The sequence below is a fragment of the Ruditapes philippinarum genome, unplaced genomic scaffold (assembly GCF_026571515.1).
Source record: "Ruditapes philippinarum isolate M1 unplaced genomic scaffold, ASM2657151v2 ctg5249_1_1_1_1, whole genome shotgun sequence".
In the NCBI taxonomy this organism is placed as follows: Eukaryota; Metazoa; Mollusca; class Bivalvia; order Venerida; family Veneridae; genus Ruditapes; species Ruditapes philippinarum.
Window position 1 is genome coordinate 57,765 of NW_026866095.1, and position 105,455 is coordinate 163,219.

The 105,455-nt window shown below is 32.2% G+C and overlaps 4 protein-coding genes across 5 annotated transcripts; 3 read left to right on the forward strand and 1 right to left on the reverse strand.

Annotated features, from left to right (window-relative positions):
- The first annotated feature begins 952 nt into the window (after positions 1-952).
- On the forward strand, positions 953-34,459 carry LOC132731298 (fas-binding factor 1-like). Its single transcript, XM_060717452.1, is given in 26 exon segments — positions 953-1,088; positions 4,150-4,183; positions 4,615-4,668; positions 5,444-5,516; positions 6,914-7,019; positions 7,554-7,959; positions 8,559-8,651; positions 9,205-9,372; positions 9,909-10,031; positions 10,210-10,458; positions 12,415-12,511; positions 13,846-14,170; positions 14,532-14,689; positions 21,658-21,767; positions 22,124-22,761; positions 22,979-23,062; positions 25,045-25,145; positions 25,564-25,611; positions 26,219-26,377; positions 28,069-28,208; positions 28,546-28,664; positions 29,026-29,148; positions 29,484-29,698; positions 30,306-30,471; positions 30,798-30,935; positions 32,473-34,459. Coding segments are annotated over 26 exon segments (4,014 nt in total). The 5' UTR covers positions 953-1,079; the 3' UTR covers positions 32,551-34,459.
- A 6,902-nt stretch (positions 34,460-41,361) lies between these two features.
- LOC132731291 (uncharacterized) lies at positions 41,362-42,096 on the forward strand. Its single transcript, XM_060717445.1, has 3 exons — positions 41,362-41,465; positions 41,496-41,872; positions 41,987-42,096. The coding sequence occupies exons 1-3, from the start codon at positions 41,365-41,367 to the stop codon at positions 42,076-42,078; spliced, it is 570 nt and encodes a 189-aa protein (XP_060573428.1). The 5' UTR covers positions 41,362-41,364; the 3' UTR covers positions 42,079-42,096.
- Positions 42,097-44,209: 2,113 nt separating this feature from the next.
- On the reverse strand, positions 44,210-74,533 carry LOC132731289 (sphingosine kinase 1-like). Of its 2 annotated transcripts, XM_060717443.1 has the most exons (7): positions 74,061-74,533; positions 62,050-62,088; positions 54,618-54,767; positions 53,926-54,020; positions 52,473-52,588; positions 49,327-49,547; positions 44,210-48,094 (listed from the first exon to the last, which is right to left on the reverse strand). In XM_060717443.1, the coding sequence occupies exons 1-7, from the start codon at positions 74,500-74,502 to the stop codon at positions 47,220-47,222; spliced, it is 1,938 nt and encodes a 645-aa protein (XP_060573426.1). In that variant the 5' UTR covers positions 74,503-74,533; the 3' UTR covers positions 44,210-47,219. The 2 variants fall into 2 exon arrangements, with proteins under 2 accessions (XP_060573426.1, XP_060573427.1); XM_060717444.1 differs by lacking the exon at positions 62,050-62,088.
- A 3,522-nt stretch (positions 74,534-78,055) lies between these two features.
- On the forward strand, positions 78,056-97,210 carry LOC132731292 (large ribosomal subunit protein eL18-like). The gene is made up of 6 exons (XM_060717446.1): positions 78,056-78,214; positions 83,790-83,897; positions 84,981-85,079; positions 89,211-89,334; positions 96,366-96,435; positions 97,089-97,210. The coding sequence occupies exons 2-6, from the start codon at positions 83,856-83,858 to the stop codon at positions 97,162-97,164; spliced, it is 411 nt and encodes a 136-aa protein (XP_060573429.1). The 5' UTR covers positions 78,056-78,214; positions 83,790-83,855; the 3' UTR covers positions 97,165-97,210.
- Positions 97,211-105,455: the final 8,245 nt, after the last annotated feature.

A 105,455-nucleotide genomic window follows, 5' to 3' on the forward strand; every position in this document is an offset into this window, starting at 1 on the left:
TAAAAGTAATGAGCGGATTTGAAGAACTTGTGAGGTTAAAATGTCTTTGTTTGATTTGTATGAACATTTAAAACGGATATATACTCTATAAACACATTATACCTCAGAAGTAAATAGATTCTTCCCTTCTTTAGAAAGGTCAATCATCAGTTTTACGACATTTTAGAAATTGTTTTAGAGTTTGTTAGATGTTTATCACCAGGAGAAAGTATAGCGCTGATTGTAGAATAACTTGTCATAAAAGTAGCAAGATGTAAAATAAGTAGTATAAAAATACTGATTAAACCGCTATTACCTGTACTTTACAAATGCAAAAAAGAAACGGAAGCAAAGATGTTTCGGGTAATTGGCCAATGAGTAACTATTTTTGAAATCATAACAGGACACCAAAAATACAAAGCTTTTGGGAAATAAAATCAAAACCATTTCTTGAGCATTATGGGCCAATTAATAATAATATGGCAAGTATATATTTATGTGTTTTATCATGTACCTTGAAGATGTGTAACATGGATTATACACTTATTTATAAAAATAATTTCTTCTGCAACTAACGTATTTGGACTTTACCTTATGACCAATTAACTGGGCCAAAAATTGTTCAAAGAAAAGTTGCCGGAATTGTCAAAAAATAACATTTGCAAAAAATGATAACATAATGAATTTTGAATGGTTATCTGGCCACCAAAGTGGAGGATTTGATAGCTCAGATATGTAAAAGTAGGCCTATTCTTTGCTTCACCATCACCATTCGCACAACGTCAAAATAAAAGCGACATATAAAACTATTTTTCAACACTTTGACTGATAAGTATCTGCCAAAGCAATTTTTTTTTTCCTCTTCAGACGCAAGTTGAAACACGCAAAGAAGCAAAAAGTAAAGAGAACAAACATCAAAGAGCAAAAAGCAATTACGCTTGGTCACGCTGGGAACCAGCCTAACATAGATTTCTCGATAAAATCCAAGTACTTCCGAATCTAATTAAAAATGGCTGCTTAACTTGGAAATCGAAATTTATTCGAAATATTTTTATAGGTTCTGTATTCTGTCCTCAATACTGACTTAATTTTCCTTTGAAATGGATACAGTAAGTTATAGATAATGTTTTTTTGTTCTAACATACAAGTTATTTTCCTTCATTTGTGTAGTAAACATCTAAATATCTGCAAATTATTCATGTTTGCACAGGATTTTTTGTCTCAAAGAATATTTTTTTTACATTTTGACTGGTCAATATTTATGATACGGATGAGAGGTGGGTGCAGAAATGTGACTGTATTGATGATGTTGTCCATCAATGGATTTTACATTTATAACAATACAGATAAACCATGGTTTCTGTCAAATTAAAAAATTATTTTTGCAATGTTCTAATGTTATTGTAGCGTAATCAATTCGGCGTGAACGGTTTGACCCATGCAGTTTACAGACTTTTGTTTTCTTACTGTCAAACCATTGGAAAAAGACAGCCCACGTCCATAATTATCCCGGTGTCTTTGACAAGTCTAATTAGTTGGACTAGGGTTATTCACTTATTGTTGTCCCCAGTATACTCTATGAATCTATGATTCTATCTATCTTTTGTTAATGTCAAACCCCTTGCAGGGACGTAGACATGTGATATAGTTCAACTAATTTTTCTACGGAACAAGATATTGTGCTATTTTGTGTCTAGGCAATATCTCGCCTCTAAAAGTGAGATTTTGACCCAGAACGAAAATATCTAACTTTGGCATGTAATATATTTTGACTAACATATCATACTGCTTCAGAATCATTTTTTTGTTTTGTTTTTTTACGATTACACTAAGCAGGTAATCATTGTATACATTGCATTGAGAGACAGCTCTAAGTCTAACTCTAACTGTATTATCTGAGCAACTCTATTACCGACGTACTCTCAGTATTTTGTCATATGCAGTCATATATACAGCAGGGGTTTTTTTTACTAACAAATTGACACCGATAGTCGGCGTCTTCCCCTCGGTAAATAGCCAAGTTTTTTCCCCCAAAAAATTCTATTTTCCTTTAAACTGGATCAGATTTAATAATCACATGGTTTAAAATATTATTTTTCTTCATTTTATGCAGGATAAACCACCAATTGATGTTCAAAATAACCAAAAACATTGCAGGAAACTGCAAGTACTGTCTCAACATGGAGGCAGCCATTTTTTTTTTCTTGGCTATATCCCGTACTGAACGGTACTATTTCTGGAAATCAGTTGCAATCAAAATATTGTCATTTTTTTGGTTATTTTTAGTAAAGTAATATATTTTGTACTTTTTATTATGAAAATGACTTATATGGAGCTAAAGTGTGTCACAGATACACTATTATACCTATACTGTATTAACTTTCATACAAAAATAGAAGTATAAAAACCATTCACCACCATACATATTAAGAAAATATGTTATACTGCAAAGAATATTTTGCATGATGATAAAGTTTTTAAGGGGAAAAAGATATAGTTGTAACTCTCTACTATGTAGTTAAGTATATAGTATAAATAACGTCATAATAAAGTTTCCCCAAATTGACTTTTTTCGTATATTTTTTCCCCTCCCTACCAGCGTCCAGCGTCTTCCCCTTTTCCTAAAAAAAAACCCTGTACAGTGAAGTTAAAAATATTTGATCACATTCAATAAAAAATGTATTGATTAAGTTAATTTGTTCTGTTTCACACAAGATATTTATTATGAAAAACATCAATTAAATTCAATACAGACATACAGAAAACGTTAAGTACGCTAATAATACGGAGTCACATGCTACTACTTTAGGGCCTTACATAATCTTTAAGTCTGCTAGGCAGTACCCATATATTTGAATGGTAAAATAATAATAAAGAAATAGAAATATCACAATACTAATAGCTCTGTCCACTTCATTAGGTGCAATTCACCAGAGCTAAATCCTTAACATACTGGAAAACAGAGTTAAGTTATGTTTTTGAAAATTTAATCTAGCATTTACTGAAAGAAAGGGGGCATAGATCTATATCACATTAGCTTTCTTAAAAAAGGAAGGATGAACGGCATAATGTGATGGACCAGGTATGTAGCATGCAACAGATGTTCCAGTTTGGTGAAGGGGAACATTTAAATCTACAGGCTGAAAATATAAACCAATTTTAACAGCATTTCATCTGATAATATGGATCTGTTAATAATGAAAACCCAGTTTTGTTACTAAAATGTTCATGTTTTTCTGACACAATAATCAGTTATTACACTTATGCATACCATTCTGTTTCTATTTAATGCCCACTGAAACTTGGCTTTTTAAGCTCGACTATTCAATAAGAATAAGTAGAGCTATTGTAGTCACCCGAGCATCGGTGTCGGCGTAACCACTTATGTTAAAGTTTTTGTAATACCTCAAATATTTTCAAAGTCCAGTGACATATGGCTTTGAAACTTTGCACACCATCATAACCCCAACCTGTAGACAGGAGGGGGTAACTGTATCAAGCATTTTGACAGAATTATGCCCTTTTTTCGACTTAGAATTTACATTCAAGTTTGCATACCACCTCAGATATTTTCATATTCTATTGACATCTGGCTTTGAAACAAGTTGAAATTTTATACTCTTCTTTGAGAGCATAATAAGACTCTCTCCAAGGCCTATAACTGTAACATGAATTTAAGAAAAAAATTGCCCTTTTGTAAACTAAGAAAATTTTACATTATCAAGGCTCTTTTACTATCAAGCACTAAGAATAGTCGAGCATTGCTCTCCTTCTGACAGCTCTTGTTTCAAAACGGTGATGCTAATAAGAGCTATAATTTTTTGCTGTAAAATATGTTATACATATTTTAATTTCAATTATTTTTTTGTTTATTACATATTAGCTAAAAAAACAACAACAAAAACATTTTATTGATAGTCACTGTCAATAAAATGTTGTTTTTTTTGTTGATTGGGACTTTTAATTAAAATTAAATTTACTGTGAGTAACCGATAAGGTAAGATTTTTTCTGCAAAATGTGGTAGGGGGTGCTTATTAGAAGGGGCATTACTTGGTTACAATGCTATAGATATTATTATTATTATAAAGCTAATATTTATTCATATGATCACTATATAAAAATCATTATAGATTTATATCTTTTTGTAAATAAATAATTTATATTTGCAGGGATGGACACCAGGTGGTCACCGCAGTAAACAAAGTAAGGTTGTTTTTTTCATACTGGTGAAAATTTCCTTTTAGACAGATAAATTATAATTTTTTGTACTTTACATGTAGTTAAAACATATTTTATATTAGTTTCATTGTCTCTGAAAAGTACTGTAACAGTCACAGTGAGTAATAAAAGTAAATTATAAAAAAATTTCTGTATTATAATGGTCTTTTTATTTTCTAGGAATGTTTGTGTGTCACAAAGTGATAATTGTAATAATAAAAGATTAATGTCTTTGATAACTTTTGGATTGCTAGATCAGGAGGACATACAGTTTTAAGTTTGTCTGTTTGTCACAAAACTTTATGTCTGGTTATAATCTTGATGTCCTTCCACCTTCATATACAGCCTCCAAACTTCACAAACATACATGGCGCTTGTGTCTGCTTTTTGCACATGTACACTTTATTATTTTCTAGGATCTGCTGCTAAAGACCCATTAGATGATTTACTTGGAGATCTTCTAGATGATGGTAGGTATCTAATCTTGCCACATTGAGAATTTTGGATAGTATAACAATCAGTACTTGGTAAAATTGAGCATATATAGTTCTTCCTCTATTAACCTACTTTGTTAAAGAGAAAAGTTAGGCATTAATACATTTGTTTTACTCTTATTCATAACTTGTGATATTAATAAGACCAATAATTTCCATGATGTAGGACCATCCATGGCCGAGTGGGCTAGGTCGCTGCATTCAAACCACTTGCCCCTTACCGTCATGGGCTCTAATCCTGCCAGGGACATTGGATTCTTTTATGTGAGGAAGCTATCCAGCTAGCTTATTGAAAGTCAGTAGTTTTACTGAAGTCTTCCTCCGTTTTCCATATGATCTCTTGGTGCGACCCAACATTGCTCATTGGATTTGTCCAACATTTAAATTTGGAACTGTCTTATTTTAAAATTTAGAGAATGTAAAATAAAATCAAGTAAGATGAGCAAGCAACATTAATAACATTGCTGAACAGAAAGTATATATCCTTTGCCACCATTATAGAGCAGTCTGATCAGGCGCTAGAATGGTAGTAGCTAATTTTTCTTATTTTAATAATGAAGTTCCTTAAACTTTAGAGCTGTAGCTGATATATGGATTACACTGTTCCAAATTAAAAGCTTGGCAAATCCATTACACAAATTCAACAGTTTAGGTTTACCTGGCTGTATTCTGGTTACATTGACAAATCTTAATCATAATGCTACTTTGATTAATTACTCATTTCAAATTTATCATATTCTTTTCTCTCCAGATACAGGAAGCCCACCAAAAAAGCCTTCAAATGGCAATGCTGGCAGACAACAATTTCCTGCAAAGAAACAAAGGTATGTTCACATGTACGAGGGGTTATCCAAAAATTCGTGGACTTTTAAATATCTCTTGAACGTCAACGTGTATTGTAATGAAAATTTATCAGCATACATTGTAGAATATTAGCAACACATTTTGAAAGGAACAGTTAATTGTGTCAATAAATAATTATTTTCTATTGCTTTTAAATAAGTACATACACGGCACCCGGCGCACGGTAGAAAAGTGCAGTAAGTCATCGTATATTTCTTGCTAAAGAACTAAAAAATTAACGTAGAAAACCCGCTGAACATCGCATGTTTCTTTTATGATGTCATTTAAGTAATTCTTTAAAATAATGGACGTCCTTGATTGCATAACGTTGAAGCACAAGTTGTACGTTAATATTATGACGTTGACGTCAATAATTTTTTGGAGTGCGCCGCTGTCACCGACATGTGTTTATGTAAAATTAAATATTGTTGTAATAAAAGTAGCTACTCACATGAATTTTTCGGTGTTTATTTGTTATTAATTCTTCTAAGCAGTGTAAGAATTTCAAATTAATATCTCAAATAAATTTTACGCAACAAAGAAAGTCCAAGAATTTTTGGATAACCCCTCGTATATGTCCGAGAAAAGAATTTTAAATGAATATAATTTCAAAAATGACACTAGATTACATGTAGATCTGACAAAGGGCGTTAAGTTCAACAAAGTTTGAAGAACAAAGTGTAAATATGTTGAGAAAATAGATGAAAAATGCAATAGTTCAAAAGTGGAAAGTTATTTAAATTGAGCATCTTAATCAAAAGTGTAAGGAAAACATTTTATTTTGATAATAGACTATAGTTTTATAAAGTTATTTGATTAGTTCTTAGTAATGTGAAAGTATACAACTAAAGAGATTTATCCCTATTCAAGAAGCATTTAAATGACATTCCTCCAGTTAATTTATATAAGTTACCTAGTGTTCACTTACTCCACTGACGTTTTTACATGATTGGACTGAAAATACTGTTTTTCAAGATTTGTGTGTCATCTGATGTAGATCTAAACCAATAACTAATATGCAAAATTTCAGGTCATTAGCTCATTTTATCTTTCCAGAATTATTGTTTTTATTGTGTAAAATGTCTTAGATAAAAAGTGTCACACAACTGATTTAAGAACTGCACAGAATATGAATTTTGATTAAAATCTTAGTGTATTCCTTCAATATCTTTTACAATTTTTCCTTTTAATTGCCCCAGTTAATCTAGGTAAGAATAAGAATTTTTACCTCATATTTATAAGGCTTGTAGAGCTGCCTTGTACATGTACTATAAACTAGTCAGACAGCACATTTACATATTGGTGGAATAGGTTTTTGACTATATCAGCTATAGTCTCTGAAAGTTAATGTAATAAAATTTTACTGTTTTTCTCATAGCTCTAAAGATGAAGATTTCTATAGTAGCCTGGCTCAGGCAGCAGAAGATGCTGAATTATCAGATGTTTCTGAAGCAGATGTTAATAAAATGGCTAAAAGCATAGCAGTAAGTGATTTATCTTAATACATAATGTATATATTGTAGTTGGTACATTTTATACTACAGTTGGAAAAGAATTATTGCAAAACTTGAATTTTCAAGATATGTTTTGAAAAACTTGTTGGAACTGAAAGTGATAGAGTATTGCCTTGCCAGCCTGAACATCTGTGTAACTTACTCAAAATTTTCATTTTGACATACCTAAAAATTGTTATTGGACAATACAAAAATGGAAGCTGGTCAAATCTTAGAATGAAATTCAGGTTACAACTAGTCTGAAATTCAGGTTAAAAATTCTTTTTATTGTTTATTTTAGCTGTCTTAAACAATTTTCAGCTAAAGAATGATTTGTTGACATTTTATTTAATCAACACAATAAGATTTTGAAAATATAAATAAACAACTATTTGTAAACTTTATAAAACTCTGTACTATCCAGTTTATGTTTGAAAAGGTCTCTACTTTATGCGACAAATAATTTATTGAGAACTTGTGAAGGCTGATAGATCTGAATGAAAATTTATTTATGTCATTCTTTAGGATCTTGATGACTTGGATGCTGATCTGTTTCAAGCAGCAGGTGGTAGCACTAAAACACCTAAGCGTGGAAGTCTTAAGGATAAAACTGGCAAGAGCGGGACCCCTCGAAGATCTGGTACACCAAGGTCAAGAAGTGGGACACCTAGAGCTTCCTCTCCTCCACTGAGGATGACCTCACCTGGTAACAGAGTAATCTCCCCTTCACATCAGAGAGTTACTTCCCCTCAAGGACGGGGCACTCCTACAAGCACTGGCAGGGACACTCCTGGAAGTCAACACTCGGGAATCGATTCAAATAGACCAGGCAGTGGGTCTAAAAAACCTTCATCTCTCAGAAGATCAAAATCCCCAACAACTGAACCAACTGTAGAGTACAGGCCTACCACTGCTCCTGGCAAAATGACTGGTAAGTTAAGGACGTTTTCGGGAGTTTTCATATAGACATAAAAGTAAAATTAAAACTGTTCAATAGAATTTCTTTAAACTTGGCATGTTGTTAGAATATGATAACAGAAACATTTTAAGTGAAAAAAAATATTGGGGTCACCGTTTTTGAGTTATCTGCCCCTAAAACGTCTTTAAGTGAATTGTTTTTATACATTTACTTATCTCTTAACCTGCCTTATATGTGTAACTGATTTACCCAGCTTTGAGTATAGAACAGTCCATTCATAGTGAAAGGGTTTTCAAAATTGGAATACAAAAAATGAGTATCAACAATATATGGTCTGGTCAGACTGAAGAGATATGCAGACTGGCCTTGGTCTATACTGGTGGTAAAAGGTGATCACTTGATTCCAGACGGGTAAATGTTTATCTTTTGCTGCCTTTTATTATTCACTTACAAGTAAAAATCATTAGTTTAGAATAATTATTTTGAACTATACCTTAACTTTTCAACTGTTTTTTTTTAATTTTCAAAATTTAAATTTTATTATATAGTTTAAAAGTGTTTGCTTGATGTAAGAATACTACTCAATTATTTTTGCATATTTATTTCTATAGATTTGAATGAAAGGGCAAGTGTTGGACTCAAGCCTGGCCAGGAGCAAGAAAGACCAAGGACAGTACCTAAAGCAAAGTCAATTGACTTTGGAGGTCAGTTCTGTAATGACTAATGTTACCTTGAGCTACTAACAGATTTTAAGCTGTACATAATTTAAGCTTATCTATATTTCATTCTTCAGTTCACATAGATTTAAAAAAGTGAAAAGTTTGTTTTTCAACCATGTGCTTTTATGGATCGATTTGGAGGGATTCAAAACTGAATTTGGCAAAAGACAACTTTCCAACATCAATAATGATTGATTGACCTAGTAACCTCCCTGTGAATTATCATGTGAAAAGTCAACTGTGTAAAACGATGGACCTTCCATAAGCTTGTGTGAAAGCTTCTTTACATGCAAGAATTCAATTGCCTCAAGGCAGTGATTTGAAGTTGATTACCTTAACAACTTTGCTACAGGGTTTTAACCAATTACATTGAGATTATCATTACAATATATCAAACATATTTCTAAGAAGCTGGGACAGAGTTTCAATTTGTGACCAAGAGATTATTTTAAAAGAAGAATTATAACTTATTTTCCACAGAAATATGTTATATTTTCCACACAAATATATATTAAATATAAATATTTTATTTTCACAGATTTTGATGCAGACGACCCTCTGGCTGGTATTCCTCTATCTGATGATGAGGAAGATTTCGGGATACCAGCAAAAAAAGCAGCACCTAAACAACAGGTGACAAGACAAAAATCCAGTGAAAATATTTCACCAAGAGCTGCTGCAGCTGTTACCATCGACACTAAACTAGGTAAGAACACCTTGAATTCTTAAAAAACTGTGCAACCTGTACTGAGTGGCCCTCTGAAAACCATTATTCTCTTAACAACATTGTTATCATTTTGTTTCAAAATCTAAAATTCACAATGAATTAAACTTCTTTAGAGCAATGTCTCTTGGTAACAACCAATATTTTTTCCCAAGGAGTGTTACTCTGCAGGGGTTACACTGTATGTGTAATAAATGCTAGAACATAATATTATTAAAAAGAATTACTTGTTTGATAGATGTTAGTGCAGCATTCCTTAGGCTTTACTAATGTTCAGAACATGACCTTAAAGTAAGGAAGTCTGATAAATAAGTTTTGTTTTTCAAAGTATTCATTTAATAGATAAGGCAATTTTGGCTGTTTTGAAAACTGTAAATTTTGTTTTGATAAAAAATTGGTTAATGATATATATGTAACTTTTCAAAAATAAAAAAAGTAATGGTAGTCCTTGTTGACTAAATGATATGTTAAGATTGTTTTTTAAATTGACATAAAATGTTTTGTTTTATTTGATGTAGAATCCCCTCGACAGAGGACTTTGTTTGACAGACCTCCCACTAGGAGTGGAAGTACAAAGACCGAAACACCAGACAAAGATCAGGAACCAGCCCCAGTACAGAAACAAAGTACACCTAAACCTGGTATGACCTATATGTCCTTTGTAAAATGTAGACATTTAATATAAAAGAGATATAAACACAACTAAAGCAAAAAGTTTTTTCTCTTGTGCATGCATCATTCCTTTTAAAATAAACATGCAATATCATTTATGTTTCACAGTGATTAGTGCTATTGTTGAAAGAAATTTAATTTTTTCAGCTCTAACTAAGAAGAAGTCAGAAGACGCCTTATTCAGTGATGATGATGACTTCCTTGGAGGCCTTGGAATAGAAGAGAAAGGTGCCGCCCCTAAACCCAAAGCTAAACTACCGGATGATGATGAAGACAGTAGGCCAGCTAAGTCAGCAATGGATAAACTTCTCGGGAAAAGTTCCGTGGCAAAACATCTGGAACCAACTAAAGAAAGAAGAGAATTTGTCCTTGATGCAAAATACACACAGCCACAAGGTAAAATAAGGTGATTTTATGTAACATACATGTATATTGTGATATTTATATAAATGTATATTGTAGGCCTGGTGTAATTGTTTATTATGGGATCAATATAATTGTGTTTGTGGAATAGTTATAAATTATTGTACCTTGAAGAATTTATATACATGTATGTTGTGGGATTTTGCCTGCAAGTTAGCATCTTCATAGCTACATAAGGGAATAGATTGAAACTTCACACACTTATTTGAGAGAATAACAGGAGCTCACTATCCCAGGTCCATAACTCTAACATGGATTTTTACAGAATTATGGCCCTTTTTGAACATAGAAAATTCTACATTATCCCTTCGCTTGTTTACTATCAATCACTGTGAAAAGTCGAGCCCGCTATTCTACAAAGAGCTTTGTTTGTTTGTTTTTTGTTTGGTTTCGACTCTCCTTACTTAATGACATTTAGCTCGACTATTCGAAGAATATGAGAGCTATTGTAGTCGCCCCGGCGTCGGCGTCCGCGTCCGCGTCGGCGTCTGCGTTGGTTAAAGTTTTTTGTAAAGTCAAATATCTCAATTATTACTTGAGATATTCAATTGAAACTTACAATACTTATTTATAGTAACAAGGTACATCAGATTGACAAGTTGGATAACTCTGCCTACAATATTGACAGAATTATGCCCCTTTTTAACTTAGAAATTTTGGTTAAAGTTTTTTGTAAAGTCAAATATCTCAATTATTGCTTGAGATATTCAATTGAAACTTACAATACTTATTTATAGTAACAAGGTACATCAGATTGACAAGTTGGATAACTCTGCCTACAATATTGACAGAATAATGCCCCTTTTTAACTTAGAAATTTCGGTTAAAGTTTTTTGTAAAGTCAAATATCTCAATTATTGTTTGAGATATTCAATTGAAACTTACAATACTTATTTATAGTAACAATGTACATCAGATTGACAAGTTGGATAACTCTGCCTACCATATTGACAGAATTATGCCCCTTTGGAACTTAGAAATTTTGGTTAAAGTTTTTTGTAAAGTCAAATATCTCAATTATTGCTTGAGATAATCAATTGAAATTTAAAATACTTATTTATAGTAACAATGTACATCAGTTTGCAAAATTGCATAACTCTATCTGCAATATTTGCAGAATTATTTACCCCTTTGAAACTTAGAAATTTTGGTTAAAGGTTAACGGTCTTCAAAGATATTTACTTGAAACTTTACACATGCACTTAGGGTCATAATTGGAGGGTCATAATTGTATGTCACTGACCAAGTTCCATAACTCTATCTTGCATTAAGGCTGATTCATATCCCCTTTTCTACTTAGTCTCTTGGTTAATGTTTACATGCAAGTTTTACATATCTCAATAACTATTAAAGATATTTATTTAAAACTTCACATTATGCATTTAGGGTCATAATTGTAGGTCACTGACAAAGATCCATAATTCTATCTTGCATTTAGGCTGATTTTTCTCCCCTTTTTCAACTTAGAAATTCATGATAAAGTTTTGCTTGTAAGCTGTTATCTCAATAACTACTGAAGGGTTTGTGCCTTTTTTTGGACAATTTTATGCATTCATAATAATAAAGTAGTGATTTACTTGATAAAACATCTTAATAACAAGCCTTTGTACCTTTTCTGTCAAATTAATGTATTCATAGGTAATTAGTATTATTATACTCAATAAAAAACCCTTGTGACATTACCTTCCGAATAGTCAACCCAATTCTGTATAATTAGACTCTCTCTAAGGCCTATAACATGAATTTATAAAAAAAAATTAGCCCTTTTGTGAACTTAAAAAATTTAACAATATCAAGGCTCTTTTACTATCAAGCACTTAGAATAGTCGAGCATGCTGTCCTACAGACAGCTCTTGTTATTTGGGTAATCAAAAGATTATGATAATATTGAATACATTGAATTACTAAAAGTATATTAACATTTTTCAGGTGGTCAGGAGGCAGAGGATGACTTCTTGTTTGGGAGTTACATGCCTTCAGCGGTGGGCTCTAACAGTTCAAGACCAACGTCTCGTAGATCTGTTAGGTATGTCAATTTTATTTCTTTCTTCTGAAGGGGCGTCTTTTGTTGATTTTTTACGGTCATTCTTGGATCTTGGTTCTTGGATTCTTTTTTGTTAGGAAGCTGTCAGTGATGTAACAGAATGTCAGTGGTTCTACTCAAGGACCTGCTTGTGCCTAAAATAATGCAAAGAAGGGCATCTGAGATCTTTCTTTACCAGTAATGCTGGAAAGTTCCCATATGACCATTACAGTGTCGTAAAAACTCAACTATAACAACTTTCATGTAAAAGTGGATAACTTGATTAAGATTTCCATGTTATTTCAAAAGTCAGGCAAATAAAACTTATTGTATGATTTATTTAATCGAATACTAGTACTTAATTGAGTAATTTCTATGTGATCATTGCCAGTCATAGTTACCACAAACTTGCAAAATTTTGTACAAACTGAGTTTTGAAACTAGTATAATAATACAGTAAAAACTCTGAAAACCGGAATCCTCTGAAAACCGGACCATTTCAAAAGTCCCGTAAATTCTCCTTATAATGTTCATTGAAAAAAAATCCTCTGAATACCGGAACCTCTGAATTCCGAAAACTGGACGATTTTCTATGGTTTCTAATGCTAAACATGCATAAAAAATCCTCTGAAAACCGGACAGCAGTTTTAAGTGTCAACTTTCTGTGTATTTTAATGTAGATTAAAACATAATCTCAACTGGTGACGTGTTCAATTAACAATTAATGATTACCCTTTTTTTTTATCTATGCAGGGGTGAAAACACTTTTCAGTGTGTGTTAATTTCTTATTGGCAATTAAATTGAAGCTCTTCCATCATAATTGTGTCTTTCCCTGTATAGGCATGGTTTTTCAAAATGTTGTAAATTTGTTGTGTGATTTTTTTTAATATAAAATGTCTAGCAGAATTGAGAAACTTTTGCTGTTTTGCTTAAAATTTTGACCTTGAAGTTATCCTTGTTTGGATATTAATTAGACTCTATATATGCAAAATATTAATACTAAATTCCATATACATTGAACATGGATTTGCATAATAAAATTACTTAAGACATTTATTGCAAAAAGAAATTAAAACATGACTAAGAAAAAAGTGTTGAAAAGTAAATACAAAATGATTGAACAAAGATATTGTTCAAACACATCATAATAATCAATAATGTATAAAACCTCTGAAAACCAGAATCCTCTTAAAACCGGACTTTTGGTCAAGTCCGGACAGGGTGCGGTTTTCAGAGTTTTTACTGTACTATGATTTAATTATCACTTAAGCCAAACACATTTTTTTAACAGGAATGCATCATAATTTTCAGATATTTTTTATATGATTATGAACAGGTTTCAAGATGATGATGATATATTTGGCTTGAACGATGATCCGCCTAAATCTAGTATGACAAAGAAACCAGTTGAGGATGACAGTATGGACTGGTTAGAGATGGCCACTGGAGGGAAAACTCCAGATAAAACTTCAGATAAAACTCCAGCCAAACAGGTGGAGCCTCCTGTACAGAAAAAGGTAGAGGCTAAACCAGTGACTCCGCCTAGCAAGTCAACAAAGGCAGCTGATTGGCTAGGACTAAAGAGTGATGATGAAGAGGAGGAATATGATTTCCTGAAAGCATCCTCATTCTCTGCTCCTGCCAGACAAGGGCAACCATTGGTAAACATATTAATAATGATTATTTATGCTTTAAATAAGATTTTCAATGACTATTTCTTGTGTAAATGTATATTGTATGGCTGGTGTAATTGTTTATTATGGGATCAATATAATTGTTTTTGTGGAATTGATGTAAGTTATTGTACAGTAAGGATTTTCTATAAATGTATGTTGTGGAATTTTTGCCTGCATATAAATAATATATCAGTAGTTCAGAAATGAATGCAAATATTTGAGAAACATTAAAAGACCTTTAAACAAGTTTAAAGAATATTAACAGTCAAATCTTTGATTGGTAAAAAACCAAGCAACTGTTTTTTGTTTTACCTCTAAAACTTATTCAGTGATATACATATTTTAGTTACAGTCTCAACCTAAGCCAGCTCAACAACCTAAACCTCAAGCTGTTTCTAGCCCAGCACCAGCCAAGCAACCAGAACCTAAACTGTCTCAGTCTGGTGGGAAAAAAGATGATTACCTTGGTCTTGGCGATGAAATAGACCCAAGTAAACTACTGAGGTACAGATTGACTTTGTTAATGTAGTGTATAATTACAGACAAGTTACTTAAAAATGGCAACAATTGAACAATGCAACACCTTTAACCCATTTCTGCATGAGCATTTTGTGAAAAAATGGCTGTTTTCATTGAAAAGTCTCCTGTTACAAGTTCAAATTGCTATGAAACTATAAAAGATGCTTCAATATTCATCAAACTTGGCACAAATGTTGACTGGACCATAGCTTTTGTCAGGGCATGCTCAATCTTAAATTTTCAATTACCATGGCAACAAGGGGACATCTCAAAATTGCCAAAAATTACTATTTTTCATTGTTTTTTTCCATCAAAACTGATTTCAAAGTGCTGCAATATCTCAATGGATAGAGATAGTCAAAAGTTTTTCAGCTTTGGTTACAATTTACCTTCTGATCGACCTAAGGCCAATTTTAGCCTCTCACAAGTCAAAAATCTTTTTGGGGATGAGGCCCTCCCCTCAAACCCCTACTCAGAAGGGGGCACATCCCCCCTCTGGGCCCCCCCCTCCCTGATGTATTTATTTTATAGGGGTCGCGCTGAAAAAGTGATAACTTTTTTTTACAACATTTCTCAAATGAAAACAAGTGTTTGGGGTCTTAGATAGGACATTTTTTTTCACCATTTGAGGCCTCAAAAAAATGGGGGGAGGGGAAAGAGGTCTATATGAAGTAATGGATTAAGCATCGAATTGATTTATGTTAAGAGTAAATTTTTTTTAGTTTCTTTTCTTTAGAAAAGTGAGCATTGCATGGCCAATATGTAATAATTTATGCCAGTTTAAAGTGATTTGGCTGTATTTACAGTTTCATACCTATTGGAATGTTTGCTTATAATGTATCTATTAATTCCTTAAGATCTATCAATATATCAACTTCTTTAGAATACTGTTTTTGTAAGATAAATGATACTTTTTCACATGAGTGTTAAAGCATTTTGATTAGCAAAAATAATAATAAAATAATCATTAAAATTAATCCATTAAACGTTGATCAACAGTTTGGTGCATTTCCCTTTGCCACTAAAGACAATTTCTGATATTGTAAAACTGGATAGAAAGTAATGACAGATATATGTGCTTACACTTTTGATGACTTTGACAAAAAAAATCCAGGCAGGATTTTACAAGTTTGATAAATAAAAATTAAAAAGAAAAAATTGTATCCACCTTTTAGACATGCCTGATGAGTAATATGAGGGTTTTCTATATGCTAAAATCCAAGCTATTAATGAATGTTCTAACATTCCTGTTTTCCTAAGAAGATTTCAATAATTTTCAACTATATTTCTGTCAATCTGTTTTCCCTAATATTCTCTATACATAATCTAGTTTGTATCCTTAGTATTTAAATACTTTTTTCCATATAATTTTACTATTTGGTGAAGGACCTTGTATACCTATAGATGAGATTATTTAAACATGTTTACAGTTAACTACAGTCAAACTGGAATTGAAGGCCAGATTTGCATTGATTTCAAAGCTATAAATTTACATAAAGTACAGATAAAAATTAATTTCAAAACTATAAATTCACTTCAACTACAGATTTGAAACAGCTTCAGGCCAATGAATTTACACCAACAATAGGTTTGAAATAATGTCAGATCTATAAATTCTCTACAGAATTGAATCACAAACCTGTTTCATTTAGGTTAGAGTAATATGAAACAACATTTTTTCTATTACTGCTTAGTGAACATTGATTCTGATGTCTCTAATCATACAAACTGAGGCTTTCTTACTGCCTGCCTCTATAATTTTACCTTTACAATGTATATATGTTCATTACACATTTTTAAACAGAACCTTTTCTTGCATTTTAGAATTAATCGGATGTTCTTTATGAACCATTTAATTTTATAAATACAGTTTTAGCAATGGACCTTTCCATTGTTTACATTTTTATGCAAATTTGATGACTGCCTATCAGTTGTTAAACTGGAATAAGACATAATCACTGGATGATCTTGTTTACACAAAAGAACACATAGTTTCATTACTTGTACTGTTTGTAAGCAATTTACCTGGCATTAAACAGAAAAAGCGGGGCTAATTTTTTCACTGCTAAACCTGTAAAGGTCTTCTTGGTTAGGTAAAAAAAATAATACTCTATCTTTAAAACATTGTTCTTTTTATTTTACATTTATTGGTCTTCAATTCAAGGTTTGACTGTAAATAAACATGTAAATATTCTTGTACAATAGAAAAAAAATAACCCTATTTTATACATAAAAAACCCCTTTTCAGAGGGAAAAAAACCTCCTAAAATTTAGTGCAAATTTGTCCCGATTGAATTTCTGAAGGGGGACGACTATTTTTGTCTCCGCGCCAGAGTGCGGGAACCAAACCTCCAGTAGAAAAAGCGGACCCAAAGTAGGTTTACGTGTGATGTTGTCAGTGTGATATTTTTAATATCTTCATTGAAATCATCTTGACGTCATGAAATCATTCACTTATGAACAAAATTTTAGCTTTAGATCTAATAAAAAAGTTTCATTATAAGTCCTCAAGATTACCAAAAATATGCAAAGAAAATAGAACTTAAGATTATTTATTGATTATAATAGTTATTGATTATTAGTAATTTCATTAACATTTTATTTATGTAAATGCAAAATTGGGGAATCATACGTGATGACAAGTTTTAAACTTGATTTTCAAGTTTAAGTCCCAAGTATTTGAGTTTACAGGCATACTCAAATATGTGTGATATGGCCCAGTATTTGGTTTTTAAGCTTTATTTTTTTACTTGAGTAATTGACTTTAAGTTATTTTTACACTATGCTACTTAGCAGCTTTCCATATTGATCAATGTCTGCAAATAACATTTTCATATGATTGAAAATTTTTGCTTATATGTATTTCAATTTTTATAGCAGTGCATGCATAGTGCAATATTTGAATCTTTTACCTGTGAGATAATTAATTAAATTTACATTTTTTAGTTAGATTGATATTGATTTAAAGAGTCCATCCTATCCAATTTAAACTTATATATTATGTTTCAATTCATAAATAAACCTTTTTATGAAAGGTTTTGTTTTTAAGTGAAGATTAGTTAACTGAAGCTACTTAAATGGATCTTGATGATTTTAACTGTCAGAGTTAAAAAAAAACAACAGCTATAACATTTTAGCTACATCATTAGATAGTTAGTTATAATAGAATAGACTTGACTAAATTTGCTGGTAAAAGGATAACTCACTGATACCAGACGGAAACATCTGAATTTATTGAATATGTGCATAAATAAGGTAATATTTAATTAGACAAATTTAGCAAGAGTTATCTTGTTTGAAACCATAGAAAATAATGTATAATATTTAGATACAATTACTGTGTGCTCTCAATGCATGTCTGTCAAAACTTAACCCTTAATCTGCTGCAAGAGATCAGCCTTTGTCACTAGTATAGAGCCAGGCCTGTCTGTATATCCATTTAGTCTAAACAGGCTCTATACTATTGCTTGCTTAATTTTGGTATTTTTATACTGAAATCTTCAAATGAACAGTTCCAAATTCAAAGCAGTGTAAATCCATTATACAGATTCAGCAGAATAGGGGTAAACTATTGAGTGTTATCAAATAACGACATTTTATGCTCTGTTTTTTTTAGTAGGTCTTGAGCTAACACGGGGGCCTGCCCAGGCTCTTTCTGTTGGCTTCTTATTTTATTTTGGTAAGTCATATCTTTTGCTGCATGTGGACTTTTAAAGTAAAAGCAAAAAATTTCATTAATAAAACAGCAATAAGGACAGAAATCAAAAAAATCATTTAAAAAACCCTTGATATATGTATAATATATATTATTATTTTTTTAATTTTGTTTTTTAAAGAGATCAGGGATGTTTCAGATGTTTGGGGTACATATGTCATATCATTTTGTTATAATCCACCAGTCAGTTGTTACCATGGTCCCCTACACCAGGCAGGAACGGAGATTATGAGCCAAGTTTTTACCTGCAGCCGATTTGTTTTGGGTAGAATGTGATATTGCCAAATCCCAGTGCAGGGGCATTTAGTTATGAGCTTGGGTTTTACTGGGGTTTAAATAATCCAATAGCCAAAGTTTCTACAATTCTGTAGGTGTTTGGGGGCCGTGATAAATATTGACTGGTGCATAACAGAACAGGAGCGGTTCTAGGTCACATGTTTCAATTCAGATATAAATATATTTGACTGTTTCAAAGTGTATTTTGTAAGAAAGCTTAATTTCACACCTTAAACAGAGATTTATTTTATGTCAAAATTGGAACTGGATTACTGCTAATTATAGCATTTATTTACAGTCAAGTTTTCTTTTTATTTTAGTTGTATTTGATAAAAAAAATTCATTGTAAATGTTGTTGTGCCAAGATATGATTTTATCAGTTTGAAAAAGTGGCGAGTGTCTTTAGCTCAAATAATGTTAACAGGTAAAATGCCTATAGTAGGGAGCCAGGGCCGATATGCCATTCTGGCGAGGCTTTTCATGGTTAACTGCCAAGTTTTATTATTTTGATATTTGAGATTCAAACTAAAACACAACCTCAGTGCAGACTATTTAATATTTTGGATTATAAAGTATGAAAAGTCACATTCAATAAGATATACATATAAAATATCTTTTAAAGAAAGCATGCTTGACTGTAAATATATATGCTCAAGAAAGAGCTTTGAATTATAATCAGACTCCAGATTATTGTATTTTTTACACAAACTTTATTTTTGTTTAATTCAGACATTTTGCTTTCTGTGTTGTGTTTTATGTTTATTGTGGATGTTTAAATGTTGTCACATTATGTGGATGTTTAAATGTTGTCACATTATCATTTAATTTAAAGGTCACATTATCATGGTCATTTAACTGTAGGGTCACATGATCATTTAACTATATGGTCACATGATCATTTAACTATATGGTCACATGATCATTTAACTATAAGATCACACGATCAGTTAGCATAATGTCAGATGATCATTTAATTGTAGGGTCACATGATCATTTAACTATATGGTCACATGATCATTTAACTATATGGTCACATGATCATTGAGCTATAAGGTCATGTGATCATTGAACTATAAGGTCACATGATCAGTTAGAATAATGTCACATGATCTTTTAACTGTAGGGTCACATGATCATTTAACAGTTAGGTCACATGATTGTTTAACTTGATGGTCTCATGATCATTTAACTATAAGATCCCATGATCAGTTAGCATAATGTCACATGATCATTTAACCATACATGATAAGGTCTCACTTCTAAACTTGCCTCCACATTGTGGTAAAGAAACAGCTTTAAAATGGATGACTTTAGTAATTAGGTAATTTTGAAGGTAAACATTTAACAATTGTATCATTGCATAATATTAATTTCATCTTTTATAATCTAAATCATCATGGTCTGTAATAATTCTAATATATTTCTTTTTAGCTCGACTATTCGAAGAATATGAGAGCTATTGTAGTCGGCGTCAGCGTCCGCGTCGGCGTCTGCGTTGGTTAAAGTTTTTTGTAAATTCAAATATCTCAATTATTACTTGAGATATTAAATTGAAACTTACAATACTTATTTATAGTAACAAGGTACATCAGATTGACAAGTTGGATAACTCTGCCTACAATATTGACAGAATTATGCCCCTTTGGAACTTAGAAATTTTGGTTAAAGTTTTTTTGTAAAGTCAAATATCTCAATTATTGCTTGAGATATTCAATTGAAATTTAAAATACTTTTTTATAGTAACAATGTACATCAGTTTGCAAAATTGCATAACTCTGCCTGCAATATTTGCAGAATTATTTGCCCCTTTGAAACTTAGAAATTTTGGTTAAAGGTCTTCAAAGATATTTACTTGAAACTTTACACATGCACTTAGGGTCATAATTGGAGGGTCATAATTGTATGTCACTGACCAAGTTCCATAACTCTGTCTTGCATTAAGGCTGATTCATATCCCCTTTTCTACTTAGTGTCTTGGTTAATGTTTACATGCAAGTTTTACATATCTCAATAACTATTAAAGATATTTATTTAAAACTTCACATATGCATTTAGGGTCATAATTGTAGGTCACTGACAAAGATCCATAATTCTATCTTGCATTTAGGCTGATTTTTCTCCCCTTTTTCAACTTAGAAATTCATGGTAAAGTTTTGCTTGTAAGCTGTTATCTCAATAACTACTGAAGGGTTTGTGCCTTTTTTGGGACAATTTTATGCATTCATAATAATAAAGCAGTGATTTACTTGATAAAACATCTTAATAACAAGCCTTTGTACCTTTTCTGTCAAATTTATGTATTCATAGGTAATTAGTATTATTATACTCAATAAAACACCGTTGTGACATTACCTTCCAAATAGTCAAGCCAATACTGTATAATTAGACTCTCTTTAAGGCCTATAACATGAATTTATAAAAAAAAATTAGCCCTTTTGTGAACTTAAAAAATTTAACAGTATCAAGGCTCTTTACTATCAAGCACTTAGAATAGTCGAGCGTGCTGTCCTACCGACAGCTCTTGTTATTATGATGTAGTTACTTGTTTTAAAAATAAACACTTTTAAGAGGAATCATTTATAAACAAAGCATTTTATAGTAGTTTTGTAAAAACTGCAAGTGAAAGACAAAAATTAGTTCGTGTTACCTTAAAATAAATACCTGAAATCCAACTTTTCCTTTCTCTGCTATATCAACAAAGATATATACATGTACCTATTTTGAAGGACGGCTTCTCTGTCTAATTTTTGTAAAAAATTGAAGCTTCCAAAAGTTTGAACATTAATTATTATCGTCATGAATATGTGCAAAATAATTCATACAAAAAAATATTGTTTTTAGACTTATCTTTATATTATAATTCTTTAGTGTACATGTTTAAGTACATTAGCTTTATAAGCAATGGAAGGGTATTTTACCTTAGTGACATTAATATATGGGTAAATATTTATCTTTATTTCAGTAGTAAGAAACCATTGTTTGAGTCAGCAGTAAGGAGAAATCAGATGAATATGTCTCCAAGATTCAAGAAAGAAGGTCAGAGAAAAAGCCCTAGAAGCCCTGAAAGGAAACGTAAATAAGTTTGATTCATTAAATAAACATTTGAAGCATTCCCTTAAATGATGAATAAAACTTGTATAGAATTTCTGTCAATGTAGAGCCATCATTTTGGTATCAGATTTTTTCAATGTTGGTGCAAAATGACCTTTACCATTTGAGAAAGACCACTTTACAACAGAGACCTATTGTCATTCCCCTGGTCTTAATAGACAAGTTAACTTTTGAATATTTAGGATTATAGCTTACATTGTCATAATGTAAGACAAATGAATAATAATGCATTTATCTGTGACTAACAATCATAACATTTATGTATGTCTACTTTTATATATATTACTATGTATAAATATTGTTTATACATCTATTAGTTTTAGAGACAAGTCCCCGTTCCAAGTCTTTATTGGAGCAACTGAAAACACTTCCATCAGCACAACCACCTGAACAACAACAACAGCCAGTATCTGGTATGCAGCAGTCAGCAATACAAACATCTCCAGTACCAAACTCAAGTCAACAACAGCAGCAGCCAGAAACTGAGCAAGCTGAAGATGAATTAAACTCATCAACAGATTTCTTTAGTTTTAAGAGGAAGGACACAAGCAGGGACCAGTCTGCTGATTTACAGACTGGTTTACAACAGACAGGTTCGACTCAAACCAGTCTACCACAAAGTCTACCACAGACTAGTTCCTTGCAGATGGGAATGCAACCAGACTTTACAGTTCAAGCCAGTATCCAGTCTACTCAGAATATGGGATTCCCATCTAGCTCCCAGCAGTATCAGACTGGTATTCCAAGTATGCCAGATATGATGACTGGTTCTCAGATGTCTGGTACCCAGCAGTTACAACAACAACAGCAACTTCTGCAGCGTCAGCAGCAAATAAAACAGCAACAGATAATGAAACAGGTACAGCGACAGCAACAAATGTTGCAGAGACAGCAACAGCAATTTCAACAGCAATTACAGCAACAACTTCAGCAACCACTTGTCCCAGAAGCACAGGTATATTGTTTAAATGTGTACAGTTTTGGGCTGATTGAGTTTATACTGTTTCTATATTTCTATGTTGCTTTTATAGTTGAAATAAAAAAAAAGATATGTAAGAAGTAACAACAATAATAATTTCAATAATTTTGAAAGGGTTTTCAATGCTTGTTGTGCATAACATCAGCCAAATATTTTTAAATATTATTTATTTTTTCATATATTGACATTTCAGTTATTCAGCACAGGAAGTTCAATGTTTATGGATGACATGAGTTTTGGTCTGGCAGGCCAGGTGGATCTTGATGCTCAGTCCAAGGTTTGAGCCTTTTGTGACTTAAACATAACCAGGCTAAAATTTTTGAAAAAAAAATACCAGTGATTTTCTGCATAGACATTTAGAAAAGTAGCTTATTATCCCCCGCCGAAAAGGCGGCGGGGAAAAAAAAAAATAGTCTCCGTCCGTCTGTCCGTCCGACCTTCCGTCCGTCCGTCCGTCCTTCCGTCCGACATTTTTGTCCAGAGCATATCTCTAAAAGTATTTGAGTTATCAACTTGAAACTTCATAGGCTGATAGACCTCATTGAGGAGGAGTGCAGTGCACAAGAATGATAACTCTACCCTGCATAATTTTTGAGTTATTGCCCTTTGTTATTTTTCAAAATTGATTTTTGTCCAGATCATAACTCCAAAAGCCTATGAGATATCAACATGAAACTTCATAGGTGCATATATCTCACTCAGGAGGTGTGCAGTGCACAAGAATGATAACTCTACCTTTCATAATTTTTGAGATATTGCCCTTTGTTATTTTTCATACTTAATTTTTCACCTGAGTGGAGCAAAACTCAAAAGTGTTTGAGATATCAACATGAAATGTCATAGTTGGATAGATCTTATTGAGGAGGAATGTTGTGCGCAAGAATGATAACTCTTCCCTATACAATTTTTGAGTTATTGCCCTTTGTTCTTTTTCATGCTATTTTGTCCAGAGCTTATCTCAAAAAGTATTTGAGGTATCAACTTGAAACTTCATAGGTGGATGGATCTTATTGAGGAGGAGTGCATTGCACAAGAATGATAACTCTACCCTGCATTATTTTTGAGTTATTGCCCTTTGTTATTTTTCAAAATTTATTTTTGTCCAGAGCATAACTAAAAAAGCCTTTGAGATATCAAAATGAAACTTCATAGGTGCATAGATCTCACTCAGGAGGTGTGCAGTGCACAAGAATGATAACTCTACCTTTCATAATTTTTGAGTTATTGCCCTTTGTTATTTTTCATACCTAATTTTTCACCCGAGTGGAGCATAACTCAAAAAGTGTTTGAGATGTCAACATGAAATGTCATATGTGGATAGATTTTAATGAGGAGGAATGCTGTGCACAAGAATGATAACTCTTCCCTGTACAATTTTTGAGTTCTTGCCCTTTGTTCTTTTTCATACTATTTTGTCCGGAGCTTATCTCAAAAAGTATTTGAGGTATCAACTTGAAACTTCATAGGTGGATGAATCTCATTGAGGCAGAGTGCAGTGCACAAGAACGATAACTCTACCCTGCATAATTGTTTTAGTTATTGCCCTTTTTTATTTTTCAAAATTAATTTTTGTCCAGAGCATAACTCAAAAGGCCTTTGAGATATCATTATGAAACTTCATAGGTGCATAGATCTCACTCAGGAGTTGTGCAGTGCACAAGAATGATAACTCTACCATTTATAATTTTTGAGTTATTGCCCTTTGTTATTTTTCATACTTAATTTTTCAATTCAATTTTTTTCTCAAAAAGTATTTGAGGTACCAACTTGAAACTTCATAGGTGGATAGATTTTACTGAGGAGGGATGCAGCACACAAGAATGATAACCTACCCTGCATTATTTTTCAGTTATTGCCCTTTGTTATTTTCAGCCATCAGTATTCACATAGGTTTCAAATCTGTAATCACTATAGCCATCAGTTTTCATTACCAAAAGACCTCTTAAAATGGAATTATTCTGCTCTACTACATAATTATACATTCTTCCAATGAGCAAACACATTCGGCGGGGGATGGCCATGTTGACATGGCTCTTGTTTGATTTTTGAAATACAATTAATCAAAATATAAGATTAAAAAACAAAATGTGTTTCACTAAAAAAATCTGTTAAAAAACAAAATGTGTTGCACTTAAAAAATCTGTTTTTGAATAATGTCCAACAGTTAGAGCACTAACAAAAACTTTTTGTGAAAATAAGAAGAACTGATGGGTAATTACAAAGGTAGTACAATTTCTGACAAACTAATCTGTTTTACAGATCCGACGTTTAGAGGTTGAGCTACAGTATGCTAAAGATATCTTGGCCAGTACTAAACTGAGGTACGAGGAAGAAATTGCAGCCATAGAAACATCATTCAAGTAAGTCAAACTTTATATAATACATAGAGGGGAGATGTGACCTAGTGGTTCCAGTGTCTGCCAGTCTAGCCAGGGATTGCAGGTGTCATGAAATTGTTACCTTATACATGTATCTCACAAGAGAGCTTCCCAAGATGCTACAAGTTTTTTCACAAACTGTAAAAGATAATATATAAACAAAGTTGTTACTTCAAGCTTTAAGTAATGTGAAAAAAAGACACAAAATGTTCTTTTCTAAACTAAAAAGGCAAAAAATTGTTGCAATGTTTGATGTAAAAGAGCATGAACTCCTCAGAGAAGTATAATGTTACATATTTTATAAAGAATGAAATGATGTATCTAATTTGTATAGTCATAATTTTAAATATGTATAATTGTGTTTACTGTCATTGTTTTATTTATTATGTTCATTTTGCAGGAACAGAATTGCTCTCCAAGAGGAAACTCACACTAAAAGAGAGCAAAGGTAAGTGTTTAAGAAATAACCTTAGATATAAGTGTATAGAATATAAATGAACACAACAGAATCGAACAGAAGTTCATTTCATAACTTACACAATACAATTATAGTTGATATCAGAGTTTAATACTAGAGGAAATATTCTGTGCAACATGTTTCGGGTCACCTAGCGATTTTTGGTAAATTCATTCACATTCTTATATATACTCTCCTACATTAAAGCTGCATGCCTCCAGATGAACCAAAACATTTCAAGAAAATCAATTTTGACTTTAAGAAAAGTAAAAATATTCACAATTCAAGTAATGATTTACTTGTTATATGCAATTGCAGTATTTATCATAAAATTTCTCCTGTATGACTAATGCAGTATAAACTATTTTTGCATATTTTGACCTTTATTTGGTAATTTACCTGAATTGAATGTGCTGTTTGCAACGTGAAAATTACTTTTGTTGTTCACATGACAATATTTTATTTCTTAAAACATTTTCAAAATTTTCTTGAAAATAAGCATGAATCTGGAGGTGTGCTGTTTTAAAGAATAATACCTGCCCTTGTTAAAGTATAATGAAACACTTGCATGTTATGATATTTTCTATATAATTATAAGATGGAGGGCAGAGAATGAAGCATTATTAAATCAACAATTATCAAAGATGAAACAGATGGAGGATCAGAAGTCAGATATATTATCTAACATGTACAAAAAACTGGAGGAAAGTGAGAAAGATAAAGCTCAAGAAATAGAAAAACTCAAAGAAATACAAAGGTACAAAGGATTGTCAAATAGTAACTCTGAATACATTTGTCAATTAAATGTTCATATTTAATACCATCTTTATTTGGAATTTCCCTATAAGCCTTATTTTGAAGGCATTCCATTTCATTTACAATTTGTATGAGTATGGGCTGTTCTATCTTGTAAAAAGGAATTGACTTTGAAGGAACTTTACTTAGGTCCAAAAACCTAAATAAAAACATAAAACTTGAATTATTACATAGATCAACTGGAGCCTTTAAAAAGAATGATTTGCAAAGGACAAAGAAATAATACTCTTGAATTTTTGCTCATTTATCACAATTAGTAGATTATTCTGGAAAACTGAGTGATCTAATGATCTAAAATGTTGTACACAAGTTACAAGTCTACCCTAAGTCAAATGGAACATTAATCTTGAAAAATTATTTCTAGTCCCTTCATGTCAAAAACCTTTGTGGAGTCCCTTTAAGTTTTCCTTCTGTGTGTTTCAAGTATTTGTAATTAAATGTTTATTATTGTAATGAAGGTTTGGTTTACTTTGCAATAAAGAAATTTCTTTTTTAACTCATTAAAGCAATGAGCATTATTATTTTTTAAGTGCAACTAGGAATGGCTGAAATTTTACAGGCTATAGGAATAAGATATAACTTCATTTCTTTTTATGGGAAGAAAGATTTAAAGATTTTTAAGTAGCATTCAACATCTGAAGTTAAAATCAAAAAGAGGCAAGGAAATGTTTTTTTGAAATTTTGGGCTTAAAAATGTTTTGTTCAAAAGGATTTCAAAAAATTGGGTTTTTAACTTTGGGCTGAAATTTTTGGAAAAAACCATGGCTTCCCTTTGACTGTTTTAAAAATTATAGAAATAATTTCAAGACAAGCTTTTAAAGGGGAAAAATAAAGAAGGAACGAAGGAGACCGGAAAAAGTTTTAGGGAACGTTCTAAAAAATTAAGCGATGATGCAAGCTGCGCTAGTAAAATTGATACTTTTAAGGAAATTTTGTAGTCCCTTTTGTTTTTTTAAAAGAAAAAAAACCCTTAAAATTTTTAAAACAAAAACAAAAAAATATTCCCAAATTTTGTTTAAAAAAGAGTTGTTTTTAAAATTTTTTGGGGAAAAATTTTTAAAACCTTTTGACTTTGTACGAATTATTGTTGTCCTTACAGAAAATGTGGGGGAATGAGGTCGGTTGTTGCTTTTGTTTTAAAATTTTAATATTCAGCAGCCATACATATAAAATCTGGTCAGACTGTGTCCACTAAATTAACATTGTACTAAACTAGTGGCATTGCTGATTGTATTCAAAGATTTAAGAATCTATATAAGTAAGCATTGTTTATGGATAGGATTTATTCCTCTAAATTAGACAAAAACTTGGTACATGTAATTTGTTTTCAGGTTCTCTAATTATTGAGTTTATTATTGTTATCTCTTGGCTAATAATTCTTCTCTTTATCTGTTAAAATTATAATAATAATAATACATGTATATATACTGTAAATGATGCCAGGTCAGAGTTTCCTGAGAAGTTTCATCATTTAGTCACACTTGGACTTTAATGTTAATTGGGGAAATATTTTTTATTTGATGTTTTATATAAAATTTTGGAATATAAGATACATACATTAGCATTTTTCAGTAGTATTGATTTAAATTTTATTTGCTATGGATTTATTTTGTTAAATAACTATTTTTTCAGGTCGTTAATAGCAGCTGTTGAACTAATCAATAATAATGCCAAAGATTTAGGAGATTTACAGCATAAGGTGCAAAACTGGCATGCTCAAGGTCTAGATGACAGAGAGATAACTCTTAGAGCTAAAGATGAACAACTTAAAAGTAAGTTAGATATCAGTTATGATATAATTATGTTGTCAAATGCATTCAATAATTTTACCCTATTTTTGGACACACAAGACCTGTTATTGTTCCACTGTCAGTCTCTGAGAATAATCTAGTGTACTGCTGTAGGAAAAGCTCCTATAACCAATAGCTACTACCTATTATTCCCTCTTTAAGTATAATAGGATTGCAGAAGTTTTAATGATTCTTGATATCAACATATTTGATATGCAAAATTTCAGCAATGTTACTCTATTATTTAACAATTCCTACTTGACCATCATTGACTATAGGGTGTTAACTGTCGATAATGAAAATACAATGGATATTTCAGTGTTACAAGATCGTCTAAACAAGCAGCAGGAAGACAATGATCAGGAACGTCAGAGACTTCAGGAGCTTGTAGCGCGTCTAGAGACACAGATTAGAGAACAAACACGCATGCTCGAGGAGGTATATAAATTAACAGTGTTTTGCTTCTGCAAATAATCTTTTAATGGATATTTTAAGACTTTTATCAAAACTGAAATACATAAAAATATATACAAATCTGATTACTGCAGTATATTTATTTAGAGGAAAGATATAATATTTTTATTATATGAAAAATATTTTATGTTGTTTATATGGAGGATCTGTTATTTAATTCTAGGAAGAATGTTTTGAAATGATAGGAAAAATGTTTTTTGTTATACAAGTAGTAAAATATTTTAAGAAATATATTGTATTTGATTATAGGATAATAAGAAAGATAATGTGTTTCAAATATAGGAAAGTTACTTAATTATAGGAAAGATATTGTATTTAATTACAGGAAAGATGGAAGGTAAAACAAGAGCAGTCTAGATTACAAGGGTTACAGACGGCATTAGAGGATGAGAGGAGAGCCTGGAGTGATCATCAAGCTAGAGAAAGAACTAACATGGAAAAAAGTAGAGTATGTATACCAAAATACATAGACCTATTTATATAAATGTGATTCTTTTGTCTGAGATACAGTCACCACTGTGGGCTAAAATCCCATAAAGATCTTTTGAATCTTTCATGTGAGAAGCTATCTAGCTAGCTTTCAAAAGGGAGATGGTTCCTCGATCAGTAAAGATGGAAAGTTACCATATCAGTTTTGTGTCTAAAAATACCCACATTACCCACAAAAAAAATATGATAAGCAGCAAAGTATGAAATAGGTTTATTGTTGTGGTTTTTTATAAAAATGTAAAATGGATTTCATTTAAAGCATCAATAGGCATGTCTTAAATTAATTGCAGGAAGGCATTATTGGAGGTAGACAAAGATCAAACACTTTTGGGCACAGTATATCATAAGGAAACCCAAAACAGGGCGGGGCCCTAGCAGAGGAACCCCAAGTCAGTTTTGCCATGAAAAGAAATGGCGAAGGAAGAAGGTGGCCAGTATCAGATCAAGTCAGCACAAGCTAAAGCTGAATTTGAGGCCCTCACAAAGGCTATAGCTGAGGCCCGGGACAGGTCTGTTTTTATGGATATTTTTATATACAAAAAAGACAAAAAAGAAAAATTTAAAGAATATTTCAGAATATTAGTCATTTATAGAATATTTTGTAAGTATAAGAACCCCTTGACAAATAAGAAAAATGAAAGCTAGCATGTTCTTTAAGACACAGTGTTTTGTTCCATTTTTATTGCATATAAAGGACTAAATAAAATGTTATTGCCAATGTTGATGGAGGAAAATGAATTGAATATTAACTAAGGATGTGGCTATAAGATCAAGTTAACACCAATAGTCTATAAGTGTAAAAATCTGACTAATGATGGATTTATTTGACCACTGAAATAGATAATCAACAGTGTCTGTAATAACAGGAAAAGTTGTTTTTTAACTTTGTATTTTTTGTAACAGATGGATATACAGTAAGATTATAAAAAGAATTTGTGTTTAGGTAGTTAAGATAGTCTTGAAAGTTTATGAAAATGAAGATGCTTGTTTCCCCCTCCCCTACCTAGGGATGTTGCCCTAGACTCACCATAGTAACCTGGCCCCAAACAGAATCTGAGATTTTTAGAAATTTTAACATTCACATAGAATAATGTATAGAATACTATATTGATACAGGTATGAATCTATGAAGGAAACAAACAGAAATGAGGAGGATCGTCTACAAGAGGAGAGGAGAAGAATGGAGAAAGAGAGAAATAAGATGGAAAATAAGGAAGCTGAGCTGATGGAAGCCGCTAACATGATACAAGAAAAATCTCGCGAAATAGAAGATACATATACTGTAAGCCACAGAGATATGTTACTTTGTAATAAAGTGGTCTCTAAAATGAAAGTCAGAGTTCTTGGATAATTGGGTACTGTATGTTTGAACCCCACCAGACACTATGAATTTTTTACAAGCGGCCGATGATTCTACTCATATGCAAGCTCATGACTGATAAAATGCAAAGAATGGCAGGCTATAAATTTGGAAACTGGCAATATTATCTTGATATTGTAACTTTAAACACAATGAAAAATAGATAAATAAGGGAAATATTTTCCCCATTGTTATATACATGAATTATGTATATAAGAATATACTATAATGAATATATATATTTACAGGAAGGACAGAGAAAGTTTGAGGAAGGAATGGTGGCTCTAGCAGAAGCACAGAGAATTGAGAGTGAGGAAGGAAAGAGAATTGATACAATCAATCATCAGCTTAATCTACTTAAAATGAAGGAGAAAGAAATGGCAGATGTAAGATTATTGTTGTTTTCATTGCCAAAAAATTCAACTTTCTGTTTATTTTCAGAACAATTTTCCATATGTTTGTAACATTGCTTTTCTTAGGATGATCATAAAGTTTTAATTGTCCAGAAACTGCAATTTTTTAATTTTGATTTCTTAACAAAAGCATTTGACAATAAGTTTTTAAAATGTGGGTTTTCTGTGTTACATTTTTAAATTTGTGGAAAAATGGTTTTTTACGATATTTAGCTTTTTTTAAAAAAATTTTAAAACATTTGCAATATCAAAAAAAATTTGACAAAAAAAATTAAAAAATTTAATTTTTTTTCATATTTAACCAAAATTTTCTAAATTTCAAAATTTTTCTTGTTTTGAAAATTGATTTAAATTTTTGAAAAAACATTTACTAATAAAAAGTTTTTTTTTGTTTTTACTAGGAATTGAGGGTTATTTGAAAGGGGAAAAAAGAGATCATGAGAAAATTCACGGGAAAAAAAAACTTGGTTTGTCCTTTAACCCTAAAACATTTAAAAACTAGAACTGTAAATAACCCCACAACAATAACAATACTTCCCCTTTTAAAGGTAAACCCCAATCTAACAGGTTTTTCCAAAAACAGATATAACCTCAGGGTTAAAAACTTTTTTAAAGACTTGGCCTTTTTTTTAAATTTTTAACTGGGCCATTTTTTATTTATTTTTTAAAAAATTTTAAAACATCAAAATTATTTGGAAATTTTTGTCAAGGCCCAAAGCCATTGTGGAATTTTAAAATTTTTTAAAATTGTTTTTATAAAGGGATTAGAAAAAAAATTTTTGTATGTTTTTTAAGGTCATCATTGGAGTTTTATTATTTTGTATATTTGTAGGGTTTTTTAGGGAAAAAGGGACCAAAACTCCAGTTATCCAACAAAGGTTTCCCCAAAAAATTGGCATGTCATCCCAAAGGTTATATGGTACTTTAAGGAGTAACCACCTGCCCTTTAAAACCCGGCCCCCTTAAAATTTAACTCCCGTGAACAAAGTTTTGCTTTTCACAGAGGCTATTTAAAACTGAAAAAGGGTTTTTAAAATTCTGGAAAATTTTTTGGAAATTTAAAAAGGGAAGAAGGGTTTTGAGTAGAATTAAAGTTTAAATCATGAATTTATTTTTTTCATACTGTGTAACATCTCAAAGATTCTTCATGAATGCAAAAATAGTTGATTCGTTTTACAATACTAGACAAAGTTATACTAAATTGTAAAAATGTTTTTGTAGATGTCACAGAATCCTCTTATCAGATGTGTTTCAAAATGTCTTCTAGTAAAAATTCAGATGCAATTCAAAAATGCTAGTCATAAATTTTCCATTTAAAAGACAGTTTGATTATGGCCATTTTTGCCAAAGAATATTTTTTCTGCCATTGTTTATTCAAAATGAGTAAATGAGTTTTTAATTCAAGATATTTGAGGGTTTTTTTTTTAATTTTTACATAATTACATACTGTCATAGGTGTTAAATTTATATAAAACAAAGTATTTATGTATTAATATTAATTTTTCCACAGGACCAGAAGTACTTGGAAGAGCAGAGTTTATACCTACAGACATTGAAATATATGCCACATTCCTCTCCCAAAAGCTGAATCTCATCATTACTGCAGTTTATAATGTGTACTTTCAATGTAATATAATTTCCAGATATGAACATTACAAAAACATTTAACATTTTTACACTGTAGAAAGATATTGCCAACTAGAAACAAATTCTGAACCATTGCAGCAATATGACCTACCTATGCAACCATTATAAAGTCAGACCATCTTACAATCTAGTTACACTATACATGTATATTGTTTGCTGCTCAAATTTTGTGTTTTGATGTTGAAATCCCTTTGACTTACTAATAGACTGATCCATGCTTCAAGCAAGTCAAAGTGGTCAGATTTTCATGCTTTCATATTTTATTTTTCGATTTGAAAGCTTGTGAATTGAAATCATCAGTTTTGACTTTGTGATAAGTGTGCATAGATTTTATAGGAATGTTTTTGGACAAGTTGTAATATGTATGGAATTACTAGTAGGATTTAGTATCCATAATGTATTCAACACCAAATAATTATTTTATAGTTTGTATATTTGGACTTCATCTTCTTAAAAGTTAATGATTATGAGTATTTGATTATTCAGGTGTAACAAAAATTTTGGAATTATCCACAGAATAAAAAGTATTCAGCTACTATCTTGTAGTAATTAACTGTAGTTTAACTGTTATATAACTTAACTAGAATGTAATTTTTGTTGATTGGCAGATAAATCTTTGTGTGGATAATCTATAGCACATTAAATTGTTGAAAAGTTTATTTATAGCTCATAACAGTGTAGAAAATCTATTTATAGTGAATACTGTTTGCAGAAAATCTGTTTATATTGTATATTGACATAGAAAATCTATTTTTAGGTCTTGGAGATAGTATAATTAGATCTAGCAAATATGTGTCTTAAGGTCGTATAAAATGAGCTCAGTGCCATTTAATATCTGTAGTATTTATCAAAGTTGCAGCTATGTTTTTTGGTCTGACATTTTGCATTATTTTGATTTATTTTTCGTGTTGGACATTTTACATTATTTTGGCACATTTTACATTATTTTAGTGCCAAACCTCCATTTGTTTCCATTTCTTGTGCCTTACCTAGATCTGTAGAGCATGTTAAATGCCTTATTATCCTTCAAAAACATGTTTTTCCCCACAGCATTTTACAGAGTTGTATTCTCATTGTCCTGTGATACAAGTCAGCAATAAAACTTTGTACACTTACATATAAACATAAAGGGAAAAATGAAGCAATTTCATGATTGGAAATTTCATGAGGTTATTAATAACATTGACTTTTCATATACATGTATATATAAAAATTATATATAAATCAATGGGAAAGGTTACCCATGGTACATATAAAAATATTTTTTAATTTTTATAAGGTTTGTGAAGATTGCAGAAAAATTGGTAATGTGATAAAAATGATTTGATGGTATTTGTTTGTTTTTGTTTTTTTTAAACTGAATTACAAAGCATTAAATGCTCATCAGATTCTTGCATTTTTATTTAAATTGTTTGATAAATTCATTCAAGATCCTCGTGTTGTATTCTTATTTATTATATTGTAAGTTTTCTGATGAATATAAAGTGTATCAACTCAAGATATATATACATAAGCGATAGTTGTCTGTAACCCATGCTCGATATTTGCTCGAGTTGGGATGTCAAGAATGTGCGCTGATTTTATGTTTACATACACCTAAGAAAAATTGTTCCTTTAGTTTTGTCCAGATTTTCTGTATGTATTTTTACATAAGGTGTATAATTAAAGGAGAATTATACAAGTTTTGGTATTCTGTTGGATTGCATCACACATTGTGTAAAGTTGTATATGTTCACACTAGCATGTACACACTCAAAAAATTGTGTAAAGTTGTATATGTTCACACTAGCATGTACACACTCAAAAAATTGTGTAAAGTTGTATATGTACACACAAGCATGTACACACTCGCCCAGGTGGCTGGGGTGATAATCAATATGGATCATACAACCCATGAAAATATCACATTCATGCAATATTTCCTTGTAATGCATATAGTTATATTTGAAAAAACTATCTTATTTGTTGGGTCCATACCCTAAAGGGCGGATGGACCCTCATTAAGCATAGAATACACACAAAGCCTTATTTGTTTTTGTACAAGAAGTAAAGACACTGGTAATGAATATTTTTACCATTATTTTGTATACAAGAAATAAAGATTTATAAATGTTGTGTCAGTGTAGACTATATTACATGTAAACAATCTTATAATAACAAACCAAGCTGTGATATGTTTTAATTTGTTTATTTTATGTTTTTATATGCCCGAAAGAATTTCGGGCATATTATGTTATACCCCCTGGTGTCCGTCTGTCCGTCCGTCCGTACGTCTGTTAGCAATTTGGTTTCCGGAGCATAACTTAAGTTCCATTTGGCCCACAGTATTCAAACTTCATAGGATGATTGCCCATATTGGATAGAAGACCCCTATTGATTTTGGGGTCACAAGGTCAAAGTCACTATTAGCTAAATACTGAAAATGGTTTCCGGAGCATAACTTAAGTTCCATTTGACCCACAGTATTTAAACTTCATAGGATGATTGCCCATATTGGGTAGAAGACTCCTATTGATTTTGGGGTCACAAGGTCAAAGGTCAAGGTCACTATTAGCTTAATACTGAAAATGGTTTCCGGACCATAACTTAAGTTCCATTTGACCCACAGTATTCAAACTTCATAGGGTGATTGCCTATATTAAGTAGAAGACCCCTATTGATTTTGGGGTCACAAGGTCAAAGGTCAAGGTCACTATTAGCTTAATACTGAAAATGATTTCCGGAGCATAACTTAAGTTCCATTTGGCCCACAGTATTCAAACTTCATAGGGTGATTGCCCATATTGGGTAGAAGACCCCTATTGATTTTGGGGTCACAAGGTTAAAGGTCAAGGTCACTATTAGCTAAATACTGAAAATGGTTTCTGGAGCATAACTTTAGTTCCATTTGACCCACAGTATTCAAACTTCATAGGATGATTGTCCATATGTGGTAGAAGACCCCTATTGATTTTGGCGTCACAAGGTTAAAGGTCAAGGTCACTTTTAGCTAAATACGTAAAATGGTTTCCGAAGCATAACTTAAGTTCCATTTGACCCACAGTATTCAAACTTCATAGGATGATTGTCCATATGTGGAAGAAGACCCCTATTGATTTTGGGGTCACAAAATCAAAGGTCAAGGTCACTATTAGCTTAATACTGAAAATAGTTTCTGGAGCATAACCTAAGTTCCATTTGGCCCACAGTATTCAAACTTCATAGGATGATTGTTCATATTGGGTAGAAGACCGCTATTGATTTTGGGGTCACAAGGTCAAAGATCAAGGGATTACTATCACCTTTAAACTGGAAACAGTTTTCGCTCAATATCTCAAGTATTAATCGAACTACAGCTGTAAAATTATATAGGATTAACAGCTTTATACCCCTGACGTCTTGGTGTCCATCCGTTGTAGCATTTTTACTTACAAGATAACAAGTTGATGGTGGTGCTTTGAAAACAGCAACTGTATATATACATGAATGTTCTTCAGCTATAAAGGAGGATTGCTTTTGGAAGGAGGTAATACTGTATTTAATTCCCATGTCTTCCTCACTAAAAGAAAGAGTACTTTCGGGCATATAATGCTCCACCTAGCGGTGCTCTTGTTTAAGCATTTTATAGTCCTGTGCTACATGTCAAAGTTTAAGTTCAAAGTTTTAGTTTGTATGTTATTTATTAGTAATAAACATTAGTCAGGTTGTTCTATTTACATATATGTCCATGTTTTTACATATCATGTGTACTTTTTATAAGACTTTTTGGAATAAAGTGGAAAAAAGAAGATGTATTTTAAATCTTTGCTCTTGTCATCCTATGTTAAAATCTCTTCAGTTATATCTTTTGCAGGTTCTAACTTCAAAAATGGTGAGATACATGTATTTTGATATTAATGAACAAGAAACGCCGCAATGCGACGAAAACCAGGTTTTCAACGACCAAGTTTTGATGTGACAGCAATCAATAGGTCAAAGTGCACTGAAGTTATGGAGTAGAAGCTGAAAATTCTATTGTAAGCAAATGACCTTGAACTTGCTCCCAGATATCTAAGTGGCAATCCAAAGCTGCCACTCAGCAAGTTTGGTGTCAAAAGGTCAAAGCAAACTCAAGTTATAACATGAAATCTAAATACATTGACCTTGATCACAGAAACCTGGATAGCAATCCCAAGCTGCCTCTTGATATAAGCTACCCATTTATCAAGTTTGGTGTCAATAGGCCAAAGCAAACTCAAGCTATTGAGCAGAAACTGAATTTCTATTTTTAGTAACAGTGACCTTGACCTTGATCAAAGACACCTGGGTAGCAATCCCAAGCAGCCTCTTGATATAAGCTATCCATACACCAAATTTGGTGTCAATAAGCCAAAGCAAACTCAAGTTATTAAGCGGAAACTGAATTTCTATTTTTAGTAACAGTGACCTTGATCACAGACACCTGGGTAGCAATCCCAAGCTGCTTCTTAATATAAGCTATCCATACACCTTGTTTGGTGTCAATAGGCCAAAGCAAACTCAAGTTATTGAGCGGAAACTGAATTTCTATTTTTAGTAACAGTGACCTTGACCTTGATCACAGACATCTGGGTAGCAATCCTAAGCTGCCTCTTGATATAAGCTATCCATATACCAAGTTTGGTGTCAATAGGCCAAAGCAAAGTCAAGTTATTGAGCAGAAACTGAATTTCTATTTTTAGTAACAGTGACCTTGACCTTGATCACAGACATCTGGGTAGCAATCCCAAGCTGCCTCTTGATATAAGCTATCCATACACCAAGTTTAGTGTCAATAGGTCAAAGCAAACTCAAGTTATTGAGCAGAAACTGAATTTCTATTTTTAGTAACAGTGACCTTGACCTTGATCACAGACATCCGAGTAGCAATCCCAAGCTGCCTCTTGATATAAGCTACCTACACACCAAGTTTGGTGTCAATAGGCCAAAGCAAACTAAAGTTATTGAGCGGAAACCAAAAGATGACGCCCGGCCGCCGACTTCGGCATTACAATTACCCGGCTTTCGTTGAAAACCTGGTTAAAAAATAGTTACCAAATAAATTCACTTATTTTGTTTGGGAAAGGACTGAAACACCATGTCATAACAAATCTACGATAACTATGTCAACATTTGAGACAGTAATTACTTGCCTTTCAATCTAGCCAGGTCAGTCTGAACTTCAGCATTGTTTGAATTGGATTTATCCTGTTGTAAGACTTTTATGTTGAAAATCGTTTAAATTAACAATGGAACAAGCTTGCACCAGAGTCGAACGTCAACCTTCTGTAAGCTAGCCAAATAGTACTCTCTCATGGAAGAGTTTAATTTTGGGATTTGAACCCTAAACAGTGATTTTAGACAAAGATTATAGCTAAATTTACATATGGTCTATAGAAACACAGAGGCAAGTAACATTTCAGGTGATGGAAGTTTTTAAATGTCTTTGTGCATTAATTTCAATCTGAAATATTTGTCATAAATGGCCCATTTCAATCATAACCACATCATGACATGTGTTTTGATATCAAGACATGTATCTGCATGACTGCAAATAATAAAATGTTTCAAAATGAAACATGAAAGCCTAATTTCCATACATTTCCCTTTATAAAAAGGGCTTTCTACTAGCTGTAACTTTTCGGTCCTTTCGATCAGTCTTCGGATAAGGAGCTTAAACACAATAGAAAGAATACACACTTTTACTAAGCAGGTAAATTCATAGTTATACAAGTTATACATTATATTTTAATCATTATATTTTTAGAAACCAAAAGTACAATCTGTATACCTATTGAGGATATTCCAGATTTGGTTATAATTAGGTGACAATGGGCATTCCATTGATTGATTTTGTTTGTCAGACAAATTTTTCAATCATAAATTTACTAACATTGACTTTTATTTTCTGTTGGATGTCAGTAAATACTTTTGATACTCATGATACAAAGATTTCACCCTTTGTTTATGTTGACATCTGAGCTTCTTTCAAACCATATTATTATGAGTAATCGTCAAGGTGTTCCTTATGGGCGACTTTTTTTTAAAAGTCATACTAATTACAAATCCAATCCTGTCTCAAAAGTTGTGCAAAAACAAATCATCTATGGACTATACTTTGGAAAAGTAAAAAAACGTTTGCCATGCTTGTTCGCCATGCTTTGTATGTAAACCTTCCTTAACTACTGTACTATGGTTGACACGATCATTTTCATTTGGTAGACAACAAATACTTGGTGGTAAAAGTCATGTGTCACTGAAGGGATGTTCTGACCGAGTGGTTAAGGTGTCTACCTAGTGATCGTGGATTTGAGCCCTACTTGGGTCACAATTATGTTATGTTGTATGACATCATACTGGTTCCACCAAGCGGACTTGAAAATGATAAATATAAGTTGCCAGAACTTGTTTTACAATCAAGCTTAAATAATTTCTCACTGAAGACAAACCTGGCTATTATCTACAGAAAGGGGGGGGGGGGGAGGTTAGGGGTGAAATAAAAATCAACACTTTACTCCATTTTATATTGTGTATTAAATTGTCTTATGTAAAAAGCACAAATTGTTTCCCTTTAATGCTCTTTTTTCTGATGAAGAAAAAGAAGAAAAAACAACAACATAAAAACTCAACTAATTGCAACATCAACAGAATAAGTATAGAGCACATTTTTTTTCTCTCAAATTGCCAGCTGTAAAATTTAATATGTATAAAAGAAGGTATTAATAGACATGTTACACTGTTCATTACCTCTCATGTACATACTCCATTAAACCCAGTGTAATTTTAATAAGGTCTGACTTTGTGTTATTCTGATTTTGTACTTGGAACTACTGACATTAGAAATGAATAGGTCGTAACTTGAAAAAAAAAACCACTATACAAACTCAGTGAAGAAAAGTACAATAAAATGACATGAAATAAAAAAATAACCAGACTGACCACTGTCATCATCATAAATTTACTTATCATAATAGAGGTGACAGAGAATCCCAAAACAATAAAAAACTAATTTCAGTAATTATGAAAAAAGTGCCTTTTAAAACATCTCCATCATATTCATGGGTAACACTTGCTTTATGCCAAAGTTTGCATATAAAATTTCAGTTACCTTGCATATTATATAGAAGTATATAACACTTTTGATAAAGCTTTGACAAGCCAGATTTTGTCCTGAAAAAAAATGTCTACAAAAATAAATTTATTTTTCTATAAATAGTAACACTGTTAGAAATCTGTCAAATCACACGAAAAAGCAATAATTTTATACTATAATTGTAAACAATTGAATTAAGCAGAAGGTAGGAGGTATGAGAAGTTAAACTATTCATTACCTCTCATGAACAAAATCAATTTAACCTAGTGCAATTTTAACCTGTTTTTTTTTTTCTGTTTTCAAATTCGGCACAAGTCTGACATGATTTTCTGTGTCCTATATAGTTATAAAAGCATTACAACAAAAAGTGCTCATCATCCCACTGCCTTCTAAATAAATATCTTGATTTAGATTTTTTACAGCTATTGCTTTATGGAAAACTTTATAATTAAATGCCTTGTTCATTAATTGCCAGGAAATGTTACACTGATTACTGTCATACAATAAATAACAATATCGCAAATTATATCTGATATCTGATCACTACATATATATGTGTGTGTGTATATAAAAAAATAAAGCACAACTCTTCATATAAAAAACTTTTGAAAGAAAATAAAGCAACAACAAAAATGAGCTAACAAAAACAACAATAACTTGAGAAGAATACAACTTTCTCACTTACAGCAGGACAATGTTCTACAACATCATACAAATATAAACATGTGTTTCAGTAAATGTATAATGTACATGTTTATATATACATACATGTAAAGATATAGGAAAAAGCTACAGCCTTTGTATGTTATTCAAAACATTTCTCTATTAAAATTGTCTGGCCATTCATTTTAAACCAGTGAAAAATCCAAAAAAATAAAACATAAATATAACCACCCCCTAAATTTCAGCATTATTCCCATTTGATTATTCTGACAATTTGGTAATTTTAATCAAATTATTTACCAAAAGTTAATTAAAATAAATCAAGCAGATACACCCGTAACTTTATTACTTTTCTTAAACCCTTAACCTGCTGAATTTTTGTAATGGATTTGCCCTGGGTTGAAACTAAAAGTTTAAAGGGAATTTTAATTTTAAAAATTTAAAAACACAAAAATTTGAAGCACCCCAGTATAGAAAACTTGAGGGCTGGTCGGAATGCATGAAAATGCAACCCCAAACCTGGGTCTGACGGTGACAAAAAGCTAAACAGTTTTATTTTCCCAGGGGGAAAACTGGTTTTAAAGGGTATTACTTTATTTTTTATAAGGGAAAGTTTATTTTCAGCTGTAAATTTAAAAATCCAAAACTGCCCCAAATTTCAAAGCAAAATGGGAATTTAAAAAAAATGAGTTTAAAAAAATTACAAAGTATCGCATTTTAAATCAAAAAAGTTTTATTAGAAAATGTTATCTTGTCATTTACCTGGGTGTTTCAATAAATTTTAATATATATTCCCAAATAACAAAAGCTGAGAAAATAATCTATACAGCAGAAATTATTCTGACTCAACAGTTGTTATGTCTATCTAAAGCATGTTTGAAATAAAGTTTTCATAAATTACTACACTGTATAAGGATGATAACTTGGTTTTAATGTTCTTTGAAGAGTCCAATAAATGTCCAATATTATCCCAAATAAGAAGCCAATACCTGAAATCTTTCTTATCATTTATTTGTTACAATAATGATATCTTTGTTATGCAACCAAAATGTTGAGTTATCACTAGAGCATGATATTGTTTACAAAGTAGGTCATACAACACAGATTGTCCACAGATCTGACAGGTCATATGACACTCAATGTACACAAATCAGGTCATATGACACTCAATGTACACAAATCTGGTTATATGATACATACCATAAAGGTCATATGACAAAAAGTGTACACAAATCAGGTCATATGACACTCAATGTACACAAATCTGGTTATATGATACATACCACAAATAAAGGTCATATGACAACAAAAAGTGTACACAAATCAGGTCATATGACACTCAATGTACATAAATCAGGTTATATGATACATACCACAAATAAAGGTCATATGACAAAAAGTGTACACAAATCAGGTCATATGACACTCAATGTACACAAATCAGGTTATATGATACATACCATAAATAAAGGTCATATGACAAAAAGTGTACACAAATCAGGTCATATGACACTCAATGTACACAAATCAGGTTATATGATACATACCACAAATAAAGGTCATATGACAAAAAGTGTACACAAATCAGGTTATATGATACATACCATAAATAAAGGTCATATGACAAAAAGTGTACACAAATCAGGTCATATGATACATACCATAAATAAACCAGGTCATATCACAAAAAGTGTACACAGAGCAGATTGTTTGACAGACTGTACATACACAAATTAGGTCATTTTGCACACAGACCTTACACAAAAAAGGTCATATGACACAGAATGCACACAAAATTTATTAAATTTGGAATTTTGGTCAGTTTTTACATTATTTATCTAAGCAATACACATACTATCTACTTATATGATGAATGCCAAATAAGTACTTGCAAATAATTGTCTATTAATAGCCAATTAATATACCAAATACCTTAGAACATGTAAAGTCTAAACTACCATAAATATTAAAACATATATTGGCATGACAAAAGCCACACTAATTTTCTGGTAAATATATTAAATAATTTTCACTACATCATAAACTATAGCACTTCTTTAAAATAGCATTGCACAAAAATATAAGTAGAACATGAATTGAGACAGAAAAAACCAGGGGACATAAATTTTCCTTTTTATAAAACCATACCATTTAAATAGCTTTAAATTTGGTTATATTTTCATAATTATGTCATTTACAGTGTATTAAATACAGAGTTAGAGTATATGGCATACATGTGAACTTTTTTTGATAATCAAGTGGGCGATTTTTCTTCAAAAAGAGGGAGATTTTAGAATTTGCAATAAACAAAGAAGAAAGTTCTGGCATCAAAAAGAGGGAGATTTCATTAATTTGTGAAAATACCCCTTATTTTAAGAAAAACCTTTGAAGATATGGCTGCAGAAAGTGGGGGTCTCCGGCTAAGGTGGGAGAGTTCACATGTATGATACGGCCTTAATTGAAAATCTCTCTAAATTAGTTTTGATTTTTGTATCTTAAACATTTAGATAAATTAACCGGTATGTAATCTATATATCACAGTACAAGAAAAATTCTAATTGAACCCCATTCAATAATCTTTCTATATAATCTTCAAATTATTAGATTTCAAGAAAAAAAAAATATAATTAACTGTCAAAGATTTCAAGGCAGTTTTAAACATTAGATAAAATACCAGCTTATACCAGCTTTGAATAAAAGTCTCATTCTCAAATAAATTAGAAAAAAAATTACATAATGCTGAAGAAATTTGATTTTAGTTTAATCCCAAACCTGCAGAATTTGTGTAATGGATTTGCCCAGCTTTAAATTTTTTAATTTAAAACAGTCAATTCCAACTTAAATGGATTTCAGTATTAAAATACAAAATTTGAGTGACCAACAGTATAAAGTCTGGTTAGACTGTATTGATGGGCCCACTGGACTGGCTTTATACTGGTGGCAAAGGCCAATTTATTTCAGTTCCAGCAGGTAAAGGGTTAAAGCCCATTTTCATTTGGTTAGATTATTCTAATTGTAAAACTGTACACATCAAGTCTACCCTATCATCTACAATCAATAAACAACTTCTTCTCATGTATCCATTTTTAAACGATAAAAACAATGTGACTGACCCTTTCCTAACTATATGTAATCACAACAAAAATAGACAATTTTCTTATAGTCTATGTTTCTAAGCATTTATGAGTAAAATCATTCAGAAATATTACAATACAAAGATGTTTATGATTATACTTCCCGAGCAAACTACAGAGGTGGACAACAAATACAAAATTAACTTATTATTAGACATTGTTTGATATACATGTACAATGTAATTACAATACAATAAACGCATTGTAGATAGTATGCAACATTTCAGAAACCTAATTTATTCCAAGTTTTTTATTATCTTTGAAAAACAGTTGATCATTTTGCTAAAAGATTTTTCTAAAATTGTTTACAAGTTCAATTTCAATAATCATCTTGGTTCAGTCAAGTACTTATGTATCAAATATGGAAATACATTTTATGATTAGTATTCATTAAAGCAGTGCTTTGTATTTTTAACTCTAAGCTTGCTGATGGTAAATAATCTTATTTACATGACCATTGAAGACCAAGATCAGTCGAAATATCTATGCTATCTGATCATGGTCTGCACTGTTTGGTTTTCAGGGAGTACATATTTTGAAATTTTTCTGCAAAATGACAAACAGTCCATTTTGAAAGGTGAAAAAGTCCATTTGTGATATTAATTGTGGTAAAGGTTAAAAAATACATGATATGTCTACATGACTTGCATTTTCATATTACAATCACATTACATAAGAAAAGAAAATAGAACAATAGAAGCCTACTGTTACAGTGTAACTAACTGTTTGACACAACAAACATGCATACAAAACATTAAACTATAATCACTCAACAAGCAACTGGCTTATTTGCTATCGCAAAAAAAAAGTTTATAGCTTTACCATACAAGTGTACAATTTTGAGTTTCAAATATAAAAAATATCACAGTCATTTTTTCAATCAATTATATATTTATCAATTCAAAGGAAATATATTAATTTTTTCTTTTCGAAATTTCTGGCAATTACCCTATACAGAAGCTCTCACTAAAATCTTTATAAAAAAGACCAAAATTACAAAAGAATGAATGAATGAGTAAAAACAACAAGATATGTACGGTATATAACAAGGTAAATGTGTATAACCCCTAAGTAAGCATTTGAAAACTCAGGAATTGTGCAGTGATATTGCCTATCTCACCTATCTGTGGCTGTATTTGAACTTTTTTAATGAGGTTTAAAATATAATGCCTTAGCACCCTATCCTCAAATTCATTTCTTTCAATTTGGTTTATACCATAAATTAAATTGGTCAGTTTACTTTAAATGTTGCTCTGCTGGACATAAATTACACAGATTTAACAATACAATTTCACAATTCCTGCATTATTTTCACATTCCTGTTTTTAGGTTATACACAGTGAAGTTTAATACTAAAGATTTGTTTAAAGTTCAAGCTGATGAGATGAATAAAGTAACATATAGTTTGGTATATTAAACTGTGTCACTAGGCATCATTCTTTCCTTAATTGACATAAAACAATCAATATATACTCTTTGAATGAAGCCCCCATTAATGACTTACCTAAGTCATCAGTACACAGCCCGGCCTGTCTGCATGTATATGTAGTCTGATCAGGTTCAATCAAGCATACTACCTTTAGACTGACTGGACTCTATACTATAGTGTACTTAATCTTAGTTTCTTTTTTACCAAACCATCTTATTTTGACAATTGAAAGTTCAAAAATTTAAAAGAGGACAAGTCCATTATATAAATTTAGCAATGTACAGGTTAATACATTTACACACTGAGGATGATGCCAACAATTACAGGTACAAGAATTCACTCAATGCCATCATAACTTTCAGTACACTCAGTCATAACCATGTTGCGTTTAAATTGTGACGTCTGATATGACCTGCACAACTGGAAGCTGATCTGCGGTTTGGTATACACACATTCATAACACAGCATAAATTAACAACACAAAAAAAGCTCTTTGTAAATGGCAGTGATATTTCTCTTCACCTAATTTGATATATATAAATTACAACTCATTATCTACATAAATTACTATAAACATGTATATACATCAATTTTATTCTATTGGAACAAAACAAAAATATTAAGAACTCAAACTACTCCACAATAAATGATGCAAAATGAAAAAAAAACAAAAACTTTATGACATAAGTTTTTCAAACAAGCTAAAATTGACCTAAATAAATGAAAGCAGATTCAGAGTGAATCATCTGATTGATTGGTTAGAATTAAAAAAATATCTGAATTCAAAAATACTTTCCATCTTTTCGATACTGTTGGACCCAAAAGCAAAGTAAATTATACATGTATATAAAAAAGATGCAAATGTCCGAAAATTAATTAATGTTGCATGTTTAGGGAAATATAATGTTATATGATCTCAAATATGCTAGATTTTCTTTGCATAAATTAAAATCTAAAACAAGAGGGCCATAATGGCCCTGAGGTCGCTCACCTGTCAAGTGGCCCCTCAGTGGGGCCAGTTTAAACCCTAAGGCTTTTATTTGAACAAACTTGGAAGACACCCATTAGAAGATGTTTCATGTTGTTTAGTTTTTACTACACACATATAATGATGTTGTTTAGTTTTTACTACACACATATAATGAAAAACAATGACCTGCCCCCCCCCTCTGGCAGGGCCAATTTCAACCCAAGGGCTTTTATTTGAACAAACTTGGTAGACACCCATAAGAAGATGTTTCATGCTAAATATCTAAGCTCTAGCTCATTGGGTTTTTTAAAAGAAGAAATTTTATGTTTTTACTATACAAATATATCTAAAAACAATGACACCCCAAGGGCGGGGTCAGTTTTGACCCCAGGGCTTTTATTTTGAACAAACTTTGTAGACACTTACTAGAAGATGTTTCATGCTTAATATCTAAACTCTAGCTATTTGGGTTTTTTCAAAGAAGATTTTTAAGTTTTTGCTATATACACATATAAGGAAAATTAATGACACCCGGGACGGGGCCAATTTTGACCCCAGGGCTTTTTATTTGAACAAACTTTGTAGACACTCACTAGAAGATGTTTCATGCTTAATATCTAAACTCTAGCTATTTTGGTTTTTTCATAGAAGATTTTTGAAGTTTTTACTATACACATATAAGGAAAATCAATGACCCCCGGGGCGGTGCCAATTTTGACCCCAGGGCTTTTATTTGAACAAACTTGGTAGACACCCATTAGAACATGTTTAATGCTAAATATGTTAGCTCTAGCTCTTTGAGTTCTTTAAAAGAAGATTGTTTAAGTTTTTACTATATGCATATAGGGAAAATCAATGACCCCCGGGGCGGGGCCAATTTTGACCCCAGGGCTTTTATTTGAACAAACTTGGTAGACACTTATTAGAACATGTTTCATGCTAAATATCTTAGCTCTAACTCTTTTGGTTTTTTAAAAGAAGATATTTAAAGTTTTTTCTTTCGGTTGCCATGGCAACCAGAGTTCTGCATGGAATTAAATTCTTTGAACAATTTTTAAAGGTGACCACCAAAGGAACATTCCTGTGAAGTTTGGATGAAATTGGCTTAGTGGTTTATGAGGAGATGTCATTTAAAGTAAAAGTTTACGGACGGCCGGACGCCGGACGAAAAGCGATCACAAAAGCTTACCCTGTCACTTTGTGACAGGTGAGCTAAAAACTCAACAAATATTTGGCACATTAGAACTTGTATCATTGTAACCACTACAAAATTCAAGCTTATCATTAACATTTCATGTAGATGTTTATAAAAAAGCATCTGCGGTTCTACAAAATAATTATTTGTTTACTGTATTGCCATCAAATTTGCAAGTCCTGGGAGCACCTGAGCTTGTAATGAATCAGAGTCGACCTTTTCCCCATCAACCATTATAATTCCTTCTCTACCCTGAGGTTCCAGACGAAATGCCAGAACTTTAACTAATTCAATATGTGGCGAGGGATGATCAATATGCGTTCCTTTCTCCAACATCCCCATCAACTGAATTAATTCCCCTTTCTGAATCCCAGCCCTAACTATGCATAGATGAATAATACCATCACTAAAACGAGCATCAGGGGCCATAATTACATCACTTCCTAAATGTGTCTGATATGTTCCACAAATAGTAACAAAGTCATCTTCAATAGTGACCCAGTTATCTGGCACAGGTTCATTGAGCGGAGGTAGAATGCATGGCACTTTTTGTCCAGGGACATTCGACAGTTTCAACACTTCCTGAATGCTGTTTATACTGTTTGATTCTTTCATAGGTTTATCCGGTGGAGAAGACGACGTATCCATTTCTTCTGTAGAAAGAGAAAACTTGATCTCTTCATTTCCTTGATCCTCTTCATTTCCGTCTGCTTCAAAAACTTCTTCACTAAATTCTCGTGATATATATGATCCACGAATATCAGTTAATTGTTCACCATTTTCAGCATCATCCATGATCTCATCAGGATCAGATTTACCTCGAAATAATTTTGTCGGCACCGATTTCGAACGAATTCTGAAATCATCACCGCCACCCTGTTCAGCTACATTATCAAGGCTCTGAAAAGAAACTCTCCGGTTTTTCCCCTCCATGTTGATATTTTTAGTGTTGTTATTTATAGAAGCTTTTGGAATGTATTCAGATACAGGAAGGAAAGAAAGCTTGCATTTGTACTTCCGTAAGGCTGAAATAAAAACAAAAAATTCAAGGCTAAAAAAAATAAGGAAAAGTTATAAAGCTAATGCCTACAAATGTACTTTTTTCCACATATGCCTTACAAATAATTTATTTCCAAAACAAGAATAACAGACCATGGAGACTGTTAAATCAAGTGTCACAGGGAGTTGGCCAATTCTGGCATCAGGTTGAAAAAATCTGATAGAAGTCCATTACAAAATATCTAAGCTACAAAACAGAAGAAAATTTTAAAATGTGTTCCTATATGAGCTTACATAGATCTATATCATTTTCAAGAGCCCGAGTAGAAAGGGTAACATAATTAATCAGAGCTAGCATTTAACCATAATTTAAATTGTGCGGACATAAAAATCGTACAACATTCAAGACTGTTTAGTTTTGCTGCCTGATATATAAAGAATAAACAGTTTGATTTTCATAATCTAAGGTTGCTGTGTTTGTGATGTAAAAACTTACCCACTTTTGGATTATTATTTTTATTTTATATTCAATACAAAACTATATTGTACAGAATATAAAAACTGTAGACCTAATATGATATGCAAAGAGCTGTTGACAAAAAGCATGGATGACATTAGTTTCTCTTGAAATAACCTTGACAATAAGTGCATTTGCTGACATTTATAGGGTTTGTGTCTGATCATCTAAAGTGAGCTGAGGTATCAGTGATTGATTAAAACTTCTTGCTTGTCTCTTTAATTTGGCTTTAAAAATGCAGTAACCTGTATTGAAAATTCCTACAGTAGGAAATCCTAAGATTAACACATTCCAAAATAAATCAGAATTATACTGAGTTCCCAAAATGCTGGTCAAAAATCTTTATGGGAATTTTCATCAAAGTGAAAATGAAAAAAGAATTTGCAAATACATGTACTGTACATGGTCCAGTCATCTTCTTGGATATAAAAAATAGCTCTTTCTAAAAAGGGTTAATTACTCCTCATAAATGACAAGGATATGATACCTGTACCTGTGTGTTACCATTTTATATCACACATATAACTTATTTTGATTCTTATCAGTTTTAATTTTGAAAATTTAATTTTAGTTTAAAATAACATGAAATAACATGAACTGTCACAAAAACAGTGATAGTGGCATTTTAACATCTGAAGTTAATAATAAAATGAACTGCACCATAAACCTTAACCAAGATGTCTATTAATGGCATATTCTTCAAACATTTGAGATAAAATCTGAAATTTTACAAGTACTTACAAAATATTCTCCTTATAGCTTGGAGAGTGAACCTGGCCTCTCCAATGGCACGGAACTGTTCACTCTCATAGTCGATGTCAGCAAGAAGGCCCCAGGCAAGAGATAGGAAGGAATATATCTGCTGTCTAGGTTGTTGTATCAGAACAAGGTCCATAGGAATGACACGATGTTTGATGAGAATAAATGTGGAATGTAACACAGCTTCAATCTGTACAGATTCACTGAAATGTATAAATTGTATGAATTAATTTTTGTATTGACATACTTAAAAAAGCACTATGTTCAAATGAAAGCCAGGCCCCAAAAGGGTGACCTCATCTTTAACCCTGTGACCTCTAAGAGGGTGTGGCAGGGATAGCTCATCAAGGTGTATGCATCTGTGCTGTTTGGAGGCTTTGGGCTTTCGTGGTCGAGGTAAAAATTTTCACAAGCAGAAAAACACAAAACATTGTCTAAAGATACAGGAGCAGAAACGTATTTACTTAATAAAAAAAAGCCATTATAACTAATTTGAACACTTTTTTAAAATTCAAATTAACATTAAAACAAATCTGGAGATACTTTAAACATTGATAATACATTATGTGAAAACTCAGGTACTGACGGACTTTAATTTGCAGAATACCAAGCTCACAGTGTATTTGGCAGAAGAAAAAAATTTAGCAGCATTTGCCCTGTTTGAAATCAATCAGTACAGGGTAAAAACAACCAAATTTCAGACAAAAGCCAGCTGGTGCTCAAATAATGAGATTCCATAGTGCTTTGGTTTATTTAATTTTACATTTTGGCATTACAGAATATTGAAGAATATATTGTTTTAAACATTGATACATCACTTATTGTGTTTTAAATAGAAGATATGGAGTTCATCATGAATATTATAAGACCTGTGGTATACCAAAATCAATCAATCAATCAATCAATCAATCAATCAACCCTTTTTCCTGAACAACAATATTCCTACTTAGAGAAACAATAACTAATTTATGAGACTTAAACAGAAATAACTAAAATGTTTATTGTCTTATAAAGACAGGGTCATCAAAAAAAGACAAGTTAAACATGTACACAATATTGTAGCTTCCTATACATATTGGTGACTTCTTACAAGAAATATATATATTATACATATGCACTTACTACAGGGAAGTTTTCCCTGAACATGTATTTGATAAATAAAACTCCCTCAATACCCTTGAAACCTAGCAATGAATACACTCAATGCCATTTACAAGTACAGCAATATTAAAAACAAATTCTTTTGTTGTTCTTTTTTTTTCAATCCTACAGTATAGCCAGCAATATTCAAGCTGAAAATATTTTTTTTGAATTTATGAAAAGTATAATATAAATGTATTAAAACTATGTCAAATCTGATAAACAAACAATAAACTACTTGTAAGGCCTGAGAGCTTGACATTTTAAGTCATCCTGTACATATCCCCCACTATAGACATCTAATGACAGTTTTAAATCTTCACTTCCTACTCAAATCACTTCCAGATTTGACCCCCTTAAACCTGACATTTCATAACTTCATATATCTATACTGGCCTTTTTCCTTTCATATCTTTCATATAATATATATTTATATTTATACTATAGGTCATGGTTTCTAGCTGTCCCGGTGAGTCACTGTTTTATTAAAATATCAGGCCATAAATATAGTGACACAACACTGAATGCAACAGTCCTAGAACTATCATCCCCCGTAACTTGCTGAGCAACACTGGAATAGTTGGTGACAAATGGGAGATTTAAATTTCATTGTTAAATATTTTCATAATGGTTAGTTATAGATAAAGCCAACAACCTTACATATGTGAGGCCATCACTTGGAAATGTTTCAAGGTAACAATGACCAGTTCTACATGAAAACATTGTAAATCAATTACACAGATAATAGTATATCAAGATTAACTTGTTTAATGTTACACCTCAAACACATTTTTGACCATTTATTTTGACACTGGACATTGGGTTTAAGCTCTTCTGCAAATTTTCAAATTCTTCTTCAAAGCAAACAGAAAAGGAAGAAAAACAAACATCCCTGTAATTCACACCAAATTGAAACTGGTTAAATTTCTTTTACATTTAACATATATAAATATGGTATACAACTCTTTGTTTAAAACCAAGAAGTTTATTGCAATTATTTCCTTAAAACATTCCCTATCAAAGTGCATGCATCTTTGTCAAGTAGCAGGAATTTGCCTGTTAACATAGCCCTTAGCCTTTAGTCAGAAACTGTATTTATCTATATGAACACTTCCTTGCCATCTGATCATGGTCTGCACTACTATTCACTCTGTATTCATTTTAAATTTTCCCTATATATGATGGACAGTCTTGTTCAAATTGAATGATGGACAAGTCCATTGAAGATATTTAGTATCTTAAGGGTTAAACAGTTAAAAGTCTAGTATCAGTTCAAACTACATGGAAGTTTATTCTTATGAGAAGAAGTGTCACTTGTGTTTATTTCAACAAATTTAATATGAAATGTGCCCTTGCTAATTTAATGAAGAAGAGCTTTATGACTGTTTGTTCGATATAAAAAACTTAACTATTGTCACATTAGAAGAGGTCTTGACATTAATGATCCATGCAATTTGATCAATCAACTCACTGACAATGGCTCAATTTCATTATATTGGGCCTTGAATGACCTATAATCATTATCATGAAGACATGTGTGAAATTCTAAGAGAATACCTTCTTTGGGTATGGAGAACTTGTATGCCAAACCATGAAATTTAAGTTAAATCTGCTGAAAGTCTATTACAGAATTGTGTCTAAAAAAGTGGCCAAAATATCTGATCCCATAGACATGTGTGATGTTTCAAATTAATACTTTCAGTGCCTGACATTAAACGTGATGTTCATTAACAAAGGGGTATAATCCATTCAAAAACCCATTATCCATATTATGGATATTGTATTCTCAACTAAATATGTTATATGGTAAATGCTACAAGCAAAACTTCAACTAAGTTTACATTGTGTCAGAGTGAGTAGGTTAACCCCACTGTTCTTCATATCTACTGTTCTTCAAACAGTCAAGCTAAAAACGTGCAATAAAATGCACACAAGACAAGTCTATTATATAACAATGGTGATGACAGAATTAACATTAAATAAATTACCCAGCTGAGTAGTTTATTGAGCAAGCTAGAGCATTTCCTGATCCCCCTGGTATACAACCAATTGGTGTCTTTATGGCATCTTGCCAATCGTCACGGTTCATTAAACCATTTATCACCTGTAGAAAAAAATATCAAAATCATTTTGACATATGTAAATTGATTATCTGTATCATTGTGAACATTGATTAATATCAATGAAATCATATTTAATGAACACATCTTGTGGATACAGCAATGTTTTTGTACTAAAATCATTACCTTTATTCATTACTAGCAACACTGATAGTCATTTAGTACTAGTAATTAATAATAGCATTATTCACTGATGATAAATATCATTGTAACTTCTTCCATTCAGCCAATTTAATCTAAAGTTGACGGAATTTGATCTCCAACCAAATTAACACAAAAAAAATCCAACATTTCTAAGATGAAAAGTCCTAATGCATTTCCCACTGAGCTTATAATTTCTTGTGGACATCTGATTTTTATATAAAATGTAAACCATGGAATAAGTGTTGTTATATGAAAGTTCCACACTGTGTATTAATATGTATTATCTAAGGAGGAAACTATACAGTGGACATGATATATTTTATAACAATTTATTCTTTTTATGAACAGTATTCATAAGCATTTAACATTACAACTCTTTCTGTAATTGACCATTACACTTTAGAAACAACATAATTGGACAATTTATAAATTTTATAAAAAAAACATTAGATATAGATTTATACCCTTTTTGGCAAAACCTTGTATTTAGAGAGTACATATATTGGTGGTAAACCAAATTCTGCCAATATATATCTTACAAACAAATAATACCCTGACAAGTCCAATTTGGTCATGATTTTATCAAACTCTTAGCATGATCATTATATTTCTCTGTTTATTGTCAGGAAATCTGGAGCTCCTAGATATTAACGAGTCTACCAATTCTAACCATATCAATCTAAATCAATAGTAGTTCTGAATGTTATTTCTTTCTTTTAACTGCAAATTGGCACAACGAAATGAACATTACTCTTCTGTTCCAACAACCCACTCCTATACTGTGCAGCATTATTTAAACTAATGTCTTTTTAGGAGATAAATATGCACATAATCATTTATAACATAAATTTACTTTTGTAGGCTTTGAAAGGAATTTAGACATTTATGTGGCACTGTCAAAAACAATTTCTTTATGAAGGTTAATTCAAAGACATTGACCTTACCTCATAGATAAGACATTAACCATACCTCATAGATGAGACCTTACCTCACAGATAAGTCATTGACCTTGCCTCATAGATAAGACATTGACCTTGCCTCATAGATAAGACATTGACCATACCTCATAGATAAGACATTGACCTTGCCTCATAGATGAGACCTTGCCTCATAGATAAGACATTGACCTTGCCTCATAGATATCAACCTTGCCTCATAGATAAGACATTGACCTTACCTCGTAAATAAGACCGTCTCCTGACACTATAACCACTCCATCATAATCTTTCCTATTCATTGATTTCATTAGTTCTGTGCCATGTCCTGCATGCTCTGTAATCATATATAACCAAAATTTTATTACTCATTCCTGGTAAGACTAAATAAGAGATTTTTGCCAATACTGGCAAATTACTATATATAATATCATTTTATTGTCTCTCTCTCACTCTCTCTGAGAAACATCTAAAATTGATATTGACACTAAGGAGGTCACTGGGCAATAAATATGCATTGTTGGTGTAAATTTCACAAAAGTTTGGTAACTTTCCAGTTCCAAAGGTTTTCAATATCATCCTACAACAGATTTCATACAGTTATATTATTATCCTTTTTCAAGTATAGATCAACATACATGTAGTTTTAAAATCTTGCTATTTTGTATATTTAGCTTTTATTTATCAATATTCTTTGCATTAATTTTCTTCAGTTTTTTTGCTTGTATACTGAAATATTGTATGGTTCAAATAATTGTTTACTAACTTCAATGTGAGATGATTCAAAATGATTGTCTTGGTAATATTTGTCATGTGGGGATCAACTAAGAAATATAGTTAACTTCCAATATAAACAGAAATTTTAAAAACATACAGAAATTAAAACCTTGACTTGAAGGTTAAGAATATTAAAATATTGGAACATATCAATTACCAGTTTCTATAAGTTTGACATGGACATCAGCCTCATCCAGCATTGGGGCCACTTGTTTCTGATAAATCTGCATAGCTTTACCTGGACCACTATGTGGGTTCACTAGCACCAAAAATTTTACTTTAGGAGGCACAGGACAATTGTCTACATCTGTAATGGGGAAAAAACAACATATTGTTACTATAAATAAATAGACAATCAATGAATAGGGAACGTCTCAATCCATGTGACAAACTTTGATTGCAACAACACATCGACACAACAATATGCCCCTTTTTTATTCCTTTTAAAATTTACAGGATAAATTATATATGCCCAAAAATTATATTTCTTATTGCTTTGGCATCTTGTTTTAAAGATAAGCTCAAACATCTCCTCTCTCAATTTTGAAGAAGTTTTACTGTACAGGTCTATCCTTGGCCGACAAAAAATGTGAACAAATATTTGCGTCCAATCTCAGTGTCCAATCAATACAGCCAATCATATTTTATTAGATTTAGGATAAACCAGCATTATAAAGGATGACACCAGTCCATGCATTAGATTTCCCAAATGTTGTTTTCTGTACTAGAAAATTGTGCAAAACCTTAATCAATTATTAGTAAACGTGTTTTAAAGCCACTTAGACAAGACACAGAAACTTGAAAGGGAAATCCTGGGGGGATATTAATGTTCGAGATTAATGAAACTGCCGATGAGGCAACTTTCTGCTAGGATTCATTAATGGGATCTGTTATATTCACAATCAATAGTAAAACAACTACATTGGTATATTATATATATAACATAAGTACAAAATGGTTTTTCATTAAGTTTGTATCTTCATTTTATATGATTGCATTCCAATCACTTCATACTGCTAAATAACCAATAAGATTTGTTGCTTTTTTTGTAATCTCTTGTATAATTATATGCATTTATTATCTTCAAATTTAAAGATTTTTAACAATTCCAAATATGACAGATCTTTTACGCGATAATGTTTGAGAAATCCCTATAATTCTACAGTCGTGCTTAGTAGGACTACTTAGTTGAACTCACTAATGAATAGACTCACTAAGGAATAGTGCACTGATCTTTGTTAACAAAAGTCACTCAATACGTCTGTGACAAAGTGTATGCTGGCCTTAATCTAAACTAGTAACAAAGTCAAGTATTATCATTGGCAGCACTAAACATGGTAAACATGTTATTACAATCTATATACATATAAGTTCTGTCTATGTATCATCACATTAATAAGCAGGCTACAAGGATAATTACATGAGTTGACATGTTGATCATTTTATTAATGCATTATTATGAATTACATGTCCTGGAAATTGTGTAAATGGCTTCAGGGAATAATGACACCAATATGTCATTTAGTACATTATAATGGACATTACCAAATTAAAACCCCACTAAAGGACATGATTTTATATGACAGTTTTAGTTGAAAACAATATTTGTTCCATCAAGTCTAATACACCTCTGCTGTTTTAGATGACTTAACAATGTGTAGAAGTTTGCATAAAATTGACATAAGTGGCAAATACAACAGACTTTTGCCATCAGAATCATAACATAGTATTACACAAACTATAAATAACATCATTATTGCAAATTTTAACTCCCTAAATACTAAACTGCCTGAATACTAGCAAATCGTCATAATAGCAAGTTTAAACTGTCTGAAATAATAGCAAGTTTAAACTGTCTGAAAACCGGTAGATTAACATAATAGCAAGTATAAACTGCCTGAATACTAGCAGATCGTCATAATAGCAAGTTTAAACTGTCTGAAAACTAGTAGATTAACATAATAGCAAGTATAAACTGCATGAATACTAGCGGAATAATATATTTGCAAGTTGTTATTCCCTGAAATCTAACAGAATTATGTATTTGCAAGTTGTAATTCCCTGAATACTAGCAGAATAATATACTTGGAAATAGTTTTTTCCTGAATACTGATAGAATAATATACTTGGAAGTTGTTATTCCCTGAATACAGTATAAGCATAATACACTTGGAAGTTGTTATTCCCTAAAAACTAGCCAAAATAATATACTTTGAATTTTTTATTCCCTGAAAACTAGTAGAATAATTATGAATTGTTATTCCCTGAATACTAGTAGAATAATATATTTGCAAGTTGTTATTCCCTGATAACTAACAGAGTAATGTTTTTGCAAGTTGTAATATCCTGAATACTGACAAAATAATATACTTGGAAGTTGAGTACAGAACAATCCCCACAATGATCACTGTCTCTGAGTGAAAACATTTATCAAGAAATGACAACAATCATGTTGCTTAAATGTTGGCAGTTACTTGAGTACCAGTAAGTTCTAGGTCATTTTTGTATAAAAAACAAACTTAAATATTTTGGGTATATTTAGTATCTGTCCTTACATAGCAAATGTGTCACTTTATAGCAAATGTCTATAAAAAACTATGATTATATTCATTGTATATGTTAATATTTATATACATATATATAACATGGGGCGCGTCCGTGGCCGAGTGGTTAAGGTCGTTGACTTCAAGCCACTTGCCCCTCACCGCTGTGGGTTCGAATCCCCCACAGGGACTTTGGATTCTTTCATGTGAGGAAGCTATCCAGCTAGCTTACGGAACGTCGGTGGTTCTACTCAGGTGCCTGTTCGTGCCTGAAATAATGCACGGAAGGGCACCTGAGGTCTTCCTCCACCAGTAAAGCTGGAACGTCGCAATATGACCTATACTGTGTCGATGTGACGTAAAACTCAAAACAAAAAAACATATAACATGGAACAAGGCATAATCTCAGCTCAAGTCATCCCATTCATCTTTACAGTTTGACCAGGTTCTATAATACCATTCTACTCAATTTTTGCATTTTGATATTGAAATCCCTTTCACTAATAATGGACTATTCCAAATTCAAAGCAGGACAACAACCATTATATAGGTATATAGGTCCGGCATAGTGAACATTACGATTATATCAAGCAGAAAATGAAAACAAATAAAATGGTACAGTATTTATTTATTTTCAACCAAATAAAAGATTAATGAATCACTGAATTGTAAAAATGCAACATTGATTTCACTGATCAAATAAATGAAACTATCATATATAGCTTTAGGCATTAATATTTATTTTATGACTCACTAGCTTAATTCATTTACATTTTAATATTTTCTACACAGATCCGCTTCAAAGGAGTTCATGTTTAATGAAGTGAATAAATTCACATATGTTTCTCATTTCCTTTAACATAATGACATCTATTACAGCATATGCTTAAATCACTTCAAATTTACTTACCCAACCCAAAAACAGAGAAAGAAAAATATAATTATAAGTAAAATGAGATTAGAAAGTAAAAATCTACCCTTTTTTCTGAAAAATATTTATAAATGGTCTTGCCCTCTTTGAATTTAGAACATTCCATTGTTATGATAGGGGATTTCAATATTGAAATATCAAAATTTAACATCGAACAACACAAATAGTCTAGCCAGTCTGCAGAGTGGCCTCAGACACAACCAATTGTCATTTCCAGGATTCAAAGGCATTAAGTAAAATATTTATTCAGAGCAGGCAAAAAATGGGGGGAAAAATTGAAATTCATATATTCATAATATATGTGATAATTAAGATATGTCCAATCACATGCGATCATTATCCAAAAAAAAGCTTTGTCACACCTTAGATATAGGTAAAATTTTGAAGATAATTTATTCAAAATTCTAATTGCAAAATATGAACAGTTATAAATTCCATGCACAATTTGAAGTTATAAATTTAATTAGTGAGTCATAGTTGTTGATTACGCCTTCATGCCAAAGGAAATATTTTGGCTTCTTTCAACTGAATTTCAAATAAATTTATGATTCATAATTTGAAACATTTTGTCATTCAGGTGGGTTTTGTTATGCAAAGTCTCAAATATATATTTCTCATGTGAAATTTAGTCATCAACAGTGTCTATATAGCATTAAATTTAAATTGCAAAATGGCCTTGAAGTTCTGTTTCTAAGAATAGCCTTGAATTTCAGACGTAATAAATTTTTTCTTCCAGTAATCATTTTCACATCAGCCACTTCATATTATAACCGGTAGCAACGATTTCCAAAAATTAAAACACTTCAATCTCTTTCTAAAACTGTTTAAAATGTTAAATGCATCTCTGTTACAATACAACTACTTGCCAGTCTGTTGTAATGTTGACCTTAACAGCCTGGCAAGGACTTTTAGATTTTCAAAGCCCTATTGGGGCAGTGTGATGTTAAATATCCACACTGCACCCACTGAATTTGTGTGATTGAATTCTTATCAATTTTTATTATACCAAGTATTAGTGAAAGCAATTCAACAGCATTGTAAAATTCGAAAAAAAAATAGAATAAAAAAATTTCAGACAATGTAAATCAACCATTTGTATAATCTATAAATAAATATTGTTTATTCATTTATTCATCACATTATTCTGTAAATTATATACTTCAAACTAAAATAAACTGATTTATAAACAGTTTGAAAATAAAGGAAATTAACTGCAGATATTCCAGTCTGGTATAGCACATTAATTTTGTTACATCTTTTACCTAAAAATAATGTCTACTTCTGCTTTAGTTATTTGCAATCTGAAGCATCCCTGAAATGTTACAATGGACACTTCCAAATCTAAGACTGGAACTGCCTATTACTCAAAATAAAGGATTGTGGACAAGTTTACTAATCACTGATGTGCAGTGAACAAAAACGCTATTCAGGCACAATCTGGCAACCGTTTAGTAGCTACTTCACATTCAGGGCTTAAACTTTGAATGTGACTTGTCCGTTTAACAAAGTCACAGACTGTAAACAATTATGGTTAAAATTAATCTATGCAATATAACCTATTATAGCTTTCAAGTTCTTTTAAAATCTATATGAATTACAATTAAAATTAAAGATTTCACTGCAAAAGTATTTGTAATTTTCAAAGTAAGAAGCTGAAAACTGAACAATCCAAATACATGATAAATATACAAGAAGAAATTTGGTACATGAAGGCTATGAAATAAAACAGAACAAAACTTCCAACAACATAAACTACCAACACCATCACAGCCAATCCATCACCAGGTTCCAATTACACTAATTTTACCTCAATGGGCTAACATCATTCAATTTTAGTTTTTAGAATTGTCTTACATAGACAAGACAGACAGAGTTTTAACAGAACATATGCTAGAATAGTAGTGACTCTTTCCTTTTAATTAAAATTGAATCCTACTATGAAATTTCCTACTACTTTATTTCATTGATAGAATTCACGTATTTGTTTTTTCCCCAACGAAAACATATCTTTTTCCCAATCAGTGAAAAGTGATAGTTCTAAATTTTAGTTATAGTTCTAAATTTTAGTTTTATATGACCAGGGGTCATCTCATTGTATGTATTTATTCTAGGCTTAATGAGGGTCCACCAGACCTTTCAGGACCCCAGACATGTTATCAACCATGTCCTTGGTCATCTAATTAAATTTGTCATTTTCTGTTAAATAAGAAATGACTCATGCTCACCTTCGTGGGATACTTTGCCTCCCTAATTCTAGAACTGTTCTTCCACCCTTACAGTATAGACAGCCCCTAACAAAGAATCATTGTACAAGAGGTACAGAGACTGCCTGCTTTATTATAAGTGAAAGTCATTAGGATTTAGTCAATATTCTGTTCTGTTGATACATTCATTGTCCAGCTCATGTTTCTCTCCCAACAGAGCCTTGCTTGTGATAATTGCATTATTCTATTTTGAATAAGACATGATAATCACATGACTAAGTCACTTCCTGTTGTAAACTGTGAATTATTCATACAGCTTCTAGACAATTATATTTGAAATTTAATAATGGACCCTGACAATAGATTATATGAGAACAAAGATTGAAAGAATATTTGTCTTTGAAAACATACCCTGTTTGTAACCCTATTTTATCAAATGTAAAACATGCATGATTATGTACAACTTCTGGTCTCAAAAAAAAAACAACCCAAAGTCTACCTTTTAATATCTGTCAATCTGACTAACTCATTTCACATGGCATTCTGTTTTTAACAGTATTTAAGTGAAGTATCTAAGTGCCACTTGACCAATATATCTAGTAATCTACAAGCCAATAAACAAAATACAATTATGGAAGTATCTGTTTTTGCTGATTAAAAGCTTTGTGGAAAGGAAGCAAGAACCAGGTATACACATCCCTTAATTAACCTAAAATTACAATATTTCAGACAGAGAATAGAGATTTTATAGAGAATAAAGGTACCACAGATTAAAATAGCACCAGTCATTTGTAGCCTTGTTCTCCTACTACTGGAGATGAAGTGTATTTCTACATGTACATGTTCCCTCTGTCTCGGCACAGACCGGTTGTGCCAACAATAGCAAGTATGCACTCTACCATACATTGAAGGCATGTAACCATCTTATTGCCCTTGAATTTAAGGGATGTTGTTGGTCCCCTCAACCGCAGTAGTGGTGGTGTTGGTAGTTTTAACTCTGGTTCACTGAGATGTGGTATTCCAGGTACCAAATGACTGGTGTATAGAAGAAACTTCAAATATTTATAGAGAAATACTTTATAAATAAATTGTAGCTAGAAAGATAAGATATTAACTGCAATAATGTATATAAATGCAGTCTGACTTTAAATTAGTAGTGTGTTGTTAGGAGATAAAGCCACTGCACTTCAGTGTAATTGTTTACAATGACTAAAGCTGCTAACAGCTAACAAAGTTAAAATCTGAATTAGTAATTAACTACTAACAGCTAAAAGACCTAAAATCAAAATCAGTAATAAGCCGCTTACAGTTAAAGATTCTGAATAAGTGATTAGATGCTTACAACTAAAGTACTAAAAATTTGGAGAAGTAATGAACTGCTAATAGCTAAAGAGCACTTTGTGTAAACTTTGAATTACAAATTACATTTGTACTTGCTAACAGCTAAAATCTGAAATATTAATTAGGTGCTAAATGTAGCAGCTACAGTGGGCTACATTAAGAAATTTGACAGGTAAAATTAGAATATCAATTAGCTGCTACCTGTACAGCTAAAAGAGCTTAAATATGAATTAGTAATTGGCTGCCAACAGCTAAGGGAGCTACATGTAAGACAAGAATAAGTAATTTGGTATGTACAACAAGAGAGAGCTAAAATCAGAATTAGTAAATGGCTGCTAACAGCTAAGAGAGCTACATGTTAATTCAGAATAAGTAATAAGCTGCTTACAACTAAGAGCGCTAAAATCAGAATTAGTAATTAGCTGCTTACAACTAAGATAGCTAAAATCAGAATTAGTAATTAGCTGCTTACAACTAAGAGAGTTAAAATCAGAATTAGTAATTAGCTGCTAGCAGCTAAAAGAACTAGAATCACTACAATTCTATATATTTTACACAGACAGGACTTGCCTATTTCAATTGATGCTTCTTCTTGTTTTGATTCCTTTGCTAAAAATAAACAAAACATGCAACAACCATATTATACAACAATAAAAACTAAAACTCAACTGATACATGGTAAATTCATGCATTTATGTACAGTAAAACTTGTATAACATAAGTTGACAAGAATATTTTCTAATGCAATAATTCACAAACCATGGATTTGACACTTTAAATAAAAATTGATGAATTATAATAATGCTGGTTTTATTTAAGTCAAGGTTACTATTATAACTTGGTCTTACACACAGGTTTTACTGTACATATTTTGGTTTCATGCATAAACAAAATGAACAAACAAAATCTCTGGCAGCAAAATAAAAATATATTTTATAGCAAAAAATTATGCTCAAACATAAAATAACTCTTATATATAAACCTAAAATTACTAACAATTCACAGAACATTGGTAATTAACCCCTAAAATAATTTGTGGCACCTAATTGCTGATAATTATGCTAAATACACTCTCAGAATGAAAGGTTGACTGGCTGCATAATATGTGACATTTTGAATACTTTATACAGTGTAGTAAGACTTTCACTACTATAATCAATGATAAAACTATTCACTACTAACCTGAAGAAAAACAGGCTAAAAAGTTCATATAGGTATGTTATAAATATCTTTTATATGGCTTATTAAATCTGTCATTGCATTCAACGGAAATCGAAAATTTTAAATTTCAGCTTGTCTACTTTTTCCATAATTTTAAATGAGCGCATTGGCATGCTAATGTGTAATGTTCTTACAAATGTAAAGATGATAACTAAAATAGACTAATTTGACTCTTATTTACCAGTCACCCTACGTTTTTTCAGAAGAATAACAACAAACTTGTCAAGACGTCACATCATAGTCTTGCGTCTTTCGCGGATTTCCAGAAAATCTATTTTTAGAATATACTCTGAAAATCTGTTTTTAGGAAAAAAAACAGTGAATATACTCTGACATTGACCTGTTATTTTTTACAAAAAGTTGCTTGTTAACCAATCAGGGAAAGGCATTAATCAATGCTATTTATAGATTATATAATAATACTACATGTATTTATATGCTTCCATGGAGTAACAATGTACATTCTATAAAGACATGTGGTTTTTCTGTTAAATATAATATGATATACTTTTAATTCACATTCACCAGTAAAATAATATTTTAATAATTTCATAATGAAATATAATTTCACAGTCGTACTGAAAAATATAAAATTGTAATAAAGCAAATTCCATATCATCATATAGTTTGTTTATAACCATACAGGAATTGAAAATTCTACTTACTCATACTTACAAGTAGAGTTTGAGAGATTTTATTGCAGGACAAGTACAAAATGAATGCCACTCATAGAATAAGCAATGTGGGGCTCATCCAGCAGCAAAAATATTCTTCAATTCCTGTCATTTTTCTGATTTTCCTAACATCTTTGTGAACAAGCAAAATTTTTTTCAGATCAAGCTGAACAATATCATATGGGACAGTGAGCTTAATATACAAGATTTATTTATAATATTTTTAAGAAAAAACAACAATATTATTATGTTACAACGGCACTAAATCAGTCTGCAGTGTTGTGCAGTTTTCTTTGAGCATTTTTGGGGCCAATGTTTGACTAATTCCCTTCTTCAAACAATATATTTTTATGCCTACAGTACATTTAGCAAAATTTCCCCTTCATAGACAAAATATATATAATTATATATACATGTATAAATAAAAAAAATTGAAACTTCAGAACTTGAAGGTCCTGATATACAATATATAAAACAAATTTTGTCCCTTTTACTTATTTTCGTCATAACAGGGGGTAATTGTCATCAATATTGCTTCATGATTGTATAATTAACAAAATTTTTCTGTCCAAAACGGACCAGCCTGTGACCATTCCCCATCAAAGTCATGTTGTTTCCTTTTTCCTATTCTGTTTAATCATCATTTCCTATGGAACAATTCATTAGCACAAAATGGTGGAATTTTCTTTTGATGTAATTTTTTTTTCACCAAATTTTTTTATCATTACCATAACATTTAAGATGTTTACAAGTATTTGAAAATCACTGCGCAATATATTTAATCTACATCAGTCTGTTAATTATGTCTAACATTCTAAATATTTTACAATAAAAATTTAAGTACAAAACATTGCAAAATTTTCATGCAGCTGTTTTCAACATCATGAACATTAGGGTGCCTGCAAAAAGAATTTTGTTCCAAATAAACAAAGCATGTTATAAACTCATACAGTGCATAGTTATTTATTCTACCTAGAGTCCTTGTCTGCAAAATTGTTTTGCCAAACCTTTATCTAAAGATCACCTCTGAACTACAATTATATTATCATTTTTAAAATACATGTAATTGCATTTTTTCTATTTATATGAATTAGAACTTGGCTTGTTTAGATGTTTAAACAACATATCATATCAAATCTGCATCAAAAATATAATGCAAATATCAAATTGAAAATAAAATTCCAAATAGCTTTCAGTATTTTATTGAAAAAGACCTTTTTTGATACTGTTTATTTTTTTTAATCAAATTTTTACCAAATAATATCTTTGAGTATAAAAAAAATAAAATGTCTTGTGAAAAACACTACCATTACAGTACACTATCAAAAGTAAATTTATTGTAGACAAATAGGATTTGAATATTTGCCCAATTTACAAATACAATGTTGTTTGATGTGTAATCTTAAGTTTAAGAGTTCAATATATGGGCTTTGAGCTCTAGTAAATATCATATCACAGCCCTATACACACAGTCATCATATGCATACTGCATATATAAGATAGGAAACTTAATTCACGCTGCTTATACCTGATGGATTTTCTTTCACCTTTCACATATTTCTACTATATACATTACATTGTATAAAAAATAAAAAAAATAAAAAAATTCCTTGTGATAACCTGATAGATTAACATTATGTCAGAGATAAAGTTACTAATCAAATTTGACTGATTATGAACAATAGGTTGTGAAAGTCAAATTATCACCATGTTTGCACTACATCTAAAAAGATTAGCAAATGGGGTGACTTTGCAAGTTTTATAGTCCTTATGTAGTATCGGAATTTTTCATAATTATCTGTGACTATAATGATAATTCACCATAGTTAGCAGTTCTCACATTTTCTTTTTGCCCACTTCCATTGAAAAGGTCACCTTTACTAGTGCAGAAAAACCTGAGAGTTGCCCTCTGTTTATTTTTTCAGACTCATGCGTACAAATACTTGTCTATCTGGACATAAAAAACTCAAAGTCCCTGGTGGGATTCACAAGTGATTTCGAGTCTGGGACTTTAACCAGTTGACCATTCATGAGGACCCCTTTGAAACATTATAAACAATGAAACAAATTACAGTCAAAATCTTAACAAAGGTTGTACAGTCATGTAAATGCGGTCTTTGTTGAAAGGTGGTCCCTGATGAAGAGATGTTAGGGGAAAAGCCATTTATGAAATAGAAAACTAAAATATTAACATTTAAAGATTTTTTTCATTATAATGGTATAAATGCGTATCTATATTTTAGCAAAGTTTTTATTGTACATGATTGTATAAAAGAAGGTTATCATGACTGTCCTATATATTACAATGATGAACATGAATACATCAGGCGATGTGTACGTTCACCATCATTTTATCATTGAGTACTACTGATGCCCGTAATAAGGGTAGTAGTTTGCTACACTAAAATGTATTTAGGTTAAATTTCAAAGTGCTTCAAAATAACAAACAGACCATCAACTTGACAAGGCCAATCGTAAAGTTAACAGTATATATTGAGTGTTATGTTACAGGTTTAATTATATACAATATAAAATCACAATATCAAATAAAACATCAGGAGACTGAGGTTATTAACCCTTTTTAAAAGTTGGGGTACCTATTAAATTCATTAAATGGACTTGTTAAGCTAGTATGTTTGGAACTGTCCATTATCTATTTAGGAGAACAGTTATAGTAATGGGTCAGACTACACTGATGTGCAGACTGGCTTGGCTCTCTACTGGGTGGAAAATGCTAGTCACTTTCCATTTCAGCACAGTAAGGGTTAAACCACAGGAACTTGAAATTCTATCAATATTAACGATAATATCCAAAATATACCCCCTATACAGTATAAATAAACAGTTTATTTATACTGTATAGGGGGTATATTTTGGATATTATCGTTAATATTGATAGAATTTCAAGTTCCTGTGGTTAAACTCTATATGGATTAATTACCAGATTAAAAAAATAAACATATTAAATTTCTGATATAAATTTTTAACTTATAAAGAATGAGTTTAGTGCCTGTTTACAACCTATTACTTATATACATGTTTTGGTTGGCAGTAATCTTGCATTTGTTCAAGGTTAACCCAACTTTCTCCACATCTAATAGACCATTCATGAAAGATACAAAAGTACAATATAAAGGGCTCTAGAAACTGTGTTGTCAACATATTTTAAGGCACACAAAGGTTAAACCAGACCCTGTTTATAAGTTGCTCATTTATACCACTTCTATTACTGTGGTCCCTTAAATAGCTTGGCATTTTAATAAAACAGTATGATAATTTAAAGGGACACCACCGACGTTTTTTGAAACACAAGGGCACTGAAAATATTTTTCCAAGATTTGTATACCATTTTATGTAGGTTAGGACAATTAACTTGTGTTCAAATTTTCAGACCATTCCCTCACCCTGTTTTTCAAGAATAATCATTTTTACAGTTCAAAATGACTCAAAAAATCAAATCAGGCCAAGAATCACTCATTGCCATTGGATTGCCAGTATAATTCTGGGTATATTTCTTTAATATCCCTTGCAGATTTTTTTTCGATCTATTTAAGAATTTTAAATTTCATGTTTTTAGGCTTTTTGACCTCAGTGGAGTTAAATGTAAATCAAATTGATATCATTTCAATACAGAATGATTTGCATTACATTTTTAATGGAAAAAAATGCTTGCTGTACTTTCTTATTACAAGACTTACAATTGAGCTTGCCCTGATTAGAATATGGGGTGGGACTGCAAATTGCAATTTTATGGGATTTTACCATTCTTATACCAAAGAGCCTCACAGAATAGAATCTGGCCAAAAATGAAAGCCATGGAGACTGTCCTGGTTTCTTAGAGGTGACATTCAAGTAAGTAAAAAAAAAAATTGATTTTCTCATACTGTACATGTAAAAGTATATTAAACCCTTAATCTGCTGAATTTGTGTAATTGATTACATTTGCCATTCTCTGAATTTTTTTGGAGCAGTGCCAGTCCATTTAAATTTTCAGGGATTTCAATGTCAAACTAAAAAATTCAGCTAACAACAAAACAGCCTGTTCATACTGCAAGAATGAGCAAGCCAGCCTGACTATGTACTGATAGCAAATGCTAATCACTTGGTTAAGTGTTTTAAATGTACAAAATCAATAACTCAATATACTGATAAATACACAAAAATCAATTCACTAAAAAACACCCCCTTTAAAATTTTACAAACATGTTTTCATTAATTTGTCAAATTAAAGAAAACAACATGTTTGTAAAACTTTAAAAGGGGTGTTTTTTAAGTGAATTGATTTTTTGATACTCATCTTAATTTATATTCATATTACTAAGTTGAGTAACTATTTGCTCCAGTGGCTTTATAATAAAATTTATGTACAATAACATGTAAATATAATATATATGCAGAGTTAAACTTAAACTTTACTGGCTATAAATTAAAACTTACCGTAACTTTGTAAAAAAGATTGTTCTGCATGATAATATGTGACAGTCTATTTAAACAGAGACCGGCAAACATTAGGAAAGCATTCTTTTCCACTAAGAAACTTGTAATATACTGTCTAGGTATTTGTTGTTGATACATGTATTTTATGAGAGGTGAGTAATCAGTTATAATAATAATAATAATAATAAAGACTTTATTTAAAGAGGCAACATAGTTAGGCAAGCCCAGTCTTCCCTATGAGCCTCTATCAGAAATGGTTTAATTCTCAGAAGTAGATATAGTAAGGAATTGCATTTATTCAGCGTCATCTTGACATGTGTTTTCCAATTAAGTGTATGATCAACATGGACTCCTAAAAGTTTTTCTGTTTCTGAGAATTGAATGCTTTCATCTTGCAGAGTGATGTTGAAATCACTAGAATTATTGATGATATTGTAGATATTATGTGAAGGGGAAATAATCATTGCTTTGGTTTTTTTGGCATTTGGAATCATTGAATTTCTGGTACACCATTGTTGAATAGAGTCAAGGTCAGACTGAAGATTTATACAGATTGAATTGATAGCTTGTCCAAATACTGTAATGGAAGTGTCATCAGCAAACATATTTGAAATGGAATGTGATAAGTGCAAAGGCATGTCATTTATGTAAATAATGAAAAGAAGAGGGCCTAAAACTGAGCCTTGAGGTACACCAGATGTAACATCTTGAGCATTAGAGTATTTTCCTGACACACATACTTGTTGTGAACGATTACTTAAATATGATCTGAACCAAGAAATTGAATTTTTATCTATTTTATACAATTTTAGTTTTTTTAATAACAATTCATGATTGATTAAGTCAAATGCTTTTGTAAGGTCAAGAAATATTGTCCCTATAAGTTTCTCTTCATTTATTGCTTTAATCCAGTTGTCAACAATTGAAGTTAGAGCCGTTTCACATGAATAATTTGTGCGAAAGCCAGATTGATTTGGTTGAAAAAGAGAGTTAGCTTCAAGAAATGATTTTAGGTGATCACTAACATGTCTTTCTAGAATTTTTGACAGGACTGGTAGTATTGAAATTGGTCTGTAATTGCTTACTTCATTCTTGTTGCCCTTCTTATGTATAGGTGTAACTTTTGCTTTTTTAAATATTGAAGGAAATATGCCATTTGATATACTGAGATTAAATATCTTTTCTAAGGGTTTGGAAATAATTTTAGAACTCATTTTAAGAAATTTAGGTCCTATACCATCTAGACCAGTTGATTTTTTGCTCTTTATATTTAGGGAGTGCTAATGATGAGTTCAAATAGTTAACTAAATTGTTTATACTAACTGTAATGTAAATATACATTTGTAATATATCTAATTGCTTTGCCTCATCCCCAATCCTACATGTGTATGAGTGTATGTAATTAGATAGTGTCCATTTATTGCTTAAAAGTCTTCTCTGGTGTCATTTTCAGCAATATTAAATGTTTATTAACAAACTTATATTCCTGTCAAATTGAAGTAATTCTTTTCTAATTCAATTAATTCATGATTTGGTCCTATTAAATTCATTATCTAATTGACAAACCTACACAATAATAGGCAAGTGGTTCAAGGTAAGCACCTTATAACACATTTATATACAATTCATTAAAGGTATTGATTCCCTATGCTTAATGCAATTATATTCACTGTGTACATGTACTGTGGTGGGTGAATGGTGTTAAGGGAGGTGATTGAGGGAGCTGTTGGTATTCAACTCAAAACATACAGTCTTATTGTGACTTTCAAAAATGAGAATGTCTTCTATATTTAAATGTCATATTTCCCTACCTTATTATTTCAAGCACAAGCAAGAACTTGAATAGAATCATCTACTTTCAAAACGACTGCATTTTAACTTTTAACATTTTAACAGTTTTAATTGTGACTTTCAATTTAACAGAAACAATGACATTTCCATTCAAGACAATGCAGACTTAACTCAAATACTATTGCAATGTAACAATGTTGATTGCTTACACAAAAACAAGGCATTTTTTTACTGTTTTCTAGGTCTTTCAAACAATGGCACTTAAATGACTTCATCACCAAACTGTTCTTTTGAGCCAGGAAGAGGATATAGGGACATCTTCCAGGTAAATAAACAGTTCTTCAATACATCTTTCTTTTATATCACCTGTTATAATATTGTACATCTCCGTCTTTTGCCTTTGTGGGTTTTGAGCTGTTTCTTGAATTCTTTTGGTTGCTGTCTTATAACTCTCACAACATCATGAAAGGCCAAGTCTACATTCACTGGTGGATCTTTAGCACTTGTTTCTATATATGGAAGCTTTAAATGAGCTGAAACTGTTTATGTGCTTAATTTTTACCCCCTTTTACCACATTTAATACCAAGGGTATTTCATTTGCCAACACAAGAATGCATGAAATTCACCATCAAGTTGAACAGTTATAGTTTGGTCTCTGCAACTCTTTTGTATTTTTTAACTTTAAAAGCACATTATCCCTCAGAAACAAATAAATATTCACTTCATTAGAAATGACAAACATGAGTTAAAATTAAACTTAAATAATGGTTTCAGAGTACATGTGTATGTTAGTCTAGACTTGTGTTACCTGAAGAAAGTACCACTATAAAATATCAAAATATTTGTTGTAAACGTAGTTAGATGTAAACAAAGAAGTCTTGTGTCTTCTATACAAAATACTAAATCACAAAAAATACAATGCTTTTGAAATGAAAATACATGTAAATGCATTTCAGGGGCATAATTGTAATGGGCATTTAATCAAACATTAAGCAGTTATAATGTAAATAAATAATAACACAAAGTGTGTATTTAAAAACATACTTATGGTACAGCTGGAATGAATGTTATCCATTACCCTAACATACTTATGGTACAGCTGGAATGAATGTTATCCATTACCCTAACATACTTATGGTACAGCTGGAATGAATGTTATCCATTACCCTAACATACTTATGGTACAGCTGGAATGAATGTTATCCATTACCCTGCTGTATTTGTGCAATAGACTCATGTTTTTTCTTCTTTCTTACATTGTGGAATAAATGAACAATTAACATCAGTGCTTTAATTATTAACTGGTTCTTTTATTGTTTTTCTTTTATTTTAAAGCATTTTTTTCAGAGAAGGAATAATTAATAAGTTTTAATCACTTATGTTATTACAGGTATTATTCTATGCTTTTAACTGCATAAGGCTGTGAGATATGTTAGGGTAAACCTTCCACAATTTTTGTTCTGTATGTGTTAGTTTAACTACAGGGTCTTCATTTTTATTGAAGAAAACAGATGTGCTAACCAAAACAACAAATTTTGCCAGGGGTCAAGGGGTATATTTTTATTTACAGGCTAAAACAATATCAGATTTAAACAGTATTTTAATTAACTAATGATATATGGATCACTAATCTGTTAATATTAATATAAACCCTGAAATTAGCTTGGTTTGTTAAAAAATACAAGTTTATTAAGAAATACCAACATTTAATTAAAGTCAAGATATATAGACATTATATTTCTGAAACTTCCATAGAAATATATGTAAAACAAAAAATGTACTAAAAATTTGAAATACAGTGATATATCATTCCACTTAAATATAAGTACTGTAAGTGTTCATACAAATTTATACTAGCAAAAACTTAAGTTAAAAAAAGTCATTAAACACTGACAAGTTAACACGATGCTATGTAATAAGGTATAATTATCCATACAATTTTATCATATGGCAGTCGGAGGTCAGGTCTGCAAGGGGGCCCAGGCTTTGGCTTGCCCGGCTATATAGACAACATGTGTATATTTAAAAGGAAATCAAATAAAACAAGAACTGTCGGAGGACAGTAACGCTCGACTATTTGAAAATTTGTCACAAGGGTGTTTGATTGATTATAATAATGCTTACCTATATGAATACATAAAATTGTCCGAAAAGGTACAAACCCTTCAAGTTTCAATACATTCCCTTCAGTAGTTATGGAGATACAAGCTTACACACAAAAACTTAACCAAGAATTTATGAATCGAAAAAGGAGCATTATTATGCGAAAAAGAAAATCCGAGTTATGGGACTTGTGCCAATCATCTTAGATAATCACAGACAACAAGAGTGTTAAGTTTCAATCCATTCCCTTCAGTAGTTATGGAGATACCAGCTTACACGCAAAAAATTAACCAAGAATTTCTAAGTCCAAAAAGGGGCATAATTATGTTAAAAAGCAAATCAGATTAATGGGACTTGTGTCAATCATCTTAGATAATCACAGAATACAAGTGTGTGAAGTTTCAATCCATTCCCTTCAGTAGTTATGGAGATACCAGCTTACACGCAAAAACTTAAACAAGAATTTCTAAGTAGAAAAAGGGACATTATTATGTAAAAAAGCAAATCAGAGTTATGGGACTTGTGCCAATCAACTAAGATAATCACAGAAAACAAGTGTGTGAAGTTTCAATCCATTCCCTTCAGTAGTTATGGAGATACCAGCTTACACGCAAAAACTTAACCAAGAATTTCTAAGTCGAAAAAGGGGCATTATTATGTAAAAAAGCAAATCAGAGTTATGGGACTTGTGCCAATCATCTTTGATAATCACAGAGAACAAGTGTGTGAAGTTTCAATCCATTCCCTTCAGTAGTTATGGAGATACCAGCTCACACGCAAAAACTTAAACAAGAATTTCTAAGTCGAAAAAGGGGCATTATTATGTAAAAAAGCAAATCAGAGTTATGGGACTTGTGCCAATCATCTTAGATAATCACAGAGAACAAGTGTGTGAAGTTTCAATCCATTCCCTTCAGTAGTTATGGAGATACCAGCTTACACGCAAAAACTTAACCAAGAATTTCTAAGTAGAAAAAGGGGCATATTATGTAAAAAAGCAAATCAGAGTTATGGGACTTGTACCAATCATCTTAGATAATCACAGAGAACAAGTGTGTGAAGTTTCAATCCATTCCCATCAGTAGTTAATATGGACATACCAGCTTACACGCAAAAACTTAACCAAGAATTTCTAAGTCGAAAAAGGGACATAATTATGTAAAAAAGCAAATCAGAGTTATGGGACTTGTACCAATCATCTAAGATAATCACAGAGAACAAGTGTGTGAAGTTTCAATCCATTCCATTCAGTAGTTATGGAGATACCAGCTTACATACAAAAACTTAACCAAGAATTTCTAAGTCGAAAAGGGGCATAATTATGTAAAAAAGCAAATCAGAGTTATGGGACTTGTGCCAATCATCCTAGATAATCACAGAGAACAAGTGTGCGAAGTTTCAATCCATTCCCTTCAGTAGTTATGGAGATACCAGCTTACATACAAAAACTTAACCACGAATTTCTAAGTCGAAAAAGGGGCATAATTATGAAAAAAAGCAAATCAGAGTTATGGGACTTGTGCCAATCATCTTAGATAATCACAGAGAACAAGTGTGTGAAGTTTTAATCCATTCCCTTCAGTAGTTATGGAGATACCAGCTTACATACAAAAACTTAACCACAGGGACGCCGACGCCGACACCGACGCCGACGCCGACAAATGGGTGACTGCATTAGCTCGATTATTCTGCGAATAGTCGAGCTAAAAACAATTAAAAAATATATAGATTTCTATACCTATCAGTGAAATTTTTAGTGTCATATTTTGTTGGGCGCCGCCATTTTCATTGAAAATAAATGACAATAGGCGGGGTATTCCGATAGTGTTTCGCAACTTTTCTGCTCAATAATAATCATCAAGATGTTCCGAGTAAAAGCCAGAAGCGGAGCATGAAATACTGAATAACACTTATAAAATGGATAATGTAAAATAAAAAATGAACCAGGGCCAAAACACCATTTTTGGGGAAGGGGCCTCAGCCTTTTTCTTGGGGAAAATTGCGTGATTTTGGCATACTTTGGGAAAAGGGGTCTCAAATTTAACAGAAACTTTTTAACAAGTTCTTCAAAATAGAAAAGCAAAAAGCACTGGGAAATACTAATAAGGCAGTAAAAGACCCTAATTCAACACCATCATCTAATTTTGTTCTAAATTCTATGGGAAATTACAAAAGACTGGGGAATTTTGAGGATCAAACTGGGGAAAAAAGAGGCTAGTTTGGTTGGGGAAGCAGCCTATATTCGGCCTCTACAAAGAAGGGTTTTTTGGCCCTGTGAACAATTATTTTAACTGACTTCCCTGTTTGTAGGCTTTGCCTAATTACATATTAATCTTATATCTTTTCATACAAACCTTTTTTGTTTACTGGCAACTGTTGACAAAGATGTAGAATAACTCTCCTCCATTTTTCTACAATTTTTCTATTTCCATCAAAATTTGAATCAGAGCTACGCGCAAATGTAATATGGTTTTTATAGCGAACATGTTTTTCACTGAAAAGTTTTTTTTTTAACGGGTAAGCAAACACAGTAATGTATGCTTTGTTAGCGTGTTTTTGGTCCAATGATTTTCTGCATCTACAGCCAATAACATCACCAAAATGAATATATTTCACTGTTTTGTTGCTTTTTACTCCATCTATTGGATAATATGTTATACCACTTCTAGTTAATTCAACTTGATATAATATTTTTTCGTTAGGAAATACCTCAAAATGTCCTTCTAACAAACACTCATGTCGCGACATTGTTGGTGTTTTGCTTGCAACAACAACAGTTCCCATTTTTACGATCATGTGTCATCAAAATAAATCACGTGATTACCAACTGGGTTGATTTGATTTATAGTTCGAAAAACTTTCAAACAAATATAAGCAGTGAACATTTAGATCTATTAGGATGAATACAAATTCCAATCTTAGTAGATTCTACTATCTAAGAAAATGTTATTTCAGGCATGGAACTTTATTTGATAAAAGTCTCTGTTTCAGGATATCTATTCGCCCATTACTGATTGTGAGTCAATTGGTTGCTACGAGTTTAGCTTACTTAAATTCCATCTATAGATAATACATAGGGCAACACTATTTAAAAGTCTAAATTTGAAAGACCCTGGTACAAGCTGGGACAGAAAGATACACTTTACAGTTACATTTTTAGTCCCAGGTGCAAGTAAAGAAAAAAGGAGCCGGTAGCAGTTTTATTATTCAAAATATTTATTGATAATAAATAACTTAGTAGAGCTCTCTGAAACGTTTATTTTTTAACTTACAAGCATAATTGTTGCTGATGTCGAATCATCATCCGTTTATAATATCCCTGAAAGCCCATAATTTAAAGAAATGTACATATGATATCGGCTTGTGAGAGACTGATTGTCCTAACCGATAATTAAATTGTGTGAAATTGTACCCAATAAAAACAATAAAACCCTATAGCCGCTCACTATTGTTCGCTTTCTTCGTTCTATATATAATAGTATCTTGTTTGCTTTGACTTTGAAATGGACAATTTAACCTTGAAATAGACCAAACTATGCTTTTATGATGTAATTGAACACAAGGCATTTGATAAGGTGGACCATCACAAACTTGTGAGTAAATTGGAAAAAAGTCACAAAGTTACAAATTGGGTCCATATTCCTTCCTTAAGTCACGCTCCCCGCAAGTTGTAGTTGAAGGTCAAAAATCAGAAATTCTACCAGTCCTCTCAGGTGTCCCCCAAGGCTCATTATTTGGTCCCTGCCTTTTCCTTTCCTATATAAACGACCTCCCGGATAGTGTCAAAGGTAAGATTAGACTCTTTGCAGATGGTACTAGCTGTTGTCTACATATGTACCTAACCATCAGATCTAAACAAGATGCACCCCCAAGATGACCTACATGCTTTAGATATATGGGAAAAAAGACTGGTTCATGGAGTTCAACCCTGATAACTGTGAAGTTCTCAGGATAACAAGAAAAAGAAACCCTGTAATATTTCCTTATACCCTCCATAACATTCAACTTAACTCGACACAAGAAGCAAAAAACTTAGGAGTCACTATTAGTCAAGACCTTTCATGGACCAAACATATAAACAATATTACATTTAAAGCAAATAACTCCCTTAGATTCATTAATTAGAAGAAATGTTAAAACCCCAGATAAAAAGATAAAGGAAACTGCATATACATATGAGACCTATGTAAGACCTCAGGTTGAATATTGCTCCATAGTTTGGCATCATTGCCAGAAATACTTAATTCATAAGATAGAGCAAGTCCAAAGATCAGCTGTTAGATATATTTTTAATGATTATGACTATACAAGTAATGTCTCAAAAATGATAAATGATCTTAATTGGCAAACACTTGAACAGCGTCGAAACATCAGTGCTGTAACCTACTTGTATAAAATACGAAACAACATTGTCTTTGTTGACCACCAACACCTTACTCAACTGAACTACCTGATACCCTACTCGAGGACACATTTATTTACCATCAAAATTCTTTCTTTCCTAGGAGCATATATGTCTTTGGAATAGCAAAAAGCAGGACATAATTGTATCTTTATTTCTTCCGATAAACAATTTTTGTAACGATATAGAAAATGTCATCTTCCATTCACCTTTGAAAGAATGCTCTTGACAATTTTTTCTCCTGATAGGGAACAATCGATATTCAAACCAAAATATTTAACTTCAGATGTAAATACAGAAAACGAAGAAATAATCAAAACAAGCAAAAATAAGATTTATACCAGAGTTTAGATAAAATGTATGATTAGGAATAACATATTTGCCATTTTGTTACTAAACCTTGTTTCGTATTTTTCAATGATGGCAAATATACTGTTCCGTCGTCTGCTTTATGTCTACAAACGTAGTTCTTCCTTCCCATAATAACAAACTGTAACCTGTAACGATATACGTAAAAAAGAGAAAAAAATCTGCACCTGGTAAGATGTTTTTTCAGAATACATGTAGATCACTATAAAATGCATCGATAAATTGTCTTTATTTGATCATTTATCCATTTATCATGTTTAAGATATTTTTTGTTCCAACCAAATACCCTTGAAAAGTTTTAAAATAACTACAGGCTCCATTCATATACTTAATAGTATTAATGTATATTCAATCTAAATTATATGAAGCACTTTAGACAAAATTTTGCAAATTCCCGTTTCCCAACAATTCAGGCCTAATATTCTTAATACGTGTTTATACGGTCATTACTAAAGCAACCAACCGAATTTCGAGACAAAGAGATGTAACATGTTGATTTAGAACTGCTCGATCAGTAGGTATTCCAAAATGGGTTTGAGTCCCGGTCAGGCTGCACTTTTTTGTACCCTGTGGCAAACACACATGGGAAAATAAAATGTTAGTTCCTTCAATACAAGAATTTCATATGTTTCAGTGGCAAAGAAGAAAACTTTAATCAAACTGGCGCAGATGATTTTCTTAAACCTTGCATGATTAAATAAAGTGAATCATGATTAGAACGTTATATATTTGAGTCAACTATTGCTCTTTTAGGTCATTTTAAAGAGCAGATAATTTAATGATGTGGCAAGCAGCGCCTCATTTGATTTCAAATTTGGATCTGTAAATTTATATATTCACGGTCATGGTACAGTGTGCTAAAAATCTATGCAACGGATTTTATCCAATAGTTGCTTACGTGAAATGGCAGAAATACTCATTTTAGAATAGCAAAATATTTGAAAAAGAATTGTTTAAAAACTTTATATAATGACTGAAATAACGAAAAAAATTTAAATGAAACGATTCAGCTAACAGAGTGAACAAATAGATCCTGATGACCTCAAGATCAGTTTGCTTCAATCACAGTTTACTTAAATGATGCAAAGGTTAAGAAAATTATATGTGCTATTTTAAATTGCCTTTCTTAACCATTGGAAGAAATGCATTTCTACCAGAAACAACTACATGTATATCACTGATATACATACATATTATTTAGCTAATAATAACAGTCATTTATTTTCATGCGATCCTCATATTGTTGTATTAAATCGCATATTTTTCACAATTTAATTCAATACTAAAATTAATATGTTCAGCCAACGTGTTTTATTTGTTATGTTTTTTTTTTTAACATAACCGATATACATTATGTATAATTATTTGTTATAATACCGATATATAATTAAATTTAGAACATTGTTCTTCAGAACTACTAATATTCCATCCAAGTAGTGCCTCTACTGGAACCTAGCTTTTCGGTTCAGGAACGAAAACCAGGCCAACATTAACTTCCTTTTCCGGTAAAAATCTAAAAATGGTAAGTTGTTCTCGGGCCTTTTGAGATAAATCGATTGACCATAGTGCTCATCAGTTGTTATCCGGCTCTAAAATGCATTTATTTAACTAAAATGCCCAATTGTTATACTATATCTTTGTATATTGCAGGGCATAGACATAACACACCGCTTTAAGCGGAAGGTGCACCGCACAGCCCCAAAAAGTGATGATATTTATTTGAGACTTCTTGTTAAGGTAAGATAAATGTAATATCAGTGCGACTGTGCGACTGACAACCTTTTCTTAAAACGACAAGTATCTCAGTTTTAAAAAAATCGTTACTGACTTAACATTCTAGCAGAAAGAACGTTTATCGGTGTTTTTTTTTTGTTTTGACAGGTTGTCTACTGAGACTAGATAATTTGGTATCAGTTTTAAGAGCTACCTTAAGTAGTATAATGAAAGCATATTTATAAATTTGTATTCATTTAATATGAAATTAGGCAAAGCCTATGAACGGGGAAGTCGTTAAAAAAAATCCTTTTATTCTTTCCGTTTTAAAGGTGTCATTCGATAATACATACACCGCTTCCGTTTTCACTCGGAACACTCGATGATTATTACTAATCCGAAAAGTTGAGATTTGTTCCGTTATCGGAATACCCCGCCTATTATCATTGACATACATTGTAAATGGCGGCGCTGGACTAGAACTGACACTGAAAATTTCATTGATAGGTATAGAATTCTATATATTTTTAATTGTTTTTTTATTTGATTTTCTTTAAAATATTCACGTGTAGTCTATAGCCGGGCAAGCCAAAGCCCGGACCCGCTTCGCGGGCCCGGTCTTTAATTTCCCCGTATTATTTAAGGCTCAATGTGTACATGATTTATAAATAGGGTCATTGTAGATTTCATTTTTTGTTGTCTCAAATAAACCATTGCATCTACTGTAGTAACTAGTTCTGGCTTCCAAAACTTTATATGCCGCTTTTTAACATTTTTGTTTTTCATCTGATGCGGCATTAAAGTTATGGATTAGACCCATTACGAAACCTAACCAGAATAACATACGTTGATTTAACATTATTTTTCACTTGCAAATATCCTTGCCCCAATTTATTCTTGTGCATTTTGCGATAAAACAATTATTTATATATACCACTTAAAGAATCAAAATAATAATACCGTCATTAAAATTGCATATTTACATGTGAAACATCAAATACGTCGACCATGACATTTAGGAGCTACGCGAGACCTTGTATGACATCATTTGCGGGAACTGATTAGAGTCGTGTACTATATTTAGAACATCTTTGTTGACAAGATTTCAATATTTATAATAAAAGATAAGGTTTTATTTTTTTCTTTAATTTTTTAGTACTTAAATAAACTTATATAAAATACAAAAGTCAGTAAATCACCATTTTCAATATAAGTCACAGAGTTCCAGATAATTTTTTGGCACTGGGGGTAATTACCCCCACTTTTCAGAATGTGGGGGTAAATTTAGATATATCGTAAATCTAAAGAGTACAATTAAATGACTTTACTTTTTAGCTCACCTGTCACAAAGTGACAGGGTGAGCTTTTGTGAACGCTTTTCGTCCGGCGTCCGTAAACTTTTACTTTAAATGACATCTCCTCATAAACCACTAAGCCAATTTCATCCTAACTTCACAGGAATGTTCCTTTGGTGGTCGCCTTTGAAAATTGTTGAAATTAATTCCATGCAGAACTCTGGTTGCCATGGCAACCAAAAGAAAAAACTTTAAATATCTTCTTCTAAAAAACCCAAAGAGCTAGAGCTTAGATATGTGGTATGAAACATCTTCTAGTGAGTGTCTACCAAGTTTGTTCAAATAATAGCTCTGGGGTCAAAATTGGCCCCGCCCCAGGGGGTCATTGATTTTCCCTATATGCATCAGTGATTAATCTAGATGTGCGTCTTGCGTGAAATACGCATAAAAATCGAAAAAGACGCACAGTTGCGTTCAATTTGACGCATGCAAATCGGGTGGTTTATAATCGAAAATATCACGATTAGTGATTTCTATGTACTGTTTTAATCAGTTGAATAATTTTTCAATTTCTTCAGTTGAATAATTTAATTTCCGATGATTACTTGTGCAAGACTAATCCCCCATTTGCTTGAAACGTTAAATCCCTGTGATCGGTAACCGCCCATCATCGGCATTAGCCAATCAGAGCGCCCATTTTGCATGGGAGCGAATCGCCTACAATGGTGAAATATGCAGAGATCTGCCTGTGCCATTGGCGCTAAAAAATGAGAATGGCAGCAAAGGGCCAAGGGTGCATCTAAAATCTGTGCCATACTTATATTGTAAGTTATTTCGTCATCCAGACAAAACTGGTACCAACAGCAACAGGTTACCCATTCCCATGTAATTCCGCATATTCTTGAGTTTATCCATTTCCCTATAGCATTTTTCCAATTATCTACTTACCTTATCCCTTTCCCACACAGATAAGCATTTCTACTACCGTAAATTTAATCCAATAAACAAACAAAAAATCATTAATCTACTTAATATTTTGAATAAATATCGGTAACTGAAAAAAAAGTGTTGCTATTTTAAGAAATGCTGTAAGTTACAGTATTATCTAACAGGTGTGTAAATTGAATTCCCCTAAGGTCACTCAAGTTCACGCGGTGTGTAAAAAAAAAAAAAAGATGTCTATTACGTCATCAGAATATTTGACAGGGTGATTAACCAATCAAGGAAACATTGTGCATGACTTTTTTTCATGATCAAAAGGTCTGTCTGTGTATGCTTTCTACACAGAGGCATACAAGGAGCAATAAAAGTCGTCAGTATGTATACAGTGTGATAGGGACATTTTGTGCAAATTACGAACAATTAAAATGGATAATGCACAGTATTAGACCTAAGTAGTAAGAAAATATAAATTATGCAAATTAGATTTTTGAGCAGCCAATAAAAATTGTTTTGCCTGCAATTAATATTAGTACCAAAAAAAAACTTTTTTATACACTTTAATTACTTAATCGCTTGTTATAAAAACATGCAAATCATGTCAAGGATCTGCTATTAAAAAAAAATTTCTGCTAAGAAGCATTTATTTTGCTACATGACTCATTGATTTTGCTAAAGGACTCATTGTTTTCAAACATGTGCGTCATCCGACGCATTGTAAGGAATTTCTAGATTAATCACTGTGCATATAGTAAAAAATTTAAAAATCTTCTTTTAAAGAACCCAAAGAGCTAGAGCTAAGATATTAAACACGAAGCATCTAGTGAGTGTCTACCAAGTTTGTTCAAATAAAAGCCCTGGGGTCAAAATTGGCCCCGCCCCAGGGGGTCATTGATTTTCCCTATATGCATATAGTAAAAACTTTAAAAATCTTCTTTTAAAGAACCCAAAGAGCTAGAGCTAAGATATTAAGCACGAAGCATCTTCTAATGGGTGTATACCAAGTTTGTTCAAATAAAAGCCCTGGGGTCAAAATTGACCCCGCCCCGGGGGACATTGATTTTCCTTATATGTGTATAGCAAAAACTTAAAAATCTTCTTTGAAAAAACCTGAATAGCTAAAGTTTAGATATTAAGCATGAAACATTTTCTAGTAAGTGTCTACAAAGATTAAATAAATAATTAAATAAAAGCCCTTGGGGTCAAAACTGCCCCTGGCCCAGGTGTGTCATTGTTTTTAACTATATGTGTAAAGAAAAAACTTGACCAGCTAGACCTTAGATGTTTAGCATGAAACATCTTCTAATGGGTGTCTACCAAGTTTGTTCAAATAAAAGCCCTGGGGTTTAAACTGGCCCCGCTCCGGGGGCCTATATACAGGTGAGCGACTTCAGGGCCATCATGGCCCTCTTGTTTTGCTGCATCACAGGTTTCTTACATTGAAATTAACACACCATAATGACCATTCTCTGATATTAAGGCTTCAGCCATAAGGCCTTTACCATATTCTTAATTTTATTTTACATTGTTCAAAAATCGGTGACAATACATAAACAATAACGTTACAAATAATCACCTGTCAATTGCCGATTTCTGTATATTTATTGCACCTTCATTAGCCCATACATTGCCAGCTTTAAATTTATGACAAGTCAGACATTTCATTCGCACTTCAATACCAGTTTCTGAAATTTGCAGCCACGGATAACTTTTTTGCCAATTTTCAAGTGTTGTATTGCGATTCACAGTTATGTGCGCCCTTTTCACTTTAAATACACTATCTAAAATGTCTTCAACAATTGGGTTTACAATTGTTTTAGCAGGCAACTCAGTCGTGTTAAAAAAATTGTTAATTTTCCTCTGCTTTTGCTTGGAAGCAGCCATGATGCAAGTCTTTATAAATAAACGCTTGCAATTATAAAGGAAATCAAGCAACACATTTTACCAAGCGCCTATGCGATAAAGACATAATTGGACTGGTTTACAGAATGAAAAATAGTTTGAGTTATTTTGGCGGGTATTAAACGGGGAAAAAAACACGTCAACTGTTAAACAGAATCAGCTGTTTCGAAAATGAAAGTACACACCAAATACGCTTAGATTTTTCATTCTTTGCGTATTTAATTTATAGCATGCGAAATGAACGCAAGAAATTTGAAATATGGTGCGTATTTAGTTGATTTTGAAGCGTAAAATACGCCGATACGCACATTATCTGGAACTTTAGTCAGTAAATCACCATTTTCAATATCTTGAAAAAAAGTAATTTATAAAAAAGTTGGAAGTACATGGCTTCTGTTTTCTTAACCGTCCGTGCAAATTAACCCATAAAGGTTAATCACGTGGTCAAACATTTTGGCAATATGGTGGCCAAGTGCTGAATTTTTTACCTGTCGCAAACTATAAGGTAGTTTTTATTCGTAATAAGTTTTTTATGTGTCCATCCTTGGCTTATCAACAGATTATACATAGTTTTATCAAGGTATGCTTTGCTTTACTTCATGGCATGTTCGATGAACGTGTCAGACACGAGCCTGTCAGATTCCTGGCACGATTATTGGTGGACTTTCCCTACGGGTCTGTCTTCAGTGTTCACATCGTGTCATAGTATATAAACGGGTATGCTGAAGACCTTAAGCTAGGTCTACTGGTATCTCCCGGAACAAAATGTTTTAATTAGGTTTCCTGGGAAGTCGCTTAGAATAAGATGGATTGTTTTTCAAAAACGTGTTAAATTGGCATACAACCTAGTAGAACTATGAAAGTTTGTCACTTTAGGATGACTTTGAAATTTTCTAAAGTTGATATTTTAAATTATCAAAATGTTCTGAAGCTTACAAGCTACACACATGTATCATCATATATGTGTTTATGCTTTTTAATCAATATTTTATACATTTCACCTTGCTATTTTGTAGTTACAAACAACTTTGAATACTTCAGTCAGTAAATTTATAAATTAAGAAATCTTAAAATTTGTAAGGTTCATAAAGTTACAGACTGTCCACCAGGAAGTTTGGAATTCCAATTGAGTAAGCTATTCAGCTAAGATAGTTTTACAGGTTGAGTCCAAATTTTTGAATGGAGTAATATATTCTTACATGCTGACGGAGCATGGGCTTATATTTTGTATGAAACAAATGTTACATAATATGTACCAAAATTTAAAATGTCATTCAAATTTATAGTAATACTGTATTTGGGGTGATATGCAAAATATCCAGATTTAGAATTTAGCTAGTGATATTATTTATAATATTTATTTAGATGATTATTTATAATATTTATTTAGATGAAACCATTTAGTTCAGTTGTATATTTGTATATTAAAGATAAAATAATTTGATTTTTGTTTGTTTGTTTAGTTGTACAGGTTCTTGGCAAGACGTACCAATGCAAAGTTCAACAAAATCATCTTGAAGAGGTTGTTCATGAGCAAGACCAATAGACCACCACTTTCCATTGCTAGACTGGTAGGTTGCGGCATTAATTATTATAAAGACAGTTAAAAACTATTAGACCAGCTGTGGTTTCTTACATAATTCCATTAGCATTTAAATACTTTGGAGTTTAAATTAGTTCGATTTTTGTGCCCCCACTATATGGGTGCATTTAGATTTACCCTTGTGTGTCCGTCTGTCTGTCCGTTCTCTTTTTGTGTCGCACGTAGCTCAAAAAGTAATTGACTTAGAGTCATGAAACCTTACAGGAATGTTAATAAGCATGTGAAGTTGTGCACCTGGGTATTTTCATGTGGATATGTTTATTGCCCTTGACTTAGTAAAAATTTGCAATTTTCAACTTATGTCGCTGGAACTAAAAAAGTATTTGACCTAGAGTAATGAAACCTTACAAGAATATTGCTCAGCATGTGTAGTTGTGCACCTGGGTATTTTCGTGCGGATATTTTAGTTTTCAACTTTGGCACATGTAGCCAAAAAAAAATTTGACCTAGAGACATAATATTGACAAATCGGTGGAGTGTGGGGGCACCTGTGTCCTATGGACACATTTCTAGTTTGAATTTGTGTATGCTGTACTAAGTTGGCTTCCGCAAAGTATTTGTGTAAATTAAGAGATATAATTCATGTCACTCTACCCAATATTTAGTTTTTCCTCTTTGGTCTTAATATTTTTGCTTCAGTGATTTTTTTTCAGTTTTCAAAACACTGGAAAAAAACTGTGGTTTTCTGAAGGGGAAAATATAGTACGATAGTATTTCGCATCGGGGAAAAGGGAAAACCTATAACTGAGAATGATATTTACCCACACATTTAATAAAATTTTCAATTTAATTTAAAATGCACGTGGTACTTCTTTCTTTTAGTCAATTAGATTTATTAACTAGCTGATATAAGTTAGCTGCTGTCAAGTCATGGTTCTGGTGAAGAATGTTCACAGGGCATTTCAGGTTAAAATATACTTATTTTAGGCCAAGGGAAACAGCATTTATTCTCGCCTACTTGGACTCAGAATGATGTAGAAAGTTCTGGGCTAGAGTACTAAGACATGTAATAAATAATATTGATTCATTTAATGTTGTATCTATCTTTCAGACTAGAATGATGAAAAGGTCTGGTAGAGAAGGAAAGACTGCTGTGTGTGTTGGTACAGTCACAGATGATTTGAGACTTCTTGAGGTTCCAAAGCTTAAGGTTTGTCATTGGAATGCCTTTTAAAATGCTTAGTCATTTGAAATTTTCTTTGACCTTGTTATAAAAGGTTAATTAGATTTAAATTGAAGCTTATGGCAGAAAAGTTTTGCATTATAATACAGTGCGAAAGTTACATCTTTTCGATTGAAAATTTCTGTGGTGTTTATGCCCATCCAAGGGTATATGGTTAGTGAACAGGTAAGTCAAAATAAGTATACATTTTGCCATTATTCTTTTCGTTTTTAGCTTGAATTTTTTGTGATCGCTTTTGGTCCGGCCGTAAACTTTTACTTTAAATGACATCTCCTCATAAACCACTGAACCAATTTCATCCAAACTTCACAGGAATGTTCCTTTGGTGGTCACCTTTAAAAATTGTTCAAAGCAGAACTCTGGTTGCAAAAAACTTTATATATCTTCTTTTAAAAAACCCTAAAAAAGCTAGAGCTTAGATATTTGGCATGAAACATCTTCTAGTGAGTGTCTACCAAGTTGGTTCAAATAAAAGCCCTGGGGTCAAAATTGGCCCCGCCCCAGGGGGTTATTGATTTTCCCTATATGCATATAGTAAAAACTTAAAAATCTTCTTTTAAAGAACCCAAAGAGCTAGAGCTGAGATGTTTAGCATGAAACATCTTCTAATGAGTGTCTACCAAGTTTATTCAAATAAAAGCCCTGGGGGTCAAAATTGGCCCCGCCCCAGGGGGTCATTGATTTTCCCTATATGCATATAGTAAAAACTGAAAAAACCCAAATAGCTAGAGTTTAGATATTAAGCATGAAACATCTTCTAGTGAGTGTCTACAAAGTTTGTTCAAATAAAAGCCCTGGGGTCAAAATTGGTCACGCCCAGGGGGGGGGGGGTTGTTTTTCCCTATATGTGTATAGTTAAAACTTAAAAAATCTTATAAAAATCCCAAAGAGATAGAGCTTATATATTTATCATTAAACATTGTCTACCAAGTTTGTTCAAATAAAAGCCCTAGGGTTAAAATTGGCCCTGCCCCAGGGGCCTATATACCACAGGTGGCAGTATCAGTGTTTGGACACCCACCCTTATCTGCCCATGGACCCCTACTACAACCCTGAAAAAAAATTCAACACTACGGCTTACTATAAGGTGTCAAATACAGAACCACCGATAAAATTATAAAAAAAATAATTTCACTATCAAAATTATAGTTATAGACAGGTGAAAAGCCTACTATATGTTCATTTGCCAAACAATGTGGAACACGGGAAATCGTCGTTTCGGTGACTGAGGCGCATTCCGACGGGATTCCGCTGCATCATTCATTAACATCAATAAAAAGAACTAGAATTCCACAACTTATCTCATTCATGTCCAACGAATATCAATATCATTCCGATTTTTTCCTGTTTCAGGGTACTTTTTTAATTGTCGCAGCCATTTTGCAGTCTGATACCTGGGTTGAAATACAGGATCTGATTGGACGAGCCAATTTGGAAGTCCAATCAGATCGCATATTCCACACAGGTATCAGAATCCAAAATGGCAGCAACAAGTCAAAAAATACCGATAAACAATAATCGATAGAATATTGATATTCGTTGGACATGAATTAGATAAGTTGTGGAATTCTAGTTCTTTTTATTGATGTTAATGAATGATGCAGCGAAATCCCACCTGAATGCACCTCAGTTGCCAAAACAACGATTTCCCGTGTTCCACATTGTTTGTTAAATGAAAATATATATAGTAGGCTTTCACCTTTCTATAACTATAATTTTGATAGTGGAAATTTTCATTTTAAAATTTTATCGTTGGTTTTATATTTGGTACCTTATAGCCCATAGAATGTTGAATTATTATTTTCAGGGTTGAAGTAGGGATCCAGGGGCAGATAGGGTTGGGTGTCCAAACACTGATACTGCCACCTGTGCTATATACAGGTGATTAATTTCAGGGCCATCATAGCCCTCTTGTTTTATTATGCTCCCCGAAAAATTTCGGGGGAGCATATAGTCGTCGGGTTGTCCGTCCGTCAGTCCGTACGTACGTACGTCCCGAATTCGTGTCCGGCCCATAACTTTGTTATTTGAAGTCGGATTTTAAAATTATTTCACAGAAATGATCACCATATTGAGACAACGTGTCGCGCGCAACATTTGGGTCGCTACCTTGAAGGTCAAGGTCACAGCATGACCTTGCAGCAAAATCGTGTCCGGTCCATAACTTCATTATTTGAAGTCGGATTTTAAAACTATTTCACAGAAATGATCACCATATTGAGACGACGTGTCGCGCGCAACATTTGGGTCGCTACCTTGAAGGTCAAGGTCACAGCATGACCTTGCAGCAAAATCGTGTCCGACCCATAACTTCGTTATTTGAAGTCGGATTTTAAAACTATTTCACAGAAATGATCACCATATTGAGACGACGTGTCGCGCGCAACATTTGGGTCGCTACCTTGAAGGTCAAGGTCACAGCATGACCTTGCAGCAAAATCGTGTCCGGTCCATAACTTCATTATTTGAAGTTGGATTTTAAAAATATTTCACAGAAATGATCACCATATTGAGACGACGTGTTGCGCGCAACATTTGGGTCGCTACCTTGAAGGTCAAGGTCACAGCATGACCTTGCAGCAAAATCGTGTCCGGTCCATAACTTCATTATTTGAAGTCGGATTTTAAAAATATTTCACAGAAATGATCACCATATTGAGACGACGTGTCGTGCGCAACATTTGGGTCGCTACCTTGAAGGTCAAGGTCACAGCATGACCTTGCAGCAAAATCGTGTCCGGTCTATAACTTTGTTATTTGAAGTTGGATGTTAAAAATATTTCACAGAAATGATCACCATATTGAGACAACTTGTCGCGCGCAACATTTGGGTCGCTACCTTGAAGGTCAAGGTCACAGCATGACCTTGCAGCAAAATCGTGTCCGGTCCATAACTTTGTTATTTTAAGTCGGATTTAAAAAATATTCCACAGAAATGATTACCATATTGAGACGACGTGTCGCGTACAACATGTGGGTCGCTTCCTTGAAAGTCAAGGTCACAGCATGACCTTGCAGCAAAATCGTGTCCGGCCCATAACTTCCCTATTTGAAGTTAGATTTAAAAAGTATTTCACAGAAATGATCATCATATTAAGATGACGTGTCATGCACAACATTTAAGTCGCTACCTTGAAGGTCAAGGTCACAGCATGACCTTGCAGCAAAATTGTGTCCGGCCCATAACTTCCTTATTTGAAGTCAGATTTTTAAACTATTTCACAGAAATGATGACCATATTAAACTGGCGTGTCATGAGCAACATTTGGCTCGCTACCTTGAAGGTCAAGGTCACAGCATGACCTTGAAGCAAAATTGTGTCCGGCACATAACTTCATTATTTGAAGTCAGATTTTACAACTTTTTCACAGAAATGATCACCACAATGAGACATTGTGTCGCGCGCAGCATTTGGGTCGCTACCTTGAAGGTCAAGGTCACGGTATGACCTTGCAGCAAAATCGTGTCTGGCCCATAACTTTGTTACTGGAAGTCGGATTTAACAAGTATTTCACAGAGATGATCACCATATTGTATCGACGTGTCGCATGCAACATTTAGGTCACTACGTTGAAGGTCAAGGTCACAGCATGACCTTGCAGCAAAATAATGTCAGGCGCATTACTTTGTTATTTGAAATCGGATTTTACAACTATTTCACAAAAATGATCACCATATTTAGACAATGTGTCGTGCACAATATTTGGGTTGTTTTTACACTTTGAACTTTGTCTGTGACATAACTCTGACACAACAAGAGGTATACCTTCCTGTGTCCAAAGCCTATTCGGGGAGCATCACCCGGTTCAACCGGCTCTTGTTTTAGGCAGATATATATTTTATCCTAAACAATTGTTAATTAATCACCATAAATGCCAATCTTTTGAAATATATAGTTAATACAACTCAACAATAAAAAATGAACATCATGTCAGTTTAATATATATATATTAAGCTGAAAATCATTATTTATGATATATGCTTTTACAATATCTTTAAAAATGTTTTAGTTTGATCTGCCTGAAATAAATATATTTAGAGTATCTTCCAACAAGTTAACGTCATAACATGGAATAAACACAGCTAAACATGTTTCAGATCTGTGCACTTAAAGTCACAGAACGTGCTCGTGGAAGAATCCTGAAAGCAGGTGGGGAAATCATAACCTTTGACCAGCTGGCACTAAAATCCCCGAAAGGACAAAACACAGTTCTTATGCAAGGTGCGTGCACTTTTATCAAGCTTATTTTTACAGGGAACCCAAGATATAAGAGTGAATTTCTCGGAAATTCTATTTAAAAAATTCTTTGATTCTTAACTTTCCTATTTTTGAAATGCACTTGCACTGGTTATGATGAGTGGAACTTGCCCTCTCTGATTTACATTTGATTGAGAAATGTTTCCAATTCACTGAACCATATTTTGTGTAAGTCATCTTATAAAAAAGTTTTGTAAAATACATGGATTCTCAACAAATTTGTTAATTTACTGGTTATGATGAGTGGAACTTGCCCTCTCTGATATAAACTTGATTGAGAGTTGTTTCCTAATACTGAACCCCTATGTTGTCTTTGAAATAGCATGCCCATTGTGCATGATAACTAATTTTAAGCTTAAACTTCAGACGTTTTTGTCCTATCAGCTTGTTGTGGTTTTGTTTCAAAAGTGATTCACAGACTTCCCGAAAGTTGAAAAAAACTGTCAGACATTCGGTCTGACAAACTATGAAAATCTGTCGGACCGAAACAAAATCTGTCGGACCAAATAAAATTGATCAAAATCAAAGAAAAACTTGTGTTTGTATTTCTAAGACACTTTTTGTTTTTTATTTTTTCGCCGTAAAAATCGGCACAATCCGTACAGCGCATTTTCATCTCCTCCCTGTCATACACCAATGATTCATGGTTCTGCTTTCATTTTTCATTAAATTTTGTCTCAGGTCTTATATTTTCATCATTTTATTGCTTTTCTGTGCACTCTTCTGACGTAGATTTTCGGTTTTTCCAAGGTTTGGCACCTTTAGCGACGCCATTTTGTATACATGCGGCTTGGATAAAAGCCGGACAGTCGGACCGATCCGGAATAAAAAATTGTCGGACCTGATCAAAATTTATCGGACATGTCCGTCGGACCGACGTATTTCGGGAAGTCTGGATTCATGGTTAACATAGATGAAATTGCATAACAGTTTTGTTGATTTAATGTAAATTAAGTATATTGAGGTCCAGGCTCCAGCTTCAAGATATTGTATATTTTGACGTTTTAGGTCTGGTAAAATAATGTTTTTCTGCTATAACTTTGTGTTTATATAACACTTTTGTTACGAAGACATAACTACACAGTTTTATAAATTGAGGTTGTGGTATTGTGGGCCAGGCTCCAGCTTCAAGATATTGTATATTTTGACGTTTTAGGTCTGGTAAAATAATGTTTTTCTGCTATAACTTTGTGTTTATATAACACTTTTGTTACGAAGACATAACTACACAGTTTTATAAATTTAGGTTACGGGTATTGAGGTCCAGGCTCCAGCTTTAAGATATAATTATTGTATATTTTGACGTTTTAGGTCTGTTTAAAGTAAATGTTTGTCCTTAACCATATGTTTATATAACACTTGTGCTACAGAGATAAAGCTACACATCCTTGATATAATATCTAAAACCAAAACTTGCCTATTTTTGAAATGCACTTGCACTGGTTATGATGAGTGAAACTTGCCCTCTCTGATTTACATTTGATTGAGAAATGTTTCCAATTCACTGAACCATATTTTGTGTAAGTCATCTTGAAAAAATGTTTTGTAAAATACATGGATTTTCAACAAATTTGTTAATTTACTGGTTATGATGAGTGGAACTTGCCCTCTCTGATATAAACTTGATTGAGAGTTGTTTCCTAATACTGAACCCCTATGTTGTCTTTGAAATAGCATGCCCATTGTGCATGATAACTGATTTTAAGCTTAAACTTCAGACGTTTTTGTCCTATCAGCTTGTTGTGGTTTTGTTTCAAAAGTGATTCATGGTTAACATAGATGAAATTGCATAACAGTTTTGTTGATTTAATGTAAATTAAGTATATTGAGGTCCAGGCTTCAGCTTTAAGATATTGTATATTTTGACGTTTTAGGTCTGGTAAAATAATGTTTTTCCGCTTATATAACACTGTTACGAAGACATAACTACACAGTTTTATAAATTGAGGTTATGGTATTGGGGGCCAGGCTCCAGCTTCAAGATATTGTATATTTTGACGTTTTAGGTCTGGTAAAATAATGTTTTTCTGCTATAACTTTGTGTTTATATAACACTTTTGTTACGAAGACATAACTACACAGTTTTATAAATTTAGGTTAAGGGTATTGGGGGCCAGGCTCCAGCTTCAAGATAATGTATATTTTGACGTTTTATGCCTGGTAAAATAATGTTTTTCCGCTTATATATAACACTTTTGTTACGAAGACATAACTACACAGTTTTATAAATTTAGGTTAAGGGTATTGGGGTCCAGGCTCCAGCTTCAAGATATTGTATATTTTGACGTTTTATGCCTGGTAAAATAATGTTTTTCCGCTATAACTTTGTGTTTATATAACACTTTTGTTACGAAGACATAACTACACAGTTTTATAAATTTAGGTTAAGGGTATTGAGAGCCAGGCTCCAGCTTCAAGATATTGTATATTTTGACGTTTTAGGTCTGGTAAGGTAACAGTTTGTCCTTAACTATGTGTTGATGTAACACTTTTGTTACAGAGATAAACCCACACATCTTTATGTAAATATCTAAAAGAGATATATATGTATTGTTTTCTAAACATTTTGGTCAATTTGTCAGCTATCCCCGTGTTTAAGTATCAAATTGATACTTGGTGAAGTATGTCTTGTAGTAATTAGGATAGCTATGGATATTATTATTTTGCTTTGGTGATACTTTGACTTCACTTACAAAACTACACAGCTTTATTTATAATTCAGACAAAGGAATGTATTTTAGTCCAGGCTCCAGCTTCAAGATATTGTATATTTTGACGTTTTAGGTCTGGTATAGAAAATGTTTGTCCGCTATAACTCTGTGTTTATATAACACTTTCGTTACGTAGATTTAACTACACATCTCAGATAATTATTGATAAAGATGACTTATCACTATCATAATCCAGGCTCCAGCTTCAAGATATTGTATATTTTGACGTTTTATGCCTGGTAAAATAACGTTTGTCCGCTATAACTTTGTGTTCATTTAACACCTATGTTACGAAGACAAAACTACACATCTCAGATATTTGTTGATTTAGATAAATTGTACAGTCGACATTGTATTAAGAGGCCACTCAAGGGACTGCCAAAAAGTGGTCTCTTAATAAAGTGGTCTCTCAATAGAATTCTGGAACATTCGAGACATTTTATTACAAGTCATAGATATAATAACATCTTTTTTATAAAAACAAAAACTATACAATATTATGTATGTATTACAGTTTTATAATTACATTTAATATGCCTTTTTTTAAAAATAGTCATCAATATTGTTTGTTTTTGTTTTTTAGTAGAAATTTGTGTACAAATGTGATCTACGCTCATAATACTGTCAACAGGTCATTTTGACCATGAAACAAAGCATGTTGTCTTATATTTTTAATATGTTCATACACATCTCCTGCTGAACATACTTTACAATCATCAGCAAGAGCTCCAGATAATTTTTTTATGCAATGAGTTTTAAACTTCTTAATTTTTAATAAACTTCTTAATTTTTAATAATTAGTTTTCACACTACCCCGATTTCAAATTCAATAAGATTTTTAGAGATCTAGGATTTTTTGTCTTTTTTTGTCGAAGGGTCATATTTATTGGGATACTACATGTATTTTATAAAGCATCAGATGAGCACCTACACCATCAGCAATGAAAGGCTCGGTTCTGTAATGTTTAGTCCACTACGTTTCACGATTTTATTTCGACTACAATCGATGACATTTGCTATTTACTCAGACTCAATTTCATGCACGATTTCCTCATAAAATTTATCCGGTCTTATTAGTTGTCTGTCTTTTTTTCGCTCGATCCGACGTCATTTTCGATAAGATCGATAAGGGAGGTCACTCTGAGCACATGACAAAACTATGCAAATGCGGTGTTGTGATACGTTATTGCTCTGACAAAATATGTCAAAATAAATATTACGATCGGAAAATCGATTTTGAAACGATTGCAATTGTTATTCATTTCGTTTTTAAACGACAATTATTTGTGACCATTGACCATGAAAAATATTTGTTTGTTTGCTTGTACACATCTAACCTACTCGCTAATTACACAGGTGAGAATGCCCGCAGGGACGATTGTTTGTCACGGCCGTTTAATAGATACTTTAACACTTAATTTTGTACATTTGGGCCGACATTCAGTGGCCGCTGGCCGCGATATGAAATAGTCGTTTAATGGAATTAAATTAAATAGTAAAAATCATCGGGAGGGATTTTATGCGGCCGCTTAATAAAAAAGTCGCTTAATAAAGGTGGACGCAAGTACGATGCCGACTGTATAGTGTAAATTTGAATCCCGGACAATCCCCCTCCCGGACGATTCCCCTTCCATATTATTTTCACAACCCGGACATTTCCCCTCTCGTTATTTTAATAGGGTGGACTTTTCCCCTCCCGTTAATTTTATAGGACGGACAATTCCCCTCCCGTTATTTTAGCGGAGCGGACAAATTCCCCTCCCGTTTTTTCACAGAGCGGAACGTGACATTATACGACCCTTAATCATAGCCGCCACTGCGTATAAAAAAATCTAAAACCATTCTTATTAAAGATGACAGTTTTACTCTTAACAAAAAACTGTTAAAGATCGGAACTTTTAAGAATCATTATTTGCAAAACCAATTATTTACAATTATTTTACCGCTGCAGAAATGTATTGACGAAATAAAGATTATTTTAACAAAAAAATGCGTTTTGTTTATATTCATGTCAATATAGACAAGCAAAATGTATTTAAAGTCGATTAAAAATACCTTTCAAATACACAATATTATAACATATATATGTTCAACAGCCACGGGAGGGAAATTATCCGCTTTGACAACAGCGGGAGGGGAATTGTCCGCTCTGCTAAAATAACGGGAGGGGAATTGTCCGCCCTGTAAAATAAACGGGAGGGGAATTGTCCGCCGTAAAAAAATAACGGGAGGGGAAATGTCCGGGTTGTGAAAAAACATTCAAATTTACTGGGAGGGGAATTGTCCGGATACCTGTAAATTTTGGCAGCTCAGATGTATTCAGGTCCAGGCTCCAGCTTCACGATATTGCATATTTTGACGTTTTAGGTCTGGTAAAGTGAATGTTTGTCCACTATAACTTAATGTTTATCTAAACTTCTGAATTCCGGAACTTCTAAAATCCGGAAACTAATGAAATCTGAACATTTTTCAGGGTCTCGAAATTTCTCCTGTTTTCTATGTAATACCTCTGAATTCCGGAACTTTTAAATTCTGAATTCCGAACGATTTTCCGGTAAAATTTGGGTTATATTAATTCAAATTTACTTCCAAAATCCGGAAATTGAAAATGGTGTGAAGGAATATTATAATTGAGATTGTAAAACCTTTAAAATGTCAGTATCTTCCAATTAGCAGAAACCAATTATCTTGACACCTGTTACAATCACAACTTGTTAAGCATGTCAAACACTTGATTAAAGTGTGAAAAATTAAAAAATGATAAGTATATTTTGATGAAAAACAAAAAATACAGCTTATTAATAGCTGGTACAACATGAAATTATGCTTTTTCTCAACACATTTAGTTTATAAGTGATAATGAACTTTAATTATAAGTGATAATGAACTTTAATATACAATGTAGTTATTATAACTTTTTAAAAATCTTAAAATTTTGTCATTTTATAGATTTAATAAGCTTCTTATATTTTCATCATGTCTTAAACAATTGGTGTTCAATGTTAATCTAATGATTTCGAACTTCTGAATTCCGGAAACTTCCAAATTTCAAACTTTTTGGCTAGTCCTACAGGTGTTCGGTTTTCAGAAGTTACACTGTACTAGAAACCTTGACTGTTTTACATGTATTATTTTTGAATTCTTATAATTTAGAATAAAAGACAAATTTGTATGAGACGTAAATGTATATTGATCATGTTGCAGGAAAAATTTATCTAACGCCATTGCATAAATTGTAATGCTTAATGTTTAGTTTCAATATGGCTGACTATAGATGGAAATAACAATGTTGAAAAATTAATTGGTGTTCCGACAAATATAGAAGAGATTTTGTTTGTTTGTAAAACTACACAGCTTTATTGTAAATTTAATTAACTTGTAGATTATATCATGGGCCAGACTCCAGCTTCAAGATATTGTATATTTTGACGTTTTAGGTCTGGTATAGAAAATGTTTGTCCGCTATAACTCTGTGTTTATATAACACTTTCGTTACGTTGATTTAACTACACATCTCAGATAATTATTGATAAAGATGACTTATCACTATCATAATCCAGGCTCCAGCTTCAGGATATTGTATATTTTGACGTTTTATGCCTGGTAAAATAACGTTTGTCCGCTATAACTTTGTGTTTATATAACACTTTTGTTACGAAGACATAACTACACAGTTTTATAAATTTAGTTTAAGGGTATTGAGGGCCAGGCTCCAGCTTTAAGATATTGTATATGTTGACGTTTTAGGTCTGGTAAAATAATGTTTTTCCGCTATAACTTTGTGTTTATATAACACTTTTGTTACGAAGACATAACTACACAGTTTTATCAATTTAGTTTAAGGGTATTGAGGGCCAGGCTCCAGCTTCAAGATATTATATATTTTGACGTTTTATGCCTGGTAAAGTAATGTTTGTCCGCTATAACTTTGTGTTCATTTAACACCTATGTTACGAAGACAAAACTATACATTTCAGAGAATTCTTTAGATAACTTGTATTGATAGCCAAGCTCCAGCTTCAGAATAGTTCATATTTTGACGTTTTATGCATGGTAAATTAATGTTTTTTTGCTATAACTCTTGGTTATAGCAGAACACTTGTGTTATGAAGACAAAGTAAGATAACATGAACACTAGCAATATGTTATATTATGTTTTAGGTTAGTTAATGTTTATTCACTACAACTTCAGGTTAATATGGTTATGAAGATAACTCCATACTTGTCGTCGAATGATCATTTAAATGTATTTATGTTCCTAAACAGAAGTTCTTCTATTAACAGGTCGTAGAAAGGCACGTGAAGCATTCAGACACTTCGGTAGAGCACCAGGTGTTCCACACAGCAATACTGCGTATGTTATTTACTTTTTCAATCTGTCTAAAAGTATTAGATTTTTCAGTTTTGCTGTTGAGCAATTAAATACAACTTTTTTTCAGTGGGGCGTAAAATTTGTATTTAAATTTTAGTAGCGTAATGGAACATTTTGTCACAATTTTGTGTTAATCTATATCTCATTAACCACTTACAGTTTTTGCTTAACCCATCACCCTTGTATTTGGGATCATAATTATAGATTACTGTTATCAGCAAGTTGTAACCTGTTAACTAAAAAAAATTCTTGTTTAAGTTAAGCATGCTAATTCAATCTCCACAACCACCATGTTTTTATTTCAAAATTGTCTTTTGGGTGGTAATTGTGGATCACCCACAAAAGACCGATAACTGTAGCATGGAACTGTTACTCTTTGTAAATATTTCTGCATTATTTACTGTCAAATTCTCAGTATGTTTTGCAGCTTCAGTTGTCTACCCAACTTTATTTGAGAATTATTACCTCGGCAAGTGTGATTTTAGTGGGTTGTAAATAAGGATTTACACAACTAAAATATATATACAAGTAAAGTTGTACTTTGGCAGTTGACTATTAAAAAATCAGATAAAAATATGAATGTAATTGCAAACCAATCTTGAAGAATGTTTGAAATGGATTACTATCTATTTCAGGCCATTTGTACGTTCCAAGGGACGCAAGTTTGAGAAGGCTAGAGGACGTCGTGGAAGCAGAGGTTACAAAGTTTAAAATGACATTTGCTGTACCACACTGGATAATAAACATTCATTCAGTGGTTCTGTTTTGTTCTTTTCTTATTTCCTTTCCTTCTATGTAAACATGAAAGTTGAAAAACAGTTCAACCTTGATTTTACCAGGCATTTCAAATTTACTTAAAATAATTCAAATAAAAAGTAATAGTGATAGTAGATTATAAGCAGATTATAACTGCTTCAATCAATGCATAACTGCTATTTACATCAATCAAGGAAAACATGCAGACACCAAGACACTTATCAAATTTATTCCTTAAACTTGAAGCATGGATAGTACATAAATAGATTTTATTTTTGAATAAACCATTGGCTGCTGTTGGAAATATTTAATATGATTGGTAAAGTAGGGCCCTATTGGTCTGGATTGTTATAATAGATGTAAAATTGTCTTGTTATTGCTTAAAAATTTGGGAACAACTTGCTCCTAACTGCTGTGTGTTCAAATCCCAGCTAGGTCACGGAATGTCTGTGGTTCTACTAGCTAGGTTCTACTCAGGGTGCTTGTGTGCCTAAAATGATGAGTGGCACCTTGATCAGTCTTCCTCTACAAGAAACTAGAGCTAAAAAGTTGCCATATGACCTATATTGAGTTTGTGCAACATATAACCCAACCAAAAACAAATATTGGAGGTATTACAACTATGCATAAGCATGTAAAAATAAATAAATAAAAGTCTTGGTGACAACATTAAGGAAGCAAGGCAGCGGCACTGGATAAACTTACGTGAGCACACTCTTTGCCAATAAAGATGAAACAACAAAAATGCTCCCTTGGTTTACCTCTATAAAAATTGAATTTCACAAGATGGTAGCCGGAGTTAATAAAAAAACCTGTAAAAGATATCTCCTCAATCACCTGATAATTTTTAGCTCACCTGTCACAAAGTGACAGGGTGAGCTTTTGTGATCGCTTTTCGTCCGTCGTCTGTCCGTAAACTTTTGCTTTAAATGACATCTCCTCATAAACCACGGAGCCAATTTCATCCAAACTTCACAGGAATGTTCCTTTGGTGGTCACCTTTAAAAATTGTTCAAAGAATTTAATTCCATGCAGAACTCTGGTTGCCATGGCAACCGAAAGAAAAATCTTTAAATATCTTCTTTTAAAGAACCCAAAGAGCTAGAGCTAAGATATTTGGCATGAAACATCTTCTAGTGAGTGTCTACCAAGTTTGTTCAAATAAAAGCCCTGGGGTCAAAATTGGCCCCGCCCCGGGGGGGTCATTGATTTTCCCTATATGTATATAGTAAAAACTTAAAAAATCTTCTTTTAAAGAACCGTAAGAGCTAGAGCTTAGATATTAAGCATGACACATCTTCTAATGAATGTCTACCAAGTTTGTTCAAATAAAAGCCCTGGGGTCAAAATTGGCCCCGCCCCAGGGGGTCATTGATTTTCCCTATATGCATATAGTAAAAACTTAAAAAATCTTCTTTTAAAGAACCCAAAGAGCTAGAACTAAGATATTAAGCATGAAACATCTTCTAGTGAGTGTCTACCAAGTTTGTTCAAATTAAAGCCCTGTGGTCAAAATTGGCCCCACCCCGGGGGGTCATTGATTTTCCCTATATGCATATAGTAAAAACTTAAAAAATCTTCTTTTAAAGAACCATAAGAGCTAGAGCTTTGATATTTGGCATGAAACATCTTCTAGTGAATGTCTACCAAGTTTGTTCAAATAAAAGCCCTGGGGTCAAAATTGACCCCGCCCCAGGGGGTCATAGATTTTCCCTATATGCATATAGTAAAAACTTAAAAAATCTTCTTTTAAAGAACCCAAAGAGCTAGAGCTAAGATATTTAGCATGAAACATCTTCTAGTGAGTGTCTACCAAGTTTGTTCAAATAAAAGCCCTGGGGTCAAAATTGGCCCCGCCCCAGGGGGTCATTGATTTTCCCTATATGCATATAGTAAAAACTTAAAAAATCTTCTTTTAAAGAACTCAAAGAGCTAGAGCTAAGATATTAAGCATGAAACATGTTCTAATGGGTGTCTACCAAGTATGTTCAAATAAAAGCCCTGGGGTCAAAACTGGCCCCGCCCGGGTGGGGGGGGTCATTGATTTTCCTTATATGTGTATAGCAAAAACTTAAAAAATCTTCTTTGAAAAAACCCAAATAGCTAGAGTTTAGATATTAAGCATGAAACATCTTTAAGTAAATATCTCCAAAGTTTGTTCAAATAAAAGCCCGGGGGTCAAAACTGGCCCTGCCCCAGGGGTGTCATTGTTTTTAACTATATGTGTATAGTAAAAACTTTAAAAATCTTCTTTTAAAAAACCCAATGAGCTAGAACTTAGATGTTTACTTATGGGTGTCTACCAAGTCTGTTCAAATAAACAAATAAAAGCCCTTGGGTAAAAATTGGCCCAGGGGTGGTGGGGCCTATATACAGGTGAGCGACCTCAGGGCCATCATGGCCCTCTTGTTTATAAAACTACAGGAATGGTCATTAGGTGGTGCTTTACAAAAAATGGTTCTGGGTCCAAGGTTATAAAGAAATTCTCTGAGATCAAATCTCAAGTATTTGATTGGTCAGAAACTGCCACAAAATGTCCACTGACCAATGAAAATCCTTAGATTTGAGACAGAACTCGGACAAAAAGTTTATAACCTCCAGACCAGGTCTGTACCAGAGCTTAGAATAGAAATAAGCTTTTAACAATATCCCTTCAATTATGATAGATATTTTTGAAACTTTTCAAAAAGGGGAGGCTTCCCTATATAGCAATATAAGGTGGTCATGTGTGTAACAGACTTTAGCCTACTCCTTATATTTACTATTCATTTGCATAAAGAAATGCATTTTTCCTGAGGCCAACAGTACTGGCACAGCGGTCTGACTTTGTCGCAAAAAGCTTGCGAGACTCCTCTCCGTGATATAAAGCACTTGGTGTTGGCCCAAGACTACTATGCTTGCTCAAATCTTACATGGGTACTTTTAAATTTACGCTTCTGCTGTTCCAACTTATCAACAGATATATAGTGCATTTTCTCTCTACATTGTGCATACACATACATGATTAAAAGATTAATACAACATGTAATTGTGGTTATGTCAGTTTTTAACAGAAATATAATTGGAAATCTAAGAGCTGTCATTTACAGAACTGCAATTTTCCTTTTGAAAATTTAAAAAATATTGTCAGAAAAACATGAAAAAATGAAGCCATCCAAATATACAATATTTCCTCTTTAGATTCTTAGTTGGGCATGTTTGGTTTAATTTGAAATGTGTCAACAGGCTCGAGGATAAAGTGTAAATCCTAGCTCTAGTGTAGGTTTGGATTGCTGCCCGATGTGCGTATTATAACAAGTACCAGCTTGCACAGACTAGAACCACTTTATACCAGTATACTACTAAGAAACTGCTTGTCATTGATGAGCAGCAAGGGTGCAAAGGATCTATTGTCAGATACATTAACCTCAAAGGCTCTTACAAAGTTTTCAGAACATTTGTATGTACAGTCTTATCCCATACTTTTGCCAAACCTTTAATCCAATTATTTAATGACCAAAATTAAATCATATCCCTATTCAAAATTCATTATTCAAAGTTACAAAACAAGAGGGCCACGATGGCCCTGAAATCACTCACCTGTAAATAGGCCCCTGGGCAAAGGTCAATTTTAAACCAGTGGCTTTTATTTGAACAAACTTGGTAGACACCCATTAGAAGATGTTTCATGCTAAATATCTTAGCTCTAGCTCTGGAGTTTTTTAAAGGAGATTTTTTAAGTTTTTACTATATACATAAAGGGAAAAACAATGACCCCTGGGGCGTGGCCAATTTTGGCCCCAAGGGCATTTATTTGAACAAACTTGGTTGAAACTGACTATATGATGTATCATGCCAAACATTTAAGCTCTAGCTCTTTCGCTTTTCTAAAAGAAGATATTTTAAGTTTTTTCTTAAGGTTGCCATGGCAACCATAGTTCTGCTTGGGAACAATTTTTAAAGTTGACTACCAAAGGAACATTCCTGTAAAGTTTGGATAAAATTGGCTTAGTGGTTTATGAGGAGATTTCCTTTAAAGTAAAGGTTTATGGTCGAACGCCGGACGAAAAGCAATCACAAAAGCTCACCATGTCACTTTGTGACAAGTGAGCTAACAAAAGCTGTCACAGGAGACAGCGAAGCTCGACTAATAAAATACTGGACGCAGTAAGGAGGACAAAACTATGAAAGACAAATCAATTATGTATAATTATGTATTAAGTTATAGTAAAAAAATAACAATTGTTAACATAAATTCCAAGATCAAGGGGAATAATTCTAGAAATAGTCATGCTAGAGTTATGGACCTTGCCACACAACATTTGTGTAATGATAAGAAATACATATTTGAAGTTTGAAGTAGATACCTTAAAAAGTAAAGAAGTTATTATATTTCTTAAAGAAAATCCCAAGTTCAAAGAGAGATAAATCTGTAAATATTGCTTCAAGAGTTATGAACATTGTCACATAAAATGTAATTGACGATAAGGAATAAGTATTTGAAGTTTGAGGTAGTTACCTTTAAAAATAAAAAAGTTTAAATAAAAAATAACATTTTTCTAGTAAATAAATCTGAGTTTATGGGGAGATAATTCTTGCAATATTGGTGCTAGAGTTATGAACCTTGTCACATAAGATGTGGATGATGATAACGTAAATATATTTGAAGTATGAAGTTGATCCCTTTAGAAATAAATAAATTCCAGTAAAAAATAATATTTTTTATTGAAAATTCTAAGTTCAAAGGGAGATAAATTTGAAAATATTGGTGCTAGAGTTATGAACCTTGTCACATAAGATGGGGATGATGATAACGTAAATATATTTGAAGTATGAGGTTGATCCCTTAAGAAATTAAGAAGAAACAGTAAGAAATAGTATTTTTTGAGGAAAATTCTAAGTTCAAGGGGAGATAAATCTGAAAATATTGGTGCTAGAGTTATGAACCTTATCACATAAGATGGGGATGATGATAAGGTACATATATTTGAGGTATGAGGTTGATCCCTAAAGAAATAAAGAAGTATCAGTAAAAAATAGTATTTTTTAAGGAAAATTCTAAGTTCAAGGGGAGATAAATCTGAAAATATTGGTGCTAGAGTTATGAACCTTGTCACATAAGATGTGGTTGATGATAAGGAACATATATTTGAAGTTTGAAGTTGATACCTTGAGAAATGACAAAGTAATAGTGAAAAATATTTTACTGCACCAAAACTTTAATCTAAAATCTGGACGCAGACGCGGCCGCTGGGGCGAGTAGGACAGCTCTCCATATACTTCGTATAGTCGAGCTAAAAATTGGACAAACCAATGCTAAGATATGGATCTGGAATGCATAGATGGGCAAAGCTTTTTCAATTCCCCCGGAATGGGATAATCTAGTAGAAAAAATATTTTACTGCACAAAAACTTTTATCAAAATTGTGTATGTAGGGATTGGAACTTTGCACATACAATTTAAAATTGAGAAACAGAACAAGAATTTGTAGACATATAATTTTTATTATGATCTTAACAAAACAATAAATTTGCTAGTCAAATATCAATTCCTATGACTATTGATACTGGTAGCACAAATTTCAAAAATGTTTCATATAATTTGTTAAGTATAAGAAACAGTTGAACACTAGAGTCCCTTTTATCAAACAACAAGTGCACTTTAAGTACAGGACAACCTCGGCATCACCTTGTGAGAGAATAAATATTTTAGTTGTTGCAGAGAGGTGTATGAGAGATAATTTTAAGTGCAACATCTCTCATGTCTCTTAGCAACATTGTCCTCAACAGTACAACTACTGGACTCAATCATCACAAAACCTTATTGGCAGCTCTGCAGAGGTTGCACTGTAACTACCAGGTACTCAAATTGAATCTTATTTTAACAACCACCTTTTCATGGGAATACAATGACTATGTATCTCTACATGGAAAAGCAGCTTTCTAAAGGTTCAACTGTAGTTTTTCTATACACTTTTATAAGATCAACCTTCCACATATATAGGCCTTCTTAAAATAGAACTGTAAAATTAGACATTTTAGCGAGGCTACAATTTGAATTTGGCATAATTAATTTTTCAGAATACATGCAATGTTAAGTTAAGCTGTGTGAAGAAATAAACATGAAAATCAAAAGTATACATTCTTTGTAATCTGAAAGCAGCCAGCATGCCCCAAGATGAGCCAAAGAATTCATGTTAGAAGAAAATCAAACTTGAGAATAATGTACTAAGATTTAAAGAAAAGTAAAAAGTTTCAAGTAATAATTTACAATGTGCAATTCAGAACTGATTTTGCAGTATTTATCACCATATTTCTACAGGGCTATGTTTGCATGTTTTGACCTTTTTGGTAATTTACGTGGGTGGATTGATTACAAGTGCTGTTTTCAATGTGTTAATTACTTTCTTAATTTCACAATACTTTACTTAAAATTTTTCAAGAAAATCGGCATGCTGCTTGAAATACCTCATGAGAAACTAATGGGTAAAAGGTATTGTATTTTATACAAATAACATTAGATTAGTTTTGGTCAACATAAAACAAAACAAAATTAATTTATTAATTACAATTAAAATAATTTAGTTTTAGCTTAATAATTATTTTCATTAATTTGAAATATTGTAAATAATTTAAATTGATTAAATTTATAATTGTAATTTACCAATCTTTGTCTTCCATTTATAATTACCTTTTTGTTATGTAACACATTTGAAAAATAATTGTCTTTTTTTCAGCCTTAACATAAAGGAAGTGGTTTTAACTTAAGCAAATAATTTAATAATATTTCCCACACCATATAAATATCTTTTTTGCAGTTATTTTACAGTTGAAATAGCCCTTGTCCAACTTCTGATATGAAATAAACACAAAATGATGGCCCCATGACAGCATGTGATTTTGATATCTGAACATAATAATCATGCTGTTAGGTATGTAGCCAACATTTATTTCTTGATCTTCCCTTAACAAAATTTGGATGATGATCCCTCGCAAAAATTTCTGATTTTACACTATGAAGATTTAACATAATCTATTAAGAATGTTTGTGTTTTCACTGTATATTTGACAAACTTTATCAAAATTCAATAAAACCTTATTAACATCATGGTAATATATTAATATTGAATCATAAGGTGGGTATAACAATAAATAAATCCAATATCACAATACAATCTTCCACTTGACTATGTCACATGGCCAGCACAAGCTGTAAATGTCCCTTCATTTTCCCCAATATCATATTGCAGCGACTCCAAATAAATTAAATAATGAAAGTTCATCAAGATTTTTTAGTAACAGTAAGATATATTGCCATGACGATCACAAACAGTATAACTAATATCACCACTACCAGCAGAATCCGATTCTGTATAATCCTGAAACAAAAAAATTCAGTTATGTATATATATACATACATATATATTTTTTATCAAGGTTGTAAAGTAAGTTTTCTTGTTTTCACATATAACACAACAAAGGAGTGATGAAATAGAGAATTAAGGTAAAATGCTTCAAATACGGAAATTTACGTCAGTATTTAAGTTTTAACATTCCTGATTTTTTGACTATTGTGTTTATTTCATGCTACAATTTTTTGACTGGTTTTAAACTCACACAGAGACAGGACATGAAGAGACAGTCCAGATTGACTGGCTGTGGAAGACCTCAAGTGCCCATTCTTGTTGGGTTCTTTAAACCGCTAACAGGCATCCAAGTAAAACCACTGATCTTGTGTTAGCTATGTTAGAGTTAATAGGCTTTTAAAACAAATAATTCTAAGCATCTCAAACTCGGGGGTGGAACCCCATATGTATCTCAAAAATGAGCATCGGTAAAAATTATATGTGAATTTCCGCTGCACCAGATGTGAAGCATAACACCAAATGTGACTATAAAAATAGGTCAATCGCAGGGTAAGTTTTCATCTTTTTAAACATTTATATAAAATTCAATCATTTTTTTTAAGAAAATCGAAATGTGATTCTACCCTCCTGACTCTCCTGTATATTACCCATTTTTGTTTTTTATTTCTATGCAGTCTTCATTGAGATATTCTTTCCGTCGTGGGTTCTGGTGTGTGCAAAACATGCAATGTAAATGAAGAAAATGTCACTAAACGGACTCAAAAAAACAGAGATATTGTGACGTCATCGTCACGGCATGTAATCATTTACAATGACAATTGTAAAAATAGTGAAGAGGACTTTTAATTACTTTTATTTAAATAAATGATAAAGATTGCAATAATTAACTATATTTATTTT

Bases quoted from the DNA above. Each gene is read 5' to 3' on its own strand.
- LOC132731291 (XM_060717445.1), top strand. From the start codon at position 41,365: ATGATATCTTTGTTATGCAACCAAAATGTTGAGTTATCACTAGAGCAT. The intron at 41,466-41,495 runs GTCATATGACAC...TACACAAATCAG, and splicing joins ATTGTCCACAGATCTGACAG to GTCATATGACACTCAATGTA. The intron at 41,873-41,986 runs GTTATATGATAC...TACACAAATCAG, and splicing joins ACTCAATGTACACAAATCAG to GTCATATGATACATACCATA.
- LOC132731289 (XM_060717443.1), bottom strand. From the start codon at position 74,502: ATGATCGTAAAAATGGGAACTGTTGTTGTTGCAAGCAAAACACCAACA. The intron at 54,021-54,617 runs GTAATTGATATG...ATATGATTACAG, and splicing joins TGTCAAACTTATAGAAACTG to AGCATGCAGGACATGGCACA. The intron at 49,548-52,472 runs GTAATTTATTTA...TATACATTTCAG, and splicing joins TCAATAAACTACTCAGCTGG to TGAATCTGTACAGATTGAAG.
- LOC132731292 (XM_060717446.1), top strand. From the start codon at position 83,856: ATGAGCAAGACCAATAGACCACCACTTTCCATTGCTAGACTG. The intron at 83,898-84,980 runs GTAGGTTGCGGC...TCTATCTTTCAG, and splicing joins CACTTTCCATTGCTAGACTG to ACTAGAATGATGAAAAGGTC. The intron at 85,080-89,210 runs GTTTGTCATTGG...AACATGTTTCAG, and splicing joins TTGAGGTTCCAAAGCTTAAG to ATCTGTGCACTTAAAGTCAC.